General features: G+C 39.3%; 2 protein-coding genes across 2 annotated transcripts; both read left to right on the plus strand.

Moving 5' to 3' along the window:
• Positions 1–3,160: 3,160 nt before the first annotated feature.
• ctnnbl1 (catenin, beta like 1) lies at positions 3,161–62,732 on the plus strand. Its single transcript, XM_040153713.1, has 16 exons — positions 3,161–3,350; positions 4,725–4,964; positions 7,630–7,736; positions 8,108–8,247; positions 9,224–9,321; positions 11,729–11,822; positions 14,855–14,946; positions 16,090–16,162; positions 17,683–17,741; positions 18,307–18,455; positions 24,400–24,581; positions 33,623–33,720; positions 36,027–36,107; positions 52,271–52,408; positions 53,641–53,713; positions 62,090–62,732. The coding sequence occupies exons 1-16, from the start codon at positions 3,321–3,323 to the stop codon at positions 62,176–62,178; spliced, it is 1,743 nt and encodes a 580-aa protein (XP_040009647.1). The 5' UTR covers positions 3,161–3,320; the 3' UTR covers positions 62,179–62,732.
• A 5,854-nt stretch (positions 62,733–68,586) lies between these two features.
• Positions 68,587–115,576, plus strand: LOC120803997 (V-set and transmembrane domain-containing protein 2-like protein). The gene is made up of 4 exons (XM_040153091.1): positions 68,587–68,928; positions 108,365–108,534; positions 109,288–109,332; positions 113,744–115,576. The coding sequence occupies exons 1-4, from the start codon at positions 68,811–68,813 to the stop codon at positions 114,209–114,211; spliced, it is 801 nt and encodes a 266-aa protein (XP_040009025.1). The 5' UTR covers positions 68,587–68,810; the 3' UTR covers positions 114,212–115,576.
• The last annotated feature ends 395 nt before the right edge of the window (positions 115,577–115,971 follow it).

Genomic DNA, 115,971 nt, shown 5'->3' on the forward strand with positions numbered 1-115,971 from the left:
TGGAATGTGTTAATCATTGTGTAAAACGAAAAGGATTTGTAATAATGAAAGCTTCAAGATAGCTGCAGCAGCGGAGGAAATTCAGCGTTAGTAGATTTCTAGAATGCTAATTAACTGAATTTGACATGTTTATATAAAATATATATACATCTATTTTGACTGCCCAACTGTCTGTCATGCATAGTGTCTTGTTGATCTTGTTGAGTTTTTAAATCATCACTGGATTGCTCAGAAGACACTGCTCTTTGGGTTAAACTTGGGTTTTCTAATATTTCAAAATTACATTTCTGGTACAGAGAGAGCACCACAATTACAAGTCCAATCAAGATAATACATTTGTCCAGAGGTGGACTGCATCTTTCACATAAGGTGAAATGTGGTGTGTCCACAGTAAAATTTGTGAACATAGCTGGTACGCTATTAGTCGCTTGTACGTAGAGAACTACTTGAACAGAGGTTTTTATTTAGTTCCATGACCTTCCTCTGCGTTAGGGTTAGTTGTACTGACATTAAAATACTATTACTTGTTTATAAATCATTTTAGCAGGAATGCACATCTGATCTGTTGAGAGAGAAAGTTCAAAATAAAATTGCATTGGTCCAAATGAGCAACCAATCGTGCAGTATAGTTTCTTAAATTTTGTTGATATTAATCTCTGCAATGTATCTGCAGTAAGCCATAAGGATGTGACAGTGAATCAGCAGGCAGAATACTGAAGCAGTTAAATAGCATTCAGCCATGATTCATTTTATTATTTAAGCCTGTGCTTTTTTTCTGCTCTTACATGTCAAAATGTCTTCCATGAAAAAGCAAGCCAGTTTACCACCTGTTAAACTCATGGATTGCTCAGAAAACAGTTGTACTGGAAATTTCATACTTGGATGATTACATGATGTTTCACCGCAGTCCTCGTCTTTTATTAGTCCGGCTTGTCCACATCAGATGAACATGTGGCTTGTTGTCATATAGTATTCGGCCATCCATCCATCCATCCATCAATCAGCAACACTACGTTTTAGTATAAGCCTGGTGGTGCACAACAGCTGCGATAAATGCACATCATCTTGTTGTAACTCACAATCAGGACTAATTTTTAAGCATCAACACCTGATTTTGGAAATACTGGTCTGATCTGACCTAATTTACCTTATTCAATATGCACAGACCATTAGTATACTACATGTGAGATTTGTAACATTAAAGGTCTGTAGAAGTACTTGAACGTGTTATTCTTAACCAAAATTTAGTTATACACCTCATAAAAAAATTGTTTCTCTCTAATTTGCCCATTCAAGGCTTTGTATTCATCTGAAACTGTCTTGCTGTCTCTAGCCTTGGGACTTCATATCAATTTCTCTTTTCAACCCTTTTGCTCTCTTTTCTTCTCTTTCACCCTGTCTCTCTTTCTTCCCGTTGATCAAGTGCGTTCTCCCTTGCTTTTGAGCTGAGCGTCAAGCTTGACTTCTCAGCAGTGGCCTCCCTTTTGAATGTTTTTTTCTATTGTTCTACTGTCAAAGATCACTGGCCAAAGACTGGAGTACCAGTGGAGGCTTCTACACCATGCACCACTTAGACATTTCCCACTAATGCTCTTGAAAAGGGGATTTTCTGCCTGTCTGGAACAATAACCCAGCTTGGCATATAGAGCTCTGCTGTTATGAACACAGCAAAATGGAACTCTTGATACCAGGATTTCATGTGCAAGAACTGATGAGGAAACAATCTTTAATTTGACTTGTATGACTGACAGGATTTATTACAGGGTTGGTGAGTGAGCCTGAAGGATTCTGTTGAGGTAAAAACATATTTTTGTTAAGATGTATCACCAGTGGGGATTAAACATATTAGTTATACAACTACATGTGTAAAATAGTCAAGTCAAGTACATTTTATCGATTGTTACATTACCATATGATATTTCTGGGCTATCATTATTGTTGCATTAACATGTGAGCAGCATGTCAATGTTGTTGCTGGTTGAGGTGAAGCTAATTTTAACTACTCTTTTTATTGTGTGGTACTTTATTAATATTTTTGCATCATATTTTGTAAATGTATTATATATTTTGTATGCAAAATCTTAATCTGCAAAGTAATTAAAAAAAAAAAAAATAGTACAAAGTACAATATTTCCTCATGTGGTGAATTAAGGTGCATACAATGTAAAAACTTAAGTCAATTACAAGCACATCAAAATTGTAGTGAAGTATATTACTTAAGGATCAGTACTTTGCTACACTCCAGTACTGGGCTTTACTAGATGCTCTGTGACATCGAGTAGTGGTGTTGTGGACCAACAACATTAAAACCAGTTACCGTTTTTTTTAAATGTGGCTGATTGGTGTAAATGCACAGAAGGGAATATGGGCGGTGGACAGAATGACATTAAACACCTGTACAATTCTGTATAATGCAGTACATTACAACATCCCAACAAATGGTGGCCTCAAAAATAACAACACCTATTTGACATAGTGTCAACAAAAACTGAACATTATAAACCTCACAAAAGTGGAATTTATTACACAGCTGTAATTGTATCATATTGTACAGGTATTCAATTTCCTTGCACAGACCCTTACAAGTCTATAAACATCAGACAATATACTTTTCAATACATGAACACGTGTGTCATAAATACTATGCATCCCTTTAACAGTGTGCACACCCCTCTGTCCTGCTTGCTGGTGTCCTGCTCTCCTGCACATCTGTTTTACCTTCTGTGACCGGACCCACTGGCTCTTTGTGTAACACTGAATCCCTGCTGGAAATAAATTTGTGCTTTGCCACTGGTCAAAATCATGTGCCTTCTTGTGTTGCAGTCTAAGACCTGACAGCAACAGCTCTTATCCTATGAAGCAAAACTTGACCAGAAAAATCTCTATTATCCAGTCTACCTCACCAAAAAGGTTGAATTGACACATTTCTCTGTGTTTTTGTTCACAAACATTTCAGGTTAAATAAATCAGATCTGCAATCATGCTTGAAGCACATCTTCACATATGAACTTTATGCAAATAGATACAATTAATTAAATTGCGGACATGAAGGGTTAAACGTTATCAACTGGAGTTCAATTTTTTTCAGCTTTACTAAATTAAAAAGTTAATGGTTGTATCACTGATGAGTTGTAGTTCCTCATATCATGGGTAACAACGTTTTCAACAGTATGTTGCTACGACAATGAACAAAACCGTTTTACGGCAGGCATGTACATGTGTGAAGCTTGTTGTTAGCTGAGTAGTTAACGGCTACGTCTTGTTTTCCTCCCCGAGCTTGAAAAAAAAGGTGACACGGTTAAGGCTTTTAACCCGGACAAATGGATGTTGGAGAGCTCCTGAGCTATCAGGTAGACATTTCATTCTGCTCGTCATTGTTAGGGAACTCTAACTTAGCTAACCGTAACTGTCTCATTTGGTTTGCATGCAGTAGCATTGCTAGCAGTTACTTCTGAACGTTAGCAAGCAAACTTCTAGCTTAGCCTCGTTATTTACTTTCTTGTGTCTGTTTACGTTCCTCAGATAACCGCCAGTGCATTGCATTGGGTTTCCCGTGTATAGCACCTGCATCATAAAAAACAACTTAACTCTAGTCCTTGCTTACATTAAACAGCGTTAGCAGCTAGCGTGCTAGCTGAACAGATTACTATGTGGCTGCAGTGAATGAAGAGGGCGGCTGCGTCACTAACTTACACTTATGCTAGTCGTTATTGCCTAAACTAGTTTTATACATAGAAAGATTAAAACAAACACATGTACATTTGAGCACTGACTCTGAGGGGCATTGTTTTGTCAAAGACAGTTCGATTACGTCTCTTGTCCTGTATGCCAACATCCATCGAAAATTTTTGTATTAAATACAGTCTTGTTCAGTATACTTGATATACTGTTTGCAAAGACTTTCACAGATAAGCCAAAGTCTTTCTTGGATAATGTCCTATGGACAGATGAAACCAACGTAGAACTCTTTGGGAATGCAGAGCACCAGTTTGTTTATAGGTGACAAAATGAAGCCCATAAGGAAAAGTTCATCCAACCCACAGTAAAACATGGTGGAGGTTTTATCATGCTGTGGAGCTGCTTTCCTGTCTCTGGTCCTAGAGGCATTGAATGTATCAAATGAAGGATGAAATCAGGCATTTTAGAGCGAAATGTGTTACCCAGTGTCAGAAAACTAGGTTTGAGGCGAAGGTCTTGGGTCTTTCAGCAGGACAACAACCCAAAGCAGATGTCCAGCAGCACAAAAGAATGGTTGAAAAGGAAAAGATGACTGTTTTAAACTGGCCAGCACTGAGTTCTGACCTAAATCCCTTTGAAAACCTTTGGAGAGAGCTGAAATCTGCCATTGCAAAAAGGACTTTTGCGAACTTAAAAGAGCTTGAACATATAACAGTGAAAGAGTGGCAGAAACTATCAACAGACAGGTGCAAGAAGCTTCTAGATTGCTACAACAAACTTTTAGAGGCTGTCACTGTTGCCAAAGGTTCTGCAACCAAATATTAGTGAAGGGTGCTAATAATTGTCTGGGGTACAATTTGTGTTTGTATCATAATTTTTTTTTAAATATTCAGATTATACAAAATGGTTTATTCCTGAAGATGTTCTAAATTCTGTACTTAAAAATAGAAGTGCCAGTAATTTCAACCAGGACTGTATATACTTCTCCAAACAGACCAAATTCCTGTGTACTTCATTACATTTCACCATCTCCTTTCATCTCGCAGCCTGATAGAGGAGCAAAGCGTCCCAGGCAGGATGATGGAGGTGCAGCGGGAGGAGAAGAGGACACCAGAGGAGGGAAACAGCAGAAAGTGCTGGGTGTCAGGGAGTTGGCCAGATACCGGGAAGTTGCAGCAGGAATGGGAATTGAAGGAGGGTTAGAGATGAGGGAGACTGAGGAGCTGACTGGGGACAAGAAGAAGATCCTGGAGAAGCTGATGGACCAGGATGAAGATGAACCTGAGGTGGGGGAAATTATGATAGAGTTTTTATAGAATTGTTACTTTTTATGCAAAGTGTAATGTTTATTAAAAAACAGTATCTAGACCCTTTATTTGAAAATGGCTTCCTCTCTTACTCAGTTGTAAACAGTGTTTCTTCACTGAAGTGCTGCACAATTTGTTACAGGACTTAATTGTCACTGTCAATTCAAAAAATGAACACAGACTCATGTATTATTGCAGATTTTGTCTCAGCAAGACACTTATAGCTTTCACTCATAGATAGCAGCAATAATATTAGAAGTAACTAAGAATAACTGCTACTTATTATACTATATAACTTTTATTATGTATTTACAGATGTTGTTTTTGTTCCATAGTTGAATTCTGTTGACATTGTCCACCCTAGACAAAAAAATGAAAAGAAAAAAAAATTAAATGTCATTAGTGAGCAAATATAACCATTTCAAAATGGAGTTGGGGAATTTTCAGAACAGAAATTCATCACCACCAATCCTGCCTCTTGAAAGACTAAATCTGTCCTCCATACAGCGTGCTTAAAGTTACAAAAGTCAGAACAGATTCATTTTATTTGCAGGGTAGAGAACACATGACCATTTTAGTTGTCTCCCAAAATTGGTTGAGTTTTATCTAAAGTCGATCAGCGACCATAGATCAGTGAAAGTGATGTGATTGGTCGCGACATTGCAATGGTGTTTCTGTCAGTCTTGTTAATCTTAATTGCTTTGTTCTATTGTGCTATGTAGGCTGTAAAGCTAGATTTATACTTCTGCGTTAAGGAGTTAAATCTTACATACAGCAGGTACTTGTCTGAAGCATATGAGCTTCAGCGCCTACACAGTTGTGGTGGAGATAGCATTTGGAGACAACAAGAACTGTGATTGCTCAGCTTGGGCTGCTTGTGGTTTCTCCAACGAGGTGCTCATGCTGGTAGAGATTGTTGAGAGTGAAGACAACATAAACTTAAAAAAAGACTGAGCTCTCCTTCTCAGCAACAAATCTAACAAAGCTATATCCACTTTAAACCTTCTACTCACTGGCTCTATAATGTACAATACACCTGTTTAGTATTGTGGTGGTGATATCAACGGGAGAAATCCTACACAGAACTGTAAATCAGCACCTGGGACTCCGATAAACCACTCGTGTTAAGCAGAAATCCAGCTTAAGCCTCTGCATGGTGGTTGAAATCAAAAGCTTAACCGAGCCTGGTTCACATTTAGATATAAAGGGAAACCTTGCCGTAAATAGCATAACGTCTGACAGTTCTTCACAGAATGGCCTCCTTTCAAGTAGTCTTGTGTGTCTGTATGTGTGTGTGGACAGTATGTGTTAAGATCAAGTGCATTGCTACTGTAGGTGTGTGTATACTGTATGTACAGCGGGGACACTCAGACTTTTGGACCCAAGTGACTCTGGAGTTCAGACCTGAAATACTAAAACACATCACATCAGTGGATGTAGAAAAAAAAATTAATGAGAAACGCCTGGACTAGGAAAGTATCTCTGTGATTGTTCCTTGTCAGTCGCAGTGTCGACATATTATTATATTACTATTATAATATTAGGAAAATGCACATCTGTTATTCTGTTCTTAATATCCCACACTGCAGCCTTTTCAAATATTCACTGTGTCAAATGCTACTCAGAGAAAAGTGCTGCTTTGTTCCATAATGTAAGACAGTTATAATTTCCTAACCTGTCATTATCTTTCCAACACTTCACAGGCTTTTAAGCCATCAGGAGGTCAAGCACATTCCCTTTCCAGTGAAATGCACTCAGATACCCCTGATTGTAGGAAACTTCTGGCTACTCTGCTCCATTTGCTTAATTACAGTGACCCTGTATGGGCTCAAATTAGGGTCAAAAAGATTTTGAGCTTGTCAAGTAACGTTCATAATTAATTCCAAAGAGTGTAGTTGTAAATAAACTTTTGTTCAAGTTTGGTGTGGTAGATTTTCAAGATGAACAACAGTGCTTCCGTGACCCAGGTGGGTTTAATTATCTTTGATGATGCTGTAGGAAATAGGAAATATTTAACGTGTTGTGTATGATGCAAACCCACCCGGGTCGCGGACGAGCCCGCACTGGGATCCATCTTGAAAATCTACTACACCTTTCAGGACCTGCGGCGGAGATGAAGGTAACAAAACCACCTGTCCTCTGATTGGACTCTGCTTTGTGACTGAATTTTCATTGTCTAATCAGAATCAGGTGTAAAGACACGGTCAAAAATCATACTTGCAACTTCAGCGTCACAAACAGTGTGGGAACTGAGTTTTACACCCAGTTTTCTGCTTCCTTTCTGTACACACTTGTTCACAAAAGCACTTATTTTTTCACAGTGTCTCTGTGTTACCATTGAGAACATTTGTTCACAGATTTTATTCACACAGTCGCTTTTTTCTTCTACAAATAAAAATCTTTTCTCTGCAAAAAACTTGAATTTGTCATGTAGATTTATTTTCCTGGTTTACAAAGGTCGATTTACAACTACAAAGTTTAAAATTATTTATGAACGTCACTTTACAAACTCAAATTCTTTTAGACCCTAATTTGAGCCCATAACCCAGCAGGAGCCTCAATAAAAGGCTTTTTTTCTTTCTTTCTGTCAGCCTTTTTTCATCTGTTCCTCCCTTTTCTCTCCCCTTATGTTCTAATCAAACAGGCAGAGCCGGTGGATGAGAGTTCAGTGAAGAAGATGATCCTGACCTTTGAGAAAAGATCATACAAAAACCAGGAATTGAGGATTAAGTTTCCAGACAATCCAGAAAAGTAAGCCCATTAATGACAGTCCACACTGTTTCACTCTCTTGGTCAAATTTGAGGATTTCAGTAAAACAAATTTTTTGTTAATGACTCTCATACTGTATGTAAATTAAGCAAAGTTTCACACGGACTTATTAGAGCATATTGCAGTTTTTTTTCAAAGTGTGCCTACTGTGCCCAAAATAAAATGTCTCTTGTTCATTGGTTAAACCAAGACTATCTAAATTCTAAGATATACTGTCAATATGAGAGAGTGCAGTTAAAATGTTGGCACAATATCTCTAAGACTAATAACCAAATTCCTCTAATTCGTTTTGAGATTAATGGCAGCATAGAATGCTAACATTCTAACCAAAATTTCTTGTTTTTTAAACCAGGTTCATGGAGTCGGAGCTGGATCTGAATGACATTATCCAGGAAATGCATGTAATTGCCACAATGCCAGATCTCTACCACCTGCTGGTGGAACTCAATGCCGTCCACTCCCTGCTGGGCCTCCTCAGTCATGAAAACACTGATATCCTTTTACTTATGGATCCATTGAGACTTTCTGTCCATTTTGATCCATTCATCCTGTATGTATAATTTAATGTTGGTGTTTACCACCAACATCCAGTCCGCTGATATTATATATTTTTATTTTTCTTTTTTTTGTCAACAAATCCCATGAAAAGACCAAAACTAACAATAAATTGATTCTTGTGATTATTTTGTCTGTAGCCTTATATTGCTTTTTCTCTTTGCCACAAAGCTCTATTGTTGTCCAAAAACAATTAAAAACACATCAGTGATATGCACCATTGCACTGGGGTACATGTTCCTTTATTACCTTACCTGAACTTGGACAATTTAGTCAATTTTTGTAGTCGATCCCAGGTAGAAGTGCACCTGGAGTGTGGTTGAAAATAGTCCCCAAAAAATGGTCTATTTCCTCTATTTGAAGAAAGTTACAGTGTCTGGATATTTTCGGAAATTACTGAGCCTTTTTAAAAAATGAAAGTATATACTTACGTAATGTTTTTAAAGATTTATGTTGTTGGTAGAAATGACTGGGCTTGAGACTGAAAGCCATAGACATGGTAGGGGTGTCAGAAAGTATTGAGAGACGGACTAACAAATACTTGGTTTTTGTCTTTTCATGGGACTTGTTGACAGTACGAGAAGATTACGATATTGCCAGCCCTATCCTTCAATTATGATAGATTACTATATTTAGCATTTAGATTAAAACTGTGTAATATATTAGTACATTTTATTAAAAAGGTGGCTTAAAAAAGGGAATGGAGGAACTGTTCAAAAGAAAATTGGTTTGAATTGAAATAAATGCATAAAAAAGCTTTAAAAAAAAAAACAGTGGAAAAAAAACCTTTTTTGAAACTGTTTTCTCTATGCTGATCTTGAACAGAGACCGAACGAGACAACAAGGACACTAACTTGATAAGCAGTTCCCAACAACTCAGCAACACAAGCTTATTTTCCTTAGCCTGAACCACATGTCGCCATAGCAGTGGTCGACCTTCTTCAGGAGCTGACAGATATTGACACACTCCACGAGAGCGAGGAGGGTGCTGAGGTGCTCATAGATGCTCTGGTGAGTTCAGAATTTTACAGCAGTCTTGGGCGATATTGATGATGCAGCACTTTGTGGAGTCAACACTTAAGTTTCTGGGCTCTGGTATGAAAATCAGGCGGTGAGAATTGATTTCTTTGTCTCTCTTAATGAATAAAAAGCAAGGCCTGGCTAGGCTGTCGTTGACTGAAATACATGCAGACATTTTGAGTTTATTGTATGTCTGGAGTTCAAGCTGTTGCCATGATGCTAGTCCAGACCAGTGTTTGTTTACATCTAAAACTGTATTTTGATCAATATTGATACTATGTAATCATTTTATTAGATGTAGAATTATTTTAAAATGAATAAAAAAGTTGAACATCATTAGTTAGTATTAAAACAAATAGTCTAACTTTTGAGACATACTGTAATTTAAATGGGGCACAAATGTGCAGGCTTCTGGGTTTGTCCATTATTAATTCAACCCTGTTTACGTTCTTTTTAGCTGAATGCCGATGTCATGTGATCTTGCAAGTAAATGAATATGAGATTGAATTTTATGAATTGTTAAGAACTTAGCCGAGAGGAAATATTTACTAAAGTTTCCACACAGTTACAGCATCTTCTCTCACACTGTTTACTTTTCAGTTATCTAAAGCTTTTCTTTGTCACCACCCAGCTGTGTGTGTTGGCATCAGTTCTGAGTTTTAGATCTTCCCTCTTTGTCTCACCCTCTTTCTGTATATTTAGCCTTCTCCCTCTCCCATTTTTTTGTCACGGAGCCTGTCATGCTGTCTGTGAGCATGGTATGATTTTTTGATGCCCCATTATATTTGCTGACATTTAGAGCGACACACACAAAGGTCAAACTACAATAGTGTGCTGATATACAGTACCTGTATTGGAGGAAAGAACTGTGTGGCCTCGCTCCTTCACACCTGTCACTATGACACTTCATCAAAGAAACTGTTGGCTTGAATGCGCCAAGTATTGTGCCAGGCTACATCCCAGTCGTAGTCATCAGGGATATTGGCAGTTGTTTCTCACCACACCTGTTTTGTCTGATGTCTCAGGAGTCAGGAGTTGGACAGCCTGACTACTCATTTTACATTAGAATTCAGTTCAGTGAAAGAGACACAACATTTAAGGTATACTATGATGTACAGTATATCAAATAAAGGGGGATAATGTTGTAAGAACACATATCTCAGGGATTTTGAAGAGCATCATGAAGTTTTCTTTTTGTTGGATAGCTGGCTGGTTGTATTTTGACAGGAATAAATGTCAAAGACTCTTGACAGAAAAGCTACGGTGGGGGGGTGCGTGCGTGCGTGCGCGCGTGTGTGTGTGTGTGTTTGTATACATACGTGTGTGAATTGGCTTGTGATGTGACACTGTGTGAGATAGTAGCTCAGATGGCTTTGCAACGCACTGAGGATAAGGGCACTATATAAATGCAGTTCATTTACCATGCAATGGAGCGCCCATAAACCACACTCTTCTTTATAGCAACATCCAAGGGAAACGGTTTCAGAGCAGAGAGGGTTGGTTGAATCCATTTGTCTCGACTCTTTGCTGTAATGCCTCCAGCTCCTCTGTCCTTGTTGCCAGAAGGCCAGGTGGTATCCTTGACAAGATGAATCTAAATGATCCACAACGGTCTCCGGTGACTCATAAATCTGTGTCGACTGTCCTTCTTCTTTCATCTTGTACTTTTATCGAGCTAGCCGGCACCCCGCAAGCTCTGTTTGGTTATGATTCTCCAATCTTGACTTGACTGATAACACTTGGACTTGTTCAGAGAAGCTCAGACGGGAACCACGTTTCTTCCGCCAAGAATGAGGCTTGAAAGTCAACTTTCACTCTGTCACCCACAGGTTCCTCTGCACTTTTTGCTTTTGTGAAATGAGTTTGTAAGTTTTCTTCTTAAACATCACATCATCTTGCAAAATATAAAGGTAGTTGACAGACAGCCAACACAGTGGAAAAGGTTGAAAGTTGTGAGATTTGAAAAGTGTCTCGTTAAAAATGATAGTAAAGTTCTATTCATGGGTGAAAATTGGTTCAGTGTGTGTTTTCAATCACATACTCAACCCCAGCAGTCATACTTCTTATAAGACAGTAGTCAGGATGAGAAGGGGAAACATGTTTTTGGCTTGTGTGATGCCATGTAAATTTCACTGTAATACAAGAAGAATTTTATAATTGTAAAAATGTGCACTTCATGTGTGAAGCTTTTATAGTTTTTAAAAGTAATGCAATATTAAATCCCTTCCTTAGTTGCAAACTGATCATTAACTTCAAATTTCTTTGGCAATGAAAATTGTTTTACGGGGTTTTATAGCACTTATGTAGAGGAATGAAGTCTTTAGTCCCTGCTGGATTAGCCACAGTCTTGATGCGTTAAAATTGTGTCAGAACCCTGACTTCATCTCTTCGTCTGTAGTTGGAGGGACAAGTGGTGGCCTTGCTGGTGCAGAATATGGAGCGGCTGGATGAACAAGTGAAAGAGGAGGCTGACGGCATCTATAACACACTGGGTGAGTAGATGTACACCAAGGCTTTAACAGTGATGTTCCAATTAGTGGTCCTGCTGATACGAACTGCCATCAACATTAATAAGGTTTTATTTATTAATAATTTTATCCCCAAAAGACCTCCACTGTCATATGCTGTAAGTGTAGTTCCATATTTCATTCCTGGACTGAAATGCAGTACAGCTATAATAAACTCAATACAGTATATTTTCAGCTGTGTGTCTTAAATAACCAATAGTTTAATTTTTTCCAAACTGCCAATGCTCTGTTTGTGACGTACAATACCAATCAGAGCCTTTGACCAGACACTTTAGGGTGTAGACGACCACAGCTTTGTCAGCAGGAATATATGGCTTGATTGAAATAGTTAATGAAGGACAGAAACAGAGCTATAGTGATTTCACTGTCACCTGTCACTGTACGCAAAATACATCTGAATCAAACAGCTGAAAACGTTGCATAGTAAAATCAAACACGCATAATGTTTTGAACTGAATCGAAGACCAATGTTGAAACTGGCAAACAAAACAAGTTCCAGGAATGAAATATGGAACTGTTCTACTTACAAAGACTGTTGCTGTCCTGATCTTTAGGATGGAAACCCAGGTATCTCAGTGCTTCTTTATACAGTGTGCCATGTCATATTTTATTTACATTCAAAATATACTTCTTATATTTTTCATTCTTTGAAGGATTGAATCAGAAGGTAGAGTATATGAAGTTAGTCAGTTTTTTGTTGGTGATATTTGGTTTAGAAAAAAAACACCAAGTTGCTCTGACTTTTCTTTCTTCGTTGGCAATCTACCAACAAGAGCAGGAGTACACATCGACAGGAGTGTCAGTGTTTGGTATTGACAACTGTATATACACAGGCCTTATTGAGTGTATGCAGCCAGCCCATTTTTTGGTTTGCTCCATGTCCAGTTTTGTCTCTTACACTCCTGTTGCTATAGCTGGCTATAGTAAACACAAATCAAAAGTCTCAGCCCTCGATTTGTTAACACAGCCTGCTATCCATTTCTCAAAGTTGAAAACACACATTTTTTGAGACGGTTACATGGCCTGACAGCACCACATCCACCACAGATATCAGATCAAAACACGATCTTTGGTGTAAAGATGATACCATTTTAACCAGCTAGCGACTAGCTCAACTAGCTTACTGTGTGTGGCAGAAGTGGCTTATTCTTTCTATAGTGAAAATTCTACTGATGCTTAACTTAAATGCTTAACACAAATACCAGCACGTTCTGACCAGTCACCAAGAAATATTATAACCTAAACATTTTATGTTATATTGGAAAACAGGTAAGAAATTTGCTAAAATGCTTGCGCAAGTTTATACCAAGCAGCAGATGTCACCCTGCACAATGCGATACTGGTGTAGGCAGGAAGTCAAAAGACAAAATAATGGAGTCAGAGCACTTCTGTATCGCTGAAACACAAGGTCAGTGGGACAGACATATCAACGTAGGACCATAACATATGTCTCAGCAGCAAAACAAGACCTAGACTTGAAGGTGCTTTCAGTGGCTGCACAGATTTGCGCATTAATTCGTATTCAAAACAAGTGGGACAAATGTCTGGGAAAATCTGGGACAAATTTCACTGCAGAGACATCTCTATGGTTCTATACTGAGCATGATTTAAGAACAGGCTTGGATAAAAATAGCCACTCAATAACATCTGAGTATTCGGAGCAAGCATAAGTGATCAACGTTGCCTTGTTTATTCCTGAAACATGACAAGCTCTTCCAGAGGGAAGTATGCCGTTAAGGTGTGTATGAGCATGTGTTAGAGCTTTGGGCAGTACAGTGACAGGGAGTCCTCACGCACTTGGGTATGACATTACAGAGGGCGTAGACAAACTTTATTTGCACTTTTAAAACACTCATTGCGAGGTTCTTTTTAATCTGAGGGGTGGAATTCCTAAAAGTAAAGCATGCAGGTTACAGAGAGTCTTTCTGCAGCATGGATTTGACAGCATTAAATTTAGACTCAAGGTCTAGGAGAGGGCATGGGCCAGGAGATAGTTTCTCTGTATTTAGCCTCACATGGATCTGACTTTTCTGCCTCTCAGCTCTTTTTGGGTTGAATGAGTCTTCTGAGAAATTTTTTTTCTTTGTTGCCAGATTGAGGCCGAGTGTCAGGAGGGCTGTTTAGGTGTGTGTGTTTGGCTCTGTGCGTGAGTGTGGATTATATTGAGGGAGGAGTGCTTGTGCATCCTTTATTCTAGCTTGTGTGTGTGTGTCTGTGTGTGAGTTATCAAGGGAGCTTTCCAAGCTTGAATAAGCCTTTTGTCTGCCTTGGCTGCTCTCTGCTCTGAGTCTGCTTTCCTCCAGGATGCTGTCTGTCTCTGCTCTGTTTGAATCACTGATAAAGGCCGTTCCTCTCTCTCCCCAAACACCCTTCCTCTCCATCTTTTCTTGTTTCTTTTTCTCAACATTTCTCTATCATCTGCAGCCCCTCTCTCCAGATGTTGCTCTTTTGTATTTTTTTGTCTTATGTCTTTTTAATTTTGTCCCAACTCCCTTTACCCTTTTTTTATGCCTTTGTTACATTTCTTAATTTCCCTCACTCCTCAGGTCCCTCATTCTCTCAGCTTCGCATCCCTCATCTTTGGCTTGTCTTCCCACCTCTTTTCCTCTCTTCCCTCCTTCCTCTTAGTTCCCCATTCCTCTCTCCTTTCATCACCATCCCACAGTCTCTTTCTCTCTGTCACCTTCTGCTGCAGTCTGCTCTGATAGAGATATCATGTGGCAGAGACAGCTTCTTCTAATGATAACATTAGAAGAAGCTGGGACAGAAACCAGATGAACCCTCTATAAAAAGATGACATGTCACATTTCACTGTTCTTGCATAGCAGCTGTACAGTACATGTTAATTTGTGACTGACAGAGGGCTTTGACATTGGCCTTTGATAAAAGACTGTACTAAAGTGGTAATGGGTGGAAACACTGAATTTTATAATGATGCTGAGAAAGTGAAAGAGTTTAATGTCCGACTGGTATTGATGATTATATGTCTTCTTCAGCTATCATAGAAAATATGGCAGAGTTCAGACCAGGCCTGTGTGCCGAGGCAGCCCAGCAGGGACTCATGCAGTGGCTGTTAAAGAGAATTAAGGTAAGACTGTGCTAGAGCATTAGCTTAAGTCAATGTAGAGCTGATATGATTAGTCAGTCAGTTAATCAATTAGTTGATCAACAGAAAATTAATTGGCAACTATTTTGATTAATTAATTGTTTTTGAATACAAATTTCTAATATACAGTACTTTATACCTCTGATATGTAAAAATCTGCTCTTTCCCATTTCTTAACATTGTACAAAATGAATTATTTTACGTTGGTCGGACAAAAAAAGACATTTCATGGCATCACATTGGGCTGTAGGATACTGTGATGAGCCAAGTTTTGTAATGTCATATAGACCAAACGATTAATCAAGAAAATAACCTCAAGATGAATTGATTCTGAAAATAATCTTTAGTTTCAGCTATGATATTTTCATTACTGTAGAACGTTCTGTTCTGCAGCAAATGGCATGTAGTATAAGTTCAATAAAAAAGGTAAACAAAAAATAAAAATAATTTAACCTATACCCAGTTCACCATGATGTGCCTCATATTATCTTGTGGGGATCACGTCCATTGTTAGCCAACTGGCTTATTTCCAACTGCAGTCCTTTGGCGAGAAATTTTAAAACCAATGAAGTGACAGACACGTAAGTTAATTCTACAAAATTTTAGAAACAAAATTATCTAAACCGAAATCATGATATTGTGTCACTTTGTTTTTTCAAAACAGATTTTAAAGCTGAGTATGAGACTAAGTAAGTTTTTATGGTGGACCTCATTGCAGTATAGCTACCATTACTTACTCTGTTGGCTTGTTATGAATAACGCAATGTTGCTGTAAATATGTTTGCAAATGCCCCATAAAGACAGTTTTTTCAGATAAAGTCATTTTAGTTGCAGCTGAAGTAGTTTTAGTTTGAACTAATACGCTTGTATGCATGCAGTGAAATGGATTTTCAGATAACCTGTTGTGTAGACCAGTTGATCCAGAAGTTGAAAGAGTTGAGGTTGCTGTTGCTGCATTTCACCACGATATACCATATATTAGGTAAAATCTCTGCTTATGGTTAAAAAAAATGCAGATTCTTTTGCAGAATATATGTTGTTTTTCTAACACTCAGGACCCTGGCGAACAGAGTGTCTCCAGATGAGTGATAATTGGAATTTGGTCTCTTTCGCTCTCCGTTTCAGGCAAAGATGCCGTTTGATGCTAACAAGCTGTACTGCAGTGAGATCCTGGCTATCTTGCTGCAAAACAATGACAGTAAGTGTGTCAGTAAATGGTTTGTGGGTTCCTCGAACAGACCATCATTTTTTCAGCACACTGTCCCCTTATTCCTGTCTGTCCACTCTTTTTCCACATTTTTTTCATTTCCTCTATTCTGATCATTTTCTTTCTTCTGTCTCACTTTACTTTTTTCTGCACGTTAGGTTTTTCTTGTTCACGCTTTCTGTCCTTCCCCTCCTTCTTCTTCCTCCTTTCCATCCTTCATTTTTGTGTCCTTTCATCTCTCACTGTGAACTCCTCTGGAACTGTCCTGTCTTTAACATCATCTGCCCTTTCCTCCCTCTTTTCTTCCTCTTCCTTTTTCTTTTTTTCCCCATTTTCCTCCATCACTTTTTGATTTCATGTTACATTTCATGTTTCCTTGCTTTCTTTCCATTTTCCCCTTCATTCCCCCACTCCTCTTTCAGTCTCCCTGTCTCACATCTTTTCTTCCTCCCTCCTTGTCTATTTGCTGTCTGCTCTGCCCTTTCCATCCCTCACTAAAACCCTGTAAAGCCTCAGATAGCTGCAGGACTACCAGGTCCTTCGACAGGTTCTCATTAATGGTACAAGCCATATTGATATTCAGTGGGAGTCGAGTCTCATTTTACACTCATTCTCTCTTCTTCACTGGCGCTGCCTCCATTCATCCTCTCCTTTCTGCCCTTCAAATACGAAATTAAATCTAATAAAAACGTATTTTTTACCAAAAAAAAAAGGAAACAGGCTGCCGTAAATAATGTTCCATAACATCCATGACACTGAATACTGTCAGTGTCTTGAATTGGGAATAAGGCAAAACACAAGACTACTATTAGGAAAAGGACAATTTGGGATTTGTTTTGATTTGCCAATTTGAATGTAATTATCACTTCCTGCTGTCACGTTTGGCTTGAAACACCACTCTGAAGAGTTTATATGTAAAATACTGGCTGCTGTGAACAAGAGGAGCGTCTCATCCCTACTAATTAAGAATCATTCACCATGAAGTGAACACTTCATTCTCTAGAGAAAGTAACCAATGCAAAGTATAATATTTTGTGGTAAACATGAGTGTGTGCATTCCTGAGGTGAATCTTCAGGATTTCTGGCTGTTGAGATTAAGGCAGTTGGCCCTCCCTTCCATTTGGGGTCACTAAGAAAAAGAATAACATTGGCTAACATTTAAAAAACACATTTTACTACACAGGTCTAGATGGAATAACTTGTGAGGATATATATTTTTCAGTGCCCTCATTTTTCATCATTTTCTCTCTCTGGAGGTCCCTCGTGGCCAGTGTGTTCGTCATTATTTATGCTCATCGTATGACTCTGTAGCACTTTTTTTTTTTTTCCTCCCTGCTTTTGTCTTATTCTCGTTTGCTTTCCTTCATCCATTGACTTAAACATTTTTTCTGAAACTGTTTTCTGTCCTCCCTCCCACTCCTTAAATGTCTCAATTTAATCTCGCTGTTGTCCTGTTCCTCCAATTTTTTAATCTCTTAGCCTTTCTCACTCTTTGTTTCTCTCTTTCACAGATACCAGAGAGCTATTGGGTGAGATGGATGGCATTGATGTGTTGCTGCAGCAACTATCTGTAAGATTTTGCTTTTACTTTTCAATTTTAGTTAGCTCTACCACTACCCTTCTTAGTAACCCATCATCCTTTTGAGCCCCACAGGGGTAAATCTGAGTAATTTCAGGAGCATCTCCAGACCCAGGTTTTAACATAAACACTAAGCTTTGTGGTGGTGCCTTATATTAACCCATACATTCACCCATAGATGAATTTTCATGTGGTTCTGACCATCCTGTGACATTTTGTGGACAGCCAAAATAGGACATTCAAATTATAGTTTAGCGCCAATGCTTTCATGGACTAGAATTTTGGTAAAGACTGCTGGCATTTTCCCACCCTGCCTCTTTCTGATCCCTTAATTATAGTGCAAACCTGTCTAATTGTGGCCTAACGCTCGGCCTGCTCCTGCTCATCATTAAAAAGGCTCATTTTGCCCACATTCTTAAATTATTCCAATAAACCTTTTCAGAAACTGTTGTTGTGTTGAAGAATCACCTTTTCATGCAAAAGCAACATGCCTGCCTGGGTTTCCTTTCAGAATGCTCCCTTCTTCAGTGCTGTCTCCTCCTGCCTTCCCTTTTAGGTGTTTAAACGCCACAATCCTTCCACAGCCGAGGAGCAGGAGATGATGGAGAACCTCTTTGATGCTCTGTGTTCCTGCCTCATGCTGCCCACCAATCGGGACCGCTTCCTCAGAGGGGAAGGCCTTCAGCTAATGAACCTCATGCTTAGGTGAGGCTGCGCACTTTAAGAAATGCCGTCACTGGGACACACTCCTAGTCCACTCAGTTGTGGAAGTGGAACATTTTGTCTTTCCAGTGTGTACTTCGAATGGCAATGTAGGTTTGTCTGCCCATCAGTCAGTCGGTCCACCACTTTGGTCCGGACTGGAATGTCTCAACAACTGTGGAATGGATTGCCATGAAATTTTATACAGCCATTTATGGTACTCAGAGAATGAAACCTGCTAACTTTGGTGAACCCTTGACCTCAGCTTTAGTGCCACCATGTGGTTTAGGTTTTGCAGGGGATGACTTGCTAGCTACTAATACAAGCATTTGCAGGGCTTGGTTAAACTAGCACAAGGAGTTAGCGTTAGATGACCTGAGCTTGCTGCGCAGCTTTTTTTTGTTTTGTTTTTTTAAGAATGTGGTCGTGCTTACAGATTTCCATTGCACATGGCTGACACAATGTGTGCATTTACACATGGCATTAATAGGCTGTTTTCCTTATTCGGATATCCAGCTACAGATCACCTGTTAAAGCTAAAATGCAGGTAGCGCTAGCATGAGACACGGAAGCAAACCGCTCCACTCCCCCTCTCTTTCCCTGCTCCGTTACGCCTCACCCAGCTCTTCATCTACATCCTCTCTGTGCACGCTGTCTCAAATAATGACAGAATCGGGACCTTGCTAGCTATAGCGATGTCTTCCAGCAGCTAAAACGAGCTTGAAGCCTCGGTGCGAGAGGAGTAGCAGACCAGAGGCGCATTCACGTATTGATTGAGAGCTCCCTCCCTTGACATTAGCATTCTCTGAGGGAATATCTCTGCACTGTTGGTAGGCATTCAATGAGCTTGGGTCACAAAAGCCTTTGACGGCACCTCTCCACATTAAGATGTGTTTTAGAGCATATTTAAATTTTAAAAAGTTACATACTCTAGCTTTTATGCAAAATGTATAAGGGATATTAGTCTTGTTTTCGCTGTACCGCGGACAGCTTTCACTAAAGGGCTGTTGCAGACATTGTCTCAGATATGTTTAATTTACTAGATTCTATATAAATTGTTATATAGAATTGTGTTTCATTTTAAAAACAGTCATCAACTTATTGCAGTGATAGGAACCAGCACATACAAAACATAGCTCAATAGTACAGTGGAAATATGTTGATACAGCTTGTGATATTTACCACACTAAAATATCGAGCATGAACTCATTATGAACACAACAGACCATCCTTGATTGTGTTGTTTCAGAGATGTAGAATGGAAAATTTGATGCACAGCTGATGTGGTTTTGGCACCCATTTGGATTCGTGGACCCAAAGCCATGATGCCTGCTAGTAAACGTTCCAGCTTATGTTACATAGCCATAGTTATGGTCTTCTGTGTTTGAGTGTGCATAGTAGGCGAATATGGCTGTCCCTTTTTAAAAAGTCGAGTCAAAACAGACTGACAAGAAAATCATTCAAACGCAGCCGACATAACGTAATCAGTGTGACTCGTCTCGCCACAGTCCTCCTTAATTTTTTTTAAATTAGTTTACTGATGAGCAATTGGTCAATCGCTGCTGGTCCACAAGGCAAACTACTTCAGACGGTCGGTTGCAGTTACAGACGGTAAACTTTAAATTCAAGGTCACTACAGTTCAACTGTTTAAATTTCTTTCCCATGTTCGAACAAGTGATTTTTTTTTGAATTAAAAAATTACGGCCCTATACACGAAAGATAATTTGACAGTTTGATTTATGCAAAGCAAGGGTGATTCCTTTTCAGACATGTATTACTATACCTGCATTTTTCAAAAGGGGAGCAATCATAATTCTCATAATGATCCTGACTTATACAGTATATTTGCTCAGCAGTTTTCTGTATCGCTCCTGACAGGTGAATTGACAAGTGACTATATGACTATGAAAACTACAACTGACTTTGTTAAACCACTGCCCTTGGTGGATAATTTATTGCAGGCCTTTATCACAGTTAATGTATCACTGCTCAGCAAGCTAAGACAGGCGACTCTGGCTGACTGAGCAATAATAAGAGGTTAAAGTTTGGAAAGACAATTGCAGACTATTTTGCTAATATTTTAAAAGTTATAATTTTATTCTTGTCAAAATAAAAATAAAAAACTAATTCTGGGCACAAAGAAAGAACTCTCTGTATCTAGAAATCTTGAGGGGGAGAACTTCCTTTTTGCATTTGGTTTGAAAAGTGTTTGTGAGCTTGAGGGAAGCTCTGACTTTTATAAATCATATGCCAAACAGCAATCTTTGTATTGCAAGCAGCTTTCCAATTTAAACAAAATTACAAAACCAAGTAATCTCATAGATTATGTGCTGCAGTGAATTGGAATTTGCAACAAAATGGGCAATAAGTGTTTCAGTGCCATTAAAAAAATATATATTTTTTAAAAAAAAATATATGGTGTTGAGGCCTGCATAGAACATCTTTTGATATACAGTCCACAGCTCAGTTCAGAGCCTTTTTTTCAGTGCTTTCAGTGGTGAGAAAATCTAAACGTTCATAGCGTAACACTGTGTAGCGCCGCACAGAACAGCACGTCTGTCTACTTTATCGCCTGACGAGGCTGCCAGTCCAATCAATCAACAGTTGGTGCAGCATAGCAAGGTTGAGATGTGACTTTAAAGGCCCATAAAGACACATTACACACATTTATGAAAGCTCCACAGCTTCTGCGCTGATAATGACATCACTGGACACGCAGATTTAGGACTTGGATCAATATCTCATTATTGTAATGCAAAAAGCCCTTTGTGCTAAATCATCCACCAGGGAAACAAAGAAAAAGACAGAAAAGGAGGGGGAGACAGAGCTGACCAAGATATGACTTTGGGAAGGTTGTATTTACAGAGACGCTAAATATGAATTCTATTTTCAATTTATTGATCATTTTCTCATACTTACAGTACAAAATAGAGTACAGTACATGGGTTTTATTAGACACAAGATCAACATTGGTAAGCACAGGTGGATTTATACTTACGTGTTAAACAGTGACCCCTTCGTCCATGTTGGATTTCACCTGTTGATACCACCACTGCAGCACTTGATGGATGTGTCCTCCATCAGGTCATTATCATGCATTAATCATCTACCCCTAAGTGGTTGTCATGTTAATATTCTCTCTTTCATTACTTTTTCCTGTTTCTACCAATAACTGAAAATGAACCTATTGCTGTGCAGTCCTTAATCAATCAAGTCATCTTTTTTACATCTTTTTCATTCACTTTGTGATAGAGAGCAATGGTCATGTATTATGTCTAATGTCACTGAAAAGATTCCTGAGCCTCTATTCAACAAAATTTATGTTGTCTTTAACATCAACACATCTCCACTGGCATCATAAACGTCTGGGAGAAAACACAAGCAGTACAGGCTGACCAATCACAGCTTGTTTCATGGTCTCCATGTGTTAATTCTGTAGCTGCTGTAGCCCCGATATATGGTTAAATTTTTGTACATTCTGTTTGCTATGCCATAACATTTTAAAAAACATAAGCACAAATCCAGTTTTAGTGACTGCAATTGTTTGGCCAATTATGGAATATACTGTAAATCTTACAAGTTTAAACACCAGGAGCCATATTCACAACTAGTCACCTTGTATTTATGTATTTATTGCAGCTGGTGATTATTTAATGTGCATTTAATGAACTGTCAAACAAATTTGCATCTTAAGAGAGTGTTTGGTTTTGCTGAATAACTGACAGATGGCCGAGGCTGATGTCATCAGTAGTTTGATTTGTTGGTGAGCCGATTGAATCCTTATTAAATGACCACCATTAAATTTTTGGTTTTAAAAATTCACTATCATTCTGTTTTTAGAAAATACTAATGCAATAAGGTACATTACCTGCAGGACATTACTGCTTGTGAGCAGGTCTTAGTGACTTAGTACTCTGGTCTACCTGTAACTTTTCTCAGACTTAGCAGCTACTTTTAATATTAAAATGCATTGCACTCCTAGACCAGACTCCTGATTATCGTAAATCAATAAAGAAATACAACTCGCAATGAAAACCTCTCCAAAAGGCAGTAGTGGTGTTACAGCAGCAGCCCTATGTCACAAATCTGTAAAAAGAATTTTAAAACATCAACCTTCCAGGTTTTTGAGCAGTTTCATTGTAATTTTGATGAGAGATCAGCTCTTGGTTCATATCCAACTCACAATGCAGCTGCAAAATAACAAAAACAGAGAGAGCAACAGAATACCAAAAAAAAAAAAAATCATCTTCCCTCACTCAGACACATTTATTGGTTTTCCATCAAAAAATCAATTTCCATTCCTACCAGGCCTCTTTAGCTTTGTACTACACACAGATTTCACATCTGGCTACTTGATGAATTCATGGCACAGCTAAATGTTTGTCAGACCAGACTCTGCAATGGAAACTGAGATGCACCACAGCCATTCTTACAAATTCGGTTTTAAAAGTATCTAAGGATTTCATATTATTTAAAGTATCCTAAACCTTTTAAGGGGATGTTGGTGTTTTCTCATCATGTCCCCTGAATGTTTTGGTCAGTTTTTGGGGTGTATATAGCTTTATAAACTCTTGATCCAGGGCCCATCTTTGAGTGATCCAGTCTCATCTAGAATCTCAGTCTAATCAAAAACCTGCTGCTGTCATTGTAGCACCCACGAACATTGACCCACGATCCATTTTGCGCCGACAGCAGCATAGTTCATGACACCGGGATGTTGAGTTAAGTCAGCAGTCTAATAACTGAGCTGCCTAGATTCCCTTCGGAAAGTACGCTGAGTACAGCTCCCCCCTGGCCTCTCCTGCCGTCCATCATATATAATGTGTCTGTCTGGAGAACCAGACTCAACTGCCTGAAATATGTGTCCCTCCTCTGAGATAAACACTGTCATCACTCATTGGTGGGAACGGAGGAAGTGACACTGTGACAGACGCATACTTCTTAAGAGGAGGGGTGGAGTGGGATTTGGGGAGGGGGCGCAGGAAACAGATCAGGAAACAGTTGGTCCATCTTGTCATAGCAATGCTCGATGTTGAAAAAACAGATGAATATCTAAGTTGAAAGTTATTTTTTTGACAGAACACACATTTTTAAGTTTACTCTGGCAGTTAATTTTCAGAGGAATTTGTTTTCTTGTTCTGTCTGATTTAAACCTCCGTGACTTTGCTTAAAAACATTGTTTGGCTAATGAGAATAATGTTCGTTATAGTTTAGTTAAAGCTACACTCTGATTTTGTCAAAGCTCAACTGTGAGCTTTGGGTAAGAGAACAATTGGGGAATTTTCTTTGCCTTTGGATGCTTTTAGAAAAATTAAGAAATAGATTTAAATATTTATAGTGTTAATTTAGAATTCTCATATGCAGTATGCTGGACTATGATGGGCTGACAGTATTAACTCAAACTAATGTAAGATAATTAAATTTTGTGATTGGTTATGAGTGTAATTTGCAGAATTTCAAATAGTCTTTAGTGAGGGCGGTATTGAATCTCAATGGACTTCATGCAAGAATATTTTCCTATGTGTATCCTAAACTTCAGTCACTGTTTTCTGTAAGGTATGTTTGTACGACTGTTCCAATTTGGATTCACCAAACTGTCTTACTTTCACAAACTTGTTGTAAATAACTAATTTCATCATGATAAATGTCACCTGTTCATGCTTAGGTCCATGTTTTTAAAATTTGATCATTAACATAATCAACACCATTAAATTGCCATATCAGGCTACTTGTTCTGCTACATTTGTGTACAAGAATCACTCTCAAATATGTAACCCAAAATTTTGAATAATTATTTCATCCTGTGATGCGGCTGTAAGTAATCAGCAGATGAGAATTTAACAAACCTTCCCAGGGCACCTCATTTGAAATGTGCATGTTCTTTATATCTATTGAAACAACAGAAAGTATCTCTGACTTCAGCACCGTTTCCTCTCTTTGCTGCAGAGAAAAGAAAATGTCTCGAACCAGTGCTCTGAAGGTCCTGGACCATGGGATGATTGGACCAGAGGGAGCAGATAACTGCCATAAGTTTGTGGACATCCTGGGCTTGCGAACCATCTTCCCACTTTTCATGAAAACCCCCAAGAAGATGAAGAAAACTGGTGCTTCTGAGAAAGAGCATGAAGGTCAGTCACTAATAAGAACAAGATAACAACCAACCAGGTTTCTTCAAAAAGGTAGCAGTCAGCTGCATGTATGCCAACCTGATTTGACCTGTTTTAGTAGTGTTATCCACTGGGCAGAGCAGTGAAAGCTGTGGTGAGATGCATCACTGTACTGATTTTAATTAAGTACCATCAGCACAAAAATGAAATGTTACATGTAGTAGTCAGGTTCAGAGTTCCCACATGTCCTAGAAAACTTGGATTGTGGAGTGGTTCAAGCAATGGAAATAGGTGAAATATGCGAGGAGTTACATGTCCTGGAAAGTTATTTCCTTGTTTTCTTTTTCTTTCACCGAGAACTGTGAAATCCTGCAACAGGCAATTTTCAGGACCAAAAATGATTCCAACGGTGAACAAGGGCTGAGAGTATTTTAACCGGCAGCATTTCACCATTTCAGTGCCCTGTTGTGAGCTACTATGGTCTGGCTTCCTACGCAGTTGCTTAGACATGAAGCTGAGCAATATGTGACAGAGTAAAACATTGGATGACAGGTACAACTGGAAGGTAGCAAGAACTCCAATAATTAAATTGATCAGTCTGTTAACTAGTTATGTTGTGTCCATTCAAGCCTCATGAAGTTAATTGCCTTTTGTTTGGTATGCCAACAAAACATGCACACTTGAATTAGTGTTATTGTATGGTGCGCACTTTATCTAAATCTCCAAAATCACATCACATTATGCATTTTGGTCGTACACTTGATTCTTCAGATTAAATTTTAGAACTATTTAAAGTTATAATCCTTGGAACCCCATTTTTGATAAATATTTAACAAAAATTATTAAATATTTATGGTAAGCATTTTTTCTGCAATAATCATCCAATGTATTGACATCTCTATATTGTAGTTTTTAATTTGTAGTGGTGGAGTCTGCACATTCACTTGCTGGATTCAGATTGCCTGCCTAAGCACAATGGGTTCATGGGAAAATGATACATGCATGTAATCTAGAGTAATTATATGTCATTGTGATTGAATCAGATCTTTCAAGAATAACTCAAAAGCACACAGAAGGTCACTGGTTTACAATGACAATAATTGTTTCAAATATAATATGCTTGGCGTAATTTAGTTGACTTATTTGAACTATTCCAAATTTTCTTCATATTTTACTCAAACCCGAGCAGCAAAAAATGGTATTGACATTCATTTAAATATTTCATTTAAAATGTCACTGAAGCTTAATAGTATGAATACAATATTGCATGAGGTGTTGATGGTGAACATTATGATTGACAGGCTACAGTTATCTTCTGGTAATGGCCTTCAACTCTCATAATTTCTGTAATTCTTTAAACAAATATATACATTGCTGACTGTACTAATTTATGTTATTATACTAATCATACCAGGGATATTTTTTTCCTTTCCTACTTACAGTTTTCCGCACCGTGTAGTCACACCCGCTTCCTGCAGACACTCTCAATCCTAATCTGCTCATGTATCACGGTTTGCTGCCTCTTCAGCCTGTCAGTTTACTCTATCAATCCAATCCTGATTGATTTTCCTGCCTGTGCTCTCAAGCTTCCCTTGTCTCTGAGTGAGAGATAGGAAGTGCAAACAAGAGAGAGAGAGAGAGAGATAGGATTTCCATGTGATACAGGGTGAAGAAATAAAATAGAGAAGAGACTGGAGTTATGTCTGTATGTCCAAAATGTAAAACCCCTCCTCTCTTCTGTCCATATTAATTACATTTGATACATCCAGTGGGGCTTCCCAGCCCTGCAGAGGAGAACAAATTGTCTTCCATTGTGTCCTGTCCCACCCAGGGACTGGATGAATTAACCTTTGACCGCCTTGAGCAGCGGTAGGAAGGGTAGGTAAGACAACCCACTGCAACAGTTCAACTTTTCCCAGCTGTGTGTTGGAGCCCCTGGTATGGCAGACACACACTTAAAAGTCACGCTTTAAAAAATTTTTCTCTGTATACTATGTGCTCCCAGTGTTAAGATTAAATCGTCACACTCAAGGTATTGAAATAGTATATAAGCATGCAGAGCTATAATAAGAAGGAAATATTAAAGTTATATCATACAGGACATCATTATGCAAAATTGACAGGTACTAATTCATATGCAGAACAAAAACACAAAGTACAAAGCAGCGATGTAGTGAAATAAGTTAATGAAAATAAAATGTACTGAACAATAAAACATTGTGCATGGTCTACCATAATTTGTCAGAGGAGTAGATAGCATTCATACAAATTTGTATATATTTATAAAAACACAAACTGCATGCACACATACTCTTATAAACCCACAAATGAATATACCTATACAATCTGACATAATCAAAGGGGGAAAAAATAGAAAAGACTAACTGTGATCAATTCAACCACTTAACATGATCTTTCATTGTAAGTGAAATCACATTCAGCTGGACTGTGCCAGTGCAGTAATGCAGATGTTGGCAGAGAGCGCAACACATAAATCAGCCAATGGATTGGTCTATATTCAACCATGCAAGTTAGCAACTTAAGCACATAATATGCATATGCATATTGCCATTCTTTCTGATCAGAGTTTCAGCCGGTATAGGTACGTCATGTTTCCATTGATTTGTCGAACAGCTATAGGCATAATGAGATGCCTGTCATAATATACGGTGTATTGAGTGACCCCTCCTTTTCACTAAGACTACTAATTGAAAATGCAGTGAATCAAGTGGTTCTCCAGAATAACACAATAACAAAGTAGATTAATTAACTATCAGCTGCTTCAAACAAAAGTAATTAAGAGGAAGGGACCTCTCTGTCCTCCTATCCTTAGTGCTCGCTCTCTCACACATTCATTCTGAGGCTCTCTCTATCATAAACCTCAGTGCAAGGATTGATCCCCATAAAATCCTTTCTGAAATTGAAACAGTCCAAATGACCAGGGATTGCCAGGCCGTATTAGCATACAGAACGACATAATTAATAGAGACATTGTAAGTAGATCGAAAAAAGCTGAAACAAAGAGAAAAAATCCCAATAAAAAATTACATTTCTCTGCTCATGAATAATCTTGTCACGATGTTGCCATTCAGTTTGTTTTTACGGTCTATTTATTGGTGTATGTACTCTGTGGTTACCAGTTAAATGAGATTGTATGATGGAAATTGGTGGCAGCCGGTTGTTTTATTTAGGTGACTAATGATGTGTGCAAAGTGTGAGGGGGAACAGAAGTAAACAACTCTTTTACATGGCGAGGCACAATAGTCATAGCTCTGTCTCCAGCTCCAACTCGGGAAAGTATTTCTTTGTTTGCTTGCGCTCATGTGGGTGTTTGTTTGGTAGAGAGAGTGCACAAGGGAGAGGCTGAGGGAGGGAACAGAATCCTTTGTAGTTGATACGTTTTGAATGCCACACAAACACCTTTGAGTGTTTTGTGCCTCTGCAGTTCAAGCCAAATTTTATTTATATCGCCCAATATCACATATCACATGTTTACAGTTTGGACAATCAGGATGACAGTATTATAAAGTGTAAACATAAATAAAGAATGTGATCTGGGATGACACTGAACAACTTCCAAGTGCTGCCAACAACCAGTAAAGACGATAGACCAAACAAACATAGAATAGGCAAAACCAAGCACATCATTCACACATCAAGGGGGAAGGAAGCAAACACACAGAGGGAAAGAGAGACAAGGAGGCTGGGTATCCTGAAGGACGAAAATCCAGATCCAAAACATCTGGAATGAAGCACCAACAGCTAGGAGAGGGAGAGAGGTCAGGACGGCCAAATTATGGCAGATCCAGCACAGAGAGCATGAGTGCAAAGAGAGAGCAAGGAGGAGAAAATAGGGGGATATAGAGTGTGTAAGAGAGAGAGAGAGGGGGGCACATAGCTTGGATGCTCATGTGCTTGAGGGAATAAACAATAGAGGATCAGAGAGATGTAGATTGTAGACTATACTGTAGGTAGGGACTGAGACCAATGCGCCGGCGGGAGAATGGTAACAGGTACTAAGCCTGAAGTAAACACAGAATTAGTCACTAAGTGAAAGTTAAGGCATAAAGATGTTGTCTTAACAGAGCCTGACAGTCTGATGTCAGGAGGGAGATTATTCCAGAGGAGGTGGCTACTAAAGGAAAAGGCCCTGCAGTCTGCTGATTTCTCTGTATTCTAAGAGCAAAGAGCACGGGATGGAATTTAAGGTGTAAGGAGATCAGACGGGTATAAAGGGGCATGTCCATTTATGGTTTTGTATGTCATCAGAAGCACTGTAAAGTTTGGCCTGATACAGATAGGGAGCCAATGAAGGGAAGCTTAAATTTGTGTAATATGGTCAGATTTTCTGGATGTAGTTAAAATTCTAGCTGCAGCATTCTGAACCATTTGAAGACTAAGTACTAGGATGTAGCAGTTAGATATACGCAGTGAGGGGGAAAAGATGGAGAAGGCCATTTGTTAGAATTACGATGCTTTTATTAAAACATCTTACCCACCCAAATTACGGCAGTTTCATGACAAAGATAAAACATGGAATTAGCCCATTACTTTATCACTGGTTTCTCTCTTCTGATATTAAGAAATGGAGATTTAGAAAGCATGTCTACGTAGCAGAATATATGAGACCAGATAAGTGCCTGTAATAGAGAAACTTGGTTATCTGGATTTAATCATGAAACTTTCATCACATAATTCAGTCAAAAGCAGAGAATCAAATAGAACTTTCATTTAATCCTCTCCCCTCCCAGCACCGAGTGCCTTTGGCACAGATTGAGATTAGTAACATTTTATATGATACAAGTTTGATTGTAATCTGTTTTGTCAGAGTCATGCTGTGTAATCCTATTATTAGTGTATTTCAGTGGGAGAGATTTGCTGTTAGATCCCTGTGTAAAGACGCATCTAATTAACATCATCTTCACGTTTGGTCTTTCCTCCAGTGGAGATTGATCATGTTCCATCTCTGTAAACTCATGCTGTGGTATATTTAGATGTATATGAAGGATCATCTACACCTTGTAATATCGAATATTGATCCTAGACAAATGATCAACGACATTCAGCACTGAAGCTTCAGCCAGCTGCTGTTGTTCCTGAACTATCAAAAGGTTTTACCCCCTGAGTAAGGACTGGAATTTTTGTACAGGAACTGAATTTAGTCCCTGGTTCCTCCACTTGAAACGCAGGTTTAGTTACTGAGTTCCTCATATGGTTCATGGAAAGTGATATAGAAATGCCCTACAGGAGTGAAGTATGATGTGCTCAACGTAGCAAATTGATCAAACACAAGCTGCTAAACTGCTACATTGTCTGAATAGCTTTCAAAGTGCAAAGTCCTGATCGTACTCCAGGATTGGCACGAACGACAGCAGATTTATATGTGAACAGTGCACGCGCTCCTGTACATACTACAGGTAGACATACACAGACACAAGAAGAAGAGCTCCTTTGTTTGTTGTATTTGGCTGAACAACATTAAACAAAAATTTCTCAGTATACTGCTTCAAAGTTGTTTAAAGTGTTGGGAGGGTTTCATGCATTACCTTTTGGAGGTACCAACAACAGTCTTTCATTGTTGGCAAAGACAGTGTTTGTGATGGGTCTGTGCAATAAATGCTGACCTTTGTGTTTACGGAGGTCAATTATAAATACAATACAATACAAATATACAGTACAAAATACAAATTCTACAGTCAACTCAGAAGTTGTTTAAGTCATTAATACACTGGCTCCTAGGGAAGTCTGTGTTACTGTGATTGTCAAGATCAACAGTGACACGAGTAACAGGAGTTTCTGTACTGTCACGAGCACCATTTAGCTCTTACATTAACCATAAAATGACTAACTGGAGTGAACATAATATGTTGTATGTATTTGATGCGATATGTATTTGATGTTCGATGATACTGGCAGCTTACCATAAACTACTGTTTGATATTTGTAACAAGTGAAACCAATTCTTTTTGCTTGTGCAAATGTTAAATCTAAAATCTTAATTACGTATTTGATTATTGCTGTTTTATCAAGGCTCTTTCCTTGTTTTCTTATTTGTCTCGTGTTTATACTTGATATTGAAATGTAAAGCAAAGCATGTAAATGAACAGATGAAAGCTTTCTAAGGACAAATGAGGGAACTGTTTTACTCAGATTTGCCCTCCATGTTGTGCTCACAATGTAATCCTGCCTCCACCCCTTCACAAATCTAAATGGAGCAGTCGATGTTTAGTTTTAAACTCTTTGGAGAGAACACTCCACAGCCAGCGATCAATAGCTTCCTCGCTGGACGTGGAGGTGGCGACATCAATTACCACGTGGATCAAATTGATAAAGTGGTGTCCTTTCGGAAATGGCACATAGCTTCCTTGTCATTGTATACAGGAAATACGGCTGTCTATGTGAAAATAAGGAAAACCTTGGACTAAACCTAACCGCTTCACAACCAGAGCACACAGCTTTGACTACATTTAATACCTTTCAAACCAGTGTGAAGTGCATTTAGAGTTTTATCTGCTCTTCTAACATGCCATGATATATAGGATTTTCACAGAAATGCTGGAAGAATTTTATTGTGACACACTATGAAGTAAATCCCTTAAATAATCCTTAATTTACATCAGAAAACACATCACACACCTTAATATAAATCAAGGAGTTATTTTAGCCATAGATCCCTTAAAGTGCCTGTTCATTGGACAAAGGTGAAGACTGAACGGCTAAAAAATACCTAAATAGCTAAAGCCCTAAATTAAGTACATTTTAGGGAGCACACGACTTTCAGGTACCCCTTTTTTAAAGGTTTACTTGTACGGTTTGAGGAGTTCTGAAGGACAACAAGACTAAAAGTCTATAGCCATGGCAGCAGCTCCTAGGGGCTCTACTTAGTCACCAAGTTTCTTTGAGCTAAATGCTAATGTCCGCATGCTCACAATGACAATGCTAATAAGCTGATGTTTAGCAGGTATGATGTTTACCATACTCACCTTATTTTAGTGTGGTAATATCCTAGCGTGTTAATTAGTACTCACCACAAAGTACAGCTGAAGCTGATGGGAATGTAATTTGTTTTTCAGATGTCTGGTCATAAACCATATTGTGGAACAAGAAAAGTTGAGGCATCCCAAAAGTTATTACAGTTCAGCATAAGGGAGACATGAATGTTTGTACCAAATGTCATGATGATCCATCTGGTTTTTGTTGAGACATTTTTCTAAAAACCAAAATGTCAACCTGTTGGTGTAGCTAGACGAAAAGTCAGGATCATCAAAGGTGGTAGGCTTCGTGATCTGGGGACAATGAAATTTCATGGCAATGAATAAAATAGTTGATATAGTTCAGTCTGACCAAGTGGATATTGCCATCCATAGAGCCCTTTAACTGTACCAAATAACATGAAAGCAATCTCCAAATTTTCTCCTTAATGAAAAAATTCAAGCCCCAAGCTGTAAATTAAAGGACAGCTTTCATGTTATTTGGTCAAATTTAAAGTGTAATGGCCGGTTAGAAAGCCCGTAACCTCCTAATAAATAGTAATTTAGGAGTTATTGTTAACTATATAGTAGTCATGAATTTTCAATATTATTGAGACATACTAAAGATTTTAAAACCACATTTTCAAGGATTAAATTACATCAATAATAATAATTAAGGGATTCAGTTTAATAGAAGAGTAACATAAGAGAGCACAAGAGTTTCAAAACAACTCGAAGGCTTCAGGCTCACAGATTTAACAGTAATTAGCAGAAATTCCGAAGCTGATGGGATGTATTTTCTATTGGACCTTATTTCTAAGGGAACATGCCTCCAGTTTTTTTTAATTAAAAATAATTTAATTTAATTTAAATGTAATTATTTATTTATTTTTTGGTCTTGTATTTCAGTGCATTTTCTTGCTTTTTGTGCTACCAACCATATTGGCAATGTAGATGGATATCTGTATATTCTGAAGGATTTGACTTTGACATGGGTGTTAGAGCCTTTATTTTTTCTCAGCATTCAAGTCTTGTGGGTGAGGATAGTGTGGGTCATAGGGGATTGTACAAAGGGAGCTGACAGCAAACACGACCCCTTTTAAAAAGCAGAAATGGGATTGATTCCTGTACGCCTGTTGCTTAGCAACTGCAAAGCCTCATTGAGAGAGAATATTGACCTTTTGTTGATGAAGTGCAATTACATTTTTTTTCTCCATTCTGTGTTTCCAGAGATTTTACAGTGTCATATTCTGCTCCCTCTGTGTGTACAGTGTATTGTTCATTCACAATCATAGAGAAATATTATACTCTGCCTGTCACCTACAGGTTCAGCGTGTGTGTAAGAAGGTCTTTGAACGAGATACCACTTCTTACATATCATGAATTGGTTCACAAGGGCACTCAATGGGTCTACGTAGCATTTGTACCTAATTTAGTCAGTTAACATGTTTTTAGACCTCCCCCTTGCTAATTGCCCCTGAGCCACCACAGACAAATTTCTATCATCCTGAGAAATGTAATTCAGCCACAGCCAGAACCGTTACACATGTTCCAGCATGCCCTAAAATGAAAATTGATTTCTAAATTTCATTAACATTTTTTCCTCCTCTTGTTCTGTGCACTCTCTGTAAAAGTGTGCCTGCTTAGCTGGCTGCATGCTGTAATTGCAAATTATCAAGTGCTAATCGTTTTGTTCTTTCTGAGGGCTATGGATGTGGGGGAGAATGAACTTTGCAGTGATCAGTTTGAGAATGTTTTTTTTAACCGAGGATGATAACAGTAGCTCGTATGTTACGTAAAGCACATATACCTGTTGGGTTGCGCAGCTAGTTAACTTTAAAACACAATGAGCTCCTTAATGAAGGGCTATCATGTAGGAGGCTTTCGTACTTTATGTGTTTGTTTAAGGGAATTAGTCGAGAGAGAAAATTGTATAATTTATTCTGTAAAGTAATAATAGATCTGTATAAAGATCACATTTGAATAATCATTTGATAAAACGTAACTATGGGGGAATGTTTGAGATGGTGTCTTGGTGATATACAGTCAAAGAGGATGCTTTAGCTTTACTTCTCACTTTGCTTTCCTTAGAACACGTGTGCTCCATCATTGCCTCCATGCTGAGAAATCTCAAGTCCCAGCAGAGAAGCAGACTCCTCAACAAGTTCACAGAAAACGACTGTGAGAAGGTCAGTTTGCTTCATCCTCTCGCTTTCCTCCTTTGTCCCTCCTCATTTCTTGCTAGTCCTTTCTGTGCAAGTCCTGTTCTTTTATTGACAGAAGATTGGACCAGATCAGGATGCCTAATCTGAGGTATTTGTTTGTCTGACATCCATATACTGTGGTTACAGCGTATCTGCAGTTCTTTGAATCAGACGTCGCTACTAAATCTAAATTTTAAGGATCTGAAAAGATATTTTCTCTATCACCTTGTTACTATGAGCGATGCGGCCCTACATGAATAAACTATTTTCTAGCAAAGTTCGAGCAGTTTTGGTTATCTCACATGAGAGATTTCTGTGTTTGTGTTATCTCTGTGCTTTCTTGAGCTGGTTTGACGTGGGCAGGGCTCACTTGGAAGAACATGATATCACAAGCCTCCATGCACCACTCAGGATTTAGCAACATTTAATTTTTAAATGTGTCAATAGTTAAAGAGTTGTTTTAAATAATGCCTTTAGTTTATCTCTCTGTTGTTGTCTTTCTTGTTACTTATTTAGTCATGAAAATGTAATGTTATAGAATAATTAACAGAATAACATTCGTAACTATTTAACAAACAAATTAAGATCTAAATCTATGTTTAATCTTTATTTTTGGTTTAATGCTAATTAAATAATAGCAGATTCACTGCAATGATTAGTGGATTAATCGATTTAACTGACTGAGAGAAAATTAACCAGCGACTGTTTTGATAATTGCTTCTTGCTGCTCATGTTTTCTTTCATGTGACAGTAAATTAAATATTCTTTAGGTTTTGGACTGATTATCAATTAAAAATAACAATTTAAAGACATTGCTTTGGGCTCTTGGAAGTTGTGATGCATTTTTCACTACTTCTTGACTTTTCATAGACTAAATAATTAGTCGATTAACTGAGTAAGTGAATGGCAGATTAATTTATTATGAAAATAATAGCTAGTTAAAGCCTTACATGTTTTTCCATGCATGACCCTTTGATTTAAATGAAGCAGTTTGAAAAAACTGCGGTTTGTTTATGTCACATAAAGTAATGCTTTCATAGATAAAGAGAGACACTGTGTTCTTAAATTATTACCTGATGTCCGTTTTCTTATAGTGCCCATTAAGTTTTAAGGAATCCTCATTAGCTTTTTAAAGATGAAAATAAATCCTTGTGCAGTTTTATTCATTTGGATCTCAATATTTAATGCCAGGTAGCTTAAAATGCGTAGAGATTGTTAATTGCTTTAAATACTACTAATTTTATTTGATCAGGGCCTAATCATTTGCATGGCATTGTCTCCTTAATTTTGTATGCAGCAGTTGATGCTTTGACTGTAATGAAAAAACAGATCATAAAGAAAAATGAGAATGTTGCAAGAAAGCCTGAATTATCAAACGATGCTGTTACTTTCCGTGTTAATTAGCAGTTGTCGCTGTTGTACAGTCCTCATTCTCTTCATGCGCATTCTCAACAAGGCCAGTTACCTTGTATAAGCAGGCCTCTACAGGCACATCAGAAGACACTTGGTTGGAACAGATCACATGATTAGATTTGTGATTATCATAAACTGACTGTATCTGAGTGTTTTTTGTCAGTCTTACTTTTACCAAAGGCTGGAGGCAGGAGTTTACTAGGTAAACTACATTAAATACATTCAGGTTCACATTCTGGTCACTCAGTCAGGTGTTAATGACTGCACTACTCTCTACCTGGGTATACAAATTTCTGCCACGTTACCAAACTTGAGAAAGTGATTAAGATAACAAGCTGCAATTTTTTTTCCCTCCACTAACACATGCAAAAATGTCTCGTATTCAGTGGGTTTCACAAAGCCATTTTAATGGGACGCTTGCGACTATTGATGTAGTTACTGAGCCATCTTAGAGTCTCATTTCCATCGTCCACTTCCTGCACTTAATTGATCAGTTTATGGGTATGTTTATGCTATTATAAATAAGAATCTTAGAAATAATTTATTTTCTTGACTTTGTTTTCCACTTCATAAACCCAGTCTACTAGGTTTGCAGCAAAGATTCAATAAATGATTAATGTGAAGTAAATGAAAACATAATTTGAAAAAGGGTGAAATATTTTTCCACAAACAATGACATATAGGGGGTAGACAGTGCATATGTATTATTAAATCACTATTATGAAATTTTTTGGGTGTTGTGTATTTATCTAATCTTGTTCTATATCTTCTTTGTGCTCGCTCTTCTCCCCCTCGTATTTGTCATATTTTCACGTTACTTTCTTGTATGCTGCCTCTCCCCTTTCTCTCTGCCTGCAACTCTTTCATTCTCTCTCCAGGTTGATCGACTGATGGAGTTGCATTTTAAGTACCTGGAGGCTGTTCAACAGGCTGACAAGAGGATCGAAGGAGAGAAACATGTAAGCATTGCTCCTTTTCCTTCCATCCCTCCCTCCCTCTGTCCCCTCCATCCTGCTGTCTACGGTGTGTCTTTATAAACTGGTCTCATATTAAGCAGCTTGTTGGATGAGTGGATGGGCTCACATGAAACATTGATGTTTTTAGCTTTGCTTTATTAACCACAAATGACATGTCATCAAGGAACTTTGTCTGACCAAGACATCATTAGATGTAATGATGTTCTACAGTATATTTTTTGTATTTTAGTATGAGTGTATGATCCCAGTCTGACTAGCAGTATGATCCTGTTCTGACTGTAACCTGAGCAATCCCTGTCCAAAACTTATCCGACTATGACTAAAATCGGTGCCGCTTTAATAACGCTAATATTAATAATGACATGCTATGTTAACCTAATGACTGCAAGTTATCCAACATTACGTTTAAATTCTACTTGCGTGAATTCATCCATAAATTGTTGCCAGACAACGTTCCAAAAGCTTTTAATCTTAATAAACATTTCATATTAATTTGTTGTTTGCTTGGGTCCAGTTTAGTTCTTGTTCCTGCTTTGCAGTTACATGCACCATTAAACAATATAACTGAACAACGAAGTAAAACCAGACCAGTCTTTTTGACAAATAGTCTCTATACGTATACAAAGACAGGAACAATAAATAGTAAAAAAAGTACGCAAATTTGCATTCTGCTGAGATTAGTGCAGAGTAAATAATTTAGTCTTCTTTACTATGCATGTGTCAGCGTTGCTACAGAGACCATGGGCAATATTTACTAACGTGTTATGGACATTCTTTAGGCGCTAAACAGGCTAAATTTTCGTGTCATTTTCAGTGAAAGTCCACTGTGTGTTTTGTGCGAGTAAAATGGCAGAAAAGCGGCCCCGCTGAAAACTGCATGTTAAGTCTCCTGCAATGTGTATTTTAGGGCATTTCTGTGCCGAGAAATTCATAGAACTGTCCACTGCAGCTGATTTATCACTGCTGACGGACCACTGCAGTGGAGATCATAGTGTCTGAAATTTAACATCTGGGAAAAGCAGGTGCAAAATCTACGTCACTGTTTTTATTGGATAAAGGTGGGGGGGAGTGACTATAGCCAGGTTGAGACAGTGAAGGAAAGAGACAGACAGAAAGAGAGAGAGAAACAAAATTAAAAGACACATTAAAAAGTACTTTTAACAAATCAGCACCGGTTCAGCAATACAACACAAGATAAAAAAGCAGCAGTGCAACAACATTTTATACAACCTCAGTATTTCCCACAGGTCACTACTGCCTATTTTCCCTGACTTTTAATGGCTCATAGCAGCTCCAGTCTGATGTGATATGATTGAATTAGCCTATTAAATAGGCTGATATTTTCTGTTACAGAAATAATCAAGTTATAAGAGTTTTTACCAAAAATCTCCCTCTGATTTTTCATAGCTTTTTTTAATCACAGATCTTTTTCATGAGCTGACAACATTTGACTATTTAACTATAATCTCCTCACATACAGCCGTCCTCTTCCTCAAACGATATTCCAAGTTCAGCAGCGGAAAACATTCTCTTTTGTACTCAGTTACATTCCAGCACAACTCGCGTCAAATCAGTCTGGCATCGAATCTTATTTTGCAATACTTTATGTCAATCAAATAAACTACAGTATTTACATCTGTAGTGTTAGTGAATTTACAATTACAGTAATACAAAATTTTGTGCCCCTCATGGTAATTTGCAACAGGTTTAGAAAATATCCCCCATAAGCCTGACTACTGCATTAGCAGGTGTTCAGACCAGAAACAAAAAAGCATATATGGACTTGTGTTGATTGGAACATAAACAACAGGATTACATTTTTCATGTTACAAAGTAATTTACGTAATGTGTGTCTGCACATATTTGATTTGCCAACACTGCATGTTGTTGGATAATTTTACATTTAGAGCTGCAATTAATTGATCAGTTGATCAACAGAAAATTTATTGGCATCTATTCTGTTGATTGATTCAATGTTTTAGTCATTTTACAAGTAAAAATGGCAAAATTTTGTTGTTTCCAGCCTTTCATTTGTGAGGATTTGATCCTTTTCTTTGTTGTATATGATGGTAAACTGAAACTTTTTGGGTTCTGGACTGTTGGTCAGACAAACGAAGGAATTTGAATACATCTCCTTGGGCTCCGGGAAATTATAACGAGCTATTTCAATATTTTCTGGCATTCTTTATAGAAAAGAATGAATCAGCTTACTTGAGGAAATAATCAACAGATTAATTGATAAGGAAAATAATTATTAGTTGCAGTCCTAGATGCACTGCATTGCTTATTAACCTGAGTATAGTTTACATATGCTGATATTCCACTCCAAGCTGACAGACACTGGTAAATCTTAATTCATTTTCATGAGTTGTCCTGGGCCTTACTGTATCACAGGAGAAAAGGCCCATCCCCTTAAGTCATATTTAGTCTAGTATTGAATCATACAGTCTTGGAAGCAGTTTTCTTTGAAACAAATTAAGCATCTCACCAAAGGGGTGATAATACTCTCACTTGTTATATTCACTAGTATTATAAAAACAGTGTTAAAGAAAAAATAATTTTTTTTGTTTTTAGGAGAACAAGTTTTAAGAGTTTGTTTTGGGTTTAATCTTTATATAAACCGTTTTCTTTTTAAACCTCAAATCAACCTGCAGAGGAACAGATACAGCAGGAACGATAACCTTAGGATTGTCACAGTTACGGTCCTGTGGGTTGGTGTTACAGACAGGAAAAACATTGATTCCAGTGCAATCCCATCATACATTCATGGTTTTCTTTATCGCCAACTAGATAAAAGAAATTCAAATTGCATTATAGATGGTCAGATATGAACAATGCCTTTTGTAAAGGGTTGGGGTGTGTGATCAAAATGTCATTCCGTTTTGGTAGATAAGATGGGCAGTTCCACACAGCGTCACATCAAAGGCCATGCAAGAAGAGACCAAAAAACCATCACAATTCTGCTGATAACAATATGACAGTTTACAGAGGAATGGAAAACTTGATATCTGTGTGTGAGGGCCCTATTGAGCTGTCTGCATGTGTGTGTATGTCAGTGTGTTCAGCTGTGGGCTAGACAGACCAATAGAGGGATACAGATAGAAGATTCCTGGCCAGGCAGGGGATAATGGCTTCGGCAGAGAGAGAAAGAGGGACAGAGCATCCTGTTCTCAGAAAAGGAAGAAAACGAGAAAAAAAGGCTGAGAGAGATACTGTAAATATCACGACAGGAAGGACAGTCACAAAAAGAGGCGTGGATTTTTAAAAAGGGAAATGCAAGGAAAAATAGAAAAAAGAGGAGATAAGGAATTTGAGTGAAAGAGGGAACGATGGGGGGGTGGGAGGTGTGGCTGGAGACAGATAACTCTGAGATTCCTATCTAAAGATGACAGAAGATTAATTTCTCAGACAGACATCGTGGTGGGATTGTCAAGAAAAGGCCAGACAGTTTGACATTTTTTCCTCCTCTTTTTTTTCCTCCTTTTTTCTCTCCCTGTATTCTTCTGTCGCTCTCTCATCTCTTCCTCTGGGATGAGAAGAGAATGACTTTGTGATAACCTGGTGATAAGAAACCTTGTCTGTGTGTGTCACTATCTTTGAAGCCACACGGTTAGCTTTCTCCAGTTCAGAGCCATACTCTGAGCAAGGCACATGTGAGGCAGAAAGTGATAAAATACCCCTTTGTGGCGAAGCAACAATATTCTATTCATTATACACTAAAAAAGGGCTATAGAAAAAAGTTATAACATCATAATAACTTTTTACCACCAAACTGTTCCATGCACAGGACTCAAGGACCATGCAGAACTTTCACAAACTCCCAAACTCCCAGACTATGAAAAGTTACATGAATATGACCATATTATAGACGTATCGATAGATTAGACCCTTGTCCTGTCATAAAAATAATCCTGGCACAATTCACTGAACCTTCAAACCAGTCTGGCAGTCCAATAATGTAAAAAGTACTGAAATCTTTAACATGCACATTTGTTGCAAGGATACAGTGATTAAAAATAGTGTTTTAATTTAGGCAGACCACTCTTAAAATTAAAGCGCATCTTAAATGGTTAAACTTGGTTCAAGGTAACTGATGCTGCTTTTTAGCCATGCTAGAGTCGTGGCTAAAGGGATGTTGAAGTTGGTCGGTCCACCACGGTTGTCCAGACTATAAATATCTCTGTGGATGTTGTTGGATGGATTTGCATGATGTTTTGTCCAGACATTCATGGTGCCCACTGGATAAACATTACTGACTTTGATGATCCTCTGCTTCTATACATACAACATGATGGAGACCTCAAAATGGCAAGAAGCAGGGCTCATTTGTCTTTTGTATTTGGCTGAGCGACAATAAAAAGTCATCAAAAGAAAGTTGTGTGTGGGACTGCTTATCAAGAATAGGACCAAGGATGGGGAATACAGTGCACTGGTGCATGAGATGAGAAGCATCGGCGGTTGACAAACATCATACTTTCCATTGCGTTCACTGTAAGCTTACTTATAGACGTACAGTCCCTAAACAGAGGTCTGCTTGGACCCTCGTGAACATGGGCAGATGAGGAAATGTACAGTACCGTGCAAAAGTTTTAGCCACTAAAAGTAAAGTGAGGATGCTTTCAAAAAAAAAAAAAACTATAAACAGTTTTTATAGATTAGTTAACTTCATAGGAAGTGCAGTAGACAAAAAAAAAATCCGAAGCCAATGAATATTTGCTATGAACAACCTTTGCTTTTAAAACAGCACCAATTCTTGTACACTTGCACAGTTTTCCAAGCTACTTGGCAGGAGGGTTGTTCCAAGCGTCTTGGATAACTTGCCACACTTCTTCTGTCTCAGTGTCTTCTATCTCCTCATATATTTCCAGACTGCCTCTATGATGTTGAGATCAGGGTTCTGTGGGGGCCAGACCATCTGTTGGAAGACTCCTTGTTCTTATTGTCTATGAGGATACTTGCATAATGGATAAGAATCTAAATATCTAAAGCTCCTAAAACGTCTGCACAGTACTGTAAGTCACGTGGAACCTCGCAGCCTTGAATGCAGCAAGCGTCAATCGCTCTCTAGAAACAACCAGGCAAAGCATCTGTCCCTGTGATAATGAAAGCTCGACGTCATGCTAAAATTACACTGAAATTAGCCGTTTTTCTACCAGTCTTTTCGAAGTGACAGAAAAAAACAGACCCCGACATTTCAAAACTTACGATCATAGGAAATAGCAGAGGGTAAACGGTTTTGTTGTAGCATCCATTTCATCCCTGATCCCTGATCAGGTCACCCATCGAATGATTTGTGTTGATGAGAGACATTTGCATGTAGGCAGGGTAAACCAAGTAGGATCTGGCCAGTGGAGATGCATATATGCCCTTAAGTGTAAATTAAAGTATTAAATCTAATCTGGATCCAAGACATATGAAAGGACAAGTGTATATATGTTAGCTTAGAATGGTGAACATGGTAAACACTACCTGCTAAACATGAGCACATTAATGACATTAGCCACCACCTAAGTACAGCCTTACACAGCCAATTAGTTTTGACTCCAGTTTTGCTCTGAGCAATCAATTTTCAATGGATTCAATAATTTTCTTACCTAGAGCCCAGAAGACACATCTGAGGAGTGGACTGCATGGTCATCACAGTCTTTTCACAATCTTTTGGGTGAACGTATGTTGAACATCCTCACCATCAGTTGCAAAGAAGCATAATTCATGTCAGATAAATTTTTGTCTTATTGATTCCTAAACTGAGCTGAATTTTGAAGACAACTAATCTAATCTCAGGCACTTTTATCTTGTATATCTAAAGTTTCATACTTTGTGTCACTGAAGTCTGATAAGTGTTTTGCATTGTCTTGATTTTTAAGCCATTTTCCAGAAATAATATTTGTAGTATTTGGTGGTGTAGTGATTTCTATTTCGATGTATTGTGTTGGGTGTAAAATAATATTGCTTTATTACTAATGCATATTTACCATAGCATAGTTGATTTTCCATGCCCTGTTTAGATCAACAGATGGAGCAAAGGCTGTGGTTTCATTTCTACTTCAACTCTAATAATGAAAATACAGGTTATATTTTAACTCTGTGTGAATCGAAGCTTCAACCAAGTGTCACATGTTAAATAAGGTGATAAAGACGCCAACCCAGTTCTGTCCAGTGCCTCAGCTGAATCGGCTGCCGTCAGCAGCAGTGTTTTATCTCACTCTGCTGTGCGTTTTGGTTTTCCCCAGTGTAGCCTTGTATTTAAGGGCCGGTAAGCAAAATGTTTTTCCTCTGCAACATATTATCCACAGATTTCTCGGGAGGATAGCAAAGAAAAAGCTGCTGCTGCTTTTGCACTGCGTCTCCAGCCCAGTCCCTTTTAATAAGCTGCTTATTTTCCTCCCACCTTGGTGTCTCTCTTCTCTGCTCTCTTTATATCCTTCTCTTTCTCTCCTTCTCTCCCCTTTTCCATCCTGCTATATTTCTCATTTTTGACTTCCTTCCTCTCGCCCCCGTCTCTCCTATTTCTCTCATTCTTCTTTTCATCCCCCCCAACGTCCATTGCTCTTCTGCTCCCTCCACTCGCAAGTATCTCGTTGTTCACTCCCCATGTGGTCCCCTTAATTTTCATATCCTCTCTTCTTTTTGTTGCATCTGTCCTATTTCCTTTTCTTGCTTGTGTTCCACTCAATTACACCTTTTTTCTTTTGCATCTTCTTTCTGTATCTTTTCATGCGCCCTTCATTCTCCTCTCTTCTTGGCCACGTCTTTCACATCATTTCATCCCTCCTCCCTCCTTTCCTTCCTTCCCACATTCCTTCCTCCTTCTCCTACTTCTTCTCTCCTTCTTCTCATCTAATGTCACTGCTTTCACCTCTCTTTCCCCACCTTTTTTCCTTACAAACCTCCTTTCTGCTCTCAGCTTGTTGGTAACATGGCTGAGGCCAACCTCAATACTTTAAAATGCACAGTACAGTGAGCTTTCCTAGCACCTAAAAACCGAGTTGCTCACTGTTTTTTTTGTGTGTGTGTGTGTGTGTGTGTGTGTGTGTGTGTGTGTGTGTGTGTGTGTGTGTGTGTGTGTGTGTGTGTTTTTATTTTCTTTACTGGGCTGTAGCTAGACTGTACAGCAGAGATGGACTGATTAACACTGCTGAGAGTAGACCTTTTCAAAGAAAGTCTGTGTTCGGTTTTAATAGTCTAACCTATCTCCTTCAAATTACGTTCATATCATAGGTGCACATAATTTCTAATGGCTAATAAGTTTCGGAGGAAACAAGAATGCTATTTGCAACAGACAATTACATTACCAGACAATGTTGTTTTCCAGTGCAGGAAGCAGTAACAATTTGTATAGCGCAGGATGGGGTGGGATTCAGACACACAGTATAAAGCACATGACAGTGACACTAGACACCACAGTTCACATCCTGTCTCCTCCTTTAAGTCATTGTTGCCTTCTTCAGTGTTTAACCGAGACAACAATCATTCCATAACTTCAACCCAGGGATTTGACTCATGTTTTAGTTGCCCAAAGCACATGTTGTTTGGAAGAGAAATTAATACAGCAACAGTGAACATTTTGCAGACATGTACATGTAAATTTTCTTCTCATTTTAACAATCATGCATTGAGCTTGGCGTCAGTTTTAGTTAATTTAGGTCACCCAATAGACGCAGCAAGAAACTAAACCAAAATGCCTCAACGATGAGGGTCATCATACATTGTCTATCACGGTTCAATGAAAAGTTGCTCTGTGCATTAATCTGCTCCGGGTGTCTGCAAGACCTGCCATGTTGAGGCTTGGCAAGCAATGAAAATGACAAATGACAACTTGTGACTGTGACAGTTAGGTCAACTTATCAACAGTAAATCTAATGCAACCTAATACAATAGTAAATCCTATCTAAATACCTCAATAAATTTTAGATGCTCCTCTCAATATGCCACAATTCAACAGCTATACACACTACACTAACATCAATACATGTCTGATACAGTTTCAGCAAGAAGTAACATAACCTTCATGGAGGGTGGACTTGTTTAAGATTTTGTGACATATACCTAATAAAATGACAACTGCGTGTAAATGTACTGTGCAAAAGTGTTAGACACTAAAAGTGAGGATGCTTTCAAAAATAAAGCCATGAATAGTTTCTATTTATTGCTTAACTTCAATAATTGAAGTTAAGCAATAAATAAGTATTTGCTGTGACTGCCTTTAAAACAGCACCAAATCTCCAGGTACACTTGCACAGTTTTTCAAGGTACTTGGCAGGTAGGTTGTTCCAAGAAATATGGAAAATGTGCCACAGTTGTTCTGTGGATTTAGGCTTGGTCAATGTCTTCTTACTCTTGTCTCATGTAAACCCAGATTGACTCCATGATGTTGAGATCAGGGCTCTGTGGGGTCCAGACCATCTGTTTACGGGTTTCTTGTTCTTTTTGTCTCTGAAGACAGTTCTTTATGACTCTGGGTCTATGTTTGGGGCCTTTGTCATGCTGCTGCAGAATGAATTCGAGACCGATCAGACGATGATGATGGTACTCTACTGTGTGATGGATAATACTGAAGTTCCTAAAACTTCTGCAGAGTAGTGTGTGTGTGTCTATATAGATATATAGAGATAGATATAGATATATAGATAGATATAGATAGATAGATAGATAGATATAGAGATATATAGATAGATATAGAGAGATAGAGATATATATAGGGCATTACCTTTCCTGCAAAATGTAGTAGACTTTAGACTGGTGAACTACAACTAAATTAACAAAAAATAAAAGTTTTATCGATACAAAGAGATGGATGTTGACACATGATTTTCATCATTTGCTATACTTCTATGAACAGCAAAAAATAAAGAATAAGCACAAAGGGAAATGTGGGAGGTAAAATGAGTATTGGAATAGGTCAGCATTAGCCCTGTTTGGGACTGTCCCCAATGCAGTAGATGAGAGTTCCGGACAGAAGAGGTCAGGGAAGCAGCTGTGTGCTGCTCTTTATCAGAGGTGGGGTGGTTAATCAGATTTAGCTTTGCCAAATCAACCAGTTAGTCTTCATCCTTGAAGTCCTTTCTCTCTTAAAACCGAAAAATGCTGTATGAAACACTTCCGATAAAGCATAAATCACCTTTGTGTTGTTTGTCTAGGTGAGTTTTCTATTTTGAGTCTTCTTTCCTTCGTCCTGATGCACCAAGCTGTATTAGGCTCATTACAGCCTCCCGAGGCCGGGCCAAAGACTTGACAGTTTCTGAGAACTGCAGTTGTAGTGGGTGTTGTTTTTTCCCCCAACAGCCACAAGGGGTAACAATGAGTCTATACCACATTATAAACAAACTTTGTCAATTGACACAAAAGTGATATTTATACTTATCATAAGTGTTTTCAAACAGTTTCCCATTTAATAAGAGAAAAGACTTGAAAGTTGAGGACTAACATGTAGGTAAGTTCCTCACCTCTGATTAAGAGCACACCTGCTAAGCTTTTCTGACTGTAATCACATGCATTTTTTAATATTTGAAACAGCTTTTGTATTTTGTTCAAAATTATTATTATTATTATTTTTTGGCCATGTCTTGGCAGTTTGAAGGGAGCAGTCAAAGATCAGGACAAAGGAGCTGCTTGGCATTCAACACAGGCAAAATATGTTTCACTGCCCAGCATTTTACCATTGGAAAGATCTCAGCAAAGACTAAATGACGTGATGTTCTTCGTAACACGTACCTCCTTCCTCCTGGTAACACTACAGCTTTGCTTTGCCCCACTTTATGAACAAACTCTAATTGATGTGCACCCAAAGCACAGGGCTGATGTTTCTTTTGGAGATTATCATAACTGGAAATCCGCATGTTGTCTCTCGCTCTCACAAAGTTCCAGTTTTTTTCTTCAAAGTTTACCTCATTATCAACCTCTGTGTCTGTTTTTTAATGAGTATATCTAACCTCTCTCTTTTTGTTGTTTGCTTAAGCTTCATAAAGAGCATTACATTCCGCACACATGCACAAGCGCGCACACACACACACAAACTTTTTTTTTCAAAGTGCTGACAAAGAAATCACTTTAATTCTGCGTCTAAGCATCCCAGTGGAAAAGAAGGTACATGATTAACAACCAGCCCCACACATACACTCACACATACTCTCTCACACACACACACACACACACACACACACACACACACACACACACACACACACACACACACAGTTTCATGAACAAATCTTCAAAAACAAATAAACATACATTAAGGAACACACACCCATATAAAAGTTCTTGTTCAAAGACACATACATTTCTTATACTCATGTCATGCAAGGGCACAAACACGCAGTCTTACATAAATCATACACACCCATCACACAAACACTCTTACAAAATACAGTTACAGTAGAGGGACTGAGACTGAAAATCACTGCTTATTACTTTGTCTGTACTGTAGCCAGGCTGCTAGGCTCCCCTGAGGTTGCAGTAATTGACTTGTCCAATCCCTATTTTAAAAACGTTATTCTGTCTTGCTACTTCTGCCCGGTGTTTGCCAGAGGGACTGAACTGCCACACAAAAGATATTGGCTGCAATGTCAGAACTCACAAGTGGACAAAAATCTCCCGCAGTAATGAACACTGCCAAACTGCCCACATCGGCTTGGGTTTTAATATCTCAAATGTCCACTTCCACTGCTCACAATAATGAATATTTAATGCACTTGTCATCGCTCGAAACCTTCCACTCCTCGTACAGATTCAAAGGTCTGGCTTGATTCATCATGTGTGTTGAACATCTTTTCTCTGTTCCATTACAGTGAGGTACCCTGGAGGGTGTAGCAAGTGACTTGTTTAAGACCTTATTTGAAAATGTTTTTCTTTCTTTTTTCCTTGACGAGTCCACTTGTTTCTATAGAGTAGCCCTGATAGGAGGAGTTATTGCAGGTATCAGGAGTTACAGAAGTAAATGTCTGACATAGACATTGTTAAATGACCTACGGTTGACTCATGTTTAAGGCCTGGATGGACATGAAACTCCTCTGGTTGAATGATCAGGAGAAAAAAAAATCTGAGCAATTGCATGTGAAAATATCTGCTTCTTTGCACAAGCAGATATTTTTACACTTTGTTTTAATGTTGTGGCTGGTGTGTGTGTGTGTACAGTGCGTGTGTGTGTGTGTGTGTGTGTGTGTGTGTGTGTGTGTGTGTGTGTGTGTGTGTGTGTGTGTGTGTGTGTGTGTGTGTGTGTGTGTGTGTGTGTGTGTGTGTGTGTGTGTGTGTAAAACTTAAAATTGCAACAACAAGGCGTTCTGGATATGCCAGAGTTCTGACTGATCCCCGTGACTAGCTTTTTCTCCATACCAACATCTTAATGCTGAGACATGCCTACCCGCAGGAGCCATTCATTCACCTCCTAACCAACCAGTCAACCATTCAGCACATTGTTGGAATTGGAAGGTGTTGATGTTGACTCCTCTCCAAGCTTCTGAGACCAAGTGCTATCTATAACACCCTTATCTACGTAGGTTTGCAGATACATTTACGTGTGTCTTTGCAGAAGCATAATTCCAGCTTCAGGATCATGGGTTATCGTAGTATATAGAGCCATCTGACATACATAATGGACGGAAAACACATCATTTCTCAGAAAACTAAGAAGTAATTAAAACTGATGTTTACAACATAAACATAAACCTATAGTGTTAAAGTATTATTATTATTTCTATATTGAGGAATATGGATGATATGTTAAGCATGAATTGACTTTTTTGAACTTGTACAAAATTCAATTACAAGCAAGTAGCACTGGTTCCCCTTACTTGCTTTTTTGGAGTTTTTAAGCAAACCTCATGTCTTCTTCAGCAGATAATTTAGTTTGTCATCATGTGACCGTGAAGACCAGCTGGGAAGGGGTCATAGTCATTGACCAAGAATCAGCGGACAGCTGAAAAAGATCAAAGAGGCTAAACACCATCTTTAAACAGATACAGCGGTACAGAGGCTGATGGAACTATCATTAGTTTTGCATTTATTTGGTCATTAACCAAAGTATTGGATAAACAGACACTTTACCCTGATAATGGCACTAACTGGAAAGTTGAGGCATTACTAAAGTTATTAGTTCATCATGATGAGAATGTGAAAGTGTACTGAGTTTCGTGGCAATCCATCCAATACTCATTGACATTTCACTCAAAACCATAAATGTAAACCTCATAGTGGTGTGGTGAAGACTCAGGGGATTACTAAAGTTCTTAGGGTTCATCCTCTGGGCACCATGACTGTCTGTACAAAATTTAATGGCAAACAAATCAGTCTGGAACAAAGTTGCCATCCATATAGCCGTGCCACTGGTAATGGCTAAATGTATGACCAGAATTAGTAGTTCCTTTCACTGCAGATTTCTACAAGGAGCTAATGCACAGATTCTGAGCACAGTGAAGCTAAAAGCAGGATGTTTTGTTTCCAAGCTATATTATGCATTTATTCGGTTGAGGCAGGAACTGTCTCAGTCTAACAATTGGTACAATCTAACACTGCTTGATTCCTGGCCAGTCAGCATAGGAGAGTGGTCATCAGCCCTTGCTGTCAGCCCTGCTGACTTTTAGCCCTACTTGGTCATTCACAGAGTAGCAGCAAGGAAAAGTATGCATCTGTTCAATCATGCTTTTTCACACTGTTTTATGTAACACATAAAAGTTTAACTGTAATTTTATTTGTTTCTTTGATCATCCATTGCTAATGTCATAACTCCCTTTCCCTTCAATTGCCTTGACAAGCTACACTCACATCCCAAGACAAATATTGAAAATTGTTTTGGTTCTGTATTCAGGCAGACTCTGTCTCCTTTAGAGGTGGAGCTGATGAAGCACTTAAAACTATATTATTATTTCCTGCCAAGTTGATACTGAGAAGGAGTGTCCCCATCCCTAGCTTCCTCCTATACCTCCTCTGTCATTTTGACAGCCACATCACCTCCATAGGCAGATTCTTTGTGCAGTAAACAAACTAAATGGAGCCTCTGACTGCAGAGGAAAAAATGATGCCAATTTGATACTTACATCCAAGTGGTGACACATAAAAACCTATTTACAATGAGCTGTAGAATTTACTGAGACTTTTTTTACAGTTAGTATATAAGACATCAGGAACATTCCTTTTTTTCTGAGTTACTGAAGGTTAACCTGGTGAATCCAGGGGGAAGCTGTTAGTTTCCTACAGTTTCACTACTTAAGCCCTCTGTCATGCAGCATACTTGTAGATAATGTGTAGTAGACCGATTTACAAGCTTTGCAACCATTTTTATCTGGCATACCCGACATCACTATTAGATGAACTCAAGTACCCCTTCATTGACATCACCCATCATGTTCCAATTGTGTTAATTTCAATTAATTTCAACGTGGATGTTAAGTAACAGTGCAAGAAGTGAATATTGTTATATTTTTTTTCATACAATTGAATTGTCAAGCTTTTGGTTGGTTCAGTCAAGTTTGCATTCGGACAACAACCACTTGGTCTTACAGAAGCTGGACATTTCCGCTTTTTCAATCATTTATCTATTGCGTTTAGCTAATCTACCCCTTGGGGTACAAGTACCACTGGGTGGGAATCACTGGTCTAGATGATGGAGACATGAATTGTTCTGAGGGAGTAAATCACTACAAAAAAGTTGAATCAATTCTTTGGTAGCCAGTCTTTTTTTCTACATTGTCTTGATGTTACGGTATTGCCTTGATGCTTTACCTTGCTCTCGGATAAAAAAAACTGCTGAAAAACACTGCATTCCAGCATACTGTATTTCCTTTAATCTTGCCAGTATACACATCATAGACCGAGCTGCAGTCACATTGTTTCGTATGGTTGTCCCATTCCATACGAAACAATGTGGCTGTAATGGAAACATGTGGCTATGCAGTAATTGAGTTGTCCAAGGTCTTCTCAGAAAATGCCTCCTGCTCTTCTTTGCAGTGGTGGCCATTGAGAAGTAAAGAGGATGACTGGAAATAGACTTGGTTCTTGTGTGAAGCAATGAGAGAAAATGCAGCGGTATGCACACACACACAGAGGTTCAATGCACCCCTGCGTGTGTGCATGCATAACTTTCCCTTAGGTGTCACATGTATGTAGTGTCTCATCTATTAGGCCTACATCCTGTGTTTTGTATCGTTGCCGAAGTTGGATTGTGAGATTTGTGTAACTTTGCTGCAAGCTACTGTATTGGCTCTGAATAATGAGCTGAGTTGTCCTGGAACTGAAATAATCCTTTTCTTCCTACAGGAAGCAGAGGAAACACACTTTACATTCAAATAGCTTTGTTTCAAGTTTTTTTGCATATTTAATGGGCACTAGTTGACAACAAGGCCAAGCTTTAGGACTATTTTACAATACGATAACTCTCCGCTCTTTAATAAAATAGAATTCTGGGCCAGTGTTTTACCCAGAGGACACAGAAGAGACAAATGCCCTACATTCAGCTGCTATTAAAGGTTCTTGTTTCAATTATCTGCATTGTTTTGCATCTTTAACAAGCTACAGTTGACATTGTTACAATAGGACTTTATTCTAAAGTTGTATCTGCTTGTCTTTTCTTCTCTCAGGATGAAATCATTAAAGCAGGATGACTTTGGGTTCTGATGCTTTTAGAACCTAAAGTCACAAAAATTGATATCTTGTTCTGCCTCCCAGCTCTACAACCTGCAGCTCAAATGATTTTCCCAGAATAGCCTTGTACTGTCATCCTCAAAAGCTGCCCTTTGATTGAGGCATGTTAATGAGCTGAACTTAACAGCTATAATTGGGTTTTACAGTGTAATTGATCTTTAAGGACAAGGCCTTTAGAAAGTTTTAATTTTCTCTGATATTAAATCATTGGGATGTAAATGTCATGTGTAGTACCCTTTAGCTCGACACTGAAAGCTATTTGTTTTCATTAGGAACCGTCTGAAATGTTGCCCTTTTTCTTGATTTACCGTGTCACATAGGTTTGCTTTTTTTAGGACGGCCCAACATATACTGTATATGTTGGGCCGTCCTTTCGTAGACGAAAACAGATACAGGTTGAGCCTATGTAAGTGTATGATTCAAATAAGTTGATACGGGAAATTTTTTTTGGTAGATTTGCAGTATGCAAGTTAAATGTGTCAGTAAGTGCGCAGACTATTTCTGTGACCAAAACTGACCAGGAGAATTCCAGTGGGAAATGAAAACCCTTTGTTTTATGTACAGTCTGTAATATTCATTAAAATCAATTAAATAATTGTATGATATGGATTTTAAGAGACATGGACAGTTCAGAAGAGGTTACAGATAAATGCATAATCCTTTCATTTGTTTATTATGTCAGCAGGGCAAGAACATCACATTTTTCCATCCCCTTTTCATCGAAAAACATTTATGATGGAACGTTAACAATCAAAATTTACTATTTGGGAGATGGCTACAGCACTACTCATGCTAAATATCTTTTAGCCTGTGTCTTTAATAATGCAAAGCGTGTGGTGTGGAACAGATCTAGATTTAAAAGCTAAGATTTTAACATAAAGCAGCATTATCTGCTTTGCTTTCCTCACTGCAATAACTTAGCATTATGTATAACTTTTACAGCATAAAGCTATACATAAAAAATTGTATTCATGCACATCGTATACATACAAAACTGTAAACTGTATTTTCCTGCTATTCATGAATAGAGGTAAAACTGTGTGAGAGCCAAACCCTTTACACACAGTCTACTGTATGTTTCTGTCCCAAACCAATGGCTGACACTCCACACTCTCCTCTCCCCCTCAGTCAGGTCTGCTTCTTAATCTCTAATGATGATTAATGTGGGCTGTGTGCATATTGGCAGTGCTGTGTTATTGGCATACTGACAGGGTTGTTAAGATGGATAACTCTGCAACTGTGTGTTTGTGTGTGAGACTTTTTTTTCTTTTTCTTTTTTTGTGAAATCAATTGATTTCTTTGTCTGGTCAGTGGAGAAAATGGATTTGTGGAAAAGGCTGAAAAACAACACCTAAATTAAACCAAGTCTCTGATTTTCAATTTGTTGAATCTCTTTGGAGGGTTTTCTGTTGTTCACTGCACACTTCAAACAGTAAATTGTGATGTATTCACCTGCATAAAAGCATGTTCTCTTTTTATAAGAGTGTGTTATACCTTCGTTTGTGCAGGAGATGGTTCGTCGCGGGGAGATCCTAGATGACAGCATGGAGGATGAGTTCTACCTTCGCCGCCTGGATGCCGGACTATTCGTCCTTCAGTTGATCTGCTACATTATGGTAGAGATCAGCAACTCCGGGATCTCACAGGTACACAAACACACACACTGACTCTAGTTTGCCAGAAGAGTTCTCTCTCAGATTAATTATTGTTAGGACATCTGATCACACAAGCTATAAAAGCAGACAGGAGTCAGATGGTTTTTATGGGCGCTGCAGCCAAGTTGCTCATCTACTTCACCACTAATCTGGGTTTCACTGGACTCTTGCAGTGATAGTTTTGGTGTTTCAGACTGGACACAAAAACAATTTTTACCTGCAGTTTAAATAGCTGCAATCCGGCCCTGATCACTTCATGCTTTTTAGGGACTAATCATATATTAGTTGCCCCTTCAAATTCCAGTGCAGATATTTGTTTGATATCCACAATGCCTCTCGGCTGATGTTGATGCCACTTATTAAAGGCAAACTGAAATTGTTGGAAGTGAGTTCACCTCACTTTTTGAGTAAGGAAAAATGAACTATAATGTGGCTATTGTGCATTTTGTACAGAGGACAAAACAGTTTTTGGACATGTTTTTGAAAACAACCTCTAAGCTTCAGGCCTCTGAGTGGGCATTTGCCATGGTAGTGGCCGACTGACATCTCACTGCCAGCGTTGCCTGGAGACATGTTGTCACTTTCTGTGGCGTCTTACTGACTAGAACACATCATAGCCCCAGAGCCCTCGAAAGCCTGCAAACATTCATAGAAGACCTTTTTTTTTTTTTTTTCCCCAACTTTTAACAAGCTCTCATGGTGTTAGCCATCCAATGGCCATAGCAGTGTAAGACAGCTGTCCCTTTAAAAAATTCACCATTTGGGAGGACACATTGTGCTGTTAAGTTTGTATTTCATTCCGAAAGCAGACTTGCAAGAATCTAATCTAACTAGCTTTTACTGAGAAAGTGGAGGGTAGTTATTTTAGCTTGCTAATGCTAGTACTGAATCCCACTGGACGTTACCTTTTATTCATGTTATTTCAGCTCATGCTGACTCATGGTTGCCAGCTTTCACACATATAGCACTGCTTGTCCCACATTATAGAAAGAAAGGGGTATAGCTAGCATTAGCTGTGCGGGTCTAGTTGACTCAATGTCAGATGACCAGACTGTCAAAATTTTGTTTTTGATCACTAAATAAGATGTTGGCCAAATAATTGGACAAGTTGAAACAAACACCCAGGATATATACACACTGATTTATTAGTAAAGTTAATTTTAATGTCAGTTTGACTTTAAAACTACTTTATGTTCCTGATTCTCTTTTTCTCTGCATTTTAGCTGCAGCAGAGAGTCCATCAAATTCTCAACCTTAGAGGAGGCTCTGTCAAAGTAGTACGCCACATCATGAGAGGTGAGTAACTATTTTTTTTTTAATACACACATTTCTCAAATAAAATACAAGTCAATTGTGATCAGCTTTGGTAACGAACAAATAAACGCAGTGTATTGTAATGTGAGGGAAATAAATAACCCATGCATGTACTGTTAAATTCATCTTAATTTACTTTTATGTCACAGTATTAATTCAGTTTAACATCACAGTCGTGCCATACTCTTGACTCCGTTGCTCTGCATTTTTCTTCTTAACAGAAACTCTTCTCACTCACTGATTAATGAATTCCAGTCAGTTCTACTTTGCTCTGTTTCCTCTGCAGTAGTCTGCTCTTACTGAAACCCACTTCTTGCAGAGGTTTCACAACTCTGCTGGGGCCTTTAAATGTGAAACATATGGAGGAATTGTGAGAAAATTACCTCAACTTTTCATTAAAATAGGATGTACAGTACTAACATAATGAGGCAGTTTAGAAATAAACGCAAGTCTTTCTTAATAGCCTATCCTCATATAAAGGTCTTTCTTCAGCTAAGGAACATAATTTTTGGTTTAATGTTATTTCAAGGTTAAAGTAAAGAAATCTTCCCATATACAATTACTGTTAAAAATTTTACCAAAAATATTTTACTGCATTTTCTTGAATGAATTTTGCCCACTACGTATAGTTTGACCTCATTAACAAATCCAAGTGGTAGTGTCTGAGTAAAACTATGAATCCCTATCAGTTGTACAGGTTGACGTGGCCCTGGCACAAATACTTCATTCCCCCACTGCAGACTGAAAAAGATCAAGTAAAATGTTTCAAAAGATATATATTTTGGCAGGGAAAGCAGCCTACCTACAGTGGCTGCTCCCACATCTCATACAGTTCATGTCACTTTCAGAGAAGCACCTTATTGACACATTCTTTAAAATCCTGTTTCCGAGTGTTTCTCGCCCTGGCAAGGAAGAAACATTTCAGGGGGAACTGTTGGTGTAATCGCTGCTATTTAGCTGTGGTTATCATTTGTTAGCACGCCCATGCTGTTCGCCCGCCAAAGTGATTGTGCTGGAATATAATAAAATACTAAGAATAATGTGTCTTCCTTATTCTCTTGAACAAAGAAATAGACCTGGGCCAACTTTGAAACTGGGTTGCAAAAAACGCAACTTTCTACTTTTTAAGGTCGAGCAGCATTTTTTATTATATATTATCCAAGCCCGTGTTTTATGCAGACTTCTGTTCAATATATCCCTCCTTTGCTTGTATATATTTGTACATTGACAGAGCTTTGAAGTAAACAGTACTGGTCACACTGTGCCCTACTTATGGAGACCTACTGAGGCAGAGGAAAAGAGGAGGATATAGGTAATAATCAGGGTCCTGAAAATCATTTAACATCAAATCAAGTCGGAAAACTAATTTAATTTTAAAGGTATTGCAGCAGTAAACAAACAGAGTAAAATCCAGCATCTGAAACATCAAAGTAGAGGTGTATATACAAGTGTTTCTATGCTTCTTATTCACCTATGTACAGATGGTAAAACAAAATGCAGAAATGCATCCTGGCATGCAAATATGCAAATAATTTGTTCATATTGTCATTGAGAGAGGAGCAGAGACTGTCTGTCATTCATTCTCCTTTCCACCCCGTCAGAAACATTTCCTGTCGTGCCGTATTTGTTTTCTGGTCGGTTTTCATAGACCTAGCAGGTGTGTTATTTTCTCCCCGGTGTGACAGCCATCCTTCCTGTATCATTGTCAGATAGCCCTCGAGGACAAGGCTCCGTTCACACACCCTCTGGCTCTTTGTGGCATATAGCACTGTAGATAGAGCCATCCGTCACACATGGCAGTGCCAGCAAGCATGGCAATTCTCCAGTCCTCACTGTGTGTGTCTGCGTGTCTGGGAATGTGTTCCTAAAAGGTGTCAGTGTGTTACTTTTGTTTTCATCTGCATATTTGCATACATGTGTACTTTGCTTTGTCTTTGTAGTTTCCACGATATGTCTTTGCTTAAGAACATGATTTTTTTGTTTGAGTGTGCATATAAATGTTTGCCTTCAGCATGTCTGCATATTTATGTGTGCATAGATTCCCTTGCTTGCTTTCGTGTGCATTTTTTTAAAATATTAACACCCCTTTGAGAGAAAATCTATGCAGGTATGTACATGTTCAGTTTGTTTCCTTTGTGATACAGTTTGCATATTGTCATGTCCGCACTTGCATTTTTTTACATATTAATGTGCATATTGTGTGTACTTGTCCTTGCATGATCTTGATGTATACATATTTGTCATGCATTGTGGTGTGTGTCCGTGCCCATGCCCGTGTGCCCTCACCCTTTTCATTAGGCTGCGCTGTGGCGCCCTCTCCCATTTTAAGTGCCCCACCCAGTCAATGTGAAACTGCAGAAAAAGGTTAAGCACATGCAGAGTGTGTCGCCAGCTCTGATGTCTTGACCTTAATGACTTTAGTTCGCTGAATGAGAAGCAGCTCTGCAGGAAGGAAGGCTTAGTACTCTGGAGGGAAGAACATTGATTTCACTAACCTGAAAACCTGTGAGGTTTTCCTGTTAAGAAACTTTAGGTAGGTTATGTCACAGGTAGTTAGACTTGGCATAATCATAGAGATTTGTTCATTGTCTCTCTTTTTGTAGATATGCAAAATTATTGTTTCAGCTGTTCATGTTTAACACTTTATCTAGCCGTATAGGTAATGATAATGGAGCTCTGAGAAACTATATGACAAGTATAGGAATAAATGACATTCAGGTGATGTGACATGTAGTATACTTTCTGGAGGACTTGTTTTCTTCTTTGCCTAAGGGTTGGGTTACAGCATTCATGGTGTTGCCCTCTGTTGTTCGCATGAAGAGTTACGGAAATAGTTGTGTAAAGAATGAAAAGAGAGCTAAAGAGAGAAGTTCAAACCCTGGCTCCTTTCTTACCTCCTCACACCTGGAGAATCACGGTAAGAAGTGGTTGCGGTTTTGGAAAGTTACAGACATTTTAGGACGCAGGGCCCCCAATCCATCATCATAAAAGGCCATCCAGCAAGGAATTCTGGTTTAGTGAGTCTGTCGCAGTGCTGTTGGCCATAATCCTGCCCCATAAGCCAGTCCAGATCCATAATTTTGTAACAATGGACCTGCTTTGGAGTTAATGTATGAATTTCTTGTGCATCCTTCATTGACAGTATCACTTCTGATAGATGATCTCACATGTCATTAAAGGATAATGCTGGAATTATTGTATCTATTACCAACAAATCCAAAACACAAAAAGCAACCTCTGTGTTAGAGAACTCCACTAAAAACTATTATAAGTACACATTTACATGGCAAATGTAATTTGCCAAATTTAACACTGAACCTGATCCTGAACTTGTGCAGTAGTATCAGCCTGACACGACTTTTCTTCAAAATTCCAAAAATGCAGTTATAGCATTGAAGCAATATGTTAGCTGAAGCAGCAGTATGGCTCTTTTTATAGGCTGCACTAGTTAATGCTGCCTTTTTCTTATAAAAGCATTGGAAGGAATTATTTTCAAAGAACAGCTCAGCAGATGGTTGGCAAAATGATGCCGTACAAATTAGCTGGTGATTTTTCTCAAGGTGTCCTTTTTATTTTTTGATGGTTGTAGTTTAGAGACAATTTTGCAGTAGGCTCGATTTCAGAACTTGTACCTCTGTATTTGCCTGTACCTCCCACCTATACATAAAGACTCAGTTTAACTTGATGATGAGGGTCCGTAATACGACTTGACAGAACATGAAAAAGGCTTTGATTTCTTCCCTGTTGAGCAAGAAGTTTTTGTCAGTGACACTCTACGTGGCGATTTCTGATACATTTGAAAACATGGTGGTAAGATTAACACACTACAGGATCATCTGTGCCAACTGCCCTTTGTGCAGATGGATCCAACCAGTTTCAGATATGAAGTATATGACGATATAACAGTGTTATAAATGAGCGGTGGCATCCCAGCTGCGGCTGTAATCACACTGAAAGTCCTAGGGTCTGTCGCTACCCGTAGCTGCTGCTGCTGCTGCTGCTGCAGAGCCCGCTCCTGGAAATTATTCTCCTTGTACTCATTGCAGATCAGTCCCAGTCACTGACCTGAGTAATGGCGAGGCTCAGTACTGTATTGTCCTCTGCCGTGTTGCCGTGGTGACGGAAGGAGAGAGTACCAGCATGCCAAATAAAAAGGTTCTGCAGAGAGTTGAAGAGTCACCGAATATCTGACCTTTCTGTCTGTGTGGCTGACTGCATCGCCATTTACAGACATGGTGATACACACACACACACACGCACACGCACACACTCACACAGGGACAATGAAAAGAGGCTGATGGCTTTCTTGAATCGCTCTCTCTTTGTCCCCTAACCTGCTTTTCTCAGTCAACCTTAAAATTCTGCCATTTTTTAGTTCAGTAACATCCCAGACCTCTAGGGATCACATTCAAATCCCTCGTGCTGCCATTCAAGGCTGCCGTGGAAGCTGCATATCTCTGTGCCGTGCTCCAAACCTACAACCTCATACCTCCAAATACTGTACTTACACTTTTATAACTTTACTCCCAGCGCTTTGGTTTCTCTCAACCCAGCTCTCCTCAGAATACCCAATGATGGAGTAACCTCTGTGCTCCAAACCGCATTGCTGTCACACTGCGTGTCTTCTGACTTCAACTGAAAACTAGTATCTCAAGAAACTGTTCACGTACTATACTGGTCTGCTTTTCTTTCAACTCAAATATAACTGACGTTGTTCCTGACGTAAACGTATAACTGTCTGATATATCCCTTTACTCCTCTGTCATACAGTGATGGAAGCTAGTGCAGTTTTGAGGTACCTCTTTTTTACTTGAGGATTTCCATTTTATGCTATTTGATACATCTCCACATTTCAGAGAGAAATGTTGCACTTTCTATGCACTTTTTATCCCCCCACATTTATTAGTTACTAGTTACTTCTCATATCAACATACTGCATTAAAACCATACAGTATAATAAACTTATTAAATACAGTATTGTCAAAGATTAAACCAATAGTTCCCAAACGTTTTAGTTTTGCCCCATTACAAAAAAACTATATAATTATGGGCCCTTGTAATTTTGAATGGCCAATGAGTTGTTTACAGATCCACCAAAGAGTGTTTTCTACACACACACACACACACACACACACACACACACACACACACACACACACACACACACACACACACAAATAAGAAAAGATTAGAGAAATAAATAACTGAAATTGTGTAGTACAGGATCCTACCCCCTTAATCATCTAACAACCCCTCAGATTAAAGTCATGACCCTATATATATAGATATATATATATATATATATATATATATATATATAGATATAGATATAGATATATATGCAGCTGCTTCCAAACAGGTGCTCTGCATGGTACAATTAAGCAGTTAACATTGCATCATGCTCTGTGACTTGTTGATTCTGATTTTGTATCAAGATGGAAAGAGGCAAAGATCTAAGTGACTTTGAAAGAGGGTTCATTGTTGGGGCACAGATGGCAGGAGCTTCAGTTACAAAGGCTGCTCAACTGGCTGCTGTTTCAATAGAAAACCGTAACTAAAGTGGCATCTGCATTTAGATCTGTGGGAAAGACGTCAGTAAATAGGGTCAGAAATTGTGGCACATTTGATGACCGTGATGCTCTTGCATTGGTGAGATATGAAAGGAAAAACGGGAGAGCAACTCTTCCTCAGGTGACGTCAATGCAGGACGTGAACAGACTGTCTCAGCATGACCAGTCCGTTGACAGTTACACAGAGAGGGATATTATAGTAGGGGTGGAGTTCATAAACCCCTCATTACAAGGATGAATGAGGTTAACGCCAAATGAGTCGTCCTTCACCATCGTCTCAACAAGTTGGCGAGTGCATGTGTGGCGTACACCAAGAGAACGTACAGACCTGAATGCTGACCCCGACAGTGCGGGCATTTTGCTGCATGGTTTGGGTGCACTTGTCCCCTCAGAGGGAAGGGTCACTGAAAATCATTAAATAATTGTTCTGAGTGATCACCTTTATCCTATGATGAAACTTTTCTATCCTGATGGGAGTGGTCTCTTCCAGGATGACAATGCCCCCATCCATAAGACACGAGTGGTCACTGAAGGGTTTGACGAGTATGAAAAGGAAGTGAATAAGATGCTGTGGCCTTCACAGTCACCAGATATCAAACCAGTTGAACACCTCTGGGAGATTTTGTACCAACGTGTTAGACAGAGCCCTCCACCACCATCATCAAAACACCAAATGAGGGAATAACTTTTGGAAGAATGGCGTCCATCTCTCCAGTAGAGCTCCAGAGACTTGGAGAATAAATGCCAAGGAGCACTGAAGCTGTTCTGGTGGCTCGTGGTGGCCCAACACCCAACTGAGACACTTTTTCCGTGTTTTTTGTTTTTTTTTGTCACCTGTCTTTATCAGTTAGAGGGGCGAGTTATCTGCTAAACACTTTTAGTTTTGATACTTTAAGCACATTTTGATGTTGAAAATTGATTTTAAAAAAATACTACTAAATGCCGAACTTTTTCTTGGAGTAATGGAGTATTTTTACATGATACTACTTTTTGTAGTCTAAAAGTAGTACCATGTAGCACCTTGTTTTAGCATAATTTCTATTGGTGATTATAAGATAGTACTCACCAAGATAACTGTTGTAATCTGGTTAAGAAAGGGTGCCAATGGTAAGAGCAGTTACATAGTTAGAAAGGTTTTAAGCAAACCCCCATGTTAGCCAAACATATTTAGTAGAGAAAGTGAAAACATACTGTAAAATTGTAAAACCAAAACAAAATGTACTTCGTGTCTTTGACAACCATGTTTTGTCCTAAACCCTGTGGGCGCTTGTCTTGAAAGTCCCCGTCATTCTCTTCTCTCTGCAGGGTCTTCTAGAGAAAAGTAGTCCTTTTCATCTTTCTGTCTCAACATCCCTGGGTTTAATGTGTAATCCCTGCCTCATAGGCTGGTTGAGAGACAGAGCAAATACCCGGTCTCCACCGGGACTGCAGCAGCTGCAACTTTCTCTCTCTGCACATTAGACTCACAAATCGACTGTCGGATGGTCTCAAAGGCCTTGTGTGGGAGGAGGATGCACAAAATGAAGAAAGCACTCAGAAGCTTGCCATGAACTACGAGCACTGCACAATACACCTGGAACGATTACTGTTCACAGCCAGAGGACACAGTTGCTGTCCCGGGACTTCTTATGATATGACAGCATTTTTTCAAAGGAGAGATCTTGTAAATGGCGTTTTGTTACAAAGTGATGGGCAGGCTAGACACTGTCTAGAGTGTAGTGAAATGATATTCAATAATGTTAATCCTTTAATACACTGTCTCTCTTAGCTTTGTCCTTAAAAAACAATGAATAGCTTAATTTTACCGCAAGTACAATGAGATCTACTACCAAAGGTTCACTCTCTCTGGTTACAGTTTCTCTTGACTTCTTTCCAATTTTTCATTATTCTAAATGGGGGGCACAGGAGTCATTGACAGTATTTCCAACTGAGGAACTGTTCTGGGAAACTATAATAAAGTGGCACTGATTAACAAAAATTAATTGATTATAAGTCAATCGTTTGAGTCCGTTTTCAACCAAAAATGCCCAAAATATGCTGGTTCCAGGTTCTCAAATTTGACGATTTGCTGCTATTCTGTTTTATATCATTTTAAACTGAATATCTTTGGATCTCGGGACTGTTTGTTGGACAAAACAAGACTTTAAGATTTCACTTTGGACTCTGGAAAATTGTGATTGGCATTTATACAATGTTCTGACATTATTAAAAAAATGATTAATCAATCAAGAAAATAACTCATTAGTCAATAATGAAAATAATCGTTAGTTGCAGCGGTTGTACTTGATGGGTACAGCAATGGCAACCACATACATACACAATGCAGGGAGTGGGAAGAATGGGGTTTCCTGATCGGGTAATTCAGCCCTACTGAGGAATAGTTGTCATTGTTTGCTTATGCATTTTTTGCTTACAAAACTCTATATTTTTTATAAAGTGTGTACATATTTACATGTCGTCATTGTACACGTCTGTATATTCAGCTGCTGTTCAAATACTTACCTATTTCTACGTACTCTTTCTATGCTCTCAGGCCACTCACCTTTTTCTCCTTATTTTATGTGGTCAAGTAACTGAAGCTCATTCAGCTGTTGCACTCCGAATAAGACGTTCAGGCAAATTCCTAAACCATGTATTATTTTCCTACTCAAATTTATCTTTCAGTGCCGAGGAGATAGAGCTTGTTAATTTCAAGCTCCAAGGATGTTCCCTGTAACCTCAAAAGTCAAACAGCCACGTCTTTGCTGTCAAGTCAACTAATCCGCTGACTTTTCTTCGTCTTTTGCAGAGTACGCAGAGAGCATCGGAGATGGGAAGAGTGACGAGTTCAAAGAAGCTGAGCGGAAGAGGATCATGGACCTTGTAGACAACTTCTAGTCTCACTTTTTCCTCTCTCTCTCTTAAACACAAACAGTATGTTCTTACATGTGAGAACATTGAAACCCCTCAGTTCTGATCTGTGATCGATGGTGACAGTCAGCTTGAGCCAGTGGTCTGTTGTTCTGTAACATACTGAAACTGAAGTCACTGAGGATGTTTACATGCATAGAAATGCTTCTAAAAACCTTTAATCATTTTCATTTTTTAAAAAGAGCATGAATCTTTGACATCCAATGTTGGGAAAAAGGACCAAGAAACTCAAATAATAAGATAAACTAACTGAAAATTATATGTTTTAATTATTTCAATCTTATTCATCCAATAAACACATCTGTATGTGTCAGAGAATTGGTTAAAATCCAGTGAAGACTGTGCATGTAAACGTGCTTACTGTGGAAACAGTAGTAGTTAAGATTGACTGAAACACACAGGAAACAGGAAATGTTCTTAGAGTGGCAGTGCTGTCTATATTCTGTACTTTGCTGTTGAACACTGCGGGATAATTATGGACAGACTTTGCTCTCCCACTGTACCTGTTTTTTTTGGGGGGGGGCGGGGGTTTGTGTGTAAAATATTTTCTAATAAAACATTTGATAATAAAATCTTGATTGCATGTTTGGTCTGTTTGATTAAAGTCACAGTTTAGTGAGCGAGATTGGCACAGCTTGTTGATAACCATCCATGTACACGTCTGTTCACTGCTTCCTGCACAGAGAGAGAATCCCCAAAGAAAGACAGACCTTCTTTTTTATTTGTCTGAACCCACACACTGCTGGATCTCAGCAGCCCCCTGGAGCTCTCTCCTCACCAGTGTGGAGGTGTATTGTGGTAGAGCTGTACACACAAACAAACCTTCTGTTTTATTCTGCCTGTTTTGTGCACAATACATCACATCACATCTTTGCTGTCTTCATCCTTAGGAGCAGTGAAAAAAAAAACATTTCCATTCCCCTGTGCATTGCAAGCGGGCGAGAAGAGACGGATCAGTGCAGAGGGGAAATGGAAGATGTTTTGCAGAGACTTGTACTAAAGAGATGACTCACTTGAACTCAGAATACCCTTTATTTTTAGTCTGATATGAATCTTTGCCCTTTTCGCAACACACAATAGGTCTGAGAAAAACAATACATTGGGAAAAAACTTTTCTAAATATATTTTATATTATTTGATAAGAGCCAGCTTCAACATAAAGATAGAAATGATCCCCTGCTGTCATTAATAAGCAGCTGCAGTTGCAGCACTCGACCCTGTGCTTGACTTTCTAATCTAGAGGGAAAGGCCTGATCTAAAATTTACATCACAATAAACTCACCTTTGGCTCAATGATAATAAAGTAAATGGAACAAAATACATAAGTACATGACATTTCCTTTCCCACACTGATTCACTTCTTATGTTTGTCTGAGCAAAGCGAGACCAGTTAAAGATTTCAGGCCGATTGGTTGGTTGGGCAACCGGTTAGATGTCATTGTTTGTCAACAGCTGGAATTCGGACTTCGTTTCAAGAATCCTGCTGGTTCATTGGTTCATTCTAGATCATGGACTGTTGAGCTTAACGTTTAAGCCAACATGGGTGAGAAGTCTTGAGAGTGTTCGGAATAATGGAAAGTTTGAACTTCTACACTTCCATAAAAACTTCATCCGCCACTAATGGCTGTTTGATATGCTGAGTGGAGACAGTCGTCAACTGCTGTTTCTGAGGTCAAGAAAGAACTGTCAGTCGCATTGGGCCTCATGCAAAATTATTTTGTATTCAGGTTTGGTCTTGAATGTTGCCACCTGTTCATGAGCAGGTGCTTAATTTGTGGGCATTCACAAAAATGTGACCAAAGAGCAAAAAGGAGAACTTCACACCACGGAGCTTCAAGTGCTGCTCTCCGAAACAGGCAGACTATTTGCGGGCTACATGACTGGTATGACAAATCTGGACACGTTAATTTCATTCATATATCGCAGAAAATTAGTGACTGCCAAAGATTTTTTAAATCACCCTTACATGCCACTCAAAAAGAAATCAGTCCATACCAGCAGGTCTTGCCTTAGGCCTAATGACAGTAAATCTAGGTCTGAGAGAATTTACCACAATCATGGTAAATTCAGTTTTATCATCTAGTCTGACAGAAGCAGCCTGAGGAAATTGTTTCTATGAACCTTAAAACAAGTGATGATAGATGGACCCACAGGTGACGGAGAGGTGATGAATTTCTTGTTATCACGGCATTGATGACTGTCCACACTTGCTCATATTGAATTGATTTTACCTAACAGCTATTACGGTGAACTGTATTACCTAAGATTTAACAACTAAGTTCAGGTAAACAACCTTTTCTAACAGACAGCTCTCAGTTGTCTTGCCCATATGAAACCATTACAGCATCCCCTCTTCTCAGTATCCCATCTACTGTATATTCCTCTATTGTTAATTACTCATTTTGTACCACATCTCTGGATCCCTGACCACAATCCTGGCAGGAAGCAGTAGTGTTGAGAGGGAATTGGGGGTTCTCACTGACAGCCATCACATCTGCTGCCTTTTCCTAAGTGTCTTTACAAGCACTAATATCGCTCAGTAGCAAGATGGGTAGAACGACAGGGCGTCGTTTGCATATTGTATTGGCAGAGGAGGCCCGGCCCCATGCATCTCTTATCAGTGATTATGACTGCGGCGTGTTTAACAGCGGTTGTACAGCAATTTCACAGCCGAGGGGAGGGAGAATAATTGTATTTTCCAAATGAATGAGTGCAAACACTGTGCACTGCTGTGCTTTCAGGCTTCTCTCCTTAAGTAGGGGACTGAGAGGAGAAGGTATTCTGTTATTGAGTAAGCAAAGGTATTGACAAGGTATGTAAAACAGGGGCATTGCAACTTAAGGCTTTGGTGTACACAGGCCTCCAGAACCTCAAAATCAAGCTCAACAGCAACACCTTTATCTGGGTGCCACTACCTGTAGAGCTAAGAGATAAAGAAATACATTTCTTGTTTTTAACCACGATGGCAGAATAGCTCTATGAATGGCGTTTGATCAAACGATCAGTCAGCTGGTCTACCACTCCGTTCCAGACTGACATATCTCAACAACTATTAGATTTATTATCCTGAAACTTTTACAGCCATTGATGGTCCCCGGAGGATGAATCGTAAAGATTTTGGCGATCCCCTGACTTTTGCTCTAGCGCCACCATGACATTCGTTGTTTTGAGATAAACTGAAATCGCTTTTTGTGTTATCTTCTCCCATAGCGCCACCCTCAGGTCAACTTTGTCCAATCCATGCAAAACTAATGACATTCCCATCAGCCTCAACAGTATTTTGGTTTAACTGCTAATTAGCTGAAATTGTAAACATTATATCTGCATAACATCAGCATTTTAGCAATGTAATTGTGAGCATGTTAGCATGGGGTGTGAGCTCAGCTGCTGTATAAGTTTGGCTGCTCTTGCTCTCAACATGTTATTGGACACTGTTAAAAACACATTCATTTCCCCACTGTTTTATTGGGGTATAGTAAAATATTACCAAGGCACATGCCCCAGTAAATGGGGCCTAATGACTCCCCAGAGGTAAACTGACCACCAGTTGGTGATCATCATAAAAGCATCACAGCCATCAATGGAAACAAAATATCAAGTATATTGTCTTTTCTTCTATTCCAAACCCCCTTTGCATTTTTTCCGTCGCTACTGTTGATTTTTATGGAAAGTAGTAGGAACAGTTTGTGCAATTGTCTTTGTCATGTTTTCATGGAAAGCAGTCTGTTGGACTGAAAATAAAATAGGAACCTCTGGGATAATGGCTTTGATTAAAAAGGGTAATTCGAGTCAAGTAATGCAATTAGTGCTTAAAAAAATCCAAAAGGACTGGTGACCACCTGGGTTTGCTTTCTAAAGCGGGGATCCAGAGAGGTAAAAGAGGCCTCTAACAAAAAAATGTCAGGGGATCAGGCAGGCTGTGCAATTATGTCATGAAACAGCACCAGACATATCAAGGAGATTCTAAAAGACTCTTATGGTGTCTTATGTACTTGCCAGTCTCTGTATTCAATGGTCCAGAAATAACTATGATGAAAAAGGAAGGAAAAATGAACAAGAACTGTGTTAGTGGCTGCATGTCTCAAGGTTTCTAAAGAACAGGTTTCAGAAGCGTAATGGAACAAAATACTGAGGACAAATTAGGCAGAACTTACATTTTTTGATAGAGGGTGCAATGTTATGTTTGGTAGAAAAGGTAACACTGCACATTCACCTAAACCTGGAGGGAGAGCCACATGGTTTGCTCTCCTACAGGATAGCATTTAAAGACACAATAAGGGAAAACCTGTTTAAATATTACAAATGTGAGCGGAATGATTGGCGGAAAAATGAACACAAAAGATATCTTACACTGCTTTTAAAAAAGTAATTTAAATTAATAAAACAGAACTTGTCATTTCACAGTTCTGACCTTGATTAAAATATAATTGTGTGTGAATCCTACCAACACAGAAATGAAAAAATATTATAAAACACATATCTTTCTTTTGCTCTTTAACAAACACACAAAAATAATATGAATTAATATAAATTATTGAGGGTTTGTTTCCTTGAAATAGTGTTACACAGTAAATCGTTTTGCCTGTCAAGGTGGACAAAATATCCCCCTGGCTCTTCTGTCCTTTAGCAGTTACACACTGTTACATAAACTCCAAAAGCACATATCTTAGTGTGGCTTTGTGTCATTGGAAACGTTATCTTCCACTGTTCAATAAGTGACCAGCACTGAGGCTGCATTTCAGCACCACGGACAGCGACACAGCACAGCCACAGTGTGCTGTGTCACCCTGACAGCAGTCTTGTAGGCTGAAACAGCTCTCTAATAATCACCATTTTTTACTACTTACCAATGGAAATTTTTAAATCAATAAAATACAGAGCATGGTTTTGTGGGATTGTTAACAGAAAGCAGTGTAGAGCTGTGTCCAAAATCACACGCAGTCGTTGAGTCGCGATAGTGTAATTTCTGCATCTATAAAATGCGGGCCATTACGTTGAAAATGCCACGTACGCTACCTTTCTTGTTCCATTGTGGAATTTTTGAAGGCACTACAGGATTTTCTTCAGCACTCACACAAGGCTACAAACAACCCGAATGAGAACACTGTAAAAGACAGTACTGGCACTCTCTCCATTCAAAAAGAATACCTCCAGTTAGGAGCACATAATTATCTCGTCCACAAATATACTGTAAAAAAAAAACCGACCTCCACTTTTTCAGACCTAATTTCCAGTAAAAAAAATATGGTCTTATATTTGGGCCTATATCCTTTCTCTCCTCTATTCATTAAGCTTAGCGATGCGCCTAAGTCTTATGATGGTTGGGACAACCTTGCACTACATAGAGTGTACAGTTACACACTCAGATTTCCAACACTCAAGTAAATGCAGTACACTATATACTCAGCAGGGAGTGATGTCAGGCTCAGATTCAAAATGTTCCTGAATCTGTATTGGTTCGCAGACGCACGTGAGATCATATTTTTATCACTAAGCATGGCTCAAGTTCCAACCAGTGAGAGCCCTGACAGCAAGTTCAGCCCCAGATCTGTAAAACGTACCTGGGCTGGTGTCCCTCAACACAAGGCAATACCGGTGTGGATCTGGTTTTCGCATCTGGCTGTGTCTGGTAGTTCCCACAAGCCTGGCCCGGAACTAGCCTATTTTGATCCGCTCAGCGTGAGGTCCAAATGACGCCCAATTCTTCGTTTACACACCCCGTACTTGGGAGGCGTCTTCAGCGGGCGGGAAAATGGATGGGACTGTAGCACATACGGAAACTGATCCGTTTCAGAAAAAAAAGAAATACAAAAATCTATCATGTGAAAGAAACCAAATGTGCTCTAACTTTGGCAGACAGTAGAAAAACGGGCCTTTAAGCAAAAGGGAGGGAACGAACGGGCTCTATTTAACCCTATGGTACTGGGTCAAGTTTTTTATTCGTCACATGCCCAGGGTCAAGACAGTGGCAGTGAAAGGTTTTAGCAGCTGTGCTTAATTAATTACACAAATACTACATGTGGTCTGGTCTGGACTACTTTTTACCCTCCAACATTAGCAAACACTGTTTAGCTAATGTTGGAGCACCGCCCTCTATATAGCCTACCTGACTGTAGAAAAACATGTTCTTCCCTTTATTATTCACCTACCATCAATAAAACGATCAATAATGATAATAAAATGTTTGGGTTTTTAACCTTTTACTGCTCTCCAACCATTTCGTAAAAGCGCGTTGCCCTTCGCGAGAATCAACGTTTAAGGTTAGTAAACGTGTTTTTAATATCACTCCTCTCATAATTGCTATTCCTCAATACAGGCCGCAGCACTTGCCTTTTTGGGAGAAGTCTTCCTCCGCCGAATGTAGAGCCGAGCTAAGGGAAGCAGATCCTTAGTCACTCAGCGGGCATAGAGGGAGGCTGCCGCGACTTCTTCGTTTCCCTATTGCTCGCAGGTATCGCACTCCCTTCCTCGCCACAACAAGTCACCTGGATTTTAAAAACAAACCAAAACAAAGAAAAAAGAAAAGAAAACACGACCTGCCCTTCACCCGATGTGAAAAAGAAAGAGGGGGAAAGGCGAGCAGACCAAACAGAAGAGAAATGGGAGCGTTTAGGGTGCTGCTGGGGAGTTTGCATTACATGGGACTCTGCATTCAACTTAGTGTCTCCACGAGGCAAGCTGGACCCGGCGAGACAGAGAACCACATCTCTGGGAACGGTAGGTTCAGAGCCCCCATCCGGTTCCTTTTCCCTCACGGGGCGCACGGCGTCGGTGGTGCCAGCGCGCTCGCATGCCGCGGCGGAATGAAACAAACGGCGGCACGCAGGCGGCACACAGGCTGGGGCCGGTGTGCGTGGACAGCCAAAGGTGCCTGTGGTCTGAGTGCTGGCCGCCACAAAATGAAAAAGAAAAAAGAGTTTACGTGTGCGCAGGGACCAGATCAACCTGTCATTCAGTCAGTGCATGTCTGTTGCTCATCTTATTAGGCCAACAAGGTTTGTATAGTCTTATTTAAATGCATGTCTTTAGACCTTTTCCAGTTATAGTTTTTCAGTCTGGAAGGCTGGATTCTGATTGATTCCATGGCCCTTTTGAAGGAGTGTAAGGGTTGGGTTCTTTGATTGGTGGTGCAACAGTCTGTGGTTTATAGTGAGCCGCTGCTCCTGACTGACACGGGATTTTGTTTGTCCTGAGAGCTGCAGCTCTTCACCGGTGCTTCTCATCCTGCTCTCTCCTGGTCAGCGGGGGATTCATCCGGCTGGAGCAGAGGGGATGTCGGCTGATAGATGGAAGTGGATATTCTCTCTTAATATCCCCACGAAATCTATGCTGAACAATCTTCCTTCCAGTTCAGATCGGCCTCCTTCCCTCTCACCAGGAGCTTCCCTAAATGGCCTCTGGTGTTTACACTTGGTTACGTCATACAGTCTAACACAGAGTGTGCTATGGCTCTCCGCTTTGTCCCGGCAACGTTGACCCGGCCGGCCAGGCTCCACAGGTGATTCATGCCGCCAGCTTGGCAGAGGTGCCGACGGCACTAAGTTTGTGTGGGCTGAAAAGTCAAGTGAGGAGGTGAAGGAAGGGAGATTGAGCGGAAAGTGATGGCCAGCAGTGCTGACTGCCTCGGTGCCCTTGAGGCAATGACTCTTGCAGTACATCTATTACCAGCCTCTCTGACTCCCCTGGAAGCGCGGTTGGTTTGAACGACACCCATGACTCCGTTTGCATCCCACACACTAAGCTGCACTATGCAAAATTTGCATCCAAAGGATACCTCAATTATATTAAATCTCAAAGCATGGTTACAACACAGCTGAAAGCCCAGCTTTGATGATGACTACACCCACGGAAAGTGATTAATTGAAACTTGAGAAGAGTGAGTTGAGTCCTAACTCATTTTGTAAGCAGCACTGAGTGGGTGCATCACCCAGAGAAAGCAAAACTAGGAAATGTTACATATTTTTGACCAAAAAACAAACAGAAAAAAAATCTCAAAGAAATAGTTTGACATTTTGGGAAATATTCACTTTCTTGCTGAGAGTTCAAATATGGTCTCTGGTGTCAGATGTGGATTGGATGTTCTCCTTGATTCTTCACTGACTCCTGACCCCCTTTACAAGTGGATACTGTGACTGGTTTTGGTCTGGTAATTTCAGTTTTTCGGTCATTCAATCACACGTCCAGGGTCTTTACTGTTTCACTGCTGTAGCTAAATTGTAACACCTGTCACCACGTGATTTCATATACCGTTCAGCCACTGGATCCCCTCACTGTCGGGGTCAGCATTCAGGTCTGTACGTTCTCTTGGTGTACGCCACACATGCACTCGCCAACTTGTTGAGACGATGGTGAAGGACGACTCATTCGGCGTTAACCTCATTCATCCTTGTAATGAGGGGTTTATGAACTCCACCCCTACTATAATATCCCTCTCTGTGTAACTGTCAACGGACTGGTCATGCTGAGACAGTCTGTTCACGTCCTGCATTGACATCACCTGAGGAAGAGTTGCTCTCCCGTTTTTCCTTTCATATCTCACCAATGCACGAGCATCACGGTCATCAAATGTGCCACAATTTCCGACCCTATTTACTGACGTCTTTCCCACAGATCTAAATGCAGATGCCACTTTAGTTACGGTTTTCTATTGAAACAGCAGCCAGTTGAGCAGCCTTTGTAACTGAAGCTCCTGCCATCTGTGCCCCAACAATGAACCCTCTTTCAAAGTCACTTAGATCTTTGCCTCTTTCCATCTTGATACAAAATCAGAATCAACAAGTCACAGAGCATGATGCAATGTTAAGTGCTTAATTGTACCATGCAGAGCACTTTTGTAGAAGCATCTGCATTCATTATGTTTCTCCTCATTTATTCAGATATTTCGTTTGTCAACAGTTTGTATATACTGTGTGTGTGTGTATATATATATATGTGTGTGTGTGTATGTATGCATGTATGTATGTGTTTATGTATATGTGTATATTTATGTATGTATTTATATATATAAATACGGATGTATGTATGTGTATGTATGTATGTATGTGTGTATGTATATGCATATATGTGTATGTATATATGTGTATATATGTGTATGTATATATATATGTATATATGTATATGTGTATATATATATATATATATATATATTTGTGTATATATATATATATATATATATATATATATATATATATATATATGTATATATATATATATATATATATATATATATATATTTGTATGTATATATATATATATATATATATATATATATATACACACACACACACACACACACACACACACACACACACACCATTGAGCCACAACATTAAAATCGGTAACTGGTTTTAATGTTGTAGCTGATCAGTGTGCACTACTCCTGTCTTCCTCTCAGTGTGTGGTTTGTCTATTTAGGTTGTACCAGCAGAGAACTTGAGGTGTTGAATTTTTTGTAGCAGGTCCTGACTCCTTGTGACATAAAAACTCTGGGCAGATGATCTCAGAGCCCAGCTATGTAAGGGAGTCCTGCTGGGATGCGTTTGGTGGTCCCTGTTGATTTAGCAGTCTCTGTCCTGGTCTACAGTCAGGGCAGGATTCTCACTATACATTATATACCATCCATTAGATCCTTTGTCATCTTAACAAATTTATCATTTTGTTACTATTTGGAGCAATATGAGTGATATCTCATGGCAGGTTAGTGCATCCATAACATAAAGGATCTGAATGTGTTTTCAGACTGAATAATGTGCTTGTGGGAAGAGATATCTTAGAACAATGGCTGTGTGGGATTTTATGGAAATGAGTGTGTGCAAATACACTTGTTATTGTTTTGTCTTGAGGGTAGAATGAAAGAAAAGAGGAGGGAAACTAGAGATTTGAAACTCTTGCAGACGCGAGTGCATTAGCAGATTCATGTACTGTAATTCCTAATTGAAATACTAAATGGCCTTGAAATGTAATAATTGGTAAAGCATTCAGAGCACAGTGCATGATGCTGTGGTATAAAGTTAAATCATATAGGATTGTCAGCTGGACCACAGGTGTAATTATTTGCAGGTTGGGAGTGATGAGAATTCAGGGATGAAGATGAGGATAAGCCCAGAAGAACTCACTTTAATATCGATATATTTGCAAAGAAAATATTACCACTTTTTTTAGACTGTCCGTAGTTATGAGGTGAATTCACCACAGTGAGTCATATCAAACAAATGGCATGAGGACAGGGTCAACGCAGGGAAATCGAGAAGCATTCATCCGCTTTTCTGCGCATATACTGAAATTTGTGGTGTATTTGGTTTCTGAGCCCCTGGGAGTCATAATTCACCCTCCTTTTCCTTCACTGGCTCTCCACCAGCTGGACTAGAGAACCGTGAGGTAAAAGAAAAGGAAGTAAGAGAAATGGAAAAAAAAAAACTGTTTGGACATCTCTGCTTCATTTTCATACTGCTCCGGTTTGCATCTCCCCAGTGGTTGTTTTAGTCATCAATACTTAACTCCTAATTAGGGCATGGTTATCCAGCGAAGCAATTGTTGCAACCGATCAATTGGCTTAATTAATCAGAGAAGGGTAAATGAGCTGTTGGGCCAATAAGATGATAAAACTTTGCAGGGGAAAACAAATTGTAATGAGACAACAGGAGCAATGTTAGCAGGAACTTTTTTTTTTTGTGGACAGCTCCGTTTTATACCAGATCTTCTAATTTTAGTCATTTATCAACTTCCATCATACCCCAAACAACATGCATTACTGCTTCTTCAGCTTGAATCTGAATCGAAACAGATTTTCCCCTTTAATGTAAAGTGACAAACATGCATTTTTGGCTCCACTGACTTGACTAAAGAAGTGATCCATGCCTACAAGCATTCACTCAGGGCCAGTCTCGTGTCTTCACCCAGTTTTGACCTCCTTCACCAGAAAAACCAGCGCCATTCTGACTCTTGTTATTTCATTGGATTTGAACCATCTTTTCCAATTCAACAGGTGAATCATTTACCATTCACTGAAGACTGAATCCTTTATGCTTCATCACCTTAAAAGGCTCAGGCATGGCTGCTCCTCTACACTATGCCAGAATTTGAGGAGAATATACCGGATGGATGCATGAGTATAAACCCAGGTCTGGCATAGATGCAGTCACAGCCTGCGATGGATAAGCCTCCTTTACAACCCTTTCTTTACCACCTTAATTGCCCTTTTCTACTGTTGGGTGTGTTGTATGATAAATGTAACTGGGGGGGAATAGGATTTCCACTAAAGCAAACTGGGGCACTGAGGCAGTGACATCACCCTACTGTTAGACTATTAAAAATTTAACAGTGGCCAATGCAGTATCACTGGCAAAGATTCAGCAGCAGCTTGTGGGGTTTACTTGTGTCTTCTGCAGAATCAGACACCAAATGTTCCCGTCTGCTCCTCGCCTCCCACTCAGTCATAGTTCAGTGGTGATGGAGGTGTATTAACATGACATTGGGGTTCTGTTCATCATCACAGTAGTGAGTATAGAAGAAAAACTGTCAAACTCAGAATCAGGTGCACTGATTTTGAGTTTTTCACTGTCACAAGTATAGAGAATACTGTTAACTGGATCAGCTAATATGGGCCCACATCCAAGTAGCACTGAATAAACATTCCATAGTATTTGCTTTTTCACAAATAATTACACGAGCTGTTGCTTCATCCCATTAGAGAGGTTTTGTAACAATATTCAGCTAAATTATATTAGAGTAATACAGAAAAGAGCATTTATTTTTTCACTTCTGTTATTTCAGATTTGAAAAAAAGAGCCAAACATTCATAAATCAGTTTTTTATTGCTGTATAAAGCAGCCTCTCTAAAAGCTGTCATTTATTATTCTTTTAATGGCCCTATTTCAGGTATTATTCAGTTGTTGGTTGGTTTAAAGATACCCAGCTGCTTTTTCTCTCCTCCACTATCAGCAAATACATTTGTATCACCATGCAACAGACATTTTTATTACAGCTGCAAAATTATTTCAGTGCCAGAAGGTATACTCTTTCTTTCATATTTATAGCACTGCAACTGGGTCTCCTAAAATTTTTGTTCATACTGTACACAACTATCTGCAAACTTAATCTGGTTCCAGACCTCAACCCCAGCAAGGCTGCCCACATCTCCGATTAGTTCAGAGATTCAAATAGGCTTTGCGTTGTGCCCACTGATGGTTGTGTCCGCTGGACGGAGAAACAGTCAACCAATCAAAGTTTTGTTGGCAGGATTAAGACACAAACACAAATTAAGACAAAACTTAACCGCTCCTGCTAACCGCTAACGCAGCTTCTTTGTCGACTGGTGTGTTTGTCCTAACTGACTGGTTAGGACAAACAACCAAACCCTGTTCATGAACAATGTCAAGACGAATGAATGAAGTGAAACAAAAAGGCAGCTCACTCTGAGCACTAGGTCAACTGGGCACTAGGTCAACATTAAGAAAAGTTCATGTTCTTGGTTAAATATTGAAAAAGTCAATGTTATTGCTAAAACCTATGCTTTTCATTCAATGACAAGTCAAAATGTCTAAGTCAAAAAGAGCTATGGCTTTCAAACATCTTACAAGATTATTGGTTAATAATTTATCACTTGCTATGAGCAGTTAGACTACTGATCTTGCTCACCGTAGCCAATATTAGTCACAACTTCCAGGGAAATGGATTAAGTCAGTGTTGTTGTCTATCTGTATTCAATTTTAAGTTTTATTTAACTTTAATTTTAAAAATGGCAGGTATCAAAGTAAGCGGTATTTTTGCTATAATGCTGAAATGATCAGCTGAATAACTGATCAGTTGGTCAAGAGAATATTAATCAACAACAACACTGATAATTTATTAAATGTTCCTTTATCAAGACAAAATGCCAGACATTTGCTGGTTCCAGGTTCTCTAATGTGAGCCGAATATCTGTGGGTCTTGGACAGTCAGACATCAAAATGCTTAATAATGAAAATATTCAATTCAATTAAATTTTATTTATACAGCACCAATCCATAACAGAGGTTTTCTCAGGGCACTTTTCATATAGAGCGGGTCTAGACCGTACTCTCTATAGTTATATTTACAGAGAACAAACATTCAGCCTTGAGCGAGCACTTGGCAACAGCTGCAAGGAAAAACTCCCTTTTAACAGGCAGAAACCTTGAGCAGAACCCAGCTCATGGTGGGCGTCCGTCTGCCTGGACTGGTTGGGTTGGGGGGGGGGCTAATAATAAAAATAGTGATAAAAGTAATGGGGCTAATAATAGTACTAATAAGACAAAATATAACAATAATAATGATAATCATAATATTAATAATAGAAGTAATAATGATAATAATAAGCAGTGCGTGTTGAGCAGGATCATGGGGGGAGGAGGTGGTTTGCAGTCACAGATCCAGACTCTGCAGCACCAGAGCCAGAAATACCTGCAGAAATTGACAGGAAGAGAGAGACGAGAAAGCACAAATGTACAGGAGAGAGAAGAAGCCGAGTTAGTAACAAGCATTGATGGGATATGAATGCGTACAGATGGAGAGAATATCAGATAGTTACCGTCCTAAATGTATACATTTAGTACCTTTATATAAATGTACTCCGTGCAAATAGCCCAGTTTGCCTTGATATACTTACCAATTTGCTTTGATGCTCTTTCCAATATGTGATTTAGCCAAAATTTCATCCTGATGTAAAATAACTAGGGCTCTTTTACTCCCTCTCTCCCTGTCTGTCTCCCACTGTCAGTAACTATGTTGCTCAGAAAGAGACATAAAAATGCAAAAAAAAGAAAAAGAAAAAGAAGGAACGTGTCAAGAATAAACAGGAAGGATGGGTTAGGGAGCAGAGGAGAGAGGGACAAGCTGACAGTTTTACAGCTTGTCGGCGCTTGGCAGTAGGTAAAGTCAATGTATTTAGGTCCTGACCTCGGTAGATTCTCGTCACTGAGAAGACAAGTGCTGCGGGGCAGCCTGGGATAAACTAAAGAGAGGAGAGAAATTATCATTGTAGCTGCACTTTCCCTCTGCCCAATACACAGCTCAGTTGTCTCTGGACCTAAAGATCAATCTTTTACTTCTGTCTTCGTCTGCATATTCTTTCATGAGTAAACTGTACTCAAAGCTATGATCCATAACATTTTCATATTACAGGTTTGGATTTTGCTGCCCTCCTCCATTCATTGACACAATTCCGTAGTGATTCAAGTTATATACAGTATATACGTCATGATAACTGTTAAACGTCGAATTAAAAAACGAATTAAATTGAATCTTTTGGACATCGGAAGCGCCATAAAATATGGGCATGGCAGACTGACACAGGTGTTTGAACTTATTCTGATTAGACCTGTGCTCAGGTAGAGTGTGGAGTTATGACGGTAAACATGAGGTCACTAAACTCAGTGTGTAGAAAATAGAGGGATAAAAGGGTACGTTTTCCCACCTTAACAGCTGCAGAGTGAGCGAAATGTCAATCAAACAGTCTGCAGACGCCCACACAGTCCTGAAAAGAAGGCTAATCTGGCACAATAGGTGAAAACACCTGTGGATAGATTGTGGCTGGCTTCACCAATCTGCCTTTAAATGGAGCTTTTTTTTTTTTCCTAATGGCAACAGCTGGATGAACCCATTAGAGGCCCTCGGGGCAAAAATTGGCTGGTTCTGGGCCCCTATTTAGCCCTTGTTTGTTTGGTGAAACAGAAATTTAAACAAGAAAATGCGCCATGTAATTTTGGACCTAGGGCCCTGTGTTTGGGTGTATTTTTGAATATTTGAAGAAGACATGTTCATGCTGAAACTAGGTGTTAAGTTGCCCTTTAAGGCCCTTAAGACTTCAGTCAATTCACTTTGCTTCAGGGGTGCATATCTTAAAGAAAATCTGCAGTTCATCTATATATCACAAAACAACTGAGACTGAGTCAAACAGGTGGTGGCGCTACTGCTCCAGTCATGTGCCATTGAACCATTGCAGAAGAGGAGGATGCGCCAAGACCCAATTAAATGTACTGTCAGACCTCAACTGTTGAAAAGCAATGTAGTAAACATGATGGAAACATGGCATTAATGCATGAAACAAACATAATTGCCATGTTTCCATTATGTTAATTGAATGAATTAATTAATACATTAAGGAACATAACAGGCTCCTTATTGCTCCACACAGATCGGATGTTTTCATCCGCCGCTATATTCTGCCTCTTCAGTGGAGCCGAAGCTTCGGTGAACGTTTAAGTCACACACCTCATGTACATCATGATGTATTTGCAAAGTCTGTTTCCATTGCACTCTGTAGCACTTTGTTTTTATTGATCCACTCTTTTTCTACTGCCCCCAAGCGTAAAAACATGTTTGTGATATTTCAAGATTTTTTCAAATTTCCAGTGTTTCTACTCGGGTTTTTTTAATTCACAAATTGAAAATACGCCTAGAAACTAGTCGGATTGAAACTCAGCTTTAGACATCATATAACAGCTCTGCACTACCATAGGTTTGTAAATGAACAATGAGGAGAATTAACAGAACACGTCCAGAGCGTCAAAACTTCCCTCCAGCTGTCACTGTGACGGTTGTTCTGTGGCTGTGGTCAGGGAGGAAGTCATTTGAGCGGACGACACTGATTGGTTGTATCTGATTCAGCCGGCTAATTTATCAGTCTTACCCGTAAGGAACATGGCAGCAGTTCAGGTGTTGTACTCACTGCTCGACAATGTGGACTTAGTGTCCTCCATCATTCTTGCCTCCTCCTCGCTTCCCTCGCTGTGCTGTGTTGTGTGTAATAAACTCTGAGTCCTCTCCCTTTCCCCTTGATGGGAACGCTCTCTTCTAAATCGGCACAAACAAGCTACGGGGTCAGCCGGCAGTCAAGGACTCTCCCTCTGTCTTTCTCTATAAGTGCATTCTGCCGAGCTTGTCCTTCGCTCGCTCGCAAAGCACTTCACTAGGGTGTGTGTGTTTGTGCAAGTGTGTATGTGGGGACGTACTTTGGAGCAGAAATGATTGCGGGCAGCTTTGAGCGTGGCGATCCAAAGCTGCACTTTCTCTGAGGTGTCCCTCTATGACTGAAACTCATCTCGGGGACTCATCATCCAAACCCGCGGGTGTGTGTGCGTGCGTGTGTGCGAGGCTCTGCGGACTTTGTGTGAGAGATGATAAAGGCAGCTTTGAGACAAATGATCCAAGCGTAGAGATGGAGGGGGATAGAGTATTCCCTCTACTGCACTCAGCATGATGATGTTGGGGGAAGTGCTTGGCTGTGAAGACTTGTCTGAGAGTTTGTTGCTTATCTTCCATTAGACACATTATTGCCAACGTTGCCATCAAAGTGGAAACACACACACACACACACACACACACAAACACACGTACACACACACACACACACACACTTCTCCTGGGGAGGCACTTGGAAGGACTCATCTGTTGGCAGTCTCACTGAGGGAGGAAAGAAGAGGAGGAGGAAAAGGAGGAGGAGGAGGAGGAGGAGGAGGAAGACAGGGGAAGAGGGGAACTTGATGTATCCGTGGTCCAGGATCAGTCATTTGCAGCCTGAATGAGCTCCTCAGCCTCCAGCCGGATGCCACATAATTTAGTAAAGTATCATTGTTCCCTGGAGAGTCTCTCTGATTTGTGTTAGACATTTAGTCAGTCTATACAACTGTATCTTGAAGTCACATGTTGGTTTGACATTGGTTATTCTTTTTTTCCTCTCAACGTGCCATTACAGTTCTGAGATTGTCTATGTTTATTTGACTTGGAAATAAACGTAGTCATCTATATTTGTTTGACTCATGTTCAGAAAACAGAGCTGTTCCCCACAGGGATCCCGAGAAGTGTAAATTCATCATGAAACAGAAACCAAAAGAAAACACAGTATTGCATATATGTTCCATTTGAAAAAGAATCAAGGACAAACTGCAAAAAGCTGCTTTCGTGCTTTTTAATCGCGTTTAATGCAGATATGCATTTACAAGGCTGCCTCGTCGGTCCATTGCAGTGAATTCATAATGCACGTACTGCCGAGACCTTTGAAAATAATCACCAGGTCCACTGTGCACATGGTCAAATACGCATATCGTGTAATATTTCCCAGATTAATTCCCAGATTACAAGCTACATTGAGGGCCAGAAGATGCTGCTTATGACATTCTCCCTGTTATTATAACAAACACCTTCACACACATACACATTCTGGCAGAATGCCAGTGGCTGAACTCCACAACAAGCACATAATCTTTTAAACATTCATAATAGAAAATAGGTTATTATCTTCATTTTCAGTGTGTTGGTATAGTTTGTTAGAAGAAAGCTGACACACTAGCAACCAAACTTACTTCTGCAATAACAGAAATCCTTTTATTTAGTTAGAAAAAACAAGTATGCTTATTTGATTAATATGTTAGAACATATCAATGAATGGATGTTTTGTTATGGTGTGATTTGCGATCCCACGACCCTGAACAGAACAAGCAGCATAGATGATGGATAATAATTACTGCTATTAAAAATTAAAAGGAGAATTTCAAGTGGTAAATCTGCCACCATTGTCATTGCAAACTGCTTATGCGCCATGTGAGAACGGAAAGCTTAGCAGGGGAAACTGACAGTAACTGACTACTCCACTTAATAACATAACTGACAAATCCAGGTATTCCATCACATTGATGCAAAAATTTTGCAAATCCAATATTACCATTAAGCGACGGTGGCCTCTACCAAAGCCAAAGCTATCATGGTAACAGAACGGCAAAATCTTCATGCTATACAGCCTATATTGCCCAACCCTATATTGAGTTAGGATTATTTTACCACAATACTTTCTAGTGTGTGTGTGTGTGTGTGTGTGTTGAGCAGCATTGCGGTGAATATTATATCGCTTTGAAAAATTACATTTTACACTGGCTGTAGCTGCCTTTGTGTATGTTATTCAATAACTTCTATTTCCAAGTTACTGGTCATGTATTACTTTTCACTGCTTCGCACACCCACACTTTCTCCTAACCTACTGATTCCTCTCCATGGCAACTGTCTCGTGGACCTCCTCTATTCTATATGCCGTGATGTTACGGCCTTGTGTCAGTGCCTTGGAATCAACTCATCACATTATCGGCAGGCAGCATCCCAGGACTTGAAGCATATGGGAGAAGCTGACTTTGAAGATTACTTTAATGTGTTTGATTTTTACACAGCCTTTCATGTGGCTGATATCGAACCATTTACACTTTGAGAATTTTGCAAAGCGCCGTTTCAAGGAAAGTTGGCAAAGGTTACGTTATTTTATGAAACTCACGGTCAGTCATGCCCTCTATATGTAAGGAGCTACTTTTTTCCCTGAACCTCTTAAACCCTGTCAGGTCCACCAGTGAGCCCAGTTGAGCCCCATTTCATTTAATAGTGCAGCCATCAAAGCATTGCTGGGTTAAAGTATTTCTCTCAATATAAGCATCATGCAGCTTCAATTAAGTGCTGGAGCATAAAAACAGGACATACTGTACCAAAATATGACTTCGTCTTTCAGTGTGGGATTTTTTCGTCTAAGTTTAAAGCAATGAAATTCGAGGACAAAGTATAAGGGTTCAACCAGTTATGGACTCTTCATGTATGTTATGATTTAAATACTTACAGTTAAACAATAAGACAAAATGAGGATGGTAAGTAATTCTAGTAAAGTATAAAAATGTGTGTTAATGCTGTTTAGGGGCGAAGAAGGCTAAATGTGTATGTGTGGGCAAGTGTGTGTATTTAGGTATTTATGATTTGCTTTTATCTGAAAAAGGTTTATGCCGCATTGTAAAACTACATGAAACTAGCCAAAGAGTTGGAATTCTGATTTGTCTGAATCCACAATCCGGTCCACTTATTGTATGTATTTAAGTTAAGCTTTCAATAATTTTAAGTAAAAAAATTATAAATAAGTTTAGTCCTTCTTTTTTATGGAAAACAAGTTAATTAAGATAGATTACATTATCTATATTTAGCTGAATGATGATCTGGATATTGATCCTCCTTGATACTTAACTTAAAACAGATTTGCAATCAAAATTTTCTTGAGCTGCTGGACATGTTCTTGCTATGAGCAGAGAGCTTTTGTAGTTCCTTGAATATCTACGTGAAGGCCGAGGATCTTTAGATTTTACTCCTGTAATGTTAAATGTAACAGACTCTTCCGATTTCAACCCCTGGACCAGCTAGTATCCTCATATGAACGACAGGCTTTCAAACTGCACATTCATTAGGTGCTGCTGGACACATAATCCAGCGAGTAGCAGCAAAAAAACAAAGCCATTTTAGTAGCCCCCCCGTATGGAGCACACACACATGCACGAACGTAGACACAGCGTGCTCAATTATGCGCACTGCCCCGGCCATTTTCAGACAGGGTTATCCATTACAACGTCTCTGCAGCGACCAGGCCAAATTACACTGCTGTGGAGAGCCTCTTTCCTACACAGTGGGCGTGTATGTATATGGACACAGACAGGACTGACCCTACATCCAATGGTTGGTTCCGCAGTTACCCAGACTCGAGCCAAATTAACTGGCATACACATGTGTAACATTTCAAAGTATTCTTTGGAGTAGACAAACCCACAAATACACACACACACACACACACACAGAATGACAGGCACAATTTGCTTCAATCCAGTCACCCTCTTTCCCTCTTTTAGCGAGCTGCAAGTGATTCACATACTCTGTCTTTTATGTCCAACTAATAGGCTCTTGGCCATTTTTGAGGCCCTGTATGGTATTTACAAAGGGCAGCTAAGTTGGACAGTGTAGAATGAAACATGTAAACACACACATACATGCTCACGCTAATACCCTTACACTCAGCTTGGTGCGGCAGAATCGCATAAGAGAAAATGGTCTTTTCTCAGTATGGTTTTGTAATGGTTGGCTGTGCTGCAGATGACAGCTGTAGTCCAGATAGACACTGAATCCTGCTGGTTGGACGTGGTTGTATTCACTGTCCTTCAGAATTTATTGTAAGTATTGCTCATTGTTAGAGCTTCAACTAATATATTTCCATTTTACTTAATTCATTGATTATTCTATCAAATATTTCCCATTTAGTTTCTGAAATGTTTTTAAAATGGAGAAAAAAATGCTTGTCACAGTTCCCCAGAGAGCAAGGTGTCCTTTTCTCTGACTAACTGTCTAAAACCAAAGATATTTGCATTTAAATATCTTATACAGTTAATCAACTGTCGAAACTGTTGAATAATTTTCCGTTATTTCAGCTCTAATCATCATAATACGATGTGATAATACAACAGCTATATCAGACCGGATATGGCTTGATCACTGAAGTATAAATTGTTAATTTCTATGACAAGTAGCTAGCAAAGCTAACTTCTCAAGCCACTAAAAAAGAAGAAATAACTTTTTTGTATGTGCATGTCTGTATGTTTTTTTTTTTAAATGTTTTTTTTTTCTATAAATTGATTCTTTTACAACGCTATTACCAACTTAGTGCATTAAGTTCACACAAGATATAAAGGAATAATTTGACATTTTGATACGTGTCAGGATGTGGTTAGCATAGCTTAGGCTAAAGACTAGAAGCAAGGGGAAACAGCTAACCTGGCTCTGGCCAAACTACAAAACTCAAGATAAAAGTAAACTTAAGAGGTGCTTGTAGGAGTGTTTTGTTTTTGTTTTTTTTAGCCAAGCTAGCTGTTTCCCCCTACTGCTAGTCTTTATGCTAAGCTAAGCTAACTGCCTCCGTCTGGGAATCATATCAGTCTTCCAAGTAGAGTCCTAACAAGAAAGCAAATAAGAATATGTTTCTAAATGTTCCCAAAAGTATTTCTTTAAGAAATAATTTTCTGTATGTTAAAATGATGTCTCGCTAAAGACAAATTAGAAATAAGGCGGAACTTTTCCATACAAGGCTTTTGCAGGACAGCTCTGTGGAGATTGGGCAGCAGGGCACCTGAATGCTAAACGGAGTTCCAGACATTTCATAGCTGAGACGCGGTAGGGTAGCTCAGAGCTGTGCTTAACCATCCCCTGGGTGGATTTCTGTCTGCATCTGGCTGTGCAGCTAAAGAGGAACAGTCTGGCCACAGAGGAAGCAGGTCAGTATTGGCGCTACAGACCCCTAAACATGAAAGGGTATTAATGATGAGAGCATGCGCATATGCAGCTGAATCAATACTAGAGGGATTCTTTAACCATGAAACCGCTCAGTCCTGAAGCTATAACTCCAGACAAAAGATTAGTGATGTGAATGTGTTGCATATCAAACCACCTTTCGATTTCCTCATTTCATCTGTCACGATTCTTGGCTTTGCTTGTTTTCACTTCAGTTTGACTGCAGTGGCCATTTTGCCTTCTTCAAAGTATGTTTTCAGTGAAGTGTCTTAAGGATCTCAAAATGGCGTAGGTGCAAATCAACATGCATGAGACCACTGTAACCTGTGCTGGAATATATTGTAAATCTTGCACACACATCTATTACCTCTGCCATTATGTGAAACTGATTTAAAAAGCTAGTGTTTTAAAAATGGGCCCACATAAAATTTCCCTCAAACTCCCTCTCTAACTGTCTGTGTCACAGTGATGCGCCACCTCAGCTGACAGTGACCGACATAACAGTGACTCGTACAGGTGTGCATAGAGTAAGATACTGTATATGGAGGCGGGCACATGTTTAACACTGACGTCTTTGTAGAGGTAATGTATGCAGCGATTAGAGATCATTTAGACGTTTGAACCTAGGTTGTAATTAGACCACTTTCCCAAGTGGTGTCAGACTTTTGGACCCCACTGTATGTGACAGTATCGAAGGATAATCCTGGTTTTAATAACCGATAGAAACTATGGCCAAAACTATGAAAATACAAACCAAGTTGTAATACACAGGAATTATTCTTTAAAATGTCCTAAAAAAGACAACTAAACTGACACAGTGGTGCATCACTATGTCCTATCTTATCTGTGCATAACAAAACAACCTCAGTTCTCAGTCCACTCACATGCATGTTGGGGCTTTCTACCATATCGCACTGCCTTCATCAGCAGATGGAGTTTGGACTCTGTAGATGTACTTCTAGATCTCCTTGTCCATGCTGGCTTAAAAAGTAAAAATGTATTCATGAAGACCATGCCATACAATTGAAAGCACCAGAGCAAGTGAGTAAATGGACATTGAGTTGAGTTTGATTTAACAGAGTCCAAAATGAACTGTTATGGGTCAAATTGTATCCGTTGCCTGGGCGAAGTAGGGTGAAATCACTTCCTAATGTAAACTGGTTTGCTGAAGCCCAAGCAGAAAAGATCTGATCACCTCTGATGGAAAAGACCAGGCTCTTGCAGATGAGATTTTGTTCAATATAAATGCAGTGGTATGGTCTTAATAGGAGAATCACCAGCTAATGGATGCATTAGCTGGAGCAGCCTGTTCCGACTACCTCCTAAGTCTAGGATACTTGATGATCTTTCTACAGGTTTTAGTTTCCAGCAAAGTCCAGAATGGACAGAATTAACAGCAATTTTTTTTTATTGGAAACTCTAACCTCTCATGCAGACGAGGCTCATGTTACCCACGTCAAAATACTTTAATTCTGATTACATGCTTTGGTGCACGTCTCATTAGATTTAGATTAGATTTGAAAATGTAATTCTTTCTAGTAGATTAAATGTTATTGTGCTTGTAACAGCGAGCCCCTGATAAGCTCTGATGTCTCGCTGTTGTCCTGGGCTGTACAGATATGTCAAGCTCATTAGCTCAAGCAAATTGTAGTTTCAGAAAGACAAACACAGCCACGCTGCAAATGAAATCTCCTCCAAATGAAGCTTAGCGTCGCTGCTGCAAATAGATTACAACCGAGGAGCTGTATTCCCAACGTCGGCTCTGATTAGCGCCACAAAGACGGCGCTTATTCTGTTTTTAGAGAAAGTTGTTCTGGTGTTATAGCTCAGCGTCTCTGAGGAGGCTTGATGTGTCATGTCCCTATTAGATGTGACACTTTTTGCGCCTGTTATTTTCTCTTAATCTGCCGTGTCAAAGTCATGCTCTCTTTCTGTTTTTTTTTTTCTGTCTTTTCCTCTGTCTTTTCTGGCTACCTCTCATTCTTCTCTCACCCTCCTCTTTCCTCCCTTCCTTTTCTCTCTTTCTACACGTGTTAATGTGGCAGAAGTGTCACTGATGTGGCAGCCGCCGGGAAGATGAAAAGATCCAGTGCTGATGCAGGCAGGGCAGACACTCGCCTATCACAGGCGAAGAGTGTGATTTACTTTAAAATTTTGGGTAGGTTTTTGAAAGTAGGCCAGGTGCCTCTCTTTCCCCCTCAACTCCTTGTTCCGTTGCTAGGAGTCCTGAGGTGGTTCTTAGTTAGATTTTTTTTTTTTTCCTCAATGTAATGAGCTGCACTGAACTGAGAGTGCACAGTTATTTGAAAATGATGCTCCCCTCTTCTAAGTTTGTACAACTAATTTATCACGAGCACAATGTATCGTTTGATATTTATACTCAGTCAAAATCCTAACATTTCAGTCTATGAATCTGTGTTCGGCTTTGCTATCAGGATGTTGAATAAATCCAGTTATGCTTTGTAGTTTTTACTCACTGAGCACCAATGTAAAGTAAATTACAGCCTTGCCAAGCTCCTAACAAGCCCCAGTGTTTTATTCACAGTCACCACGCACAAAGCCACCGTCCTCTGTCCACCCACTGCTGTATATCACTGGGATTTTTTTATATTAGATGACACTGAGAGCTAGCAGGTTTTCTTCTTTTTTGACTGAAACTTCTTTCAGATGAAGAAAAACACCAAATTGTGTGCCTGTGGAGCGAACCTCTCCCAACCCCTCGCTTGCAGGGCAATACTGGGGACTCTCTTCTATGGTAAGTAGCTAAAAAGCTAGTTGTTTTTTTGGCGATAACTCACTAAAAGGATGTGAAAAGTAAATTTAGTGACAAAGTTTCTATGTTGGCAATATTGCCTGTAAATGCCCCCCTAATGATGCAACAGACATTGTTTGCGCCTTTGAATTTTGAAAGAGCAACAACCAATGGTGTAACTTCAGCACTTAGTCAGTCTGTCACGGACATTCGTATTTATAGGGCTGGCCGTAGCCCCCTCATCCCTTTGAATGGGACGCTTTGTTGGCAAAGTGGGTGTCCCGACGCAGACGGCTCCAAGCAAAGAAGTTGAACTATCTGTGGATTATTTTATCTTGCCAATGAGAAACACCCAGCTGGCATTCTGGGTGGAGTACTTTGTAACGTTAACATGATATTTCTACTCTTCAGTGGGCAGTCTTGGCAAGAATGACAGAATTGTTGTTGGGACATTTTTCCAGAGATGTAAAATCCTGTCTAATAATTTTTCCTCACTCATAATTTTACAAATCGCTGTGCAGTGTTTAGGCATCTGATAAGCCTTCAAACTAATGAATCTATGACTCACAGGTAGATCTGTCAGACTTTGGAGGAGGTGTGCCCTAAATGGGTGTTCGAAAACAGGCCTATGGTGAAGAAGTTCTACTGTGACATGCTGTTTCCGGTACGGGTCACTGGTGAGATGATAAAATATGATCCGGGAAGATTTGAGTGAGAGATCCATTAGATCCATGAGACTGAAGGCTTATGACTTTCAAGAGAGTAAGTGGAAAAGGGTTATCAGTATTTGATTTTCAGTCCGAAAAAGCACAAAAAGTTTGATCTTGTTCCTTCAGGCTGCTGCTACATTTAAAACAAAGAAACAACATGCTAACTGTCTTTTATACCTGAAGCCTTTTAAAGGCTGGATTTGTGTGTAAAACAGAGACTTGCACACATGCACTTCGTTATACAGAGAACAGCAATTTTATTTGGCTCAATGTGTTTCTTTGTCTTTGACCCAATCGGCTGCTGGTTGTTTTTTTTTTTGTAATAAATATATGATATATTTTTAAAAATTCCTTTAATAAACTATTTGGTGTTGCTTTTATGTCCCTGATCATAATTCATATAATATAGCCCAACTCTTTTGCTGGACAATGCCGTGTTGTTTCTCCCAGAGACCCGCATTGTGCCAGTGGAAGTGCTGATGTCCGTCTGAATCTGACCTTCCGGACTGACCTAACCCGTTGGGGCACACTTGAAAGCCCCATAGTTTCAACATTTACTGACAAATCTAGCACCTCTGTGGTCAGACATTATCTACATTTCCTCGAAGACAGTGGCCAACTTAACAGATTGGCAAACTGAAGTGATGCTAAATATTTTCCTGACTGTGGCCGAAAGCTTAGGATACTGTTTCCTATTTACTCTTCTAAAATGTATTCTTTTTGCCTTGATGACTGAAATGCATGTCTAGAACTCAGCAGCTGCTTGCAGCTATAATGTCTTTTTACTTTTCAAATGTCATTTCTTAAGAGTCATTGCCTCATTTCAAAATACTAATGTTATTCCTTGTTTATTTGATGTTATAATGTGGACAAGGAGAGAAAAGACGAGACCGAAGGCAGGGGTGGCATTTAGCAGAGGGCGGATTTGAAGCCGGTGTATAATGAGCACGTTGCACAGAACTGCATGAGTCCAAGTTAGTCTTAACTTCTGTTTGGAGCTCCAGTTAAATATCCACAAACTCTTTCCAGACCCTTCACATAAAAAAGATCAGTATGTTGAATCATTTTCCTCCACAGGATAAAACATGCTGTTTCATATGGAAAACAGCTTGTTTCATGAAAAATAACTTCAGATGAATTTAAATTCTTGAAAAAAAAAAGGTAAAACTGTATTGCAAGTAAATGAATCCCAGTAGTATCAGAATTTGTTTTAGCAAAACGAAGATAAGTCTGAGCTGCACTATCTCAAAGCCCTTATCTTGCAGTTGACAGCTTCAGACCACAACCTTGTTTTATATTACTCCAACATATTGGAACAGAAAAACCTTATTTACGGATCATTTTTCTGATTTTACAATGGAAGCAATCTTTTCATATACTGCAGGTCAGTGATTTTAGTGATCCCTTTAACATAGCAGTATTTTCATCTCAAGCTCCTGTGTTTTAATAAACTCTCTGAACACAAACTCAGTTTTACATCCTTATTAAAAGGGTTTTTTCATTTATCCAAATCCCCAGCCATTTGTTGTCTCTCCCTTGATGTTGATTAGAGTCATTAGAGAATTAATCAGTAATCCAAATCCCTGGTTATTTGGATAACGGACGTGCTAATCAACATTTAAAACGTTAGTGTTGTGGTGTTTTTTTTCTGAGTTGTTAAACCAAAGACAGTGGTCAAATCGTTTAGATATTTAAACACTGTAAATAATGAGCAATTGAAATTTAAATACGCAAGTTTGATTGTGACTAATGTGATAAAGACAAATAGGACTATGGCCACTTTACACTGACCACTTTCATCGGTTCAGTTCAGTTTGCCGAAAAAGTCAATGGGTAATTTTAGCACAACATAACTTATTGGTCAGAATGTGGTAATTTTTACCATCTGAATAAACTGTGAAATGCACACCTACATGTCAAGCAACTTTATCCATACATAGTTGTTAAAAATAAGACAAATCATGATTTATATATAATATTAATAATTAACTATCATACTTTGTGTTTCTTTTTTGGTGTGAATGTAACAGCTGAGCTTAGCTAATAACAATGTTGTGTCATTAATCCAAACAGTCATCTTCTTTGAAATATTCACTCTTTAATGCCATCCCTCCCCCCTTTCCATGAGTGGATCAAATGCAGAGTTATTACTGCAAATGGGTCATTAAGACACGAACATTATTTACAAGGTAAATTAGCCTCAGATTGTCCAGCTGATTTATCTGTTGATTTCAGGCATCAATTTATCCTGAAAATGCTGTCAGCAGAAGTCTGCACAACACGGACACACAGACAGTTGAGCTGCTGGCTCTCATCTGAGCTCTGACGTCATAGTTCAGGAGCTGAATGAAAACTAATACGAGACCAAGTCTTTGACATGATTTCAACACTTGAGAGAGAGACAGAGCTACTGAATCTCAGGTGAGATTTGATAGTGGTTTACAGCAGATGGTTGGTTCAAACACAGATTTTTCCAGGTGTATTTCCATGTAACATTTTCTTGACAATCTATCAGAAGTCAAAATCATGATTCAAGTCCAGTTTCAGGCAGGTTACATCAGCAAATAGCTTTGTATTCTATATAAGGTAAAGTTTCTGCTGCATCAGGCTCTTTATGTGTGTATGTGTGTGCACATGAATGAGAAAAGACAGATAGACACCAACTGCACCTACACAACCATTTATTTTGGACAAAAAATTTCACCACCAAAGATAAAACCAAACATACACCCTTGCTCCAACATGTCTGCCGGAGGTATGATATGTGAAACTCCTCTGTTTTCTTGTCTTTTTTTCAAAGTGAACCCTCGCTTCCTTACATGCAGTCTCTCACATCTCTTCTGTTACCACTCCTGCCTCCATCTTGAAGTTCCCTCATCTCCCTCCATGTCCCTGTGTTTGATTACATTCATTCTGTGATGAAGCTAAGCGGCGGTCTGTCCTGTAATCTCTGTCATTCATCAACGTCAGCCTTAATAGAGGCAGAGAGGAAAAGGAGTGAAAGGGAGTAAACCTCCTGTGACTGCCTATACATCTGGTGTGTGTGTGTGTGTGTGTGTGTGTGTGTGTGTGTGTGTGTGTGTGTGTGTGTGTGTGTGTGTGTGTGTGTGTGTGTGTGTGTGTGTGTGTGTGTGTGTGTGTGTGTGTGTGTGTGTGTGTGTGTGTGTAAATCTAACCTCCTTTGACTATATGCTTCCCCTCAAAAAGCCAATTTTGTGTTATGCGTGTGTAGGAATATGTACCTCTGTTTAGTGGGTGTTGTAAAGATAGTGTAAGGGAGTGTTCCTCCGTGTGGAAAGGTGTGTGTATGTGCATCCAACAAGCCAGTTCACTCGTTTATCTCTACTGTCAGCTCGCCCCATGAGAGCCTCGCTCGCACAACAGTAACCTGCAGGGAGGAGGAGGATGAGGAGGAGCGAGAGATAAAAGCAGGAAAAGAAAGGGAAGAGGAGGAGGTGTGATTTGGGTGGAAGGGAATTTCAGCACTCCCTGCCAGAGAGGGAGGCTCGGTTCCAGCTGTCCTGTCTACCAGCAAGCCCCCCCCTTCTCCCTGTTGCTTGCCTGTATGCCTCCAGTGTTGGACACTACGGCTTTCTGAGCTCTGGCTTTTAACGGTGTGAAGATAATGGGAGACCCTTTCGGCTCCTCACAAACAGCTCCTTATCTACCAATGCTGTTCTTTCAGTCAAAGCAAACAGAGCATCATTAATTCTCAATGTCAAAAGAAGATGACCATGAACTAAAATTCAATCATCTGATTTTCCATCCATAAACTCCTTGTACCTTAGCCTTTATTTCTTTCTTAGCCAAGTCTTTTTAAGCATGCAGGGCATTGGTTTGGTTAAATCAATCTACTTAATAGGTAGTGTAACAAATAAATAAATAGGTAGAATTACTATATAAACCTCTGGTGTTCTGTTAATGCACCCTACTTATAATCATGTTTAGTTTCCTTGATAGAGATGATAAATGATGTTGTATTTGCATCTTTACTGCAAGGAGCACTGTGCTTTGCTGCCTGTGCTTTACTTTTGATTGAATTTGATTCAAGCACATTTTCACATTCACATTCAAATGAACTGTAACTAAAAATACTGATTAAATATAAATATTTTTTGTAATTAAAAAAAAAAACATGCAGAAGTTCTAGAGTACATTTTCTACCGTGATTAATGCTTGCAGGTTCCCACACACCATGTGTTGCCAACAACCTCCTCCAACAAGGTATGGCAGACTGTATGCAGCCTGAGATGCGACACCCAGACACACACATCCCCAGTGAAAATTACAACATTATTAAGCATAAAGGATTTTGACTCCAGTATTCCAGTTATTGGGCGTCATGCAATGATATTTTACTAATTTGATCCTTAATCTCTCTTTTTTTTTTCTTCTGAGGTTTGTTTGTACAAATGTTCCGAGTCGGATTCAGCAAACGCTCTCACCGGCACAAACTCGTCTTAACTCACTCGTTTCAACCTGATGAACGCCACCTCTTCATGAGGCAGTGCACATTTTTGAGACTTGAGCCAGAATGCTGAATGCTGTATGGACCGTTCATGCGGCAGGTTGAAGGACTTTCCCTGCTGGGCCTTGATGGGGATGGAGTCAGGCAACGCTGGGGTCGCACTTCAGGTCCTGAGAGATTGTAGCTCCCAGACACCTGTTGGTTTCCACGGCCGACATGGTGCAGTTTCAGTCGGATACTCCGCAAAACTGCCGCTCCCACCAGCTTCATCTGTACTTTGTGTTCAGTGCTAATTAGCAAATTAGCATGCTTAAGATGGTGAACATGGCAAACATTATGTCTGCTAAAAATCAGCATCTTGCCAGTGTCGTGAGCATGTTAGTCTGCTGACATTAGCGTCTTTCAAGGCCACAGTGTGTGTGAGTACGGCCTCACAGAGCCACTCGCATGGGTGTTTGTTTGTTTACTCTTTGTGCACATGTCTGTGGAGGATTTAGACATTTCGGCATCTTTAGCTGACCTGCTGTGCGCTGACTAAAAGAATGTAGATTACGCACTCACTGTCTCAATAATATTAGGAATTTAATCAGTAACACAGAACTTTGACCACTAAATCTAATAAAATATACAATGAGGTGTTTATTTTAATAGTAAAATTAAACAACAATAGTAATTATGATAATGATGATTTAATAAATTAAACACCACAGTGTTTATTTGCTACTGAAAACCAATCAAAGTAGACCATGCTCTCAGTAATATAACTTTGTTTTTTTAAATGATAAAATGGCAAAATTTGTATGTGATTCTAAATGAGGCTCCTGTATTTTTTCTAGGCTTGCTTGCATTGTGTATTCTATAAGATATTTTATCTGCCACTGTCCCTCCTTCACACCTGTCTGGGTAGATATTTCATTCTTTTCACGGGGGCAGAAGAGACAGAAGAAGCAATAAAGGCCAGTATCCTTTTATTACTGTGGCTTGCAGTTGTGGTTTTCAGAGTGACTTGGATTCTTCTTATTTATTTTTCTGCATATTACTGTAGGAATCCAGCAGAGATGGGCATAATCATGTTTTTAACAAGTGAAACAAATCCACAACGGGATTTCCAGTGCAAATCTACATGTTTCAACAATCTACCATAAGCGTGGAGCAGCATCTGTTTACCTGTAGAAGTTCTGTACGTGTTTGACTCATTCCAAGATCCTGACACTTGCCTTTAGAAAAAGACCTGACCTAATCTCACCTTTTCAAAGAAGCTTGTACTTGTTTTGAAGAAATAAAATATAAAATCTTAAAATCTGTACGAATTTCTCGGTAAACCATTCTTGGTAGACCATTCTGGGGAAAAAGTTATTGATACATAGATTTTAAACAAACCCTGCTGATTCAGCCTTTCTTTAAACCATGCTTTCTCCACCCCCAAACTAGCCCCCCTTCTGTTCTGAGTCAGGCCCAGCAGGGAAAGCTTACCTTTAGCAGTAAAGCTCAGCTGTGCAGCTGTGGCCTCCTATCTAGCTGCCTGTGTAGGTGCTGGAGAGGATACTCCAGGGTGCATTAGAGAGGGTAGGGAGATTAGATACTGTGTGCTGATATCTTCTGTCTCTCTCCTGCTGCGTCTCCTCTCTGCCGGCGCTGCCTGGCCCAGGAGAGTAGGCTGGTGGAGGCAGCTTTTAAAGAGGCAGAGGGAGAAAGATGCTTCCTGTGGTGATTTCTGCAAGGCTGTTTCTTTCATTCTGCCTATTCTTCATTCTGACTTCAACGTCTCCTCTTCTGCTTTCTTCTCTGAAACCAGTCCTCCTCCCATGGCTGCACTGCTGCAGAAAATAACAATACTGCAAAATTGTGCAAAGTTGTGATTTATTTTTTGACTAAAAAGGGAAATAAGATTTCTTCCAAAGCTTGTATGTGTACTAGGTAATTTGTTGTCCTTGAATTGTTGAAAACGTGGCTGTATCTACACCTTTTTTTTATTTCTTATTTTGTTTTCTATGTCTGTTGGGGGCTGCTATAGATTCACCTTGGAGATGGCTTTATTTCAGGGTGAGACACACCCCTTCAAATTCATTGACCGGTTGTTTGGCGAGGTGTTTTGATTGCTGTGAGCCACTGTGGAGAAGCAGCCGTGTGAAGAGAAATACTGCATGGCACATACTGGAGCAACGGAGATACTGTGGGTTTAAAACAGCACATACATGCAGACATGTACTGTATCAGCTTCATCATTTCGCTGCCTATGTTGTGAGACCTCTGTTTCATATGTGAACAGTTTCAGTGTCAGTCAGTCTGTCCACCACTTTCAAGACTGAAATATCTCAACAGTGAATTTATTATTTATTATTATTTATTAGATATTCATGGTCCCCAGAGGATGACTCCTACTGACTTTGGTGATCCTCTGACTTCTCCTCTGGCCCCACCAATATTAAAGTTGGGAGGAGGTTGGGGTGGATGGGTGGGTCAACAAAACACGCACTTTCACGCAAGAGACCATGGTTCATTTCTCATTTGAAACTGATAGTTGTTTCTTTTATCAATGTCTGTTCCACAACCTTAACTGTGTGTTTATATTTTTTCCATGACGACAAAGGCCCGGAAGGCCTGCCGCTGACACGCTCCAATGGGTCGTATCAGAGGGTAGGGACAAACTACATACATGGTCGTTTAGGTTGGAGGACTTGTTGAAACATTATGTGTGGCAAAATAATCTCAGCTTGATCTTTCTCCGACCAGCCACCGACTCCTGTCTTAAATGTAGCTGAAAGCTCTATAAAAAGCTAGTAAGGGAGCAACTGAGCTGAGATTATTTTGTCACATGCATTTAAAGTTGCCTTTGGCTCTGATTGGTTTTACAAAGAGTAAAGAAAAGTAAAGGTCAAATAACGTTTAACATAACAGATGCTATCAGTTTGAATAAATGAGTGACTGAAAATGTCTTTTTACTAAGTTAGAGACTCAGTATAGTACTGTGCTTTTTACAATCCCTCATGAACATCAAGCTACTGCTCATAAACATGATTTTCACATGGCTGCTTAAACCTTCATATCATCCATCACTCTTTTATGGCTACTTAGCTCAGCTCCTGCTGTAATGACCACACTCACCCTGCGGGGCATTTTCACAAAGGCTTGTAAAAATCATTACACACCTCGCCATGCAAAGTCCTTTTCCGTAACATCTAAAAGCCAAAATACTTTTGTTACCTGGTGTGAACACTGACACGTTATATTTTTGTTTTTTAGAGTGAAGCAGGAAGAGCAAGAGATTTATGATGACAGATCACAGATAATAGATCAAAGGTTACGTCACTGTTACAGTCATGTTTCACCATACACGGGTACATGGAAATAGGTTAATTCTTCAAAAATGAGAATAGATTTTCTGTATTTACATAGAAGGTTCCTTTGATCCTCTCAAATTTGTTACTCAAACTGCTCATATTATCTTTACCACTTGGAAAACCGTGTTAAGTGCATGACAAATAGCGGGATGGGTAGGATTAACTGCCTTTCCACAAGTGTGAAAAGGGCTATTAGGTTGGCTTTGGAGAGAAAAGCTGGCTGCTTTTCAGAGAGGTCTGTTTTTTTGTAATGTTTTGAAACTGCATCTCTCAATTCCCCTACCCCCAAACTATTTTACATTTATTATGCTGTGGAAGCACATTATTTCATTCTGTTGTTTGGATTGATGATGAAAGTTGTGAAGTATTGTAGACTTATGAATAAGGAACAGGCAGAGCATATTCCAACTGTGCCATACGACAGAGAATTCATTTATGCTTTCTCATTAAAAGATCCTCAAAAAGCCCAAACATGTTCCAAAGAGACAAAACAATCTCATGGATTCTGTTTGCTCAGGCTGGTTTGTCTTTGGGTTTGCTCGGGCCTAAGGCTTCCGGCGGGCTCTCTGTGTAACTGATGGCAGCTGTTTACCACAGAACTATGTAGAGGCTCATTATTAGAGTATGAGGCTTGTTATGAGGCCATGTGAGAGACTTGTTAGTTGCTAATTATTTCTGCGGAGCTGCCTGGCAAGTCTGGATGGAAATGAGCAGAGTGAGAAACAGAGACGTTCAGTAGTGCAGGAAGATAGATGCACTGTTGCAGAGGCATGGGTCAGAAATGCCTCAGAAATTCTTACTGTGTTTCTCAATCTACTGAGAAGTCCAGTTTGGTTGAGTTTAGGTGGAGTTTCTTTCTTTTTTTCAAAAACACATGTGGTTTCCAGCTTGGGGGATCAGGCCTCCCCAAAGGGTCAGAAAATAAATCTGAGAGGTGAAAAGATGATTTGGGTTTTTTTTTAAATTTTGGCATGGTGGCATGGTTCAAGATTCACTGACAATTTTGATAAATGATGAAATCATTTATCAAAATCACATCACATTTGTGGGTTTCATTTTTTGAACTATAAATATTTTATATGTTTTGATATTTCTTTTACATCATTGTTAGTTTGATGTCTTTGAGTTTTGGACTACAAGTAAACTTGGCCTCTGGGAAATTGTGAAGTATATTTGTTAGTTTTCCTCAGATTTTATAGATAAACAACTAGTCAGTTAATCAACAAAAAAAAAATCAGAGGAATATTTAATAATGAAAGTAATCATTAGATGCAGCCCTACAAGAATCCTCAGGACATACTGTAATATGGCCACACTGAAGGCATAAAACAAGTTGTAAAAACATAAAGTGACCAGGGTCAAACAGTAGCCACGGTAGCCCACAGAGGTGCACAGCAAGTTAGTAAATAAAAAAATAATAATACAATTTACAAAATCTTAGAACTGGAAAATAATGTATCTGGCAATTTCATGGTTTGACAGTGGGTGTATAGTAAATAGTTTCATAATTGATGATTAGTTTGTTGACTTGTTCAGCAGATATCCCGTGTACAGTTTTGAATGTAAACGTACGTACGCAAAGTACAGCTGACAGTAACAATCCAAAAGCAGAAGAACGTGAGAAACTGTGGCAGTACTACGACTGAATGGCTTCTTAATGACCCGTCTAAACCTATCAGGATGGTTGATCAGGTGGGTTGAATAGACAGAACATAATTGGTAAGTTGACCAGTCGCCTAAAAGTCTAGTACAGCCCTTAAAATAACCCAGAGAACAAATCTGTATTATAAATGTATCATTATTAATACCATTTGTATTTTTCTCATCATTGTTGCAAGCATCACTGTCATCATCTCCATCAATAACCACAACTATAAGAATACAAAGTATACAGCATTAAAGAAAATATTATCTATTTATGATATACAGTATATACCTACCAACCGTAGTTATTTAACTTTGGTGTACTCCAACACAAGATGTATTGATGATGCTACAGTAGTGCCATGTTTTTTCAACAAACACATGTTTAACCAAATGAGAAGTTGTATGATAAGAGGCTAGTGTTTTTTTTTAAGTCTCTGTGGTTTACTATGAGAGACCACTTTCATATTATAGAGTGACATTTGATACATTTTTACTATAAAAACATTATTAGTGCAGCTTTATGTGTATTTTGGTATCGTCCATTTCTTTGTTGATGCATTTAAATCCACGAAACTGGCTGAAAAGAAAAGAATTATAGCTTTAAGATCTATTCAGTTGCTGCTGATATTTCGTACATTCTGTATACTTTATATCCCACATCACAGCTGGGCGCTGTGGCTGCAGTGAGAAGAAGTGGGGAGCTGTGTTTTATTGTCTCAAGACTGTCTCCATTTCCAGACTGTTGCTGTTGTAGCCCACAGTCTGGCTTTCACCAACATGTTGGCTCTCTAAATGTCAGCTTCTTCCCTGCCTCAGTGACCATCCTCACCCACTAGCTATTTCTTATTCGCTCATTTCCAGTTTGGCACTTTCTTTCCCCTCTTTCCTCATATTTGGATTTTTGTTTCCCTACTATTTTAAGATTTATTTTTACAACCTACACATTTCACTCAGTCCAAGCAGCTCCTGTCTACAGTGTACATATAAACCCATTAATGTGTGCCAAAATTGGTATATGCATGTAAGAGCAATCTTTCTGCATGGGCATTAGCAAAGGTTAATGGATACCTTTTCCCACCTTTCAGTATGTCCAGAGTACACTGTACATGACTTTGCCAATGATTAGACAACACAACATTTAAAAAAAACGCTGAGGGGATTTGAATTGTTGCAGCAGCAGGAAATATGGTAAAGATATGGAGGGTAATCCAACAAATAAAGAGCTAAATAGTCCATCTTTGTTTGCTGTAGGTGGATGTGTAAGACTGCATTGTGTTATCAACTAACAACATTTAATTATTCATTTGTTTGTTTTTTTTCCCCATGATTACCCATCTTCATCGGCGCCAAATGTTGATCATTTATAACTAAATTGAAGATGTTTGGCTTTAGCCGTGATTCTCTCTGTTCTCAATGACGAAAGAAGAAATTTTACAGCACCTCACAGGCTCCATGTGTTTTTTATGCATGGCACAGAGGACAGAAATAGCCCCGGCTCTTGTCCTGAATTTCTCATTGTTCCAGCTCTGAGCCAGACAACTGTGGTCGTACAGAACAAAATAAGGCCCCTAATGGAGGAGAAGCCAGATCAACGTGCCTGTATTATTCCTGGTCATGATGGAGAGGAAAGACTGGAGTTTGAGGAATACCGTTCCGTAAATCCTGCTCAGGGATTGGCTGCCTCTAGATCTGCTATAGGTGGTAAAGGTGTATGTTATGCTAAAAAAGATCCAGGTAATATTCAGATATTTCCCTCAGTCAAACTGTTCTGTGATTACAAATACCACGATTAGCTGGTCTTTTACTGTTACTAACGACTATATTGGGTTATTCAGTACATTGTGATTCGTAAACTGTATTTTTGGCAGTCTCTTGAAGGAACAAGTGAACCTCGTCGTCCGCCAATGTCTCACTTGGACACATGGCGAAGGAAGAGATGTTTAAAGCACATTCATCTCAAACTGCTTTGTACTACAAAGGCGTTGTTACTCTGAACTTTAGGCACCCGTTGTGTTTTTATGAGGACGTAATCGTTAAGCGATGATGTGGTAATAATTTGATGTGCAGAAGTGGCACCTTTATTGTTTTGCGTTAGAGGGGGGAAAAAATGACTCGTCCTTGGTGTTCTGGCTAAACCCTTTGGCCCGGGAGCCCATGTTCTCTTTTTAACCTTTTTCATTTGATTAAGAGGGAAAACAGACATGACCTGACCTGCGCTGTGGGGAGGCAGGCCGGCAGCTGGGATTTGGGCCAAAACAGCAGGAAACTCAGCTCAAGTGGAGGAGCTGGCAAAACCACGGGTGGTGAAGATCCACACACAAACAAACACACACACACACGTATACACAAATACCCTCATTTGCATATATGCATGTCCTTGTGAGTGTGTAAGTGGATGCACAGAAACATACACATGCAGAAAATATGAATATGAACACGGTTATGCAAAACACACAGTCTGGTGCCAGAACATACATGTGATATTGTGTGGCACTTAGAATACAGAAACATCATTATATTTTGGACACAAACGCATATGGACATAGAGTAAGAACAAATGCATCTCTTTAGCATAAAGCTCATTGCTTTGGTTCTATGGCTGCAAATTTACTGTATGGTTCAGTCTCCCCTCAGTCGCAGTTTTCATTGATCCATTTTCATTTCATTGAATCATTGTTGTATTATATTTTTCAGTAGGCTTGAAATCCAACGATACAGATGATATTGTTGCTCCTAGTCTGCTGGATGTGTTGGTGAATTTCATCATGTTCAGCTTCTGTTTAGTGTTAACTTATTCTTGAGGGCATAGTTTGTATCGTGTTACTGTATGTGTCCTATATGTAAGACTTTGTTCCTTGAAATTAGCAGTGTTTATAAAAGCGTTTGATGCGCCACCACTTCAGGCACCAGTTATGCAGTAGCAGCAGCGGTGTACTCCAGGGTGTGTCAGTACACCGTGACATCACTGTTGGGAGTGGTTACAGGTGCAAAAAGATCACACCTCTGACCACACGCGAACCAGATGGGGAACGGACTTGAAACTTGTGAGGAGGGCAGCAAAACACTACTGTTCAGTTTTTCTGGTCAGGTGTTAAGTTACCCTTTAGAGCCAACATATACTCATAATTAGTACTGAAGTTAATATGACTGAGTACTATAGCTGCATTTGTAATTGCGATTTACTGGAGGCACTGAGAAAATTGCTGGTGAATCAGCTGCAAACACAAGTTATACTCCGTATCAGAGGGAAAAGTGTCAAAAATTATGACGACATATGCCAAATGCAAAGCCTGTATTACTGAAAACTCCAGAGGACACAAAGTTCCCATCTGCTAATCTTAGATGAGAACGTGAACATGATCCAGTGGGTATGCACTCTTAGTTGCTTCAAACAAGGATATCTGAAACTTTATTTTTAAATCTGAAAATGGAACGATGTTAGGTAATAGCAGCGCTTGGAGAAACCATCTTGTAAGTATGTGTCTACAGACTTGATTGCATCCTCTGCCTGACCTCTGACATCCCTGTGAGAAAGAGGATGATAAAAGTGAATTCCCGTATATAATATACTGTATTTGTCTTTTTTTTCTACAATACAACATTGATCCCATGTGGGTTACTTCTAGTGTCCTATGCCTGCTGTATTGACTTGCACATTCCAGGTACTATGAAGACATTATAAGGATTACTCCTGGTATTCAATCCTCTTCAAAAGTACAGCTGCACATAATTTAAGCACTGACCATCACATACATTCGCACTGAGATACAGAAGATGCTGCCACTGTTCAATTTTCCTTTTACCCATTTATCAGACTTACAATAGATGCAATATATATATATATATATATACGTGTATATATGTATACGTGTATATATGTATATGTGTATATATATATCATACACCATTCAGCCACAACATTAATAGCAATAACTGTTGAGGCTGATCGGTGTACATCGGCCTAATTACCATATAATAGCTGGTGAGTCACACCAGGCCATGGCCACTTCCTCAGCTGTTATGGAGCCATTTCAAGAAGCTGAAAAGCTCTTGAGAGTACTGTGTGCAGCCTGCATGCACCACCAGCCACCTTGCACGCTGAACAGCATTGACATTCAGAGGCTGATGCCGCTGGCTGCCCGATCATGATGGATTCAGATCAAGAGCAGAAAAGGCACGGAGAGGCTCGGTGTTGCTAGAGCCCTTATGTATAAAAAAAACCTTACTGTTGCAGTAGTGCGTTGTGGCACTGAGAGGAGAATGCTGAGTGAGTTTGGGTGATACAAGCCCGCAGAAAATGCATAGAGGCAAATGCATGATGGGTCTCTCAATACCCTTGTTAGGCAAGTGTGAAATAACATATGAGCGCTGGCGAAGTGATATAATTTAGTTTTTCTGAGGCATGGAGGAGCAGAAGGGGCGAAGAGAGCAGTTAAAAAGTTTTATGTACGTGTTCTGCGTGTTTTTGAAAATGTGCAAGCTTGAACTCAAAGTCACTACAGTGGTAGTACTCAGAGGTCCTCCATCTTTCATCTTCTGTATGTTTGATCCATTTTGCAACAAATAGAGTTCATAGAAGTGCCCATATGTCTCCCATGATCTGGTTGATAACCCTGTGGCAGATAATTAAAATAAGGGTAAATTATGTCATGGCCTCCAATCAATAATCATCATTAGGCCCACAAATAGCATATGGATAAGATGTCACTTTTATGATGCTGTCTTTATATTAATTGCATCAGTTTGACATTTTTTACTATGCTGTAAACTGTGAATTTGTGTCTTCATTATTGGAGTGAAGCAGCAGCGCAGTGGTGGGGTTTCAAACTTTTACACCGATTATTGATTTATCAACATCATAATACAGGATATAATCGAGCAATGTTCAAACTTACCCCTAACTCCCAATGTTTATTGTCATTTAGTCAGACCACTTTTTAAATTAATTCTTAATTTATGTACACGTATGTCTAGAGGTTTTTGGATCGCTTGTCCAGTGCTTGGGTTCCTGTTTCAGTGTTTTTTGTTGTATATGCAGTTACATCACTCACATTATTTTTTCAATAATTAGCAGTGTAAGGGATTACAATTTGAAATTCACTGATCACAGTTACTAATCCCAGTAACACACTCTTACGGAGGGCGTAAGACAGCGGAGTGTTACTAATCCCAGCAACACTGCTGTTTTACTAGAAGTTTAATGGAGGGTTAATATTAGCTTGGTTCTCTGCATTCAGTAGACAGTCGGGTCAGGGATGTGCCTACTTGGTGCAGGGGCTTGAAGTAAGTTGCACCTCCATTCAGTTGGAGTTGGAGGGTGTAGGACGAATCAGCTGTAGGGCTGCCTACTTGTTAAACCATAATAACTGTTTTTTATTTCTATATGTGTTAAATACAAAACGTGCAAAGTGTTGTTGTGGAGGATTTGAAGTTGTTTAAAGGCATCTTTGATTGAGCTGGGCTGAGTAAGGAAAGTATGAGTACAGTAATGCATTACTTTTGCTGCTGAGTAATGTATACACTTTGCCAATGTGAATGAGTAATTGCTTACAGTTTTCAAGTGCCCACTACCGGTTATCAATACTATTACTGTTATTATTTTTTATCAAATTACTGCGCACTGGAGCATGGAAGTATAGGCCTTTAACTCAATGCTGGAAAATCTAAGGTGTAACAAAAACCTTAGGCATGCCAGTTAAACATTATTGCAAAACACTGGGATCTAAGAGGGATTCAACCAATATTAAAGCTGAGCTAATTGAACTCTACAGCGAGCTTGCAGACATAAAGCCCTGGCATTTTATTGCCTTATAAAGTTGATATGGCGAACATGCTGGCACACAATTGTCTTCTTACACATCCAGCAGACACAGAACAACATTAGCATTAATTTGGAGCTTTGTTATTGGCCACCTAATGAATGTAAGTCCAATATTCACTCTCCTTTTAGCTCTGAATTCGTTTCTAACAACTCCTGAGATAAATATCTGGGCCTTCAGCTGCTAGATGTTTGAGTTTCTCCACCAGCTAGCTGCAAACTCTTATTCCTCTGGGTTTTTCCTGAAATCTACTGGAAACACGTTAAATGAGGGCGGTGAGACTGAATGTTAAGGAAAAGTAGCATCCATAAAACCAAAACAATGCGTTCAAGAGGCTCAAACAGTCCATAGAGCTGCAGAGTCCTGTGATAATTCTCTGTAGATTCACCACTACAACCGAACTCTTCCGTATTACACACAATTATTTGATTCAGTGTTAATATGAAAAATATTGAGTATGTTCTTACCCCAGTGTTTGATAAGACAAAATGTGCAGTCTATAGTACATTGATTTGTCAGTCGACCGGCACAGCTGTTTCCCTCCCACTCATTAATCCAAACTTGTGTGCACTATGTAACGTGTATAACTATTGATTCATACAACTCCCATAACTCTTGTGATATTTTTTATTTGAAATGATGCTCTTTAAGCATAACAACGTTCTTTTTGCAATTTTGGCAGCGCAGAAAGCCAGGCTCTTAAGTGGAGTAAGATGGTAGTTTAGGTAGGCTGTTCCGGTAGGTAAGACAAGGTCACAGCGTAGCACGTCCTGCTCCTCTTTTATTACGGCTGTAATTACCACATTCCATTTCTCAAAGATATAAACGATAACACGTGTCCCTGCAGCTTCTCCGCCCACAGCTATCTGCTACCTCACACATTGTCCTCCACCTTCCTCTTCTTCTTCTTCCACCCCTCTCTCTGTCACATGCACAGTCTCATATTAATTCCTCCCTTTATTCCTGCGATATATTAGTCTCTCACAAACACACAGAGGCTCGCTCTCATAAACACCGACCCGCTCATTAATTCAATCTCTGCTGATGATTTATTTTCTCGCTCCCTGCACAAACACACACTCTTTTTCTCAGTCTAGTAAACACTCTTTCTCTCACATTAATTTATCCGTCCATCTCTTCCTCGCTGTGGTAAATGGGTTGAGTCGGAACCTGACTTGGCTGCTGTACTGTAGCTTCCGAGCACTGATTTGCAGCAATTACCCAAGAGCCTTCCACTGTTTGCTTTGGAGATAATGGTAATGTTTGAGGGTGAGTGGACCCAACTCATTGCAGCCTTATATGGCCTCAACAATGCAATGCAATGTGCAGATTAGAGATGACTGTTGCTAGGAGATACAGCATGAGATTGCCACTTGTTTTAAGAATCATTGTCCCACAACAATCAGTTGAATACAGAGATTTGCCGAGTAGCAGAAGATAATTTAATTTGAAGAGGGAATCTGTGAGATTTTCTTTTAATTTGTCTCAATTATGCAGTAAAATCAGTTTTTAGAGTATCCAGAAGGTGTGGAAGTTATTGAAATGAAGAAATAACATTTTCACTGAAAGGGACAGACTGAGAAACAGATCTCATGTGGTCAGATTAGCGTCTGCCATGTGGATTCTGTAAATTGCTAGGTGAAAGTGATCTCCCCTACATTATAATGGACTACTGATGACTATCACATCATATTCTTGTGGTCTCCAAATGTGCAAAGCATTAGGCCGGAAGTATGCATGGATTTTGAGTTCTTGGCTTCTCAGCTAAGTGGGAAAAGACAGATTATCATTGCTGAGAGCAATTTTAGAGGCTCTGTCTCTTACATAGCAGTTTTTATGTCCCAGCTCTGAATATTTTCTACAAGAGAGGGGCTGTGGGCATTGTTGCTAGCTCCGGCTGTGTAATGTCAAATCGATACCTGGTGCGTTTTGGGTTTCACAAATGAAAAATACAAGCAGATTTGATCAATGTACAAGCGGGATGTATGACTTGAGGCTTGTACTACTCTCGTAATGCAGGACAGATCCATAGCACAGACTCACTGGTTGAACAGCCGTGGTTAATCTTTGAGCCCAGACGAAAATCGGCACTTAGTTGGCATAGGTTTGACTCATTCTTATTGACTGAATAAGTCAGACAAATCTATGAGTAGGGGCATTTGACAAAAATTAAGAAATTTAAAAGTTTGCAGAAGGAGTTTGCTTTTGAATAGCTCAATAATTAAATACACAGACAGGAAAACCTCTGAGGTGTCAAGCTTCTGTCAGGGAAAACATTAACATTAAACATTAAACTGTGGATTTTAGTTTAAGGAACCAGGAAACCACGTGATGGAGTAAAACTCTTCATCTGTGACTCAGGATTTGGAAAACACAACCTGACTTAGTTGTTCTATGATGAATTCCCACATGACAAGTGGAAAATATAGTGCCATTCACAGTATTGAAAGTGTAACTCGCTATTATTGACACAAGGTGATTTATGGAGCCAGTAATTGCCTTTCCTTAAAAAACCTAATGGTTAATGTCATCCATCTCTGATGTGAGGAAGGTTTAGCCATGTTATATGAAATCTAGAATGGCATTTGATTTTCCTTCTACATTTTATAATTCATTTAAATATTAAGAATTGTTTTTGTAAATTAATTCTTCAAGTACTATATCTCCTTCCTGTATTTTATCTTTATCAGAGCTGCCCCTGCTAGTGTGGTCAAGCTAGTAATGCTCAAAGAAATTTAGCCTGGGTTTCAGTGAGGAGCTACAATGAAAGGCAAGAGAAGAGGGGAAAGGAGGATTTCAATTTTTTATTTTAATGACATATAAAACCAGGCCAACATGGGTGATTATATAATATTAAGACAAGACTGTCATTTTTGAAAAAAAAACAAAACAAAACACAATTTGTCTCTTACAAATGAAAACTTCGTCAGCAATAAAATATAAAAATTGTCAGCAATAAAATGCACTTTTGCTTAATTCGATACTCTCTATAGTTTTACTACTACAGCCCCAATTGGTCTGGTATGACCAGTAGCTTAGGGTGGCTGATGTTAGCTAATGTTAACAAACTCTAGGGAGATATTCCTCAGTTAGTTTTATGATTTTATGAGTCTTTATGAGTCTTGTGCTATTGCTAAGTCGTTAAAAGTTTCATGGGCTTTATGAAAAACATAAAACTAGAAGTAATTTTGTCAAAAGCTTTCTGGTAAGCTTTTAACTGCACCTCTTTCTGGTGCTCTGAAAAAAGCTTATCTGATCAAACAGCACTTGCTAAAGAGGACTGTGAGATGTAACTGAAAGCTTGTAAGCTCCAGAAAAAGTTGAACTTGAAGTAAGATTTTATTTTGGTTTAGCTTTCTTTTTGTCAAACCACTATTTCATTAAAAACAAACCTATTGGTAAATGAAGAGAAATTCACAGTACCACATTACCATCATGCTGTAATTTCCACTAGTTTAGCTAAAATTATATTGTCTCCCTTTACGTGTGAAAAATAAGGGCAGTCAAATTCCAAAAAAGTTGTCTTCTAGTATTAAAGAGTGACCTGCCGAGTTCCACTCAAAAGAAAAGGCTCACTTTCAATGTTCCATTTGAACTGTGGTTTTAAGTTTGGGTGAGGAGAATACTCTGCCTGAAAAGTTCCCATTTACTGTATGTTGAAGGAAGATATAAAAAGGAAAAGAGAATAAAAGTTTTTCAAGTTAGAGAATTTGTTCACACAGGGCTCACCGATCAGAGCATGTCATTTATTAGTTGCCAAAAAAATTCAGTATACTCATGGTACTGTAATACGATTTGGATAACAGTATCCACAAAAAGATAACTGACCATCCAGCTTGAGCCTTTCCAAGCATGGCATCTGTCAGTCTAGTTGTTGGCACACTCCAGATGTGTCCCAGTTCAGACGTCACATCCTGTGAAGATATGAAGCCCAGAGCTTCAAGCTGAGCTTTCTCCCATAATGAGATGCATTGACTCACAAAGGCAGAAACTAATGGTGCGTTTGGATGCTCCTTGTCAACATGCTAAGTCAAAATGTTCCAGCTTTATCACTCTGAACCAACTGGCAAAGGGTAAATATTGCTTAAAAATGTGTTCTGATAAATCTCCTTAATGGTAACAAATAGTTGACCAGGTTGATGGTAGGCTAATTCCACCAATCAGCCACAACATTAAAACTGGCATCTGGTTGTGGCGGATCAATGTATATTCATGGAATTTCCATTTAAAGTAAAGGTCTGTGATGAACATGTCCAGTTTTGTGCTAACTGAACAAGCGATGAAGTTTTAGCATGGGTTACAATATTTACACCTGCATATATTTCATTGGTCTAATTTAAGTGACGTAATTACCAGGCCGTGGGTCTAGTGGAACATTGCAAATTTGGAAATTCACAACTTTATTCTCTATGTAACAAGTTCTTTTTTTTAAATTTGTTTTTTTAAAGTGCTGTAAAATTAATTTACCAGTAAAAATATGTCCAGTAAATACAACTATCCCTTTTTAAAAATGCTACTGAATATAGCTCCCATTAAACTAAATTTCAGTTTACGTCAATTCAAAAGACTTTATTCGTCCCTCAAGTGCCAATGGTCTGTTGGTGTTTGTTTTAATGCTATTGTGCAGCTTGATTAAGACCAAAGTGTTCAAAATATGGGTTTAAATTTTACTCCTACAGCACCTGAATCTTCACACTTTTCAGATTTGGTATTGGTAGGAAATAAGACTCCGCAAAAAAGACTTTTTATTAGCAAGCACCAATACTATAGGCTCTAAGCTGTGTGTGAGCATAGTGTTAATAATAGTATAGTACTATATAACATAACAGTACGCAGCACTATACAGTTAAACTGATGTTAGGTTTTCTAGAGATAAAATATAATTTTTTCTATGCAGGAGTCATCGAGACATGTTAGCCAGCCAGCTGGGTTAATATTGCTACAATATGTAAAGGGTTTCATGGTTTCTGTTTGGTTCCCTGTCCAAAACTCTGCTGAGGTCTGACTCCTAGAATTCTTTTTTTTGAAATGCTACGTCTGGTTCGGGTTTTGTAGGCTTTGCTACTGGCATTTTCTGGCGACAAAATTAAGCTTGTGTATTTTGCTGAGTCTGTTTGAGGCATATGTGTTGCGGCAAACTTTACGTCTGCTTTCCGTCCGACTGGATCAATGCTTCTTGTTACATTTACCTGAGGGAAATGTAGGTGAACTTTTCTAGCCAAACTAGAATCAATGGAAACTTGTGATTTGAGATAATAAAATCACCAATAATGGTGACAGCCCTTAATCTGAAGTGAACTTTCCCCAGCTGACTTTTCTAAAGGTAGAGTTCGACATTTTGGGAAATGCACTTATTCACTTTCTTGCTGAGAGTTCGATGAGAAGACTGATACCACTCTCATGTCTGTTAAATATGAAGCCAAAGCCAGCAGGCGTTAGCTTACCTTAGCACACAGACAAAAAGCTGGCGTAAACAGCTGGCTTGGCTCTGCCCAAAAATTAAAAAAATCAACCTACCAAAAATCCAATGTCCAGCACATAGCCCCTCGTTTGTATGAATCAAACAAACAAGATATAACATGTTGGTTAGGGAGCTTTAGAGGTGCTGGGAGGTGGACTGTGTTACCTTTTGAGAGACATAGGCTAGCTATTCCCTGCCGCCCCCAGTCTTTGTCCTAAGCTAAGCTAACCACTCCTTTCTACAGCTTTAGTGTACAGACATGTAAGCTAAATAACTCTTGTCAACAAAGCAAATAGTTTTTTTTTTCCCAAAAAGTCAAACAATCCTTTTCTGCTTTTTCGTTTGGTTAAACAAAAAAAATGCGAGCAGGAAAAAAATAACATAAGAAAATTGCTAAGCTAACCTTCTGAAAATGACATTCTTGAAGCCTCCAAACATTCTTTATAGTTTCCAAAAAAAATTAACCAAAAAGATGGAAAAAAAAGGGACCCTTTTGGAATATAACAAACTAACAAGCATGTCAGTATTTTCTGAGCCAATTTTATATTTTAGCTTTTTTTTTTTGGTTGAGGAGCTGCTAAAACTAGTTTTACAGGTTCAAATGAGAAATCCTCTGAAGCAACACCATAGCCTTGATCTATGGTGTTGCTTCACAGGATATCCTACCTTGCAAAGAATTAAATTTTTGGAGAAACATTAAATTTCAATACTTTTGGCATATAATTTGCCAGAGTTAAAGATTTTGGAGATCAGTTTCTACTAGGCTGAACCCAAAAATATTGGTATCAGCTTTCAAAAACTTATGTAACTGCACTAAAAGTCATCAACTAAAAGCATTTTGTTAACTGTTTCTCATTCTGTGTCCATCCAGCCATGTTCACTGAGGTGCCTCATGATATGACTGCCCAGAGAGGTCAGGATGTGGAGATGGCCTGCTCCTTCAGAGGGGCAGGAATGCCCTCGTATTCACTGGAGATCCAGTGGTGGTACATCAGGAACCACCTCGACTGGACAGACAGACAGCCCTGGACAACCAATGAAGTGGGTTCATAACAGGAACTCTGGCATGTGATGTGAAATATTTGTGTACACCAGCAGCTTCTACTTCGAGTCTTTTGCTTAAAGGATCTTTACGGTCTTTTATGATAAGACAAGAGAATTAAGGTTAAAATTATTGTGTCAAAGTGTCAGTTGTAAATGTCTATCACAGGTAACTAACAGCCTCCCTGGTTAGTAAAGTACTGACCGTAATTGTGGAGCACACCGTTTTTGTGTGCAATGAGGGATTATTACTAACAATTGCATTCACTTTTGTTTTTATTTCAAAAAAATATGTTGTTTATTTACAACCTTTAATATTGTCTGGCTGCTTGTGTTTCTTACCCCTTCAGCAATTATCCTTTAAAATACAGCTATGTATCTCCTGTTATTTCACATTTGAGATTGGATTTATATCTTTAAAGCAGCATTAATTAATTTTTGGCCACTGGGGAGCAGTAAATTGTCAACATGAGCAGGCAGCCACACATTTCCTTGGATTATCATACTTTTCTGACTAATGTGGTAGCAAACAATTTTCATATCTCATTTTAACAGAAAAGATAGAAAAAACAGCTGTTAGATGTTCGACTATGTTCACTAGCCACTTGGTAACTTTGTCTACTGTTTGGTGTTGGCTGCATACGGAGGGTGATGAGAACAGGTCACGTAATATAATATAATGATTTATTAAAAGGATTAAGATTAAATCCTATCTCTGGTTTGTTTCTGTTTGTTTTTTTGTTTTTTTCATAGGTGGCTCCAGAGGAGGAGATGCCACAGGATGCTACAAAGATAAGTGTGAGTTAACCGCTATCTGCTGTCATTGTCTGAGAGAAGCCTCATGTTTGCCTTGGTGTTATATGATGAAATGAAGCACAAAACCCTTATGATAACATTTAAATTTCTTGTTCCGGACGATCCGCTGATGTTGCACAAGGATCTGATTTTCAGTCAGGGAAGCTCCCGGTGCAGTGAATGCTCCAGACAACAGAAACATCAACATGTTCACTTAATTCGTGATGGGTTTGTAGAATCATAGGATCAGCCAAAGACCAGGCAGCGCTGGTGCTCGGGGGTTGTTAAGTGTCCTCATCAAGGGGGCACAGCCTGCTGTGCATCATCTTCAGATTCTCATAAATGCCACTGCATCTTTATGACGCCAACACCAAATCCCAATAATAAACAGTGAGGGTCATAGGCTGGGAAGTCTGCAGAACTTTTTATATCTCCTCTAATATTCATAAAGACTTTGGATAACTCAGCCATGCGAATAGTTTAGCACAACAAGCAGTGAGGGCCTTTTTTTTACTGAGAAACACAGCACAACCATATAGTGACTCAAAATTTGGACTGTTTCCTTCTAACTGCAAAAGTGAGATGAATGTAGGAACTACTGCGAATTGTCTCCACACCAACCTATTCCCCTTGCTATGTCTCTCTCCGCCAACTTCCCAATTACAAAATTGAGCAACAAATCCTGCTGGTTAATCATATGATATTTGGTCTTAAAAGCATTTTATGTATAAGCAGGAAATAAATGTGTGTAAAAGAAGTGCATATAAAGGTAGTAAAGTACATATATAAGGTATATATCTTTGTGTGTGAAGAGACAGACGCACACAAAAAACTAGCTGCTGCTGATTCGCTGTAATGAAAGCACCAGCTGTGCTTTGGGTGACTTAGTGTGTGTATGTATGTGTGTGTTTGTGTGGGTGGAGCTAACACTGCAGGCTGTACGGCTGGAAAATCATTATGAGCTTTCTGTATATAATAGATGTTGACCCACATTCATACAGTCAAACAAAAACTTGGTAAATACTCACACATGTGTGCCAACACAAACTGATGAATAGAGCTACAAAACAGCATAAGGTGTTAAGCTTTTACGTACAGTCACTAACACACATGCAGGGACTGTCTCCGGCACACATACACACACAATTCAACTTTACTGGCGTTACAGAGAGGAAGGTGGGTGATAAATGAAGTCGTATTTATATCTTGGTGCGTCATACCTCAAGATGGCCCAATCATCTCAACAGTGTTGCTCTGTGAACCTGGAGAGCTTTTACCGTCAAGATGTACTCTCTTCATACTTTCAAGGCCACAAATAGAATTTGTTAAGCAATGCCTTTGTCAGAGTTTGTGTGAGTGAGTGGCAGGGAGTAGGCGCAGCCGTGGAGTGTATCCAGGCCACACTAGTTAAGTGATTCCAGCATCACATCTATGCCCGATCTTTCGTTCTTTCTCTGTAAAGTATGTATCTATCCACATATATGCCGAGCTATTTTCTCTTTCAAACACAGCAAAGCCTAATTTATAATAGGCAGCTATAGACGTTTTATATGTATTGAAACGGATAATCACTGTAAAATTGTTCAGTGGGTTGTAACTGGCAAGTGCAGAGATATCTTGTGTTTGACTGAATTTGCATGCAAGGACGATGCTAACACCATTAAGGGAATAGTTTGACATTTTGGGAAATATGCTTATTTGCTTTTCTTGCTGAGGGTTAGATGAGAAGACTGATAACAGTCTCGTGTGTACGGTCTGTGTCACTGATATTGTTTTGTTTTAGCATAAAGCCTGGAAACAGCTAGACTGGCTCTCTCAGGCAGTAACAAAATTCACTTACTAGCACCTCTTAAGCTCACCATTTAACTCTTTAGGCCTTGTTTGTTTACCTTGTACAAAAGTATAACAGTGACAAGGTGTGGTTTTACTGGAGATTATGTGCAAAACCGTCTCCTCCCTGGAAGCAGTGTCTGGAGTTTTCGTTGTTTGCCTTGCAACCGCACATGACGAAAAGGCAGACGAAAGAAAGTCACTGTTCCCAGCTAAAAATAGGTCTGGGATCCTAAACCACAACAGATTAACAAACAAGTCATAACATGTTAATTATTCAGACATGTAGAGGTGCTGGTATGTGGATATGTTTTTAAACTATGGACAGAGCTGGGCCAGCTGTTTCCTCCTGTTTCCAGTTTTTTTTATGCTAAGCTAAGCCAACAGCCTCCCAGCTGTAGCTTCTTACTGAACAGACAAACATGAGAGTGGTATCAGTCTTCTCATCTAACTCTCCGGAAAAAAGCAAAAAAAAAAGCATATATTCCAAAATGTCCAAATGGTTACAGACCCTTTACTTCTCTCTACTTGACATTATCTTTAGCAAATCATGTTGCATGATTTTTTTTTTTTTGCTTGCCTGATTTTTGTTTCAGCGTTAAACATCAGACTAACCCCTTTCCTGGCTATTGCAGATATCCTACATGAAATGACAAGAATGTGACAGTAAAGTTTTTAAGGTGACGTGATTCAGGTCTAATTTCCTGGTCCATACTGCCATTTAGGTGTATCACAGCGTATCACAGCACAGGAAATAACATGATTTAGGCGCATTAAAGTAAAGATCACAGACTATGAGCAAACTAAACAATGGCAACTAATGTGATGAATCAAATGTGCCTAGAAGCTGTTTTTTATCCTGTACAGTAATAATAGGCAGCAAAATGAGCAAAAGGACAATGACAAAGACAATGTCCACAGCGCGTGGAAGTGGGCAAATTGTAGCTAGTAGATGCATGACTGAGTCAGCAAGTGCACCCGCTGCTCTCATTACCACTCACTCGCTCTCATGGCATGAAGACTGAATGACGGAGCATCTGTGAGAAAGTACCAATAGGTGATTGTGTGTGTTGTGGAGGAAAAGGACTGTTTTTAATAATTCTACAGGTATTTCATTTCGAAGGCTCATCTTCAGCTACAGATACAATAAAGACTTTGAGGGATGTCAGGCTGGAAAAGACAAGCTGGAAGGCAGACAGGGAGAAACGCAGGAAGGGACAGAAGGACATCTAAGAAAATGTAGAGAGAAAAAGCTAAACAGCATTTCAGTTGATATTTTAATGGTTAGTATTAGTAATGTTCCTGCAGTACTTCAATGCACAGCCGTATTCTGTACTCTGCCAGGTCTGTCTGTGAAGTGCAGTGTTAGCTGTGTTAGATTGTGTGAGAATTTTCATGGTTCTAGCTTAAAGCAAGAGTACATCCTTTTTTTTAAAGAGGAAACAGCCCATTCCTCCACTTCCAAATGAAAAGTTGAACCCCTGATCAATAAAATGGAACCTGGCTTCAATCAGTACACTTAGGCCACTACCGCTTTTCTTGGTCTGGTATGAGCAGTAGCTTCAGGTTACCAGATTTCTGAAATGAACAGCAGGGACATTTTCCAGTTGGGGGGGGGACAATATAGCATTAAAATATCCAATGTTTTATAGATGAGATAATTAGGGGGACGGTCGTGGTTACATGTATTTTGACCATGGTAACTGCTGGACTGTAATAAATTATAGGGAAGGCCGACTGAAAAAATTGGGTACTAACTAACTAACGTTGTACACCGTGTCAGAAAATCACACGGTAGCCTACAGTGGTGAGTGAAGTTATGGTAAACTATGGAACACTTAATAAAGAAAATGGTCTTTAATAATAAACAGCACACTATTAGATCAAATGCTTTAGTTAACAGATTCCCATTGCTTGCCTCATTTTTGAATTTTTTTGCTTAGAATAATAAATTGGCAGGCTCTGTAATCATTTCTTTACCTTTCCTCCTCTATCTCCTTCGCTCCTCTTCCCCTCAAGTCTCCTTCCTGTCCACTCACCCCCCACAGGGATTAAAGCATAACAAAAAAATCTTTTGACTGTATTTTGTTTTCAGGCCAAGTCATATTCCCCGACTACAAGTTGTAACACAAGTTACAGAGGCAGCCCACATTAGCCCTCGATGCCTGCTAACAGATATGGCATGTTAAATATGTTACATTAAAAATGATGCACTATAGTTACAGATCGCCTAGTAGCCTACATCCAAGTAGCTTGTATACCCTACAAATCAGCTTCCCATCACCTGGCAGTATGATACCTAAATCCCGTAACCCCACCTCCTGATTAAAACCCTGGGTTACTTCCTGGCTTGAAATGACGTTTGATGTGATGTTGTGGATTCACTCGACACTTGCTAGTGTCTGGCCGAGTTTTACACTGCAGTTTTCTCTAAAACTAGGTGAGCAAGTGGTTAACAGTAGAAGAAGAGTGACATCAAGCTTCTATAGTGAGCAGCAACAGTTGCATTAGCTTGTAGAGAGAGTATGGTTTCTTTTACAATCTCACCATAATTTCTTCTCCTTTTTTTGTCTGTCTTTGCCAGGTTGTGAAGGTTGTAGGAAGCAACATCTCCCATAAACTCCGCCTCTCCCGAGTCAAGCCGTCTGACGAGGGCACCTACGAATGCAGTGTCATTGACTTCAGCGACGACGCAGGTGCTCGCCACCACCGCGTCCGGGCCTACCTGCAGGTGGTGCCGGAGAGCGACATCATCGACAGCAACCACAACGACAACTTTGAGGCCGCGGACGACACCAAGAGAGGAGTGGGCTTCGCTGACGGGGACGACGTGGAGTCTCACGCCGGCACCAGAGAGCACGCTCACGGCCATCGCCAGAATCACGGGCACCACCAGGAGCACGGCAAGCGGCCTTCGTCGCCGGCTCACCACGGCCACAGCCACAGCAGCAGCAGTCAGCAGCACAAGGCAGGCAGAGAGCTGAAGAAGAGGGATGTGGACAGTAACCACAGCCACAATGACTGCACCAACGAACCGAGCTGTGCGCTGTAGATTTTGGCTCAGTACACCTGAGTGATAGATTACATGAGGATTGCATTACATGATGTGTATCACAGCATAAAAAAGCTATATTTCCCCACACAGTTTAGGCCTGTGCACAAATCCAGAATCTCTAGAAATGCACAGTATGGCTTATTCGGAGCACAGTGCTGTAAACACTGCAGGGAATGTAGCTTTTTCTTGCTGTGCATGGGTCTGGATTGCACTGCTCACTGTCTGTAAAGCCTGGCTTCAAGACATTCAGCTGGGGGGGGGGGCTGACATGTAGATCTAGGCAGCTCCAATATTTGTGGTCTCAGCACCAACAAAGACTCTTGCCATACTATTAACCCATGCTCTGTTCCACTCTTGTACTTAAAATACTGTAAATGTCACAATCTGCTTTCACCCTCATACACCAACCGGCCACAACAATAAAATCAGTAACTGGTTTTACTGTTGTGGCCAATTGGTGTTCTTGTTCCACTGCCTTACTCTGTCATTTCATACACCCTCAGAAAAAAGTGTTATACCTTTTGAAACTGGGTCTGTCCCCAGTAAAAGAAAATGTTCCTTTTATTCTGAGAGTGCAGTGAATGAAACTTGACCGTCAGTAATTCTTTCCTTAGAAATCTTGTCCTTAGCTTTTTAGCTAGAGCACAAGCTTCATGACATCTTTTTGTGCATTCAAATAATGGACAAGAATATGGTGCAAAGCACCCAAAATGCACCCAAAATTCAGCAAGATATTACATGTTGACTTGCGGGAAGAATGAAACATGCTTTCTTCAGCAGGAATCAAAGACCCAGAGCAGCAGTAATCATCAAGGACAGATACAGTACATCCTCTTCTCATTTCAGTTGGAGTAAATACAGTGGTCATGTGGAAAGTGTGGTATTGCTACAACAATCAAGCAATTCAAACATAGCACATCACAGGCTGTATTTTCTCCGCAGCAGTTTTGAGTTTATGAACAACAGAAAATGTGATTTTTATTCATCCCCTGTGCTACAAGTTCGATCCATTCATGGCTGTTCAGGCTGAGAGAAATTAATCGCATGGTTCCACTGTATCGTTGGACACCACCTGTTTGGAAAGCCACAACAAAATCAAATCTTTGCTATTGAATAAAAAAATCTGATTCGGTCTGCCTCTGAATCTGGACTATAAATGAATAGAAGAAATGGGATCTTGGTGCAAAATGCATTTTGGGAAGAGCAGTGCTGTATTCCTATCCCACGTTAGTTCTCTTATTCCGATGCTCTGGCCCAGTGTTCATCAATCATTCAAAAGCCTCAGTTCTCTACTACAAGCCTCTAATCCACTCTGTATATATGACTGTATAATATGAAATAAAGCGAGTGCATGTTCAGTAATTTTTCTTAAAAACTTTTTCAACCAACCATACACAAAGACAGTGTGTTAGTTGAGGATATTTTTTGTCATTTATTAGTTTGGTTCATTAAAAAAAAACACAGATTCTGTCCTGAATCTTTTTTCTACTTTAGAAGTCTTGTCAAAAAAGAAATCGTCTTTCTTTTTTTCAAAGCAGTTTTCCGTTGCTTTTACTGCTCTCCAAAAGTGCTGTACAGACAGATGAATGACACATTCTCTTCATAGCTGCTCAGAAAGGGGTTTCCCTACTGTATCTTAGTACTTAAGCAGTGTTTCTTAAACTACTGTACTGGATGTGCAGGGCTGCAAACATGAGTGTTACCATATTTTAATCAGCCTGAACATGGGATTCATCTCATGCAGTTTGGGACTTGGT

The sequence above is a fragment of the Xiphias gladius genome, chromosome 18 (genome assembly GCF_016859285.1).
Source record: "Xiphias gladius isolate SHS-SW01 ecotype Sanya breed wild chromosome 18, ASM1685928v1, whole genome shotgun sequence".
NCBI lineage: Eukaryota > Metazoa > Chordata > Actinopteri > Istiophoriformes > Xiphiidae > Xiphias > Xiphias gladius.

Bases quoted from the DNA above. Each gene is read 5' to 3' on its own strand.
- LOC120803997 (XM_040153091.1), top strand. From the start codon at position 68,811: ATGGGAGCGTTTAGGGTGCTGCTGGGGAGTTTGCATTACATGGGACTC. The intron at 68,929-108,364 runs GTAGGTTCAGAG...GTGTCCATCCAG, and splicing joins GAACCACATCTCTGGGAACG to CCATGTTCACTGAGGTGCCT. The intron at 109,333-113,743 runs GTGAGTTAACCG...TGTCTTTGCCAG, and splicing joins AGGATGCTACAAAGATAAGT to GTTGTGAAGGTTGTAGGAAG.
- ctnnbl1 (XM_040153713.1), top strand. From the start codon at position 3,321: ATGGATGTTGGAGAGCTCCTGAGCTATCAG. The intron at 14,947-16,089 runs GTAAGACTGTGC...TCTCCGTTTCAG, and splicing joins GGCTGTTAAAGAGAATTAAG to GCAAAGATGCCGTTTGATGC. The intron at 33,721-36,026 runs GTCAGTTTGCTT...TTCTCTCTCCAG, and splicing joins CAGAAAACGACTGTGAGAAG to GTTGATCGACTGATGGAGTT.